The 144179-nt window shown below is 46.6% G+C and overlaps 2 protein-coding genes, 2 long non-coding RNA genes and 1 pseudogene across 4 annotated transcripts; 3 read left to right on the plus strand and 2 right to left on the minus strand.

The window, feature by feature from the left end:
• Positions 1 to 26104: 26104 nt before the first annotated feature.
• Positions 26105 to 31074, plus strand: LOC139835466 (uncharacterized). Its single transcript, XM_071825322.1, has 4 exons — positions 26105 to 26229; positions 26515 to 27919; positions 28867 to 29711; positions 29847 to 31074. The coding sequence occupies exons 1-4, from the start codon at positions 26105 to 26107 to the stop codon at positions 31072 to 31074; spliced, it is 3603 nt and encodes a 1200-aa protein (XP_071681423.1).
• Positions 31075 to 32987: 1913 nt separating this feature from the next.
• On the minus strand, positions 32988 to 34558 carry LOC127329905 (uncharacterized). Its single transcript, XR_007869047.2, has 3 exons — positions 34434 to 34558; positions 34283 to 34352; positions 32988 to 33134 (listed from the first exon to the last, which is right to left on the minus strand). It is a non-coding gene; the product is annotated as an uncharacterized lncRNA (long non-coding RNA).
• A 19304-nt stretch (positions 34559 to 53862) lies between these two features.
• Positions 53863 to 89068, plus strand: LOC139835467 (uncharacterized; annotated as a pseudogene).
• Positions 89069 to 112295: 23227 nt separating this feature from the next.
• On the plus strand, positions 112296 to 113851 carry LOC127329906 (acyl transferase 15-like). The gene has a single exon (XM_051356313.2). It carries the CDS (start codon positions 112334 to 112336, stop codon positions 113591 to 113593), a length of 1260 nt encoding a protein of 419 aa, XP_051212273.1. The 5' UTR covers positions 112296 to 112333; the 3' UTR covers positions 113594 to 113851.
• A 2430-nt stretch (positions 113852 to 116281) lies between these two features.
• On the minus strand, positions 116282 to 119748 carry LOC127331981 (uncharacterized). Its single transcript, XR_007870137.2, has 3 exons — positions 119439 to 119748; positions 119197 to 119361; positions 116282 to 117349 (listed from the first exon to the last, which is right to left on the minus strand). It is a non-coding gene; the product is annotated as an uncharacterized lncRNA (long non-coding RNA).
• Between the last annotated feature and the right edge of the window lie 24431 nt (positions 119749 to 144179).

A 144179-nucleotide genomic window follows, 5' to 3' on the forward strand; every position in this document is an offset into this window, starting at 1 on the left:
CATGTATATCTCATGGATATTGTCAACATAGAGTAATACAACAAGTGCAATATGCAAATATGTAGGAATCAATGCACAGTTCACACAAGTGTTTGCTTCTTGAGGTGGAGAGAAATAGGTGAACTGACTCAACAATAAAAGTAAAAGAATGGTCCTTCAAAGAGGAAAAGCATCGATTGCTATATTTGTGCTAGAGCTTTGATTTTGAAAACATAAAGAGAGCATAAAAATAAAGTTTTGAGAGGTGTATGTTGTTGTCAACGAATGGTAGTGGGCACTCTAACCCCCTTGCCAGACAAACCTTCAAAGAGCGGCTCCCATTTTATTTTATTTTGTGTGGCACTCCTTCCAACCTTTCTTTCACAAACCATGGCTAACCGAATCCTTCGGGTGCCTGCCAACAATCTCATACCATGAAGGAGTGCCTTTTTATTTTAGTTTTATTATGATGACACTCCTCCCCACCTTTGCTTTCTCAAGCCATGGCTAACCGAATCCTTCGGGTGCCGTCCAACAATCACATACCATGGAGGAGTGTCTATTTTTATTAATTAATTTGGGACTGGGAATCCCATTGCCAGCTCTTTTTGCAAAATTATTGGATAAGCGGATGAAGCCACTAGTCCATTGGTGAAAGTTGCCCTACAAGATTGAAAGATAAACACCACATACTTCCTCATGAGCTATAAAACATTGACACAAATCAGAGGTAATAAATTTTGAATTGTTTAAAGGTAGCACTCAAGCAATTTACTTTGGAATGGCGGAGAAATACCATGTAGTAGGTAGGTATGGTGGACACAAATGGCATAGTGATTGGCTCAAGTATTTGGATGCATGAGAAGTATTCCCTCTCGATACAAGGTTTAGGCTAGCAAGGCTATTTGAAACAAACACAAGGATGAACCGGTGCAGCAAAACTCACATAAAAGACATATTGAAAACATTATAAGACTCTACACCGTCTTCCTTGTTGTTCAAACTCAATACTAGAAATTATCTAGACCTCAGAGAGACCAAATATGCAAACCAAATTTTAGCATGCTCTATGTATTTCATTAATGGGTGCAAAGTATATGATGCAAGAGCTTAAACATGAGAACAACAATTGCCAAGTATCACATTATCCAAGACATCATAGCAAATTACTACATGTATCATTTTCCAATTCCAACCATATAACAATTTAACGAAGAAGAAACTTCGCCATGAATATTATGAGTAAAGCCTAAGGACATACTTGTCCATATGCTACAGCGTAGCGTGTCTCTCTCCCACACAATGAATGCTAGGATCCATTTTATTCAAACAAAACAAAAACAAAAACAAACCGACGCTCCAAGAAAAGCACATAAGATGTGATGGAATAAACATATAGTTTCAGGGGAGGAACCTGATAATATTGTCGATGAAGAAGGGGATGCCTTGGGCATCCCCAAGCTTAGACGCTTGAGTCTTCTTGATATATGCAGGGGTGAACCACTGGGGCATCCCCAAGCTTAGAGCTTTCACTCTCCTTGATCATGTTGTATCATCTCCCTCTCTTGATCCTTGAAAACTTCCTCCACACCAAACTTAGAACAACTCATTAGAGGGTTAGTGCACAATCAAAATATACATGTTCAGAGGTGACATAATCATTCTTAACACTTCTGGACATTGCACAAAGCTACTGAAAGTCAATGGAATCGAAATATCCATCGAACATAACAAAACAAGCAATGCGAAATAAAAGGCAGAATCTGTCAAAACAGAACAGTTCGTATTGACGAATTTTATCGAGGCATCAGACTTGCTCAAATGAAAATTCTCAAATTGAATGAAAGTTGCGTACATATCTGAGGATCACTCACGTAAATTGGCATAATTTTCTGAGTTACCTACAGAGAAAACAGCCCAGATTCGTGACAGCAAAGAAATCTGTTTCTGCGCAGTAATCCAAATCTAGTATGAACTTTACTATCAACGACTTTACTTGGCACAACAAAACACTAAACTAAGATAAGGAGAGGTTGCTACAGTAGTAAACAACTTCCAAGACACAAAATAAAAACCAAGTACTGTAGTAAAAAACGTGGGTTGTCTCCCATAAGCGCTTTTCTTTAACGCCTTTCAGCTAGGCGCAGAAAGTGTGTATCAAGTATTATCAAGAGACGAAGTGTCAACATCATAATTTGTTCTAATAATAGAATAAAAAGGTAACTTCATTCTCTTTCTAGGGAAGTGTTCCATACCTTTCTTGAGAGGAAATTGATACTTAATATTACCTTCCTTCATATCAATGATAGCACCAACAGTTCGAAGAAAAGGTCTTCCCAGTATAATGGGACAAGATGCATTGCAACAAAATCAACGGGGATAAGGTTATTATTAACGTAATGCGAACATTATCAACTTTCCCCAAAGGTTTCTTTGTAGAATGATCAGCAAGATTAACATCCAAATAACAATTTTTCAGCGGTGGTAAGTCAAACATATTATAGATTTTCTTAGGCATAACAGAAATACTTGCACCAAGATCACATAAAGCATTACAATCAAAATCTTTAACCTTCATCTTAATGATGGACTCCCAACCATCCTCTAGCTTTCTAGGAATAGAGGCTTCGCGCTCTAGTTTCTCTTCTCTAGCTTTTATGAGAGCATTTGTAATATGTTGCGTGAAATCCAAATTTATAGCACTAGCATTAGGACTCTTAGCAAGTTTTTGCAAGAACTTTATAACTTCAGAGATGTGGCAATCATCAAAATTCAAACCATTATAATCTAAAGCAATGGGATCATCATCCCCAATGTTGGAAAAAATTTCAGCAGTTTTATCACAGGCAGTTTCAGCAGTTTCAGGCAGTTTCTCGCGCTTTGCATTAGAAGTGGAAACATTGCTAACACCAATTCTTTTATTAGTAATAGTAGGAGGTGCAGCAACATGTGTAGCATTAGCATTACTAGTGGTGGTAATAGTCCAAACTTTAGCTATATTATCTTCTTTTTCATTTTCTTCTCTTTCCCACCTAGCACGCAATTCGGCCATCAATCTTATATTCTCATTAATTCTAACTTGGATGGCATTTGCTGTAGTAGTAATTTTATTATTAAGATTCTCATGAGACATAACTTTCGATTTCAAGAGATCAACATCAGCAGCAAGACTATCGACTTTAGAAGCAAGTATATCAATTTTCCCAAACTTTTCTTCAACAGATTTGTTAAAAGCAGTTTGTGTACTAATAAATTCTTTAAGCATGGCTTCAAGTCCTGGGGGTGAATTCTTAATATTGTTGTAAGGATTCCTATAAGAATTACCATAGCCGTTGCCACTATTATAAGGATATGGCCTATAGTTGTTACTAGAATTGTTCCGGTAAGCATTGTTGTTGAAATTATTATTTTTAATGAAGTTTACATCAACATGTTCTTCTTGAGCTACCAATGAAGCTAACGGAACATTATTAGGATCAACATTAGTCCTATCATTCACAAGCATAGACATAATAGCATCAATCTTATCACTCAAGGAAGAGGTTTCTTCGACAGAATTTACCTTCTTACCTTGTGGAGCTCTTTCCGTGTGCCATTCAGAGTAATTGACCATCATATTATCAAGAAGCTTTGTTGCTTCACCAAGAGTGATGGACATAAAGGTACCTCCAGCAGCTGAATCCAATAGGTTCCGCGAAGAAAAATTCAGTCCTGCATAAAAGGTTTGGATGATCATCCAAGTAGTCAGTCCATGGGTTGGGCAATTTTTAACCAGAGATTTCATTCTTTCCCATGCTTGTGCAACATGTTCAGTATCTAATTGTTTAAAATTCATTATGCTACTCCTCAAAGATATAATTTTAGCAGGGGGATAATATCTACCAATAAAAGCATCCTTGCATTTAGTCCATGAATCAATACTATTCTTAGGCAGAGATAGCAACCAATCTTTAGCTCTTCCTCTTAATGAGAAAGGGAACAATTTTAATTTTATAATGTCACCATCTACATCTTTATATTTTTGCATTTCACATAGTTCAACAAAATTATTAAGATGGGCAGCAGCATCATCAGAACTAACACCAGAAAATTGCTCTCGCATAACAAGATTTAGTAAAGCAGGTTTAATTTCAAAGAATTCTGCTGTAGTAGCAGGTGGAGCAATAGGTGTGCATAAGAAATCATTATTATTTGTGGTTGTGAAGTCACACAACTTAGTATTTTCAGGAGTACCCATTTTAGCAACAGTAAATAAAGCAAACTAGATAAAGTAAATGCAAGTAACTATTTTTTGTGTGTTTTTGATATAGCAAACAAGATAGCAAATAAAGTAAAACTAGCAACTAATTTTTTTGTATTTTGATTTAGTGCAGCAAACAAAGTAGTAAATAAAACTAAGCAAGACAAAAACAATGTAAAGAGATTGGGATGTGGAGACTCCCCTTCCAGCGTGTCTTGATCTCCCCGGCAACGGCGCCAAAAATTTAGCTTGACACGCGTACATCACGCGACCGTTGGGAACCCCAAGTGGAAGGTGTGATGCGTACAGCAGTAAGTTTCCCTCAGTTAGAAACCAAGGTTTATCGAACCAGTAGGAGTCAAGAAGCACGTTGAAGGTTGATGGCGGCGAGATGTAGTGCGGCACAACACCAGGGATTCCGGCGCCAACGTGGAACCTGCACAACACAAACCAAGTACTTTGCCCCAACGAAACAGCGAGGTTGTCAATCTCACCGGCTTGCTGTAACAAAGGATTAGATGTATAGTGTGGATGATGATTGTTTGCAGAAAACAGTAGAACAGTATTGCAGTAGATTGTATTTCAGTATAGAGAATTGGACCGGGGTCCACAGTTCACTAGAGGTGTCTCTCCCATAAGATAAACATCATGTTGGGTGAACAAATTACAGTTGGGCAATTGACAAATAAAGAGGGCATGACCATACACATACATATTATGATGAGTATAGTGAGATTTAATTGGGCATTACGACAAAGTACATAGACCGCTATCCAGCATGCATCTATGCCTAAAAAGTCCACCTTCAGGTTATCATCCGAACCCCCTCCAGTATTAAGTTGCTAACAATAGACAATTGCATTAAGTATTGCGCGTAATGTAATCAGTAACTACATCCTCGAACATAGCACCAATGTTTTATCCCTAGTGGCAACAGCACATCCATAATCTTAGAGATTTCTGTCACTTCCCCAGATTCACGGAGACATGAACCCACTATCGAGCATAAATACTCCCTCTTGGAGTTACAAGCATCTACTTGGCCAGAACATCTACTAGTAACGGAGAGCATGCAAGATCATAAACAACACATAGACATAAATTGATAATCAACATAACAAGTATTCTCTATTCATTGGATCCCAACAAACGCAACATATAGAATTACAGATAGATGATCTTGATCATGTTCGGCAGCTCACAAGACCCGACAATTAAGCACAATGGGGAGAAGACAACCATCTAGCTACTGCTATGGACCCATAGTCCAGGGGTAGACTACTCACACATCACTCCGGAGGCGACCATGGCGGCGTAGAGTCCTCCGGGCGCGGATTCCCCTCTCCGGCCGGGTGCCGGAGGCGAACTCCAGACTCCCCGAGATGGGATTGGCGGTGGCGGCGTCTCTGGAAGGTTTTCCGTATCGTGGCTCTCGGTACTGGGGGTTTCGCGACGAAGGCTATTTGTAGGCGGAAGGGCAGGTCAGGGGGCCACACGAGGGCCCCACACTATAGGTCGGCGCGGCCAGGGCTTGGGCCGCGCCGCCCTAGGGTGTGGCCACCTCGTGGCCCCACTTCGTCTCCTCTTCGGTCTTCTGGAAGCTTCGTGGCAAAATAGGACCCTGGGCGTTGATTTCGTCCAATTCCGAGAATATTTCCTTACTAGGATTTCTGAAACCAAAAACAGCAGAAAACAGCAACTGGCACTTCGGCATCTTGTTAATAGGTTAGTTCCAGAAAATGCACGAATATGACATAAAGTGTGCATAAAACATGTAGATATCATCAATAATGTGGCATGGAACATAAGAAATTATCGATACGTCGGAGACGTATCACTTCCTCGGCGAAGAAGGAATCCAACACCAATACTCCACGCCATATACTCCCCAACAAAATGGGGTCGCCGAAAGGAAGAATCGAACCTTGATCGAAGCCGCTAGAACCATGATGATGGAATATAAGTCCAACTACAATTTTTGGGCAGAAGCTATCTCTACCGCATGCCATGCTACTAATCGCCTCTACTTTCGCAAAGGTCTTGAGAAGACACCATATGAGATCCTCACCGGCAACAAGCCTAATGTGTCATACTTCAAGGTCTTCGGATGCAAATGCTACATACTTGTCAAGGACACGCGCCTATCCAAGTTTGATTCAAGAGCTCAAGAAGGATTTTTCGTTGGCTATGCTACGGATTCTCACGCCTACAGAGTCTTCAACAAGTCAAGTGGACGTGTTGTGGAGTCTTGTGATGTGACGTTCGATGAAGATGATAGATCTTTGGAGGAGCGAAGTGCTTCTTGTGAGAAAGGAGATGCAATTCCCCGGATACCATAGGAAGGATGGGTGTTGGCATTCGCCTACCTCAAGAGCTACCTTCTATGAGTACCGGGGAAGGACCAAGTTCCACCCAAGTGGAGCTATCTACACCACAAGGCCAAGCTTCTTCCGTTGATCTAACAAATGCAAGTCAACCTCTACAACAACCTCAAGTTCAACCTCAAACTCAAGATCAACCTCGACATCTACAACAACAATCAAGTCCAAGTTCACCTCAACAAGCTCAAGAACAACATACACCACAAGCTCGTCTACCTCAACATCCAACATCAAGTGACCAAGGTCAAGCTTCAAGTTCTTCTCCGAGTGGTTCGGGGATAGTCCTCATGGACAATAATACTCCCTATACCCCCGAGCCGTCCGGATCTCATGACAATGTTGCCTCTTTCAACGACAGTGGAGGTCAAGGCGAGGACCTAAACCGTGATGAAGGCCAAGAGGACTCACAAGAACCATCTCCTCAAGCCGACACTCGCCGTGAAGATCCTACTACAAGACACTTGCGTCTCAAGTCTCATTCCTTGCATAACATCATTGGTGATCTAAAGAGAAATGTTACCACTCGGAGGCAACTTGCAAACTTTTGTGCGCACCACGCCTTTGTCTCTAAAGTGGAACCACTCAAAGTTGATGATGCTCTCAAAGATCCCGATTGGTTGAATGCAATGCAAGAAGAACTCAACAACTTCAAGAGGAATGATGTATGGACTCTCATGAAGCGACCCGATCATTGCCGCAATGTTATCGGCACCAAGTGGATCTTCAAGAACAAACAAGATGAAAGTGGCACGGTCATCCGCAACAAAGCAAGATTGGTGGCACAAGGCTATTCTCAAGTCGAAGGCGTGGACTTTGGTGAAACCTTTGCACCCGTTGCAAGGCTTGAGTCCATCCGTATCCTTTTGGCCTTTGCCTCACATCATGGCTTTAAGTTGCAACAAATGGATGTTAAGAGTGCTTTTCTTAATGGTCCTCTACATGAGGAAGTATATGTGAAGCAACCCCCGGGGTTCGAAGACCCCCATTTCCCGGACCATGTCTTCAAGCTCAAAAAGGCCCTATATGGTCTCAAACAAGCTCCTAGAGCTTGGTATGAGCATCTCAAGGAGTTGCTTGAAGACCGTGGTTTCGAAGTGGGGAAAATCGATCCCACTCTTTTTACTAAGAAGGTCAATGGGGAGCTTTTCGTATGCCAACTCTATGTAGATGACATCATATTTGGCTCTACTAATACAAAATTCAATGATGAGTTTACTATGTTGATGACAAATAGGTTTGAGATGTCAATGATGGGTGAACTCAAGTACTTTCTTGGGTTCGAGATCAAGCAAATGCAACACGGCACCTTCATCAATCAAGCAAAGTACCTCCAAGACATGCTCAAGCGCTTTGATATGAAGGGTGCCAAGGGGATTGGAACTCCAATGCAACTCAAGTGTCAACTCACTCTTGACGAGGCCGGCAAGGCGGTGGATACCAAGCTCTACCGTTCGATGATAGGTTCGCTTCTCTACCTTTGTGCCTCTCGCCTGGATATAATGTTAAGCGTTGGTATGTATGCACGGTTTCAAGCAAGTCCGAAGGAAAGCCACCTTGTGGCGGTCAAGAGGATCTTTCGATATTTAGTTGATACCCCACACTTCGGACTATGGTACCCAAGGGACACGGACTTTGCTTTGGTTGGTTTCACCGACTCCGATTGGGCGGGCGACAAGATTGATAGGAATTCTACCTCCGGAGCATGTCACTTTCTTGGGAGATCTTTGGTGTGTTGGTCCTCGAAGAAGCAAAATTGTGTCTCCGTCTCCACCGCGGAAGCCGAATATATTGCCGCGGCAAGTAGTTGTGCTCAAATCTTATGGATGAGGCAAACCTTGCGAGATTATGGACTCGAGTATAGCAAGGTGCCTCTTTTGTGTGACAATGAGAGCGCAATCAAGATCGCCTACAATCCGGTTCTTCATGGCAAGACGAAGCACATTGAGATACAAAACCACTTCATCCGGGACCATATTGCTCGCGGAGATATTGTACTATCCTATATTGGCACTAAGGAGCAATTGGCGGACATCTTCACGAAGCCCTTGGATGAGAAACGCTTTATTGAGTTGAGGCATGAGCTAAATATCATTGATCCATCGAACTTTGCTTGACCGTCATGCGCACATACCACTCCTACCGTTATATCTCGATGAAAGGCACACATGGACATAGGGGGAGTGCGGTTTAAATCCATTGAGCTATCACTCCCCCCATAATGCATAAAGAAATCCAAAACATTTGCTGTTTGTCAAATAAGTGACTTATGAGCTTCATGTTGAGTTGTAGTCCGTGAGTCCTAGATACATCTACGCGACCTCACAACTACTATACTCTTACACGGTGGCTTCGGCCACCAACACCCCCTCTTTGAGGGTTTTTTGGTTCTTCGTGACCTTGTTTTGTCTTTCTTCTTTGCTTTCTTCTTCTTCTTTTGAGAACCTCCATCAAGCTTGTTCTCTCGTGATTTTTGCAAGCTTGGTCGTATGTTCTTTTTCTCCATCCCTCTAGTTTCGTTACCGTCCTTTTTGGTGTTCCGATGCCAAAGGGGGAGAAGTTCCTAGGTAGATGGGGACCTTTTGTTGCTTGTAGCCGTTTGGTTCTAGTTGCTTATCTTGTCTTATGGCTACATCAACAACCCCAATGGAGGCATCCTATTGTAAGTTTGGGTATTCTCAAGGCGATGGTATGATAACTTCACCCAAATCTCCGTGCATGATCTTATGTTGCCTCCATATTGTGCATATGCTACTTGAACATGTCATTTGTCTATGTTGCATATGTGCTTGGTTTGTAAAAACTAGGGGGAGTGATGTCTCTATAACATGTGTATTTGTATTCAAATACATACTCATGGTATGCACATGTGTAGGGGGAGCTCCGTCGAGTTTTTGCAAATCTATTGATCTCATCGTAATATCATATGTTATTGTCAACTCTTGTGTTGTCATCAAACACCAAAAAGGGGGAGATTGTAAGAGCAAAATTCATACCCCAAGTTTTGTGTGTTTGATGACAACACTTGAGTAATCTCACCGTGTGCCTTGGGTATCATTGTTAGATTTGCAAGAGCACGGTGACCTCGCCGGACGCGTCAAGATCGGAAGACTGAAACGTAGTTGATAGGTTTTTTGGTTTTGTGTGTGTTTAGCGAGGTAACAAGGTTGGAGAGAAAACGGGAAGAAAACCAGATTTAGCCAGGCCGGTACTACCGGTACCTGTAGCGGTAGTACCGCTACCCCTATAGGTACCGCCGTCGGTGCCGCTCTGAGTCTGCGCTGATTCGTCCTCCAAAAACACGCTGCGGTACCCCTGCAGTACCTGGGGCGGTAGTACCGCTCACAAGCGGTAGTACCGCTCAAGGTACCACTTAGGTACCGTAACCGAGTTACGGTCATACCGCCCTGGTACCGCTTCGAGTCCAGTAAGGTTTGGACCCTGTTGCGGTACCTCGAGCGGTACCTCGTGCGGTAGTACCGCTCTGCGTCCTTTGACCAGATCTGGAAGGAATTCGAACTCAGAGCGGTAGTACCGCTTACCCAAAGTGGTAGTACCGCTTAGGCCAAATCTGGACATAACGGTTGGATTTGGAGGAGCCTATTTAAGGGCCCCTTCTTCCCCAACACGATTTTATCTCTTCCCCCTCTCTCTCCTCCATTGTTGCTGAGCTTAATCCTTGAGGATCTCCTTCCCCATCCAACCAATCTTGCCCAAACTTTGAGGATAGGTGGAGGAGACCCCGATCTATAGTTCTACCAAGAGAGATTTCACCAATACTAGCTATTCCTTAGTGGATCTTGGTGGTAGGGTTCCTTTAGTGGATCTTGGAGAAGAGTTCCTTTGGTGGAGCATTGGAGAGTTCCTTTGGTCGAGCATTGGAAGAGTTCCTATGGTGGAGCATTGGTGATGGGTTCCTATGGTGGAGCATTGGAGATGTGCAGCTATGGAGTCTAGCTTGGTGATGTACTAGATCCATAGGGTGTTGGGAGCATCCTTGTGTGTGGAGCTCGCCCCAACCTTGTGAAGGAATCACCGCCTCGACCGGTGCCTTAGTGGAAGAGGGAGAGCACCTCCGTGGAGCTCTCTCGAGGAAGAGGGTGAGGCCTTCCTTCGTGGTGTGGCCGCCTAGTCTCTTGTGTGAGACTAGCACCTCCTCAACGCAGACGTACTTCCTTTAGTGGAAGGAACTGCGGGAAACAAACCTCGACTCGCCTCGCGCCCCCCGGTTGTCTCGCTCCTTACTCTTGTTATCTTGTTGATTCCTTTACTTGTTGCACTCGTTCGATATTCATTGTAGGATCACCCCTATTGCTAAAAGTTCACACCTTTACCTTCCGTTGCATAAAAATTGAAAAAGACTAAAACTTGCCGTAGCGCCATTCACCCCCCTCTTGTTCGCTACGATCCATTCAGCTAGTTAGTGAAAGATTCCTAGCGAGCATTGAGCTCTAGCCTACTTTGATGAGTCAAATCAAGGAATCTCAGAAGGGAAATGCAGCATTGATGGAATCAAGAGTCAAATAGCTGCAGGAAAGGCACCGGGATTCACCGAAGATGAAGAAGGAGTTCTGTGGTACAACGGACGCCTATATGTGCCGTCAGATTCAAAGTTGAAGCAAGTCATTCTGAAGGAAGCCCATGATACCCTGTATTCCATTCACCCCGGAGGAACCAAGATGTACCAAGACTTGAAGGAGCAATTTTGGTGGCATGAAATGAAGCGAGAAATTGGAAGCTACATAGCTAAGTGTGATATCTGTTAGCGAGTCAAAGCAGAACATCAGCGACCCGCATGACTATTGCAGCCGTTATAGATTCCTGAATAGAAGTGGGATTCTGTAGGAATGGACTTTATCACTGGTTTGCCCAAATCAAGTAGAGGAAATGATTCCATCTGGGTAGTGGTCGATAGATTGACCAAGGTAGCACATTTCATCCCCGTCAAGACCACATACCAAGGCCCGAAGCTAGCTGAGTTATACATCTCCAGAATAGTCAGCCTGCACAGAACCCCGAAGTCAATTGTGTCAGATAGAGGATCTTAATTCACCTCAAGATTCTGGCAGAAACTGCATGAAGGACTAGGAACCCGGCTAAATTTCAGCACCGCTTATCACCCGTAGACTGACGGACAGACCGAAAGAGTCAACCAGATACTGGAAGATATGTTGAGAGCCTGTGTGCTAGAGTATGGATCTAAGTGGGAAGACTGCCTGCCTTACGCAGAATTCTCGTACAACAATAGTTATCAAGCCAGCTTACAAATGGCCCCCTTTGAAGCTCTGTACGACAGGAAGTGCCGTACCCCTCTGAACTGGTTAGAAGTCGGAGATAGTCAAGTCTTCGTCCCTGATATTCTCCGCGAAGCCGAAGAGAAGGTTCACAAGATCCGTGAATACCTCAAGACCGCCCAGTCAAGACAGAAGAGCTACGCCGACAAGAGACGCCGAGAGATGACCTTCGATATCGGAGACTTCGTATATCTCAAGGTGTCACCCCTGAAAGGAATGCAGAGATTCCAACTCAAAGGAAAGCTTGCCCCCAGATATGTCGGACCCTTCAAAGTTCTGAGTCGCCGAGGAGATGTGTCATATCAGCTTGAACTACTGGAATAAATGTCCGCTGTGCACAATGTGTTCCACATATCACTACTTCGGAAGTGCTTAGAAGTGCCGGAGAAGACGGAAGTGTTCAAGAACATCGATCACAGATCAGTGGATATCAACAAGGACTTAACTTATCGCGAAATGCCTATTCGCATCCTGGAAGAAGCTTTCAGAACCACCCGCACCAGAAGTATCAAGTTCCTGAAGATTCAATGGAGCAATCATACCGAAGAAGAAGCCACTTGGGAGCGAGAAGAAGATATGAAGAAGGAATTCCCCGATCTCTTTAGTACCTAGTTTTCTTTAAGATCTCGGGACGAGATCTTTTGTAAGAGGGAAGGGTTTGTAACATCCCAAATTTCAATCAATGAGAATGGAGATTCCCAAATTTCAAAATTTGCAACAAACAAAAACTTTTATTGTTGCATATAGTGCTATGCATAGTATTGATGCATTTGTGTGAAATTTCCATGATGAGTGTTTGCAACTCTTACCTTTGAACTAAAACCCTACCCTTGATCCTTTGTGATCACAAGGAAAATCAAAACTAAAAGAAAGGAATAAAAGTTAGAAAATCACAAAACCCTCACATATGGTTTAGGCCATTTTTGCAAATCTTGAACCTAGACCATTTTGGCTTGCACCATTGGTTGGAGATGGTTACTAAACACTTATAAACACTTTTGAAATCAAAGAAACTCAAATCAAATCAAATTTGAATTCAAAATGAGCTCACATGCACTAATGGTCATTTCTGCCATTTTTAGCATGATGCCCACTTTGAGCCTATGTAGTTAGAGATTCTTAAACCAAACATTTCCAACTCTTTGCACCTCATCCAAGACCTCATCAAGGAGAACAACTTTTCTCAAGAACACCCCTGCAAACTCCCTATGGATTCAAAGATATGATCAAGCAAAGTGGAGACTTTGAAGCAGATTCAAGATCATATGCATTTTGGATTTTTGCAAATCAGCTCAAACTTGACCACCACCACCATCACTCTACTCCAAATCTTATTCAATTCAAACCCACCAAAATTCAATAAAAATTTCCAAAATTTGGTTCATGCGGCCATTGTGTCGAACAGGTTGTGTGCATCAATCTGCCAACTTCGCGCATTGCAAAAACCAGTGGATCTTTGCCTTCACCATCAACCCTAGGTCAGCACCTGTACTCCTATGACCTCTCTACCCCCTGCCAAGCACCGGAGACAAGCTGTGGTACACCAGATCGTCACCAATTTGACCAGACCATGCCATGTCGTGGCATGACATGGCCTCACCATGCCATCTCTCTCTGGACCATTCCAACATGTCCAACGTTGTCACATAGCCTCCTCGCACCCTCCTGGATCTGCTAGACACGCTCCTCGACGCTTTGGTGCACCACACACGCCAGAACACACACGACCAGCAACGCCTAGGACGTGCCAGTACGCGCATGGGCACGCGCCGGAGCGCGCCAGGCGCTGACATCGCCCCGCTGACCACGGCCACCACTCCCTCTCTCCGCTCGCCAGCAGCTGCGCCACACCACCAGGAGACGCCAGAACATGCCCACTTGGCCGCGGGAACGCTGTAAACGACGACCACATCACCGACGTCCGCCGCGGTACTGCCCGCCTTCGTCAACCACCTGCACCCGTCCTCGCCTCGTTTTCACCACAATCACTCCCTGCGTCATCGCCAGGACCTCGCCCACTCACCTGCGTCATCGCCATCCACTCCGCACACCTGTAGCGACGTCGCCATGGATGACCTCACCGCCGCTCCTCAGACCTCCCTCGCCGCTATAAAAGGGGCCCCTCCCGCTCCAATTCAAGCACACCATCGTCTTCCCCTCTCATCTCTGACCCTCCTCGCCACCTCTCCGCTCAACATTGCCCAGTAGCGCCGCCCAATTTCACCCTCACTGCCCGTGCTCCGCCGCAGAAGCTCGCCGGAGCTAGGAGCCATCCCCGAAGACGCCACTGCTTCCAGGAGGTCCGCCGTCATCGACAATGTCGCCGCCGCCCATCCCCGACGATCGCCACGCCGCCGATGAGCCGTTGACCCCCTCCCTGCACCGCCAGTGAGCATCCCCCTCGCCGTCGACGACGACGATCGTGATCCGTCGGATCACGTTCTAATCGTGCGGTCCAAAAAGAAACTTACCAGTTCGCGTTTGATAAGTGACTGACAGGTGGCAACCACCCTATCAGGCAGCCCACGCGTGCTGGACACGTGGTGGGCTGGCCTTTGCGATTTTAAACCGATTGGGCCCAGTAGCGTTTCCCGCCAGCCCATGAAATTCAAACTCGATTTTCTGTTTTAGTTTAAATTCAATACTGGTTCCATTTTCAAAATTGAGTAGATTCAAATCCACTGGGCCAAATTTGATGAATTTGGTATTGTTGGAAAGCTTATGAAAAGCTCTATCCAACCCCACTGGTCTCACCCTTAGTTTCTTTGTAGAATTAATGTGACAAAAATAACAAGGCAGGGACTTTTGTAGCTTCAAACAATTAATAAAAATCAACCCTAAGTGATTTTGAGTTGATTCCAACTCTCGTAAATCATATTTCACATAATCTACATGTTTATGTAAAAACATCACATAGTTGTTTGTATGATCATGGACTAGGGCAAAATAATGGCTATGTGGCTATTTCTAGTCCATTTAAATTGATCCAAAACTATTTCCTAATTAGTATGAGAGGTTCTCTCTCATTTAAATCATGGTCCTAAGCAATTCAAAGTGATGTGTTGACTTGGTCCATATCATCTCTTAATGGATTACTTAGAGACATTAAATTGTTGTAAGTATAAGAATTAAATTGTACTCCCTCTGTTCCATTCTATAGTGCCTATTGTTTTTTGGCACAGAAATTAGCGCAAGAGTATTTTTTACACAAGACCCCTAACTGAACTATTTGAGATCAACGTAAAATTTGGGAAATCCATATCTTCCTCACTTACCATAACAATTTTGGGAGCTGAACGATTTGGGAGCTGAACGGGGAGGGGGTAATTGATAAAAAGCTATGCTACAACCTTATATTCTGAAACAAATGCCAAAAATCTATAGGCACTATAGAAAGGAACGGAGGGAGTATGAGGTTAGTACCTCATTTAAATCATTTTCCACAAATGATAGATATGAAGTGTTGATCTTGGTCAACATGAATTCATACCCTATTATTATTTGAGGAAATTAAATTGTAAGAATATTCAATGAGAGGAAATTATTTCTCTCTTACAAGTTTTCTTAGCACACAAGCCAAACCCCTTTGTGATTAGTGTTGTGATGATACAATAGCTTGTGTTACTCATGTGTGTGCTTAGTATAATCTTAAGACTTGTTTGGTGATTGTATACTTCGTATTCGATTTTAGACGCTAGTACCGAGGAGTACCAGGAGGAGGAGGTCTACCTACAGGAAGAAGAAGACCACTTTGATCAGTACACCAACCAAGGCAAGCTAATATTATTGCAAGCTACCTTAGTGCAAAACTCTCCTTGAGCAAGGCACTATTACCCTATTACTTTGTGTTTCACTTTACAATCCCAGTTTTTATCTCTCAAAGCTTGACCTTGATTTACAAGTTACTTTTATAGTTAACTTGAGTCTAGATAAGGAGTAGTGCAAGAACATCAAAGTTAGCCTAGAAAGCTACAAACTAGTTAGCAACCCTCATGCTTAGTTGCTAGTGCTAAATTAAAAGTGACTACTCTAGCTGGGAACTTGTAACACTGTTGACTTTGAAAACCTTGGAATGATGATTCTTTCTATTGAAAATTTGAAGGTGAAAGTGACTTGAATGAAATGGTGTTTTGATGAAAACTGATGATTGGGTTCGGATGCGATACCCTTCCAATTCTTGAGTACCCCCACAATACCTGATTATGGGTAAGGCTTCAGCTGGAAATTTATGTGTCTTAGTATGAGTTCCCTCTGAACAAGCGTCATAGAGGTTATGCCGAGGCTGCCTCCATTGAAAGTGAAATGACGTGAAATGAGGTGAATGTACGACCCAAGCCCTGTGCAGTTCCCGGGATAACAATTGGCTATCACCGGGAGGCCAAGCTCATGGGGAGAGGTGCCTATACTAGGTTATGTAAGTGAAAGGTTAATGGTTGATGATCCGCATACTGAGTTATGAATATTCAGGGTTATCCCTGACGGATGTGATGAAATGTTGTGGCACAAGTGTGCAACCTCTGCAGAGTGTAAACCTATTCGAATAGCCGCGTCCGCGGTCATGGACAGTTGGAAAGGCCATACTGTTCCGTCATCAGAACTTTTCCCCAAATGTGACTTGTGAATTGAATTTGAAAGGTGACTTTGTTTTTGAATCACAATGGAGTTGTGGGAATGACACTAATGTTACCACTTGAGTTGGTTAGCATATGAGGAGTCTTTTACTAAAGTGTTTATGAACTAAAACTGGCTTTATGCAAATAACCCTAGAGCTTAGAATACTCACACTAAAACTGTTAGTGCTTACACTAGTATTAGTTTGCGAGTACTTGAAAGTACTCACGGTTGTGTCCCTGGCTATTCAAATGGCCAGACTATGAAGCTGAGCAGCAGTATGAAGATGACGGCCAACAGGACGTCTACGACAACTAGGAGCTTCTCCTGACGTCAAGCGTTGCCTGTGGAATAGATAGTCCACTATTACTTCGCTTCCGCTACGTATTATGTAATGATCATTAGATCAAGTTTTGTAATGAGACTGGATCCTGTGATCCTTTTTATGTAATGACTATTATGGTATTGTAATGAATGATGACTCTATGATATTCAACTATTATGTCTCGCAAAAACAATCTTCCCGGGATTGCGATGTATGGCATAATAGGCATCTGGACTTAAAAATCCGGGTGTTGACAGTCGCCGCCAGGGGGAAGGGTGGCGCACCGGCGGCCACCGCGTCCCAAACCCTGGAATCGGGTTTCCTCCTTTTTTTAGTTTATAGCCCATATAGGGCTTTCTTTTGTGTAAAAATTGCCCAAAATAGGGCTAAGTTTAAATGAACTCTAGTTTAAATTTAATTTGTTTTTGTTTTTGTTTTTTTGTTATATTTGACTTCTGGGGTGCGTCCGCGCTGACGAGGGAACACCTCGGCAATGCCTACGTATTGTAGACTAGGGTTTCGGGAGAGCGACGATGGAGATTCCGGGAGCGAGATTAGGCACACGACGTACCCAGCTTCGGGTCCCCTCGGTGGAGGATCCCTACGTGCTGCTAGCAATCCAGTATATGATCATAGATGTGTTTACAGGGTGCCGCCATAGGCGGAGCTATCTTGTCTATATTCTGTCTATCTCTCCCTCCCTCTTTCGGGTGCCCTGGCTAGCTTTATATATGCAACCAGCCTAGGGTTTTACAAGAGTCCTAGTCGACTACTTCTTCGGGTTGCCTTGTTGGGCCTTCTCCATATTTGGTCTTCTCCATATTGGGCCGAGCCGGGTATACTAATAATGGGTATCCGAAGGATATGCCCATGTCAGTAGCCCCCGAGTTTATAGGGAAGTCGAAGACTTGCGTAGAAACTCCAAGCATAACCATCTCCGGAGTCGAAGAAAATACAAGGCGAGGTCCATGTCGTTGATCATGTGTAGCGTAGATGATGTCGATGATTCTTGAAATTATCGGGTGCGCGGCAGCGCTCCCGATGGGAGTAGCCCCCGAGTCTATGGGCAAGTGTTTGCACTTGGGCATAGACTCAAGTTGTACTACTCGATGAAGAACTTAACTATATTTCCAGAGAACTTGATGAAATCCATGTGCTCCCGATGGGAGTAGGCTCCACTCGAGTCGTAGAATCGAGTTGAGTCTACAAACCTTGATTGCCATAGATGCTGTCGAAGTTAATTTTCTATCGGGTGCGCGACCAGCGCTCCCGATGGGAGTAGCCCCCGAGGCTACATCCAAGTGTTTGCACTTGGGTGTAGGCTCAACTTGCTTGTAATTGACTCCATAATTTTTCCTCTTTCTTATCGGGAGGGTGAACAATACTCTCGATAAGAGTAGCCCCCGAGCCTATGAGCAGGTGCTTGCACCTAGGCATAGGCTCAAGTTGTACTACTCGATAAACAACTTGGCGCAGCCCCTCTTTTTATCGACTCCAGGCCGTTGCGATTTTTATTTGACATTGATATCTATATTGTACAGGGATAATGGTAGTTGGGGCTAGTTCATCTGACGGATCAGGTACTAGTTAACTGCTCTAGTGGCAATCCGCAAAAACCTACTTCAAGATCACGTCCCTGGACATGATCTCGGGATACTGGTGTAAACTTCGACAGGTGCCGCTTAAGGTCTTACCATTCTGTCGAGTCCCAGTCATATTTATCGGGTACCTAACGCGTCCGTTAGGATTTTCCTTCGTATCTGTTGATACGGATAAAAGTAGCAGAGCGCAGTCTTTGGCGATGCCACGCCACACAGAACGGATCTGGGGTCTTACCTTCGCAGAGTTTTGCGGCATTCAGAGATTGTTCGCGACTTTGGCGCTCTGAGAATATTTTGTCAAGTGCCTTGTTCGGCTGATGCAATGACCCATTTTGTGGGCTCTTCTATTTTTCTCTCGGGCTTGATGAGACAGCCGAATATATTGGTTCTTCTATATTGTCGGGTACATCACCGATGCTCTTGCTCGGAACAAATGACGAGTCAATGGACCCGAAGATTTGTCCACCCTTTTTTTTTTTTTTTTTGGGTTCCTCCTTGATGAAAATTTCGTCGAGTTCCTTCTTCAGGAAAATTTCTTCGGGTCCTCTTTGAGGACAATTCTTCGGGTCCTCTTTGAAGATAATTCTTCGGGTCCTCCCTGAGGACAGTTCTTCGGGTCCTCTTTGAAGATAATTCTTCGGGACCTCCTTGAGGATAATTTTTTGGGACCTCCTTGAACATAATTCTTCGGGTTCTCCTTGAATAAAATTTCGTCGGGTTCTCTCAAGATTTCGTCGGGTTCATCCTTGAAGAAGATTTCGTCGGGTACTCTTTTGAATTCGTCGGGCCCTGTCCTTTCTTGAAGACAATTTCGTCGAGTTCTCCCTGTAGACAATTTCGTCGAGTTCTCTCTTATATACTTTGAATTTTGCTTTCTCCTGCACAAATAAACAAACTTTTTCTATCTTTTCCTTGACTCTCTTTTTCGCATGCGGTGTCAGATGCTCAGATTCAATGATATGTAAAGTGAATATATGCCGCGCAGCCCCCGAGCGTCGGGTGCGGCGAAAGTAAATGATAATTAAATTTATGTGAAATAAAGGAACACTTAGCTTATTGGGCACAACGGAGTTGATGCGCGATGGGGTCCTCGAGTGCAGCGAAAAAGTCGAGCCGAAATAGAAATCACCGAATTAGCGAAAGTAGATATCACCAAATTGTTGATGGAGAGATAGCCGAGCCCCCGAGTACTGCCGGGGTGATGTCATGATTGTTGCTTAGACGTCGTGCCATAGTTGTGACTTGGGGCGAAGTCGTTGTCGAGCCCCCGAGTATTATCCGTGTCGCCGAAATAAGGCCATGAAATACTGAAGATGAATCCGAGATGAAGTACTTGAGATGAATCCAAATTAAAGATTACACCATCACATATGAATCATATATTGAAAATGAGTCCGCCGATATCATAGAGGATGAATCCATTGACCCGAAAAATCCAGTAATAACCAGAGAAGATGAATCCGTTGATATTATAGAGGATGAATCCATTGACCCGAAGAAAATAGTTCCAGTAATAACCATAGAAGATGAATCCGTTGATATTATAGAGGATGAATCCATTGACCCGAAGAAAATAGTTCCAGTAATAACCATAGAAGATGAATCCGTTGATATTATAGAGGATGAATCCATTGACCCGAAGAAAATAGTTCCAGTAATAACCATAGAAAATGAATCCATTGATCCAGAAATGCATTGGGTAATATTGTATAAGTGAACCAATTATTAACCAAAGAAAACCAATCCAGTAATCCGAAGAAATTAACCCACTGAGCCGAAGAAGATAAAACTACTAAGTCAAAGAAAATAATTCCACTGTGCCGAAGGAAATAATTTCACTGAGCCAGAGAAGATATATACAGAGCCGAAGAAAAGTAATTCACCAAGTAACCGAGTATACTTGTGATAATGAAGTAATAGCGCAGCCCCCAGTGCTGGGTGAATTTGCTCTAATGATGTAATGGTGCAGCCCCCGAGTATTCGGGTGTAACATAAGTAAATAATAATTGAATCTTGAAAGAGGGACACTTAGCTTTTTTATCGGCTGCGGTGGAGCCGACGTGAAAGCAAGTCATGTGGCGGACATAGTTGATGTAGTCGCGCGGCGCCTGGCCAGAAGTAGTCGATGAAGAGGACATAGTCAATGTGGAGGATCCACGATAGATGAACCCCAAGTGCGGCGAGTGCGCGGCGGCGAATGGGTTCGACACAGCAAAGTTGTCGAAGTTTATTCTTCTGCAGTTATATTATGGCGCAAAAATTCTGCGAGCAAGTAATAACACGAGCCGAAAAAATATTTGGCCAAATAAATTTTGCAAGTAGTAATTAATTGGAAATATAGCACCTGATATTTTTGTATCGGCTGATGAACTCGATGGCTTGATCCATGTAGGGAAGTAGTAGTCGATGAGGTGGATGTATTTGATATGGCGAGGTCGCGCGGCATTTAGCCGGAAGTGACCAACGCAGCGGACGTAGTCGAAAAGTGACACAATCGATGAAGAAGACACTGTCGATGTATCGGAACCTCGACAGGCGAATTTGGTGACTATAGGCGGTGAATATGATCCGCGACAGCAAAATATGCAATGGCGACTGCCCGCTATCGAGCAAGAAGTAGTTTGATTCTTTGCATGTCCTGTGTAGCTTCATAGTACCAACGCGAGATGGAGACGTGAATAGCACATACAAATTCATGTGAGAATATTACTGGCTTTTATAGCATGAGAGGTAGTAGGTACTTAGCTTTGCTTAGTAGTTTGATCAAATCTTTAGATCCACTTGCTCATACGATCTGGCTCAGTCCGAATAAAAGAAAAATTCTCTTTTCCTTGGAACCTGACTCAAACGATTTCTTCCTAGCTTTTCAGCTTTCAGCTTCCGTTCCTTGTATCCTAGGACAAGATCATGCGGGTGCAGCCTTGATTTGACCAAACAATCTCTTTTTTCCGGGACGTCGCGAGTAGTTTGGCAGCGACCAGAACACAAACGAATTGGTGGCTATTTTTTTACGAGGAAACCATCCATGAAGAAGCATATAGAACACAGACGATCTTTTTGGAGCTTGATCCACTGCTATCACTCTTTTTTTTTTTTCATGACGAGTTGCCTTTTTCCAAGACGCTTTGTACACAATACATCCTATTCTGAATGCTTTTTGTTCTGTCCTGCTGCTGTAGCTTTGTTCTCTTCTTTTTCTACTATTTTGATTTGACTCAAGCACGCAATGTTTTTATCCTTTCCACTGCTAGACTGCAGCGGCCGCCGCTGTCCGACTTGCACCCGACAAAAACAGGTACATGCATACAGAGTAGTAGATTGCTCTCGACACGTCGGGATTTGATCCTCCAAACTGTTGTTTCCTGTACTCCAATCCTCGGTTTGTCTCCATAGTAGCAGGGATTGATGGCGACTTGTGGATCCGTGATTTCGGCTAATACGGCATCATTGAGTCCTGTAGATTTCTGACCCGAACTTGTCCGTGATCGATCCAGCTAGCTCTGCTTTTATGATTTCGACGACTCGGAGAATTATCGCCATGATTGTGCTTTGGCGACCTATGACTCCAGCCGATCGATCTCCTCTTGCCATAATTTTTTTTTTTGGCGCACAAGACGTAGACCACGGCAGCGACGGAATCGCCCGCAGTCGACCGCAACGGCGATAAATCGCTGACGATGAAGCTGGACGTTGTAGATCCATAGCCCGATGTAGACGAATGATCCCGCCCGGATAACGAAATCCAGTCGCCGAAATTCCCACAGACGGCGCCAATTGACGAGGGATCACCTCGGCAATGCCTACGTATTGTAGACTAGGGTTTCGGGAGAGCGACGATGGAGATTCCGGGAGCGAGATTAGGCACACGACGTACCCAGCTTCGGGTCCCCTCGGTGGAGGATCCCTACGTGCTGCTAGCAATCCAGTATATGATCATAGATGTGTTTACAGGGTGCCGCCATAGGCGGAGCTATCTTGTCTATATTCTGTCTATCTCTCCCTCCCTCTTTCGGGTGCCCTGGCTAGCTTTATATATGCAACCAGCCTAGGGTTTTACAAGAGTCCTAGTCGACTACTTCTTCGGGTTGCCTTGTTGGGCCTTCTCCATATTTGGTCTTCTCCATATTGGGCCGAGCCGGGTATACTAATAATGGGTATCCGAAGGATATGCCCATGTCACGCGCGTTGTGAGGAGTGCGTGACCCAAACAGACCGACGGCTAGGTCCGTCTGTCCGCGTGTCCGCGCGGCCACCCAAACAGCCCCATCCGAACTGGCCAACACGCCCGATTTGGGTCGCCGCGTTGGAGATGCCCTTACTCCTTGCGCGCTACTGCTGCTTTCCTGATCCGCTTGTTTCTATCCATTTCTTGTTCCGCCTCAGGCATCTCCAACGGGGCGGCGCATTTCGGACACATAAATTGTCCACGCGCGTCCGTTTGAGTTGCTTGGCAGACGCGAAAATGGCTGTTTTTCTCTGCGCGTCTATTTGCTCCTGCGCATTTGCGTATCGGCATGAATTGGATGTTTTAAAACAACAAAATAAACAGTTCCAACGAAGTCATAGTTATTACATCCAAATTTTAAAAAGTCTACATGAAAATAAGATGTTATTCCTCTAAGCATTGTCTTCATGGCCAGCTAATGCCCACTGATGCTCAGTCAAATCCGTCTGTAGGCGTCTACACATTACCTTGTTAGTGACTTCTACATTCATATGTAGATAGTCCTCCCAAGATAATGCCCCAGTGATTGGCGTAACCAGCTCACCTTGAAAATCCCACTGGTGCTCATTGCGGCCATCAGGACGCTGATTCTCAATGATCATGTCGTGCATGATCACGTAGCATGTCATCACCTCAGGCATGATCTTCAACGACCATGTTCTTGCCGGGTGAAGGACAATTACCCACCGAGCTTGGAGCACACCAAATCCTCGCTCCACATCTTTCCTGCAAGCCTCTTGTATCTGGGAAAACCTCCTTATCTTCTCCGAGTTTGGATTACGGACAGTCTTCACCAGTGTGGCCCATTCAGAGTAGATGCCATGAGCAAGATAATATGGCTTCTCATGGGGAGCTTTGCCTTGCATAAGCCTATTGAAAACAGGTGATCGGTGCAATAAATTGATGTCATTATTGGAACCGGCCATGCCAACGAATGAATGCCAAATCCATAAATCTTGAGATATGACTGCTTCAAGAATGACAATCCGTCCCTCCACATGCCCGCTGTACTGACCCTGCCATCCAAATGGACAATTCTTCCACTCCTAATGCATGCAATCTATGCTGTCAATCATTCATGGGAACCCTCTAAACTCGACGATAGACAACAACCGCCTTGTATCCTCAACTGTTGGCTCCCTACAGTAATGCTGTCCGAACACGGCAATCACGGCTCGGCAAAACCGATACATAGACTCAAGGCAGGTGCTCTCACCATTCGAAGATACTCATCGAATATATCAGCAACGATTCCATATGATAACATGCAAATAGCCGCGGAGCATTTTTGGTAGGAGGTGAAGCCTAGCGCACCTGTTGCATCGGGCCTGCATTGGAAGTAGGGGTAGTAGTCTCTTACGCCCCGTAGAATGACCATGAACATGTCCCTTGACATCCTGTACCGCCGCTGGAACAATTTTTCCTTGAACACCGGATCAGTGCAGTGGAAGTAGTCCTTTGTGGAGCCGCAGATGCCTTCCACTCTGTTGCGAGACATGTTTTTTGAGTGGCCCTTCACAGAGCCCGGTGCACCGGCGTCTGGCTGGCATTGTACTCATGGAGGATGGAGGCCACAACAGTAGTACGTCGACTCATCGGACTACTCATCGGAAGAGGAGTCAACGACCTCCGCGTAGAACTTGTCCAACATCTGCCACATGTCCATCTGTGTGGGTACGAACTGCGGATCAATGGCACCGCACAATAGCGCCAAAAATACGAGTAAGAAACCTACCGACGCAATTGACCGAACAGGTCATGGGCGGCGAGGCCGGGCGGCGCAACCGGCAAAGTTTGGCCCCCAAACAGGCGGAGGTGTGCGCCAGAGCCTACCTCAACTGATATCCTGTTGTCCGGCGCGGCGATCTGAGCCGACGGCGTGTACTGCAGCGGTGCGGCATGGCGGCGGTGGATGGGGTTGGGGTGGTGACGTCGCACTAGGACAACAAAGAAGGGGAAACAAAGCAAATCGAAGCGGCCGATTTCGCTGTCCCTGACGTGCGGGATCGGGTAAGAAAAGGAGGACGCTCGGCGCGACCGCGCACCAACCACGGAGACGCAAACATGGAGTATATTTGGGACAGGTTTGCGTCGCCGCGGACAGCTCGGTCACTTTGCGTCGCCCCGCTAAAGCAAAACTCAGACGCATTTTCAGTCTCCGCGGACGCAAACGGTCGCTCTGTTGAAGATGACCTCACGTTGACCGAACACCCAGAAACCTAGAGCATACACCAGCGCTTAGACCTGTGAACCCACACCGGCCGATGTGCATCATCGTCCTCGCGGCTACTCAGCTCCTCTAGATCAAATCTGCGAACTTCTCAAAACCTGCTCTCATACCACTTGTGCATAATAGATTCATGCAAGCACAAGCAATCACGGTTCTACTGCAACGCGTAACCTTTCTCATAACTACAACACATATTCGACGTATATATCCACAATTAGAAAAAGTGGGGGCTAGATGGACCCAATACGGTGGAGCCAAAAGTTTTGTTAGGGATAGTTGACGGTGGCGTGGTGTCGCGGACACTCAATGGACTCCGTCTCCGAGTCGGAGTCGAAGAGGGGGAGGATAGAGATCCATACTCAAAATCTGAATTGGAGACTGGGACGATGGAGTTGGCGACGGAGGCTGGCGTGATTGACCCAACGACTAACCCTACAGCCGCCGAGTCGGCGTCATCGAGCAAAGCAGCGTCGTCGGCGAGGATGGCTCCCGATATCAGGAGGGTGGCGTTGTAAAGTTGAACCGGCGCGTGGAAGTCGGGCGGCGGGTTGAGGCGGACGGTGGACTCACCCGCTGATTCGATCGGGTCGACGACGCCAGTGAAGCAGACAAATAGATTGATCGTGCCGATCTACACCATCTCGGTGTGGGTGATGGATGCCGACGCCGGGCAATAAGTGCTCGGCTGGACGTGGAGGAATCCGCTGGTGGCGATTGTCCAACGGATTGGCGTGTGAGGTCTCATCGCAGATCTGAGGCCAGTCGTCCCACGGCCCTACGATGGGCGCCACTGTCTTTGTTTTAACCACGTTAGATGCTACAGGGTGTGGCACTTCGTTGGTGCGAGGCAAGGAGGGCAAAACCATATGTGGGACGAGATTGCACAAAGACGCAGATTTACCCAGATTTAATACCTTCGAAAAATAAAAGGCCTATTTCCTGCTAGTTTTTATTGATCGACGTGATTACAATGGGGCTGCTCATCGAGTCGGTTTTGGCGACTGCGAGCTAGGGTGTGGAATTACAACGAGATTGGATCCCTTCTACGGTTTTGCCCGAGGGATTATATGAGCACCCCGGCAATTATCATCGGGATTGACACAAGCTAAAAGCCGGATTGGCCCTAATCTATTCCCCAAGGCAAAGTCTTGGACTTCAGACACTATGGATCGTGGGCCACTCAGCGCCAAGTGAACCGTTCCCCGGTGACTGAGCTTGGTGATGGACCCCAAGGGTATATCCCCACCAGTTACCACTATGGTTATCATTGATATCACTACGGGAGAAAAAGCCTTTGCCGTGCAACTGCACGACAAAGGGCCTATATTCACGGCAAAGGTCGCACGGTAATGCTATTGACGGCAAAGACTTCTTTGTCGTGCGCCTCGCCAATGTTGCACAACAAAGGCTTTTCTTTGCCGTGTGTCAAACATGTTTTATCTAAAAAAGACCCCAAACTGGTCGGTTTTGTTAGAGATAGTTTTGGCGGTATGTGTAGTCGTATACGACGTGTACTCTGTTCTCTCCCCCTCACGATGTACTCCTCCTTCCATCTATATAAACAGAATAGAATCAATCTCGGGATTTATCCGAGTAGCTATTAACTACCTGATCGTTTTATATGGTATCAGAGCCGGCCTCTTCGCCGACAAAACTGATCGCATCGAGTTCATCCTCGCCGCCGCCATCTACTTCGTCGACGCCATGGCTTCGTCGTCGGCTCAGATCATCAACCTGGGCTCCCCGCCGTCTGACAAGCTGACGCGGGCGAACTACTCTGGATGGCGTGCTCAAGTTCTTCCTCCGATCCGTGGCGCTCGTCTCTTCGGCCTCCTCGACGGCAGCGATGCCGCACCTCCCAAAACCCTGGAGGTTTCACCGGCCGACAAAACAGTCGACGATCAAACGCCCAAGACGGTAAACAACCCTGCCTACGATTCCTGGATCTCCCGTGACCAGATCGTGTTAGGCTACCTCCTTCAGTCGATCGGACCTGAGGTTCTACCTCACGTTCAACGAATCGAGACTGCCGCCGGTGTCTGGCAGGCAGTTGAGGAGATGTTTGCAACCGCATGCCAGACCAAGGTCACGAACCTTCGCATTGCACTGGCAAATACCAAGAAACTACAGCTGAGTACCGACGCCTTCCTCACCAAGATCCAGACCATCGTCGACGAGCTTGCAGCCGCCGGCGAGTCCATCCGTACCTCTGAACAAATCTCGTTCATCCTTGCGGGTCTTGGGGGACAGTACAACTCTCTCGTCGCTGCTCTGGGCGCGGTTCCCACGCCCTTGACATTGCCGTCTCTTTATGCCCAACTCCGGGCGTATGACGAGCGTCAGGCCATGCTCAGCGGCCCATCTGAAGCTGACTTCGAGACGTCCGTGAACGCTGCCCAGCGCCAAGGCCGTGGTCGCTTCACCAACCGCTCCCGCGGTGACTACGGTGACCGCGGTGACCGCGGCAACTATGATCGGCGTGATCAGCGCCGCGACGACAGGCGTGATGGTCCCCGCGATGATCGCCAGCCTCGCCAGGGACGTGGGCGCGCACCATCTGGAGGGGGCCGCGGTCGTGGTCGCGGTCGACGCCGCACCTCGCCATGGGTAGACGTGACCTGTCAGATATGCGGCAAAGAAGGTCATGCTGCCAAAGATTGCTGGTGGCGTTTCCAGGAGGACGATGATGATTCTGATGATAAGGAGGCCCATGTTGCCTCATACGGAGTCGATACAAACTGGTACCAGGACACTGGTGCTACCCACCATATCACCGGGGAACTCAACAACATGACGGTCCGTGACAAGTATCGCGGCAATGACAGGGTCAACACTGCAGGTGGTCAGGGTATGTCTATATCCCATGTTGGTAAATCAATTGTTCGTACCCCTGCACAAAATTTCCGTCTTAACAATGTGCTCCATGTTCCACATGCTTCTAAGAATCTGCTTTCTGTTCACCAATTCACCTATGACAACCGTGTGTTTATGATCAAGGACCAGGCCACGCGGAAAATCATTCATAGAGGACGCTGTGTGGGTGGGCTTTACCCACTCATATCATCACTGGTGTCATCCCAATACTCCAAGCATGCATGTGTCGCCGCCAAGCCCTCACAAGCAAGGTGGCATAGTCGTCTAGGTCATCCTTCTTCAGCCATTGTTAGACAGATTGTTAGCAAAAATAAACTTCGTTTCGTTAAGGATTCTAGTTTTGAGTTAGTGTGTGATTCCTGTCAACAAGCCAAAAGTCATCAGCTTCCCTACCCCATCTCCACGAGTGTATCTACTGCCCCTCTTCAGTTAATCTTCTCTGATGTTTGGGGTCCTGCACCTACCTCTGTGGGTCGCCATGATTACTATGTAAGCTTTATTGATGATTATAGCAAGTTTACATGGATATATTTGCTTAAAAAGAAGTCTGATGCTTATGCTGCCTTTGTCAATTTTCAAAAACTTGTTGAACGCAAACTTAATACCAAAATTCTCACTGTTCAGTCAGATTGGGGAGGAGAGTATGAAAAGTTAAACCCTTTATTTCAATCTCAAGGAATTTCCCATCATGTGTCTTGTCCCATGCTCACCAACAAAATGGCTCTGCTGAACGAAAGCATCGTCACATTGTGGAAGTTGGTCTAGCCCTCCTTGCTCATGCACATATGCCTCTAAAATTCTGGGATGAAGCTTTCCTTACCGCCACATATCTCATCAACATGCTTCCCAGCAAAGTCATAAACAATGATACACCTGTTCATCGTCTCCTAGGAACACGACCTGATTATAATTCTCTTAGAGTTTTTGGTTGTGCCTGTTGGCCCAATTTGCGTCCATACAACAAACACAAACTTGCCTTCCGATCCAAACAATGTGTCTTTCTTGGCTATAGTCCTCGTCACAAAGGGGTCAAATGTCTTGAAGTTGCCACGGGTCGTGTGTATATCTCTAGAGATGTTGTCTTTAATGAAACAGTGTTTCCCTTTCAGCACCTTCATCCAAATGCTGGTGCTCTTCTTCGCAAGGAACTCTTGTTACTTGATCCTTCTCTACACAATTTTGAGCATGGGAACGAACACTTTGATGATCCACATGATGATAATATACATGCTACTAATCCTACCTCAAGTGTCCCTCTTATTGTTTCCCAGGATGCTTCAGGTCGAGCTCGAGGTGCACCAGAAAATTTGGGGTCAAATGGTGCTCAAAACTCTCAGAACAGCTCACATGAAATAACAGAAGAAGAAGACAACGGCGCTGGACACGAGGTGGATTCTGGCAGTCAATCCACCCCGGGATCGCCGTCCTCGGATCGCGTGTCCCCCCGGTCCACTGCCAGCACTGCCGCGCCGCACGCGCGCGCATCTACCGCGTCAGACCCGCCCGGATCTTCTGCGGCGTCTCAGCGGTCGCCTACCTCGTCGTCCAATCCACGCACGCCCACATGGCCCCCGGGATCTCCTGCGGCCTCTGACGGGACCACTGCTGCTCAGCCCTCAGATTCTGCAGCTGCTGGTCTGCCTGGATCCTCTATGCCGGGTCACTCTGTAGCTCCTGCTGCTGCTGATCTTCCTCGCCGTGTTACACGTGCATCGCAGGGGATTCGTCGACCGAAGCAGTATTCCGATGGCACCGTACGCTGGCTTCTGTCTACCACTAAGACTGAGCCGCCAGATGTGCAAGCTGCATTGGCTGATCCAAGATGGAAGCAAGCTATGGATGAAGAGTTTCAAGCATTGCAAACAAATCAAACATGGCGTCTTGTACCTCCCAAGCGTGGTGCCAATGTTATTGACTGTAGATGGATCTACAAGGTTAAACATAAAGCTGATGGGTCTGTTGATCGTTACAAGGCTCGTTTGGTTGCTAAAGGCTTCAAACAACGCTATGGCATTGACTATGAAGACACTTTCAGTCCAGTTGTCAAGATTGCTACAGTTTGACTTGTTCTTGCTATTTCTGTTTCTAGAGGATGGAGCTTGCGACAGTTGGATGTCAAGAATGCGTTTCTTCATGGTGTTCTCGAAGAGGAAGTGTATATGCACCAGCCTCCTGGTTATGAAGACAGGGGGAAGATGAATTATGTGTGCAAATTGGACAAGGCCTTGTATGGACTGAAACAAGCGCCAAGAGCGTGGTACTCTCGTCTTAGTTCTCAACTCATTCAATATGGGTTTGTTGCCTCTAAGTCTGATACGTCTCTATTCATATATCATCAGTCCAATGTCACCATATACATGTTGATCTATGTTGATGACATCATAGTTGCCAGTTCTTCTTCTGCTGCCACAGATGCTCTACTCAAGATCCTAAGTGCTGAGTTTGCTCTGAAGGATCTAGGTGATCTTCATTATTTCTTGGGCATTGAAGTTCACAAAGTTGATGATGGTATAATACTTAATCAGACAAAGTATGCTCAGGATGTACTTGCTAGAGTGGGTATGACACATTGTTCAGGCTCTCCTACACCATTGTCTTCTTCAGAAAAGATAACAGCAAGGGAGGGTGACTTATTGGGTCCCGAAGATAGCACCAATTATCGAAGTATGGTAGGTGCACTTCAGTATTTGACCCTTACACGTCCTGATATTTCATATGCTGTTAACAAGGTGTGTCAGTATCTGCATGCTCCCACTACTGTACATTGGACTGCTGCAAAGCGTATATTGAGATATGTGAAGCATACGCTTAGCATGGGACTTACCTTTATGCGGTCCAACTCCACATTGGTCAGTGCTTTCTCAGATGCTGACTGGGCAGGTTGTCCAGATGATCGCAGGTCCACTGGAGGTTTTGCTGTGTTCTTTGGACCAAATTTGATCTCCTGGAGTGCTAAGAAGCAGGACACTGTTTCCAGGTCTAGTACAGAGGCAGAGTATAAATCAGTGGCAAATGCAACGGCCGAAATAATATGGGTACAGTCTCTTCTTAAAGAACTTGGAGTTAAGTTAAGGCAACCACCATGTTTATGGTGTGATAATCTAGGAGCTACATACTTGTCAGCAAATCCTGTGTTCCATGCAAGAGCTAAACACATTGAGATAGATTTTCATTTTGTCAGAGAAAGAGTGTTCAGGAGACAGCTTGAGATACGGTTCATTCCATCCAAAGATCAAGTGGCAGATGGATTCACCAAACCGCTTCCTGTGAAAAGTTTTGAGGAGTTTAGGTTTAATCTCAACTTAAGAAAGTTGTGATTAAGGGAGGGTGTTAGAGATAGTTTTGGAGTCGGTATGTGTAGTCGTATACGACGTGTACTCTGTTCTCTCCCCCTCACGATGTACTCCTCCTTCCATCTATATAAACAGAATAGAATCAATCTCGGGATTTATCCGAGTAGCTATTAACTACCTGATCGTTTTATAGGTTTGGGATTTGAACCAAGGACGCAGAGTAGGGAAAGCGTGCAACCTTGCCACTGGGTTAAGTGTTCGTTTGTTGATAACTATACTACGCTACGCCTTTCAGTTGAGAAGAAATCGAGTTTTTACATCTTTGCCTAGTGTGCTTACACTAGGCAAAGGTTTGCTTTACCGTGCGTTTGTTAAAAACACTAGGCAAAGCCTGTTTTGCCGTGCAACACAGATGCGCGCATGGCAAAGGGTGAGGCACGGCAATGCCCAACGCCTTTGCCGTGCGGTGTGTTGGATCATGCCCGTGCACCTTTCTTTGCCGTGCGGTCTCTTCCATCGTTTCCGTGAATCCTATCTTTGTCGTGCGCTTGTATCTGTCTTTATCGTGGCCAAGATCTTTGCCGTACGTTTTCTCCACGGGCCGTGCGGGGACACATGGCAAAGATAGGCTGCACGACAAAGGCAGTTTTTCCCGTAGTGTATGGTAATATATGAATTCATCTGGTTATATATCTGCTACTATAATGTCCATACGGAATTTGAACTGCAGAGATTAATCGAAAACACACAAAAAATAGGCACATTTATTGTGTATATATGTGAAATGCCGAGCTCAGGGACGAAAACACACGACAAATTATCACTGCCCAGGGCATCTCTGTTGTGATTGTGTTTTCATGTGTAAACACATGGCAAAGGGTTTGTTGTGTTCCGGGGCCCTTTGCCATGTCTTTTATATACACTAGATGACCCGGTGCGCCCCGGCGCAAAGGCAAATGCGAGGGAGCACTCTATCCATTAGTTGGAGCACTCTATCCATTAGTTTTAGCCTGACGATGCCTCTTTAGCTGCGAAAATATACAGTAGATCTTTGATAGTACATATGAAGCAATGTTATTCTTTTCACTAAATATACTATGTTCATTGCGAAGAAGCAAAGAACAACCGCGACGGATAAGTAATTGAGGGTTCCAATCCAATGGAAAATTGAGGACAACGATTCAGAAAAATACAATAACGGTGACAGTGGCATACCTCGCTTGGAAATTTAGCCAATGTTCAATGACAGCACGGTCCGGCGCAGAGGTAAAACCGAGGCAATATTGTAACCATAAGTTTTAATCGTCTTTTAGAGCTCTTAAGCTTACCTATTTTTTTGTTGGATGCCATGCCTTCAGCTGTAAGTGGTATTATTTCTCATAAAAACATGTCAGTATCATTATTAAGAAGTAAAGAACAGATGTGAACCAATATGCGGCTTTATCTTATGGTGTCCAAATTCCATGTCTGATCTTTCTCAGATGGTCGATATATTAAGTCAAAAGACCTGCTTGTTTATGTTTTCGACCTAAAGTGTTTTTCTTTTGCTCTAATTCTTTCAAGCTTTTTTTTGTCTGTGAAAGAATGGTTTCGTTGTAATGAAGTTTCTTGTTGGGCCTGTCTCGTCCTGGACGGCGTACTGGATAAATTATCACACTACATAAGATCAAATTTAGCTATTTGTTCTACCTCTGCCACCCAACGTATGTAACTACTTTTATAAGTAGAATGAAAAAGAATCACAGGCGCCATGAACCGGTCATAATATTAATTCATTGCATACAGTGATAAAAGGCAAGGCTTTAGGCGCCTATTTATTTTGCAATTATTTAACTAAATACAACCAACACAAGGATAATGAGGGATCTGGGAACCAACAGAACTATTTATTTTGCAATTATTTAACTAAATACAACCAACACAAATATTAACTACTCTTTATATCTTCTTTGCATCTTGATGTTGTCCGTCTCGATAATCACCTTGTGTGCTCTATCCCGGCTCTTTGTTCAGTTACATACCATGATTGCTCTATCCCGGCAAGCAAAAGCTCTCAGCAGTGAGGACATCTGGAATACTACCATCTACAAATCAAAACAAAGTTAGTGATGCCACTTTGTCCATTTTGTCAGCAGATCACATTACAGTCATTTGAACATTATCCAAAGACGATACACGCTCATGTGATTTACATGAAAAATGGTTTATGAAAGTATATTTAAAGACAAGCGAACATTTGGTGGCCACCTAATTTGCATACATACAGTCATTCATACGGTTCAGTTTCCATGACATTAAAGAAAACACAAGTCCTAATTCTAAAGGAGACACTGAAGTGTAAGCTAAAGAAGACTTAAAAAAAAAGTAAACTGAAAACAATTTTCACTGAAGATTGTGAGGGCATTAGCTTCATTGTAATCTACGACAAAAGCATGTACATTTTTCAAAAAAACTGTTGTCTTCTGGCAAGATTCAGTAATCCAAGATATGTGGTGAAGATTGAACCTAGTAAAACATTACTCAGAACAACGTTCTGAATGCAATATATCTATCCGTAGCTATATAACTTTCCTATATTTACTCAGAACATGTTCTCGAAAAAAGGAATTAAGACAACAAATTAGAAGCAACTATGGAGTATAAAAAATAGGGAGCATTGTACAATGATGAAGTTTCTGCTCTTAGGATGTTTGAACAAAATACAATTAGAGCTGCAACAGTTATAGCAAGGAATTTAGAACATTTGCTCTGGCAGTAAAGATGTAGCGCTGTAGCAGTGACGGAGTTCTCTAACAGGATTCTGCACAGACCTTTTGATTAGGATATCTAAGTTGCAATGTAACGAGGACTGACGTAACAAGATTCCTGCAAGGAACACATATCATCATTACCAAGGCCTCAAACATCACCAGCCACAATTGTGCAAGAAAGAACTAAACATTAACATAGTCTTATCTGAAGATGATCATTTCCAAGAGCAGGCAAAATCCAGCTGTAGATAAGTACAAAGCCATCCTTTTTGATAGGTGAGCAATCAATGATAGGATCCAATCTGCATACGTGTTAAGCAGGTCCAACTATTTGTCCGTTAAGATGTTAATATTCATTAAGGAACCAATCGAATCATACTGTCCAACTTTAACAGATGAATGTTGACAGCCAAGCATATGGTTTTATGCAGGAAACGTAGATATGAAATGGCAAAAATGATGGGAAGTGAAGTAGGATATACCTATGCTTATTTTGCGAAGTCGCAGTTTAGTTGTAGCACATATCTGGTTTTTTTCTTCCTCCCACTCAGCCTAACAAGCAGTACATAAGGTGTAAGGGTTGATACTTTAAATATTCTTTCTACGGTGGATTAGTGTAACATAACCAATTACCTATCTATGTCAAACTTGGAGAGATGTGGCTTCATCGAGTTCCCCAACCCCACAGCTCCTCATGCATCCACAAGCCATTTCTCCCTTTCTTCTGCAGTCATGTTCTTGTTCCAACTCCAAATTTCTCCATGCAGTCTGGCAAGTAGTAGAAACATTGCAAAGGCCTCATACTTTGATATCTGTAGAGGAAAGATTAACGTAATAGAATCAATTACCTTCTTACACTCAATCATGAAAAGATAGGGTTCCATCCTCCCCACGCATCCAGAAGCTCCTTATCCCTTGTTCGTCAGCACTTTTTAGCATGGAAACCCGTAGTCAGTGATGGCACCTCATCTTAGCAAGAAGGATTCACATCCTGGTATAATCAAAGAGGAGGAAAAAACACAAATTAACATGTCAAATCGAGAAAATCCATCTAAAATTCTAGAAGTAAAGATAGGAGAAAGGGAGTTGTTGATTGCTTGCGTGCAGCCAGCATGCAGTTTCAAGTAGCTGCCCCTGTTAGGTTGATCTCCCACGTATCGACCCAACGGTCGATCACGACCTTGTCTCGCGCTGGCGACGGGGGCCCACCAACCATACGGGTTGGGCGCCCCCGATCAGGGCGCGAGACAAGGTCGTGATCGACCGTTGGGTCGATACGTGGGAGATCAACCTAACATTCTCCCCCTTGATCTCATCTTGCGCCGCCGGGAGCTCCCTGTTAGAGTAATATGCTTGTTGTATTATCAGGGGGCCAAAGGCCACAATATATAGTACATGTACATGTGCACATATGCAGAAAGCCCCCTAACATATGGGGAAACTACAATAGACAGATATATATACATCTAACACCCCCCCTCAAACTCATGGTGGATCGACAACACTGAGTTTGGAGAGTAAGAAATCATGCTGCGCTCGAGTTTGTGCCTTCGTAAAGAAATCCGCCAACTGCAAATCTGAAGGCACATAATGAACCGCAACAACATCATCCTGTACCTGTGCACGTGTGTAAAAAGCATCAACACCGATATGCTTGGTCAGCTCATGCTTGACCGGATCACGTGCAATACTGATAGCACCTGTACTGTCAGACAAAAGTGGAGTGGGTGTCGTAACAGAGACCCCAAAATCTGCAAGCAACCACCGTAACCAAGTCACCTCAGCAATCAACAAAGCCATAGCCCGCAACTCAGCCTCAACACTCGAACGGGAAACTGCGACCTGTTTCTTCGTCTTCTAAGCAACGAGCGAACCACCAAGAAACACACAGTAAGCAGAAAGCGAACGACGATCTGTAGGATCACTCGCCCATGTAGCATCCGAATAGCACTGGAGCTGGAGAGAGCTGGAACGGGGAAAGAAAAGGCGACGAGTGATCGTGCCACGAAGATAACGAAGAACACGGAGGAGATGACTATAGTGAACAGTGGTAGGAGCTGAGACAAACTGACTCAGAATATGAACAGGATAAGAAATATCAGGACGAGTGACAGCAAGATAAACAAGACTCCCAACAAGATGGCGATAACGGGTGGGATCAGGAAGAGGATCACCATCAGTAGGACGAAGCTTAACATTAAGCTCCATAGGAGTATCGACTGTGCGCTCATCCCCAAGAGCAGCACGAGCAAGAAGATCCTGAATGTACTTTTCCTGAGAGATAGAAAAGCCATCAGAAGTGGAGGAAACCTCAATGCCAAGAAAATAGCGAAGAGGACCAAGATCAGTCATAAGAAACTGATCACGAAGACGAGCCTTGACGAAGGCAATATACTCAGGATCATCACCAGTAATGATCATATCATCAACATAGAGAAGAAGAAGAGTACGTCCACGAGGAGAAGTGTGAACGAAAAGTGCTGGATCATGAAGACTAGGAGAGAAACCAGCAGCAGTCACGACAGAGGCGAAGCGCTCAAACCAGGCACGAGGGGCCTGTTTGAGACCATAGAGAGAACGTCGAAGACGACAAACCATCCCATCGGGAACAGAATACCCAGGAGGAGGCTGCATGTAAACCTCCTCACTCAACTCACCATTAAGAAAAGCATTCTGAACATCAAGCTGGGAGACAGACCAGCGGCGAACAGAAGCAACAGCAAGAAGGGTACGCACAGTAGTCATATGAGCCACAGGGGCAAAAGTCTCATCATAGTCACGGCCGTGCTCCTGCTGAAAACCACGAGCCACAAGACGCGCTTTATAGCGCTCAAGAGATCCATCAGAGCGAGTCTTGATTTTATAGACCCACTTACACGTGATGGGACGAACACCAGAAGGGGGAGAAACAAGATCCCAAGTGCCAGTGCGCTCAAGCGCAGCGATCTCCTCAGCCATGGCAAGCTTCCATTCAGGATGACGCTCGGCATCCCGATAAGAAGTCGGCTCGGAAACAACAGAGAGACCATACTGACTAGGAGAGTAACGAACTGGAGCACGACGCTGACGAACAGGCCGGGAAGGGGGAAGCTCATCTGCAGAAGACAAGTCATCAGAAGAAGAGGAAGAAGGGACAACATCGAAAGGAGCCGAAGCCGGAGAACGGGGAGTACTAGGTGGACTAGACGAACGAGAGGATGGCGCCGAAGGGGGCGCATCAGAAGTAGGAGGGAGGGGAGGAGGGACAGCAGGGGGTGCATCCGGAAAAAGAAGAAAAGAGATATCATCCACCGGGTAAGTACCCGAGGTGGGGCGAGGATAGAAAGGACGCGTCTCATCAAATGTGACGTCACGAGAGATGCGCATCCGATGACCAACGGGATCCCAACAGCGATAGCCCTTATGCTCATCACTGTATCCGAGAAAAAACACACTCAACAGACTGAGCGGTCAATTTGGTGCGTTCGCGAGGAGGCAGAAGGACATAGTAGACGCAACCAAATGAACGGAGAGTCGAGTAGTCTGGAGAAACACCAGAGAGACGCTCGAGAGGAATGCCACCCTGTAGAGCAGCGGAAGGCTGAATGTTAATGAGGTGGGCCGACGTAGCGACAGCCTCAGCCCAGAAATGTGGCGGAAGAGAAGAGGCAATCATCATAGCACGGGTGGTCTCAAGAAGATGACGATGCTTACGCTCGGCGACGCCATTTTGAGCATGCGCGCCGGGACAAGAAAACTGAGCGAGGGTGCCCTCCTCAGCAAGGACACCACGAAGGTGCTGAGAGATATACTCACCAGCAGAATCAGCACGGAACACGCGAATGGGTGAGGAATACTGAGTGCGGACCATGGCCGCAAAACGCTGATAAATAGAGAGCACCTCACTGCGAGAGTGCATGAAAAACACCCAGGTGTACCGTGAAAAATCATCAATGAATAAGATATAGTATCGATGGCCCCCTTTCGAAGCGAAGGGAGCCGGACCCCAAACATCTGAATGGACTAAATCGAACGGTCGCTGAGAGACAGACACACTAGTAGGATAGGGAAGCTGAATCTGTTTGCCTAACCTAAAACCCTGACAGTGTAACGACCCATCTCCAGAGACAGACCCCAGAAGGCCACGATGAACCAAAGACGACAGGCGAGAGTCACAAAGGTGACCAAGACGATGATGCCACTGCTGAAAAGAGCCGGTGACAGAGGCAACAACCGGAGGAGAACTGGCAGATGAAGTGGCAGCGGAAGGAACACGAAGCCAGTCTAACTCCCAAAGCCCCGGAGACTGACGGCTACGAGGGCCAGCTCCAACCAGGGCCTGTGTGCGACGATCCTGAACCGCACAAGACTCAGCGTCAAGAATGACGCGACAACCAGAATCGGTGAGCTGGCTAGCAGAGAAAAGGTTCATCTGAAGGCGAGGAACATGAGAAACATCAAGGACAGAGAAAGAGGGAGTAGAAAGGGTGCCTGTACTAGAAACAGTAATAGAGGTACCATCAGCCGTGACAACACGAACAGGAGAAATAAGAGACCGAAGAGCAGACAGAATAGAAGACTCAGAGGTCATATGAAAGGAAGCTCCAGAATCCAGATACCACGGGGACGTACCTGACTGTGTAGAAAGTGGTGGTCGCGCAGTGCCAGAAGAGCCAGTCACAGAACCAGCAGCGCCCGGCGAGGAAGAGTCTGTAGTAGCGAGCAGACCACGAAGACCCCTGAGAATGTCCTGATCAGAGAGTGCAACTGCAGAAGATCCTGAAGAGCCAGCCTGCTGACGATCCTGGAACTGCTGACGTAAACTGGGATCCCGCGTCCAGCAGGTGGAGGAAGTGTGGCCAACCTTGCCACATTAGGTGCAATGAGGACGAGGGCGGAGACTCGAACCGCGAGGCTGCTGACGTAAACTGGAAACCCAAGAATCAAGCACGCGGTGAAGCTGCGCTATCTCATGCGCAGAGAGGGGCGCGACAGGAGAGGTCGACGTACAATCAGGTGCCGACGAGGAGCTATCACCCACACGCACAGAGGCCACCAAAGGGGGCGACGGAGAGCAACACGCCGATGAAGAAAGAGTCGGCAAAGCGCGGTCATAACCACGTGAAGGGGCCACGAAAGTCGATGAAGAGCGGCAGGCCGACATAGACGAAGTCAGCGAAGCGCGGGCAGAGCCGCGTGAAGAGGCCGCGAAAGTCGATGTAGAGCGGCAGGCCGACATAGACGAAGTCGGCGAAGCGCGGGCAGAGTCGCGTGAAGAGGCCGCAAAAGTCGATGTAGAGCGGCAGGCCGACATAGACGAAGTCGGCGAAGCGCGGGCAGAGCCGCGTGAAGAGGCCGCAAAAGTCGATGTAGAGCGGCAGGCCGAGGGAGACAAAGTCGGCGAAGCACGGCTAGAGCCGCGGGAAGAGGCCGCGAACGGCGACGAAGAATGGCTAGCCGTCATACACGGAGACGGCGGACAAATACCAAGTACCGAAGGAGCTGGGCGAGGACGAGGACGATCAGCGGAAGAAGACATCGGGTAACAACAGCTTTTTTTTCATTTTTTTTTGATTTTTTTTTTGAACAGATCAAAATCAACTTGCAGAGTGGACCGGGCCTGGAGGAGCTCGGAGCAGGGAGGCGGGATCGGCCGAGCGGGGCGGACGGGCAGACGACCACGCGAGGCGTCGGTGCGTCCACGCGGGGAGCAGAGCTGCAGACGGTCGATCGGGAGCCACGCGCGACGCGCGGGATCCAGGCAGATCGATCGGGGCGGGCGGGCGGATCCAGCGAGGCGCCACGCGCGGGAGAAGATCGGAATTCGATCGGGGCAGGCGGGCGGATCAGGCGAGGCGCCACGCGCGGGAGAAGATCAATCGCGGATCCAGGCGAGATGGAAGGAGAATCAGCCGGCGCGCCACACGCGGGAAGGGCGGGGCGAGCGGCGATCGACTGGAGAACGAACGGAGACGGGCGACGGAACAAGTAACGTCGGCCGGATTAGAGGATCAATTTTGCTCTGATACCATGTTAGAGTAATATGCTTGTTGTATTATCAGGGGGCCAAAGGCCACAATATATAGTACATGTACAGGTGCACATATGCAGAAAGCCCCCTAACATATGGGGAAACTACAATAGACAGATATATACATCTAACACTCCCCACGGGCCAAAGGGAGAGGAAGGGAGGCCGGGGCCGGTTGCTGGGCTCAGCCCATCTAGCGACGCGGGTCCAAGTCGGCCTCTCTGCTGTTTTTTCTTTAACAGAGTAATAAGAAAGAGGCCCATCTGGGCTGTTTGGTCAGTTTTTTTTTCTTTCCAGTAATTTTTTCTGTTTTAATTTTCTGGAAATAGTTTAGTAATAAGAATAAATGTGAGATATGAATTTTTTCCTGTGGGTTAAAGTTCGAAAATTATGTTAAGTTTCCGCTGTGTTAGTTAAGTTGAAGTCATATTTTATTATTTCCTAATTTAATTGGAACCAACGGGAAAATTGAATTAGGAAATGAGAGTTAATTTTGAGTATGATGATTTTATTTAATGACCAACGTTGTTAATAAAATTGTATTCTGCAAGATTCAGAATTATCATTTGTCGTGGTATCGTCACGGCATATGCCATAGGGTGGCTAACGAAGGTGGTTCCTAGGAGATCTCACGGCGGTATCCGGATGCGGGTATGGGGACGAGCGACACGGCGACGTACCCAGGTTCGAGGCCCTCCAATGGAGGTAACACCTCTACTCCTGCTAGAGTGTATATGATGATCACACAATACAAGGTTGCTCCTTGAGCTGTGTCCGGCTGCTCCTGGGAGGCTAAGGAAGACTAGAATCTCTCTCACAGGGCAGCGCTAGGGGTGGAAGTGAGGTGAGAATGATCGATCCCCTGCACGAGAGGGGGTAGTGCGGCTTATATAGGCACCGGCACTTTACATATAAGACCCTATAGTCTACTGGTCGGCTTGGCCGGCTCCGTCTTCTGCTCCTTCCCGAGGTAATGACGTCAGGAGCCGTTGAGGCCTCATGGCCTGTCCCATCCGGCTGCCAAGGTCAGCGGTATGGAGAGGAGGTGTCCATGTCGCCATCAGCCACTGTAGCCAGTACGGATCGACGTAGACCATGATGGCCTGTCCGGCGCGTGGCACTATTGCTCCACAGTGCCCCGCGCTTTACGGAGGGTGAAGTCAGCGTGGAATTTGGGAACCCGGATCACCAACCCGGTTCCTTCTAGTGCAAGACTCACCAGCCTCGAGTCGGTCTGAGGTACAAACCCCCAGTCGGATATGGCTTGTAGAAGCCGGCCCAGCTACAGCATTGGCGGCCGAAGCCAGGCCGACAAGGACCTAGAGCCAGCCGGCTTCCGGACCAGCCGGCCACGGCGCTAGCCGGCTGCTCCTCAGCCGGCCTTTGCCGCGAGCCGGCCAGTGGCCAGCCGGCTGCTCCGCGTCCATTGCCCTACCCGGGGTCTTCCCCCCGACATTAGCCCCCGAAGCTGGCAAGGTCCTGCGTTTAGAAGGACCTAGGCAGGTTTTCCTAGCTTCTTGAATATACTTGACGGCACTTGGAGGGGCCGACTGAGAATTTCCATTCAGCCGGCTGCGCCCTCATCCGGCTCGTTCCGGCCGGCTGCTTCTAGTCGGCCACTATTTACACTTAGGCAGCTTTTGCTTTCTCGCAAGTTTTGGTGATGTCTCCGCCTTGCTGGATGAATTTTGGGCCGAGGTGAACTTAATGTCCGGCTCCGGCTTGCGGCGCGCCGGAGTCTCCGCCGCCTCGGGTCCTGCATCCGACTTGACCGGTCTGGCGTCTGGGCTCTGCCGCCGGTTCGTCTGGTCACATCAATGTCTCCTCCGGATCCAGTGCGGTCGTGGGCGACGTGGTGTGGCAGTTTCCGGTAACTGCAGCGATCGTGGGGGGAGTTAATGCGCAGAAGATCCGGGCGACGTGGCCACGTACGCCACTTGGAGCCCAACCGCCCGCCCCGGGCGGCTATAAATGCCGCGCGGGGGTAATCGAGGCGGCACTTCCACGCACACGCGCTCCTTCTTCTTCCTCGCGCCCGCTGCTTCGCTGCGCTCGAGCTCTTCGTTGTTTTCTTCGCGCCCTCGCTCCTTGCGGTTCCGGCGAAGGTTCTCACTGGCGAGCTCCGGCGAACGCGTCTCCGTCAAGCCGCCGCCGCCACTCCGTCGAGCCGGTGCCACGGGGCCCCGAGTTTCAACCGTGCGTCCTCCGCCACCGCCGTCGCCGCCGCCGTCGCGAGGTTCCTCCTCTCTGTTCCGTCTCTCGTGGTCCTCTTCTTCTTCTTCTTCGTCGATGGCCTACGCCAGCGGATCTTGGAGGGGGTCGTACATGAGGGATGACGACATCGAGCGGCTGGTGCGCCTTCGCCGGATCCCGTCGACGGTGGTCGCGAGGACGCCCGGCGCGGAGACGGAGCCCGAGTCGAGGCCCGGCGAGCGCGTCGTCTTCGGCGCGCACCTCGATCGCGGGTTGGGCCTGCCGGCGTCCAACTTCTTCCGCCAATTCCTCGACAACTTCGGCTTGCAGCCGCACCACCTGCCGGCCAACGTCTGTGTCCTCCTTAGCTGCTACGTGGCCTTCATGGAGGCTTACGCCAGCTTGTGGCCAGACATAGATTTCTGGAGCCGGCTCTTCTACCTCAAGGCGCAGACCACTGACGGCCGCCTGCGGGCCTGCGGCGCCGTCTCGATCTACACTCGGCCGGGGACGCCCTTCCCCAAGATTCCAACCGTCGACTCGGTGAAGAATTGGCAGATGTCATTCTTCTACGTGCGCAACGAGGGCCAGCTCGTCGACCGGATCAACCTGCCGGAGTTCAACCCGGCTCCTCCAGTCGGCCGGATCAACTGGAGCTACAACGCCCGCACGACGGACCCGGACGCTCAGGTGAATCAGCTCTGGGACTTCCTGGGGGCGGCCGTCGGGAACGGGCTGACCGCCGAGGACCTCCTCTGCACCATCGCCGAGCACCGGGTGCTGCCGCTCCAAATACGCACCCACAAGATCGGGCACATGTCCGGCCGGTTTGACCCGAACCGGACGTCCAAGGCACTGCTCTCCAAGGCCCAGGTGGCCCACTGGGTGAACAACATCACCAAGGCGAACATGCCGGATGAGTGGAACTACGGGCTGGCGCCCCACGACAGGGACCACCAACCCGAGCTGGTAAGCTTTATGTTCTGGCCGACTTCCGGCTTGCGGCTGCGAGGCCGACTTCCCTTTCTTTCTGCTGACTTCCGGCTTGCTGTTTGCTCATGTCCTCTATTTTTCTAGCTCTTCGACCGCCAGAACGTCGAGGACGGCGACCTGGCGACAAGGAGGTGGATGCCGGATCACGCCGATCCGGCTGACCAAGCCGGCGACCAGGCCGGCGACGACGACCTGCTGCAGGCGCCTGACCTAGGCGGCCAGGGGGAGCACAATCCGCCCCCTTCACCGGAGCAGCAGGAGGACGAGGAGCTGGCGACGTCCGCCACGGGGCCAATCCCCGCCGTGCCCCTGCGCGCGAGGCCGCCAAGCACCACGGCGACTTCGGCGCCCAAGGGGAAGAAACGGGTCGGCGACCCCCGCTCCACCGCCGCCTTGGAGGCGAAGGCGAAGTAGCTCCGCCGGCAGCAGCCGAAGAAGGTTCCGGAGCAGGCCGGGTGAGTTCTCTTTCTCTCTTGTTTGATTCCTTTTCTTTCCTTACTCTTTATGCTTATCTTTTCCTTATTTGTCCGGCTAGGGCCCCTATCAAGTTTGCTCAGGGCGGCGGCTCCCGGCAAACCCCGCGTGTCGTGTTGCCGCTTCCGCGACAAAGGAGGGAGTCGACGCCACAACCTCCATCGCGCGCGCCTACGCTGCCGCCGCCTGCGGGTACTCCGCCTCCCGCAAGGGCGTCTTCCTTCGCCGTGCCACTGGCCTCAGCGCCTGGCCGCGGCACGCGGGCCGAGCCGACGCGCCAGCCGACGCTGGACGACATGTTCCCGCGCCGTGCTCGTCTTCTTGACCCAGCCGCTGGGGCCGGCCGGGGCATGCCGCCTTCGACCGGAGCCGGAGCCAGCAGGGCTGCGCCACCTGCGACCGGAGCCGGAGCCGGGCCAAGCGTGGTGGTGTTGGTGGAGAGCCCGGTGGGGGCACCTCAGGCGCCGGAGGTGGCTGCGCCGACTGGGCCAGTTGCTTCGCCCGGAGCGCCGCCACCGTCGGAGCTGACAAGGGAGGAGCCGGCCAGGCGGGAGCCGGCAGGGGATGAGCCGGCGCGCATGGAGGACGCCGACTCGCGCGCGCTGGTGAGGACGGAAGCCCCGTCGGCGCCGCAACAGGGCCTGCACGTGGCCAAGGGCGCTCGGCTTCTGCATGTACCGTCCGCCTCCGACTCCAGCCTTGGCTCAGCTGGCACTATGGAGCAGGCGTGGCTCCACGCCGACTCCTACGAGGTGACCAGCCGGGAGGGGAATCCAGGCCAAGCGTCGGTGGAGATGTTCTTCTCCGGCTTGCAGGCCAACCTCAAGGCCAGGGCTGCTGAGACCGCGGCCAATGTCGCCAAGGTGGAGGAGGCCAGCAAGGTAAGCGCTTCATCTGTTTTTCAATTTGGTTATCATCCTGGTAGCCCTCCGAGGCATGGGCCGGCTGCTCGGAGCCGGTCCGGGTTTCGTCTAGTTGACTGATTTTCTTTCCCCTTAGGCTGTGGCGGATCGGCGCACCAACTTGTACAACCGCGCCGTGACCCACTACCACAAGGCCAAGCTGGACCGGGCCGACTTGGCTCGCGAGCTGGAGGCCGTCAAGGGTAAGATCTTTTTCTTTCCGACACGATGTCTTCTTTCTTTTTAGTCTTGGTTGGCTGACGCTTCTTTCCGGCTGCCTTGCAGCTGAAGCCGCCAAGGTCCCGCGGCTGGAGGCGGATCTTCGGGCTGCTCGCGCTCAGTGCGCCGAGAGCGAGGAGGTGGGCCGATCTGCAGCCGCCAAGCTCAAGGTGGCTGAGCTGGAGCTAACGCAGCTGCGCCGGCTTGAGGAGAACCACCTCAAGGAGCTTGCCCTCCTCAGGACGGCTGAGAAGGAGAAGGTGGAGGATCTGAGCCGGCGGCTGACCGAGGTGGAGAAGCAGCGGCTTGCGCTTCAGGAGGAGGTCACCACCAAGACCACGGAGCTGTCGGCCACTGCCAAGCGCTGGGTGGACGAGATTGGCGCGCTTGACCGCGGCTTGTCGGGTGAATGCATTTCTTTGTTCCTTTCCCTTTGCCGGCTTTCGGCTGTCGGCTGCCGGCTTTCGTTGGCGGCCGGCGGCCGAAACTCTGATTTTTCGCCATCTCCATCTTCGGGCTGGGGGCAGTCGGTTGTTGCCGGCTGCCGCCAGGCTTTTCCTTTCTTCGGAAGTTTGCATTTTTCAGCTTATTTCGGCTTTGACGATTTCTGACGTGCTTCTTCTTGCAGCGGCCTTCCCGGAAACGCAGGATGCGGCATTAGCAGCCGTTGGCGTTGCGCGCGAGACTAGGAGGCGGGCGACTGGCGAGGGCAGCTCGGAGTACTTCACCATGGAGGATTATATGGCATCCATGGCTGCCCGCGTCGAGCCCATCACCAAGCTTGGCTGGGAGCTCCGGAAGGCGGCTGAGGAGCTGGTCCCGATGCTGTGGCCCGCGGAGGCGGTGCCGCAAGATATCTCCAACCTCATCTCCTTGATGGAGCGGGCGCCGGATCGCTTCCTCGACTGGAAGGAGTCTGCCACGCGCGCTGGAGCCGACATGGCGCTGTCCTTTGTCCTCTCTTGGTACAACGAGGTGGACCTGGGGCAGCTCGAGTACCGGCGAGCCGGCGTGGAGGACAAGCTCCCGGCCGAACACAAGACTGCCCGGCTTGCCCGAGCCAGCGCCATCGCCGACTTCATCGACAAGGGCCTCTTCATCGCGGACCCGAACCCTCAGTCTGAGGATGAATACGAGATGGAAGATGAGGAGGCGGGAGACGCGCCTGAAGACGACCCGGCAGCCGGCTCCGCTGACGCTCCTCCGGCTGGTCCTTCTCCAGCCGCTGCTTAGTTTACCTGTCTTTGTTGTTGCTTTTGCCAAGACAATTTGTTAAATCCCCGGGATGCCGGGTGCATATGTATGAATATTATCGTCCTTTCATTATGTCACACTTTAATGTGTTTGTTAATTATTTGTGTCCCGACTTGCTTTCTTTCGACTTGTTCGCTTTTTCCCATCCGCCCCACTCTTTGGCTTTGCTCTTGTCGGTCGTACGTCTGACTTGCGATCCGTCGCCGGATCAAGAGCGGGCCGCTGGGTGAGGCCGACAGTATTTCAGTCGAACGAGCCGAATTCGGCAATCCGGCACTTTTATGAAAAGTTGCAAATCAACTCGCTTTTACTCTTTCCCTTAGCCGTCTTTCGCGTGCTGGCTTCCTAGGCCTTACTCCCGCCAGCCGGACAGCCGGGTTGCGGTCTGTAGCTGGATCGGAAGCCGGCTATCGGAAACCGGATCACGTTACTGAGCCGGCCGCGTGAGAGGGTTCAAGCCAATTGGCGAAACAAAGTAGAGTACGCGAAAAACTTGTCGGAAACGGCGCTCTTGGCGCACGCTTTTTCATAGCTTACAAAAGGGATACAAGGGATACATACATTCCTGATCTCAGGTGTAAAATGGGCGGAGCAAGTTGACATTCCAGGGACGTTTAGTCTCCTCGTCAGCCTTGTCCGGCTTGTTTTCTCTAGCCTCTTGGGCATCTATGAGATAGTAGGAATCATTGCCTACTGCCTTGCTCACGATGAAGGGACCCTCCCATGGGGATGACAGTTTATGCTGTCCGGCTGTCCGCTGGATCAGCCGGAGCACTAGGTCTGCTTCTCGGAATGCTAAGGGCTGGACCTTCCGGCTGTGATAGCGTCGGAGGCTCTGCTGGTAGATAGTAGATCTGGACGCGGGCAGCAGCCGGGCTTCTTCGACCAAGTCGACTCTATCTTCGTGAGCTTCTTTGGCTTCGGCTTCTGTGTACAGCTTGATCCTTGGCACGTCGTGCTCGATATCGGTCGGCAGGACGGCTTCGGCCCCGTATACGAGGAAGAATGGTGTGAAGCCGACTGAGCGGTTTGTCGTTGTGCGCAGGCTCCACAGCACGTTGGGCAGCTCTTCAATCCAGCAGCCGGCTGCTCGCTCGAGCGGCTCCACCAGCCGGGGCCGGATGCCGGCTAGGACCAAGCCGTTAGCCTTCACCACTTGTCCGTTGGACTCTGGGTGCGCCACAGAGGCTAGGGCCATCCGGATCCCCATTTCCCCGCAATAGCGAGAGAAGATGCCTTGGGAGAAGTTGCTGCCGTTGTCGGTGATGATGCTGTGGGGGTAGCCGAACCTCACGATGATTTCCTTGAGGAATGTGACGGCTGTGGAGCCGTCCAGCTTCTTGATTGGCTTGGCTTCGATTCACTTAGTGAATTTGTCAATCATCACCAAGAGATGTGTCATGCCGCCTCGCGCTGTTCTGAACGGACCCACCATATCCAAGCCCCATATGGCAAATGGCCATGTGATGGGGATGGTTTTCAAGGCGGAAGCCGGCTGGTGTCTCTTCTTCGCGAAGCGCTGACAGCCGTTGCACTTCTTCACCAACTCTTCTGCGTCTCTGAGCGCAGTCGGCCAGTAAAAACCGTGCCGGAAAGCTTTGGCCACTATGGCTCTGGATGAGGCGTGATGTCCGCACTCTCCTTGATGGATTTCCCGTAGGAGTTCAATCCCTTCAGCCGGCTCGACGCACCGCTGGAACACCCCACTTACGCTGCGTTTGTATAGCTGGTGGTTGATGATTGTATAGGCCTTGGCCCTTCTCTCAATCTGCCTGGCCTGGACTCTATCATCAGCAAAGACACCATCGGTGAGGTAGGAGAGGAATTCTTGTGCCCATGAAGGTACGCATCTTATCTCGAATACGCTGACCAACAGGGCCTCCTGCGTGGGAGCTTCCGGATTCGACTGCATGGTCGCCGGGTTCGGCTTGCTAGCCGGTGGGTTCGGCTTGCTAGCCCCCGAGTTTGGCGATGAAGCCCCCGGGTTGGACTGAGAAGTCCCCGGGTTCGGCATGGTAGCCGGCAGGTTTGGCTTTGCAGCCCCCGACTTGGGCGATGAAGCCCCCGGGTTCGGCTGAGCAGCCCCCGGGTCAGCCGGCACGAATATTGAATCCGAGTCCGGTGACGGTATGATGGACGGCTTCTTGAGAACCGCCAAGGCGATGCCCGGCGGAATGGCTTGCCGGGTTGAGCCAATCTTGGACAAGGCGTCAGCCGCCTCGTTGTTTGCTCGTGGCACATGGTGAAATTCGCAGCCGTCGAAGAAGCCGGATAGCTGCTGGACATGGAAGAGGTATGAGGCCATGTTGGCGTCCTTCGCGTCCCAGTCGCCAGATGCTTGTTGTATGACCAAGTCGGAGTCGCCGAAGCAGAGTATGCGACGCACGCCAATCTCCTTGGCCAGCTTCAGCCCATGAATGAGCGCTTCATACTCCGCCACATTATTTGATGCGGCGAAGTGGATCTGCAGGACGTAGTCCAGCCGGTCTCCCTTGGGAGAGGTGATGACGATGCCGGCTCCCAAGCCGTTGCGCATCTTCGAGCCGTCAAAGTGCATCTTCCAATGTGTGGAATCCGGCACAGGCGGCAGGTACTGCATCTCAGCCCAGTCGACGAAGAAGTCCGTGAGGATCTGCGACTTGATGGCTGTGCGTGGCTCGTAGAGGATGGTGTGGGCGGCTAGCTCCAGAGCCCACTTGGCAACCCGGCCGTTGGCGTCTTTGCTGCCAATGATTTCCGCCAAGGGTGTTGTGGCAACCACCTTGATGGGGTTCTCTTGGAAGTAGTGCTTGAGCTTCTTGGCCGCCATGTAGACGCCGTAGGTGACCTTCTGGTAGTGGGGGTAGTTTTGCTTCGACTGGGAGAGCACTTCGCTGAGGTAGTAGACTGGGCGCTGAACCAGCTGCTCCCTGCCGGCTTCTTTGCGCTCCACCACCAGGACAATGCTAACCACTCGGTTGGTGGCTGCGATGTACAACAGCATCGGCTCCATTGAAGCCGGCGTTGCAAGGATTGGCGCGGTTGAGAGCACGCGCTTCAAGTCACGGAATGCTTCATCCGCCTGCGGTGACCAGACGAACTTGTCCGCTTTCTTCATCAATTGGTACAGGGGCAGTGCCTTCTCCCCCAACCGGCTGACGAAGCGGCTCAAGGAGGCCAGGCAGCCAGCAAACTTCTGGACATCCTTGAGGCACTGCGGCAGTTCCATCTTCTCCAGGGCACTGATCTTCTCCGGGTTGGCTTCGATCCCTCGCTGAGAGACGAGGTAGCCGAGGAGCTGGCCAGACGGCACGCCGAATGTGCACTTGGCCGGGTTGAGCTTCATCCGGAATCTTCGCAGATTGGTGAAGGTTTCTCTCAGGTCGTCAAGGAGGGTAGTCGTCTCCTTGGTCTTTACAACGACATCATCCACATACGCGTGAACGTTTCTGCCGATTTGATCCTGCAGGCATTTTTGCATGCACCTTTGGTAGGTGGCGCCTGCATTTTTCAAGCCGAATGGCATAGTCGTGTAGCAATAAGCCCCGTACGGGGTAATGAACGAAGTCTTTATTTGATCATCCGGATTCAAAGGAATCTGGTGTAGCCTGAATAGGCATCTAGAAAAGACAACAGTTCACAGCCGGCAGTCGAGTCTATGACTTGATCTATGCGCGGCAGGGGGAAGGGATCCTTCGGGCACGCCTTATTCAGGCTGGTGTAGTCGATACACATGCGCCAGGAGCCGTTCTTCTTCAAAACCACGACCGGGTTTGCCAACCAGTCCGGGTGCAGCACTTCCATGATGAAGCCGGCTGCCAGTAGCCGGGCGATTTCTTCACCGATGGCCTTCCTTCTTTCTTCGGCGAAGCGCCTGAGAGGCTGCTTCACCGGCTTGGCTTCAGGCCGGACGTGGAGGTGGTGCTCAGCCAACTCCCTCGGCACACCCGGCATGTCTCTTGGAGTCCATGCGAAGATGTCCCGATTCTCACGGAGGAAGCTGGTGAGCTCGCTTTCCTATTTCCTGCTCAAGCCGGCACCGATGGTGACGTACTTGTCCGGCTGCGCCGGGTCCAGCAGGATCTTCTTGGTGTTGTCGGTCGGCTGGAAGTGAGTCGTCCCAGCCGGGTTGCCTGCAGCCGGCATGTCTGTCTGCGCGGCCTTGGCGAGGGCGACGGCGTCGTGGATGAGCTGCTTCTCGGTGGCGATGACCAGCGTCTGGGCCATCTTGGAGCTCTGCGTGGCGCAGTCCATGGAGCGACGATAGTCGCTGGCTATGGTGATGACCCCCTTGGGGCCAGGCAGCTTCATCTTCAGGTACCCATAGTGGGGCACCGCCATGAACTTGGTCAGGGCCGGCCTGCCTAGGAGCGCGTGGTAGGGACTCACGAGGTCCACCACCTCGAACTCGATCTTCTCGGTGCGGAAGTGATCCGGCTTCCCGAACATCACCTCCAGCGTGATCCGGCCAATCGGCTGGCAGCAGTGGCCCGGCACGATGCCATGGAAGACGGTGGGGGTGGGGCGCAGCTCGGCTTCCTGGATGCCTAGCTTGCGGGCGGTGTCGCGGTAGAGGATGTTGATGCTGCTGCCGCCGTCAATGAGGACGCGCGAAAAACGCACGCTGCGCCGAGTCGTGCCAATGGTGGGGTCGAGGACCATGGCGTAGCTGCCCGGCTTCGGCAGGACAGCCGGTGTGTCGCGGCGATCAAAGGTGATGGCCTGCTCTGACCAGTTTAGGTACTGGGGGACCGGCGGTATGACCGCATTGACCTCGAGGGAACGGCTCTGCTGGCTCGTCTTGTCCTCGGGCTCGGAGGTGAAGATGATGTAGGTAGCATCTTCGGCCAGATATCGGCCATGGTGTACTTGGTTAGCCTCGTGGTGCTCGAGGTTGGCGTTCTCCGCGCCGGCTGCGCCACCCGGCCCGCCGGCTGGAGGTGGCGGGGGTGGAGGCGGGAGAGGTTCACCGCTTGTCAGCCGCTTCATGAAGTGGCAGTCGCGGGTGGTGTGGTTGGAGGGGTTCTTGCCGCTGTGGAACTTGCACGGCGAGTCGAGCATCTGCTCGAAGGTGTACTTCGGCTTCCATTGCCGGTCTTGCTTCTGGCGGCGGCTGCCGCCTGCCGCGTTGTCTGCCACGGTGGCTACGTGGGCGGAGCCGTACCGGCGGTCCGGCTGGTCGCTGTGATGCTTGCCGCGGTAGTTGTCCCACCGGCTGCCATGAGAGGCGCCGTCTGCCGGCTTGTGCTCAGCCGACTTGTGGTGGTACCGCCTGGAGGGAGCCGGCGCTGGGCCAGCCGTCGCCTTGCCGGCTTCTTCGGCCAGCGCGTACTTGTCGGCAATGGCCATGAGGGCGGCCATGGACTTGGGCTCGCTGCGGCGCAGCTTGTGCCACAGCATGGTGTTGGGCCGGCAGCCTCCCATGAAGAAGCTGATGGCCTGGATCTCGTGCACACCCTCGCAGGAGTTGCGCATCTCGCACCAGCGCGTCAGGTACGCGCGATCCGTCTCGTCCGGGCCCTGCTTGCACATCTCGAGCTGTTGGGGGCGACCCGGCCGGCGATAGGTGCCGGTGAAGTTGCTGATGAAGGCCTCCTCGAAATCAAGCCAGCCGTTGATGCTGCTGGCTGGCAAGTTGTTGAGCCAGGTGCGGGCGGAGCCGACCAGCATCAGGGGGGAGTAGCGCACCGCCCAGCGCTTGTTGCCTCTGGAGATGCCGACTGCGGTGGAGTAGTCCTGCAGCCAGTCCTCCGGCTTGGCGGTGCCGTCGTACTTGGGCGTGTCGCGGGGGAGCTGGAAGCCGTCGAGCATGGGCTCATTGGCGATGCGGGGCCCGAAGCACTTGGGGCAAGCCGGCGCCTCCTCTTCCGCGATGCGGGATTCGACCAGCCGGTCGAGGCGGTCTCTGGCGTCGACGGGCTCGATGCGGGGGCCCAGCCGAGAACGTGCCGGCTGCCGGGTGCCGGTACGCTCTGGAGCCGGCCTGTGTTGGCGCCTTGGCGCCGCCAGCTCGGAGTCATGCTCCTCGTTCCGGTTTGGTGGCGGGCGGCTGCGGCCGCTGTGGCCGCCGTCCAGCCGGCTTGTCCGGCTTGAACCTGCGCGGGTGTCGCGGGAGTCTCTGTGCCGGCTTGGTGCGGGCAAGGCGGACTCGGCCGTGTCTCTGTGGGGGTCCTTGCTGGTGCCTGCAGCAGCGCGGACTGGAGGAGCTTTCGAAGCACCATACCTGGGGTCCTTGGTCTGCTCAGCTGCAGCCCGGCATAGGTCAGCTACGCGCTGCGTTTGGCGGCGCAGCTCTTCTCCTTCGAGGAGGGCTAGCTCCTTCGAAGCCGCTTCGGCTGCGAGGATGTTCTTGTCGGGGGTGTTGTAGACGGGCAGCTCCGCGGACGGAGCCGGCGATTCCGCGCCGTCGCGGTCGATCTCAGCGCCTAAGGCGCCCCCGCGCTTGCGGATCATGCCGGCTCGGCTGGGGTTGTTGCCGCCCGGCGTGAAGCCGTGGGCGTGCTCGAATTCACGCTGGGTGATGGCCAGCTGGCACTTGGCTGCAGCCAGCTCTTCGGCCTGCTGGAGGAGAAGCTGGCGGTGTGCTTCCAGGTCCGCCTCGACGGTGGCGGCGTCGCCGCCTGCGGTGAGCGGGGAGCTCAACTTCGTCCGGACTTCGTCCAGCCGGGATGGAGGTGGAGGCGCCTTTGGGCCCAAGCCGGAGGCGTTGGGGTCGACGTTGCGCTCCAGGTTGGGGCCGCGGGTGCGCGGGTTCTTGGTGGGGAGCTCCTCGCCAGCCATCATGACTTGCACGACGGCGGGGCTGGCGGGAGCGCTGCTGCCGGCTCGCGGAGGAGGGCTTGCGCAGCGCAGCACCTGCCGCGGGTAGCGCGGCGGTGCGACGGTGGCAACATAGACGTCGTGGCCGCCGAAGGAGATGACGCTGCCGCCGGCTGGGAAGGGCCGGTCGGCGAAGCAGCCAGCATTGTCGCTGACGCAGTCGAGGGAGCCGAATCTCCAGATCAAGCCTGAAGCGACTCGCTCGCCGGTGGTGGTGGTGAGGCCCGTCCGGATGAAGACACCGGCCGAGGATGCTGAAGGCCCCACGGTGGGCGCCAAATGTCGTGGTATCGTCACGGCATATGCCATAGGGTGGCTAACGAAGGTGGTTCCTAGGAGATCTCACGGCGGTATCCGGATGCGGGTATGGGGACGAGCGACACGGCTACGTACCCAGGTTCGAGGCCCTCCAATGGAGGTAACACCTCTACTCCTGCTAGAGTGTATATGATGATCACACAATACAAGGTTGCTCCTTGAGCTGTGTCCGGCTGCTCCTGGGAGGCTAAGGAAGACTAGAATCTCTCTCACAGGGCAGCGCTAGGGGTGGAAGTGAGGTGAGAATGATCGATCCCCTGCACGAGAGGGGGTAGTGCGGCTTATATAGGCACCAGCACTTTACATATAAGACCCTATAGTCTACTGGCCGGCTTGGCCGGCTCCGTCTTTCGCTCCTTCCCGAGGTAATGACGTCAGGAGCCGTTGAGGCCTCATGGCCTGTCCCATCCGGCTGCCAAGGTCAGCGGTATGGAGAGGAGGTGTCCCTGTCGCCATCAGCCACTGTAGCCAGTACGGATCGACGTAGACCATGATGGCCTGTCCGGCGCGTGGCACTATTGCTCCACAGTGCCCCGCGCTTTACGGAGGGTGAAGTCAGCGTGGACTTTGGGAACCCAGATCACCAACCCGATTCCTTCTAGTGCAAGACTCGCCAGCCTCGAGTCGGTCTGAGGTACAAACCCCCAGTCGGATATGGCTTGTAGAAGCCGGCCCAGCTACAGCATTGGCGGCCGAAGCCAGGCCGACTAGGACCTAGAGCCAGCCGGCTTCCGGACCAGCCGGCCACGGCGCCAGCCGGCTGCTCCTCAGCCGGCCTTTGCCGCGAGCCGGCCAGTGGCCAGCCGGCTGCTCCGCGTCCATTGCCCTACCCGGGGTCTTCCCCCCGACATCATTATTGGTTCTATTTCTGCCCAACGGTGATGTAGAATTAATATTGAGAAGTGCCATGTTTTAATTTGACCAACGTTGAATTAACTCATTTTGATGGAAATTTTGTTTCAGGAAATCCTATGAGTTTTATCTCGGCTATTGAGCCCCTCAATGGAGGGAACTATGGCTCGTGGCGAGAGAAGGTTGAGATGGGGCTTGCTTTGCTTAACCTCGACTTGGCACTGATAGAGGCTTGTCCCATAGAACCTAAGGACCCCGTAAGGGGCGACAAAGAAAGTGAAGATGACTTCAACAAAAGGGTTCTTGACCATGGACCAAAAAGAATGAAGTATGATCTTGATCGTGCTAAGTGGGACTCGTCCAACAGAAAGTGCTTGATGGTGATCAAGAGCTCCATTTTGGAGGCTATAAGGGGAGCAATCCAACAGTGCGACACCTCTAGTGAGTACCTGAAAAAGGTAGAGAGTCAGTTTACTGGGTCTTCCAAGGCCTATGCTAGCACTCTCATAAGAAAGCTTGTCACTACAAAGTACACTGGTGGTGGAGTAAGGGATCACATATTGAGGATGAGCCATAAGTCTTCCAAGCTCAAGTCTATGGAGATGGAGCTTCCAGAATAGTTCATCATCCATCTGATCTTTGCCTCACTCCCAAAAGAATTTGAGACCTTTGCTGTGAACTACAATGCACAGCCAGAAAAGTGGGCCATTGAGAAGATGATTTCCATGTGTGTGCAAGAAGAAGAGAGGATCAAGGGGCAATCTGGTGATTCTATCAATTACCTAAGCCCAACCAAGAAGAGGAACTTTCAGAGTTCCAAGCCACAAGGGAAACCTCAGTGGAATCCTCCTCCTGCTAAGCCGCATGGAAAAGCTCAAGATCATCAGCCGCATGAAGAGGTGGCCAAGGACACTTGCAAGTCGTGCAAGGAAAAGGGCCACTACCAGAAAGACTGTGTGGCATTCGTGAAACATCTGTGCAAGAAAGGTGAGGATTTAATTACATTTGTAGATGAATCCTTATTTTTAAGTTATGCAAAATCTACTTGGTGGATTGACTCAGGTGCAACTGTTCATGTTGCAAATTCATTACAGGGATTCCGTATGAGACAGACCCTGCAAAGAGGAGAAAGATGCATTAAAGTAGCAAACGGCGTCCAAGCTGAAGTCGTAGCCATTGGAGATCTCCCATTAGTATTAGCTAATGGCTTTGTACTTCTATTAGTAGATGTGCTTTATGTACCCTCTTTGCATCGAAACTTAATAAGTGTATCGCGCTTAGATGATGATGGTTTTGCTTGCCATTTTGGTGATGTTCAATGTAAGATCAATGAGATTGTTGGTCTTGCCTTCAAACAAGACAAGCTTTATTTATTGTCACTTTGTGATGAGAATGTGAATGTTTTAAGCGCTGATAATGAGAATGTCTCCACATCCCTGAATGAAAATAATAAGCGGAAGAGAATTGATGAAGTCTCTTCGAAATTATGGCACTGTCGTTTAGGCCATATTTCGAGGGGGAGAATAGAACGCTTAGTAAAAGAATCAATCCTTCCGCCTATGGAATTTTCGAATTTAGAACAATGCATCGATTGCATTAAAGGAAAGTATGTAAAGAACATAAAGAAGGGCGCCAAAAGAAGCACAGGAGTTTTAGAAATAATTCATACGGATATATGCGGTCCGTTTCCTGTGAAATCTGTGGATGGCTATGATTCCTTCATAACATTCACGGATGATTATTCGCGTTATGGTTATATTTATCCAATTAAAGAGCGTTCAGAAGCATTGGATAAATTCAAGATATTTAAGGCTGAAGTAGAAAATCAGCATAGCATAAAGATTAAAATAGTAAGGTCTGACCATGGTGGGGAGTACTACGGTCGGCACACCCCATATGGCCAAGTTCCTGGACCTTTTGCAAGGTTCCTACAAGAACATGGCATAGTTGCCCATTATTCTACACCGGGCGAGCCTCAGCAGAATGGAGTAGCTGAAAGACGAAACCGTACCCTAATGGATATGGTGAGAAGCATGTTAAGTTACTCCACTTTACCGGTTAGTTTGTGGATGGAGGCGTTAAAAACCGCTATTCACATACTTAATCGAGTTCCTAGTAAGTCGGTGTCTCAAACACCATATGAATTGTGGACTAGTCGAGAACCTTCACTCAATTATTTGCGAGTGTGGGGCTGTCTAGCTGAGGCTAAACTCTTTAACCCGAACATTGGGAAATTAGATCCTAAGACAGTAAGTTGCCATTTCATTGGCTATCCAGACAAGTCGAAAGGTTATCGTTTCTATTGTCCAGACAGACTCACTAAGTTTGTAGAAACGAGACACGCTGTGTTTCTGGAGGATGAGATGATCAGGGGGAGCACGGTATCCCGAGAAATCAACCTTGAGGAGAAGCGGGTGTATGCACCCACTCCGATGATCCAGGAACCATTTTTCTCGATACCTGCTGCTGACCGACACAGGACGATGTCATTGCGACACCTGTTGTTAGTTCTCCTGTGGCAACAATGAATGAAAATAGAGAGAATGTTACCACACATGAGGAAGAGCTGCAACAGCTCCACATAGAAAGTGCGCCAGAGATTGAGAACCTTAGAAGGTCTCAAAGAGCAAGAAAGCCAGCTATTCCTGACGATTTTGAGATCTATGTCAGTGAAGAAGTTCAAATGGAGGGTGATCCCACCACATTTGAAGAAGCCTCAAGAAGTGCTCATTCATCGAAGTGGATTGAGGCCATGGTTGATGAAATGAGAACAATGAGTAGCAACAAAGTCTGGTATTTAGAAGAAATTCCTAAAGGAGCCAAAATAGTAGGCTGTAAATGGGTCTACAAAACAAAGTGTGACTCTAGAGGGAATGTTGAAAGATATAAAGCACGACTTGTTGCGAAGGGTTTCACTCAAAGAGAAGGAATAGACTATAATGAGACCTTTTCCCCGGTATTATGTAAGGATTCTTTTAGAATTATAATGGCTTTAGTGGCACACTATGATTTAGAGTTGCATCAAATGGATGTAAAGACGGCCTTCTTAAATGGAGACTTGGAGGAAAATGTTTACATGGCACAACCCAAGGGTTTTGTCGTGGAAGGAAAAGAACATATGGGATGCCGTCTGAAGAAATCCATTTATGGATTAAAACAAGCTTCCAGGCAATGGTACTTGAAGTTCCATGAGACAATTAAAAGTTTTGGATTTAATGAGAATAGAGAGGACAATTGCGTATATGCAAAGTTTAAGAAAGGGAAATTCATTTTCCTTATCCTATATGTGGATGACATTCTGCTTGCTAGTAGTGATGTTAGTCTACTATTGGAGACGAAGAAGTTCTTGTCCTCGAACTTCGATATGAAAGATCTTGGTGAAGCTTCATTTGTTCTAGGAATTGAAATTCACCAAGATAGACAAAGAGGGGTTTTAGGATTATCGCAAAAGGCATACTTAGAGAAAGTTCTAAAGAAGTATGGTATGCATGCGAGTAATGCCACGCCTGCTCCTATAGTCAAGGGCGATAGATTTGGGGATTTTCAATGTCCCAGGAACCAATATGAGATCGATCAAATGAAAGCGGTTCCATATGCTTCAGCTGTCGGAAGCCTAATGTATGCTCAAGTATGTACGCGCCCAGACTTAGTTTTTGTTACCGGGGTACTTGGAAGATTCCAAAGTAATCCAGGAATAGATCACTGGAAAATGGTGAAGAAGGCATTGCGTTATGCGCAAGGCACGAAAGGCCTCATGCTGACATATAGAAGAATTGATTCCCTTGAGATAGAAGGGTATTCAGATGCAGACTTTGCGGGAGATGTAGATGACAGAAAATCCACATCAGGTTATGTATTCACTCTCGCAGGTGGAGCTTTATCGTGGAAAAGCTTCAAGCAATCTATCACGGCACCGTCCACGATGGTTGCTGAGTATGTAGCATGTTATGAGGCATCGGGGCAGGCAAACTGGTTAAAGAAATTTATACCCGGGTTGAGAGTGGTAGACAGCATTCAAAGACCACTTAGAATGTACTGCGATAATGAGCCAGCAATATTTTATGCTCACAACAATAAGTTAAGTGATGCTGGCAAGCATATTGACATCAAGTATTATGTTGTGAAAGATAGAATCTAGGATCATACCATAAGTTTAGAGCATATAAGCACAAAGAGAATGCTCGCGGATCCGCTTACGAAAGGCTTACCACCCAGTGTGTTCAGTGAACACGTAGCCGGCATGGGTTTACGGAAAATCCTATGATACCTGGATATTAAGGGCCTAGAGGAAGAATCTATTTTAAAATGGAAAGGTGTGTAGTAGCTGTTGAATCTGATGGTGCGTAACTGGCTATCATGACGAGACATGCTCTATATACTAATCTGTGATAAAATGGGTACCAAGAAAAGTTTAAGTCTAAGATTAAGATTAAAGTAAGATGAGATCAAGGGGGAGAATGTAAGGTTGATCTCCCACGTATCGACCCAACGGTCGATCACGACCTTGTCTCGCGCCCTGATCGGGGGCGCCCAACCCGTATGGTTGGTGGGCCCCCGTCGCCATCACCATATAAAAGAGGTGGGGGCCGGGGCACGGACGCCAAGGTCATCCGCTGCCGTTCTCCCCACCGACACACCAAACCCTAGACCATCCGATCTGGTGAGGCGCTGTAGCGGCGGGAAGCACCACCGACATCGCCGCCACTCCTCCGTCGCCACCATGGCGAGCTCCTCGTCGACGAAGACCGACGGTATGCGACCCGACTGTCTCTCATCTAGTACTAGTCCCGGTTAGATGCAATTACTCTCTAGATGCAACAACTAGAGGTCCAGTAGATCTAACAGCCCCTGGCATGAGTCACCAGAAGGAACTCAACCGAAAAGTGAAGACGAACATGCCGGCGGGCTGATGCCTGTGCGAGTGCCGGGTGAGACGGACTAACCGGTGGGCTGGTGCCTGTGCGAACGCCGGTTGCCATGTACCCGCAAATCCGTCATTGCATCACCGGCGGCGGAAAACTGCGGTGGAGGTCGCCCTCCAGGGCGCTAGTGACGGGGACCGAACTTTGAGGACATGTCCTCCATGGCGCTGGCTGGGGCGCTGTAGCGGCGCTGGTGGGCGAGTTGTAGAGGTGCTGGCGGCGGCGGGGAGAGGAGAGAACGAGATCCATTGGCCTCGCAGATATTTTTTGATCCAGGGTTTTCACCCGGTGGCTATTTACCACAGACATGCTGCCCTCATCGGCGATGAGCGGCGCTGCCCTGCTCGCCGATGCCCCGTTATATGCCGACCGCCGCCACCGTCGGAGCTCAGGAGGTGGCTGATTGGGGAGGAGGGACAGTGGATCGGGGGATTTTCACCGCCGCCCCACCCGCGGAGAAGGAAAGTAACGGGGATGAGTGCCTATGGCTGCCTCTGACCGATGGCCCCAGCACGTATCCAGTCCCACATGTCATTGGCTTGCTGGTAAGCTGAACGAGTGAAAAAAGTAAATCACCACATCGGACGGCTGAACGAGTGAAAAAAGTCGCATCGGACGGCTGTAGGCAAAAGCGGGATGGGAAAAAGCACTGTCGCTGGTAAACTGACGTCCACCATCATTCCCCCCATCGAAGCCCCTGGGAGGACGAGTAGCCCAGGGCACTTTCTAGGAGTAATGACAAAGCCATGTTTTCCTGTAGTGAAGCTAAGAAGCGAATTGAAAATAAAGCACACAAGTATTACAAAATTGGACAAGTCCACGAAAACAAATATGTTAGGGATTTCTATTTTCGTGCCCTCGGTTGCTTAGTTGTGCTCAGTTTTCCCCAGCTCCTTAGTTTTTCCTCAGTTTTCCCCAAGTCCTTGTTTGAAACCCGCAGAAGCAGCTCCGACGGCAGGAATCCGTTAAGTTGACCGTTCCGTGCTGACGAGTGGGGTCGTGTTGTTTGTGGGGTCGCGTCGTGTGGGGCTAGTAGGAAGGAACCGCGTGGGATAGGACGAGACCATGTTTGTGTGGCCGTAGCGTGTGGGGCCGTAGCGTGTGGAGCCGTGTGGGTCTGGGACGTGGGCACGAGTGGTTTCTGTCTCTTTCGCCCAGATTAGCAGTTTTCAATGTACCTTTTTCCTCTCTCTCGCTCGATCTCATTCCTATTTGATAGCCCAAATTGGTAGCAAATCTAGAGCAGCTTCTCCTTCTGTTTTTTAACGCCATTCATTTCTTTATGCCTTCGTTTTTACCCAATCAGGTAGGAAATCTAGGGCACAAATCCAGAGAAAATATAGGATAAGCTTGCATAGAGCAGCCAACATAGCATAGATATATTCACGACAGATCCAACAGTAGTACCGATAGAACCCTACAACATAAGCTACATTTTACATGAATTTAAGCTGCTCTACAGATAGAGCAGTCACATACAGAGAGTGCAGTAGGCATGTTCAACGCCTCCAGGTTGCGCCTGTGACTCACCTGGAGGTTGCGCAGGTGAATCCCAAGTGCTTTGTGTTTGGCCATGAACGCATGCACGTTCACCGTCATTCCAACTCTAGCGCCGCATCTGCCAATGGATTCAGCATGGTTCACCAGGCAGTTGAAGTCGGTGGCGCGGAGCTTCTTGTTGCAGAAGGGGCACTTGTAAATGCCTCGAGCAAAGGTGCCATCGTAATGGCCGGACTGCAGCCTCCTGAGGACGTGACGAGTCTTGGTGTGGAAGGACTCGTCGTCGCTGTCGACGTCGCTGCTCTGCACCTGTCACGTAGCACCAAAGATCGTGCAAAAAACATGGAGTCAGTTGCAACGATGATGGAACAGAGAGTGAACAAAGATCATGCATGATAATATGGGCTCGAAAAAAAGAGGTAGCCTCAGTTACGTTGGACACACTTATATCCAGGATTTGAGTCAGTAAACCAAAGATCATGCACAACAAATTTGAACACACCAATTGTTTACTAACCAAACCCTGAATCAATTTGTGCCCAAATATTCATCATCATCGGCACAAATCTTAAACAAAAGCAAATCACAAGCACTAATAACACAAGATCTAACACAAAAGGATTGAACTAGGAACAGACGCACCATAATAACGCTAGATCTAACACAAATGGATTGAACTAGGAACAGACGAACCCTAATAACGCTAGATCTAACACAAAAGGATTGAAATGGGATAAGAACAAGGGAGCAAAGGGTTACCTCCGGCTCGTCATCGACGATGCTGGTGTCATAGGGGTTCTCAGGCGCGACGTACGGCACTGGTTCGTACGGGTCCCAAGCGATGGGGGCCTAGACGGGGGCCTGGACGGTGGCGGCGGCCGATGCGCCGGCGGCTGATGCACCGACTGCTACGTTGGAAGCAGCGACAGGGGCCTGGACGGGGGCAGCGGCCGATGCGCCGGCGGCTGATGCGCCGACAATGGGCATCTCATTCTTCTCCATCGCCGGCGGTTTTCTTCGGGGTTTTTTCTTCGGTTGTGGAGAAGATGATGGGACAAGAGAGGCGGTTGTAGTGAGAACGTGCGTCGAGGGAGAGGAAAAGGGCTCTATAAAGACGAAGGTGGCGTGTACCGCAACACGCGTCCGCTATGCACGGCTGCAGCGTACACCGCGACACGAGTCTAACCCTGGGACGTTTGGTGTACTCCGTTATAACCTCGGGCCTTATACAGAAATTTTATCTGTACTCAGTTTTCCCCTCGAGTACTTAGACTGGCAAATGCAATATAATCAGTTTTACCCTCAAGTAGCTAGTCAACAGAGAGTCAACAAATGAGATTAACATATCTAACTGAGGCATTTCATGCGCAAAAAAATTCAAAAGAATAAAAACATAGTGGCACCTACTCATGGAGTCTTCCTACGCAACCTGCCACCAAGAAAACCTTAACAAACATATATAAATCAAGTTTTACCACAAATTGCCACTTCTCAGAATCACTAGTGTAGCTATGAAGATGCATGGTTTTCCACTCAAACCCCTTTGCAAAACATCTTCCCCAAAAACATAGTATATTTGATGCCATAATTGTCACACTCATGTATATTTGAATTGCAAATAATTTGATGTAGCCCAATATGAATTATATTGTACAAAACATGCATTTTTCATTTTGTAATTCTTTTTGTTTGAATCCCTTAGTCTATTTACTATTTATGTGCCCTTGGATTGTTAGTACTACTCAGTTTTTGAAAGGACACGGATGTCGCCTAGAGGGGGGGGGGGGTGAATAGGCGATTTAAAACTTTTACGAGATGGGCTTAACAAATGCGGAATAAAACTAGTGTTTACTTTGTCAAGCCCAAAGCCTATATACTATTGTTCACCTATGTGCACCAACAACTTATTCTAAGCAATGCAAGCAAGTATGTGATAGCAAGATATATATAACTTCAAGCACGATGGCTATCACAAGGTAAAGTGCATAAGTAAAGAGCTCGGGTATAGAGATAACCGAGGCACGCGGGAGACGATGATTTATCCCGGAGTTCACACTCTTGCGAGTGCTAATCTCCGGTGGAGAGGTGCGGTTGCTTAGTGCTCCCGAACGCCACAAGAGGCTCACCTTGAGGTGTGGTTGCTCGATGCACACCAACGCCACAAAGGCCTCACCCCAAGATGCGGTACTCACACCACACACCGAACGCCACGAAGGCGCCTCACCTAAATCTCCGGTGACCCTCACCACAAAGGCCTAGGTCACGGTTCCACTAAGGGATTTCCTTCGAGGCGGAAACCGGGCCTTACACAAAGGTTGGGGCACACATCCACAACTTAATTGGAGGCTCCCAACAAATCACCACAAAGGTCTAGAATCCGTCTAGGGTTCCAAGAACCCAAGAGTAACAACTTTCTTGCTTTCAACTCCACGAATCACCGTGGAGAACTCAAACCGATGCACCAAATGCAATGGCAAGAACACCACAAAGATGCTCAAGTCCTTCTCTCTCAAATTCCAACAAAGCTACAAAAGCTATTGGGGGAATAAGAGAGGAAGAACAAAGGAATTCACAAAGAACACCAAGATCAAGATCTAGAGAGTTCCACTCACAAAGAGATGGATTTGATTGGTAGAAATGTAGATCTAGATCTCCTCTTCCTTTTCCCTCAAATGGATTCAAGAATCATTGGAGGAGTAGAGGGATGTGGGAAGCTCTCAAGGTCAACAATGGTGGAGAGCAAAAGGAGGAAGAAGAAGTGGGGAGAAAGAGGAGGAAGAAGGGCTTAAATAGGGGTCTCAGATTTCTGCCCGTTGGGGCCAAAATCGCGACAGGCCGGCAGTGCCGGTCTTGAGCCACCGGCAGTGCCGGGGTGGCCGGCAGTGCCGGCCTTGTTCCACCGGCAGTGCAGGGGTGGCCGGCAGTGCCAGCCTTGGCCACCGGCAGTGCCGGGGTGCTCCCGGCGGCAGTGTCGGGGTGTTCCCGGCGGCAGTTCCGGCCCCCCAGTTTTTGCCCAAACACCCGATACGAAAACCTTAATAACTTTTGCATCCGGACTCCGATTTCGATGATCTTGGGCTCGTTGAAATCACAACAACGAGCTCTACAACAATATGCATAGAAACATCATAGTCCATGTAACACCCCAAATTTCAATGAAAAAGAAAGTTAGAGATTTCCAGAAATACAAAATTTCAAACCAACAAAAACTTTTCTTTTGCATATAGTACCATGCATAGGACTTGTGCATTTGAGTGATGTGCCATGATGATTGTTATTACTTGTTTTGGTTATGCTCTAAAACCCTAGAGTGATCATGTGAAGATCACCAACCAAATAAATCGAAGTGGAAGAAATTCCCATAATTGAAAAACCCTAAAAACCCTCACATATGCCCTATGGCATTTTTATAAATTTTGACCCTAGACCTATTTTGTCTTCACCATTAGTGGAATAATGTTACTAAACAATTATCCCAACTTTTGGAAGCAAGGGTTCACAATTCAATTGATTTTCCAACACTTTTCCCACTCACATGTGATGATGACCAAATCTGCCAATTATAGTCTGGTCACCACTTTGAGCCCCTGCAATTCAATTTTTCCAAACCAATCTTTGCTAACTCTTTGCACCATTTCAAAGTCAACATCAAGGTGAACAACTTTGATGAAGACCACCCTGCCAAATTCATCTTTGATCACTAGCTATGCTCATCCAAAGTTGCAACTTTTTAATAAGTTCAACAATCTCCCCTTAGCCATTTTGGCCAAATTTTGAAATCTAATTTCTCCACCACCACCTCAATTCATCTCTGGTCAATTACAACTTATCTCAACCTTCACATATCACAAACTTTCACCTTTTGAACTTTTTCCAATTTGGATAATTTTGCAATTTCCAAAATTGGGCACTATTTGCAACTATTGCAAATAGTGATCTACCTCATCCAAATTTGACCAAAGCTATCCTACAATGCTCCCTGGTTCCCTCTCTCACTAACCCTAGCATAGAAACCCTAGGGAGGGAGAGAGAACAAGCAAGACATGGCCATGCCGGCCCATGCCGGCCATGTTCTTCTCCCCCTCTCATCCTTGCTCGCCACCCCTGGCCCTGGCGCCCACACTCTCCACCGCACCCTCCTACACCACCTAGCACCGGCCATCGTCGAGGTAGACGCCGTAGCTCGCCGGGGATCGCGCGCCCAAATTCGCCCGGCATGCCGCTCGCGTCGCGACCATGCGCGCATGGACGCGTGCGGCCACGTGCCGCGCCACCACCTCGAGCACGCCCTGGACCCTCCCTCGACACGTTGAGCACCGCAGTGACACCACGACACCGCCAGACACGGCCACGACAAGACCCTGGACCGCCGCCGCCGTAGACGGGGAAGAAGATCCCGCCACCGCCGCGGCCGTCGTGGAAACAACGCGACCCAACCAAGCCTCCCCCGACCAAGCTGTCGCTGCCGTTAGACTCGCCAGGAACCGCAGAACAGCACCACGCCCTCGCCTAGCTCACTAGCTCGCCGGAGACGCCGCGCCCATGTCGCCCGCATCACTGCCCCGCCACCCTCTCTCGATCCTATAAATAGAGCGTTCCCTGGACAGAACTGAGCACACCACCTCGCTCCCCACCTCTCACAGCTTCTCCACCACCTCTCCACTCACTCGATCGTTGCCGGAGCTGCTCCAATTTGAAGATCGACGCCGCCAGTACCGGAGGTCGCCGCCGTCGATTGGAGCTGTTCCAGGAGGAGCCGCCGGTACCAGGAGCTTCGCCGTCGTCGACAACTTCCCCAAGCACACTGCCCACCCTAGCTGGAGCCACGGTTAGCCCTCCGACCCCCTAGGTCCGCCGCCAGCACGTCGGGTTCTCGTCGGAGAAGACGATGAACCTCGACCGTCCGATTTGCTTCTAATCCAACGCCCCACTTTAAAACGTACCGGTTCGGGTTGTAACAGCCACTGACGCGTGGACCCCACGCTGTCAGCACGCCGCGCGTCTGTGGACCGTGGTGGGCTGGAGTGGGCCGTTTTAATTCAAATCGGCCCAGCTTCGTTTTCCCGCCGGCCCTTTTATTCAAATTTCGTTTAAATCTTTTCCATCCAAATTCAATACTGCCCAAACTTTGAAATTCAACCATTTCAAATTGGCTAAACCAAATTTAGTGAATTTGACATTGTTGGAAAGCCACTGAAATTCTCTATCCAATGCCACTGGCCTCTTGGTCAATTTCTTTGTAGAATTAATGTGACAAAAATAACAAGCCAGGGACTTTTCCCTATTCAAATAATTCTTAAAAATCAACCAAAATAGATATTAAGTTAATTCCAACTCTAATAGCTCACATTTGACTTACACTAATTGTTTATGCAATAAAATGGTGTGGTCACTTTGCATGATCATGCCATGGTTTTGTGAATGGATATTTTGACTAGTTTAACTAGTTGATATTGTCCACAACTATTAAAGTTAAATTGTGTGAAGTATTACACTTCATTTAAACTTGTCTCACATGAATTCATGGGATGTTTGGACCCCTGGTTCCAAACTCTCTTATATGAATTACTTGAGATTTAAATCAAATGTAGTGTTATTTAAATGGCATGAGGTGTTCCACCTCATTTAAATCATTCTCCCAAATGATGATGATGATGAACATTTGATCAAGGTCAAGATGAGTTCATCCATGATTGTTGGAGAAATTAAATCTTAAGAAGATTTCAATGAGAGGAAATTATTTCTCAAGAACCCTATGGAAACTATCATTTACATTTAGAATACAAATCCTATTTTAATCCCACAACCCATGCACCCTAGTTTATTTATGTGTGTGCATAGAGTAGTTTGTGTGTTTATTTGTGATGTGTGGAATAGCCCTGGAATTAGTGAGTAATTATACTCGTATTCAAATTTAGACGGTAGCACCGGAGAGTACGCCGAAGAAGAAGGTTGCTACCAGGAGGAGGAAGAGGAACAGTTTGAGAACTACCAAGGCAAGCTAAATTACTATGCAAGCTTTTATTCTTGCCAAGTGCAAAGCCCCTTGGGGCAAGGCACCATGTCTTACCTTTTCTTATGAGAACCCATCCCAAGTTTTACTTGTTTTCCAAATGATTTTTCCTTTATAGTTAACTTTGGTCAAAATACAAGTGGTTGTTAGAGTAGTGAGTTAGCCTTTCCAAGCAAAGCAAGGTAGCACCCCTCATGACTTAGAGCTAGTGCTAATCAACTAAACTTGACTACTCTAGATGGGAACTTTGTGATTTTTGAAAGGAATTTGAAACCTTGGAATGAAGATGCATTCCATTGAATGATTTTTGAAGGTGAATATGACCAAGAGAAGATGGTGATTTTTGATAAAACATGATGTTGGTTTGAATGCGATACCTTTCCAATTCTCAAGTACCCCCACAATACCTGATTATGGGTAGGGCTTAACTGGAAGTTTATGCGTCTTAGTATGGGTTCCCTCTAAACAAGCGTCATCGGGGTTATGCCGAAAGCTGCCTCTACCACAAAAGAAACGATACGATATGATGCGAAATGAGGTGAATGTCCGGCCCAAGCCCTGTGCAGTTCCCAGGTTGACAGTTGGTCTTCACTGGGAGGCCAAGCTCATGGGGAGAGGTGCTCATACTAGGATTCGTAAGTGAAAGGTTATGGTTGATGATCCGCGCACTGTGTTACGATTATTCGGGAAATCCCGACGGATGAAATCAAATGTTGTGGCACAAGTGTGCAACCTCTGCAGAGTGTAAACCTATTCGAATAGCCGCGTCCACGGTTACGGACGGTTGGAAAGGCCATACAGTTTCCGATGTCATATCTTTGAAAATGATGTTGAAAGGTGATGGTGAATTGTCTTGTGGTGAATTGAATTGAAATCACCACTTGAATGGTGGGAATGACACTAATGTTCCCCCTTGGGTTAGTTAGCACTTGAATAAGTTTTTCTCAAAACTTTGTGAACCAAAACTAGCTTTATGCAAATAAACTAGAGCTTAGCAAACCCTACTAGAATGTCTAGCACTTTTTCTTGAATTAGTTTGCGAGTACTCAACGTACTCACGGCTTTGTCCCTGGCTATTCAAATGGCCAGAGTATGAAGATGAACAAGGAGATGACCAGCAGGATGCCTACGACAACTAAGCGCCTTCCGACGTCAAGCGTTGGCCTGTGGACTAGAGAGTCCTTGTATCTTACGCTTCCGCTATGTTGAACTATGAACTTGTGTTTGTTCGTTGATCAATAGATCAACTATTCGTGTAATATGGATCATGTGATTCCAATTTGTAAGACTTATGGGTTGTAATGAATGATGACTGTGATACTTAACTATTATGCCTCGCAACAACAATATTCCTGGGATTGCGATGTATGACATAATAGGCATTCGGACTTAAAAATCCGGGTGTTGACAAGTTGGTATCAGAGCCATTGTTTGACCTTAGAAGACCTTAGTTAGAATGGGCGTTCTGAAAAATTTAACTTTGAAATCAAATGAAAGGACTTATTTGTGAAAATTTACTACACTCTTGTCTTTGAGACTTTGCCAAAATTTGATCATGTTCCATCTTATTTAAATCAACTTAAAACCTTGCCACACTTTGCACTCTCTAACTTACTCATCCAATTCTCTTTCAGATGGAGCCGAATGAACCCCTCAACACCAAGTTTTATCAGCTTGGAAACGGAGGAAGCTTGATCTTCGAGCATGACCTCGACTCCCTGTCGGATCACCTTGGCCGCCCACACCCCGAGTTTCACGGGATTCAGGTGGACGACCAGCCGGAGGGGAACTGCAGTGGATTATCACTGCCGACTTGAGGGGCAAGCTGGAGCCTCCCACCTCGGAGAGGATCCTTTTCTCTTTCGGGGAAAGCAACCGGCTCGACGGGCTTGCACGTGCTCTTCAGAAGCACTTGCTCGTACGTGCGGACAGAATACCGAAGCCCTTCGTGAGGAACGCTTTGCGCATCTCGCACGGCGTAACTCGACGGAAGACCCATGGATGTGCCACTCCACCCCCAGTTGAGGCACCATGTGGATCACTTGGACTTCATGCTCTACCAGACTCAGAGGGACCTCGACGCCTCTCGCGCTTACGCGAACCAGACCCATGCTCACATCATCGAGCAGGGTGAGGCGATCAAGCTACTCAACAACGACCGCAGGAACCTTCGCCAGCAGCGTGCCAAGAAGGACGCTACGATTCGCCGCCTTCGCGACCGGATCGCGTCACTTGAGGCCACTGTCACGGCCCAGGAGGATCAGATTCGTCACATGGAGGAGGACGATGAAGGCATCGATATTCAGGGAGGAGACGCCTTTCTGAGCGATGACGATGACTTTGAGGAGGACGAGAACACCGAGGAGGAGGACTACGAGTTCCTGGAGGCCGGACAGGATGACTACGTCCCGATTGATATCGACGATGAGGAGTAGTTGCACTAGTTTCACTTATAGTAGGTGTGAGTTGTATCCCGTCCTTTGTATCGTAGCATGAGAATGGTTCTCAAAACCATTGGAGTATGTGTGTAGTTTGTACTATGTGTTGCATGAATGAATGAATGTTATGTTTGTCATGAAAAGATTACAAGTTTTCAAATGTTTTTCAAACTTAAATGAACCATAGAATGTTCCCTCTTATCTCATGATCTTCTATACCTTCAGATGGCCCCTCCGAATCGCACCAACGACGCGATGATGCAGCTTCGCAAACCCCGCTGCAGACCGGGAAACCGAGAGAGCCGAGCGCCAAGCCAACATCATCGCCTTGCAGAACATCGCCCAAGGCCATGGAAATCATGACCACCCCGGATCCAAGCTCAAGAACTTCCAGAACACCAACCCTCCGGTGTTTAGCAAGACCGAGGAGCCCCTCGACGCCGACGATTGGCTCCAGACTATGGAGAACAATCTGGAAGTAGCTGGAGTGGAAGCCAACGAGAAGGTGTTGTTCGCCACTCACTACCTCGCTGGACCAGCTCGCGCTTGGTGGACAAGTACCCGTGCCATGAACGGAGGTCAATTCATGACTTGGGAGGATTTCAAACTCAAGTTCAGCAAGTACCATGTACCCCGGGTCTTATCAAGAAGATGAGGGATGAGTTCCGTGAACTGAAACAAGGTCGCATGACGGTGGTTGAGTACCGCGACAAGTTTCTCACCGTGTCCAGGTCTGCCCCGGATGAGACGGACACCGTTGAAAAGAGGAAGGAGAGATTCCTGAACGGGCTGCATGATGAGATGCAGACTGTCCTCGTCAACATCCCCTTCGCCGACCTCGAAGCCCTTGTTGACTCCGCCATCCAGATGGAGGGCAAGTTGAACCAAGCCAATGAGAACCGCAAGCGCCGCATGGCAAATCAGAGTGGATCAAGCCACCCCCAAAAGTTTCGCCCTAGCTCAAGCGGAGGTTTCAATCCGAGACATAACAAACCCCGATACAGAACTCTCGCAACGGTTATCAGAACCGAAGTGGAGGAAACTCCAAGCCAGGAGGCTACAACCCCAACTACAACAACAACAACTACAACCGCGCTCCACCTCGAGCCCCGAACACCAACAACACCAACACCAACACCAACCCCAGAACCGGGAGCAATGCCATTCCCGTTGCGAACAAGCAGGACAAGAGCACTATCACTTGTTATGAGTGTGGTGTAGTGGGGCACTACTCCAACGAGTGTCCCAAGCGTCTTGCCAAGCTCGCCGGCAACACCGCTGCTCTGCTCAGCAGCAACAACGCCGTGTCTCCACCGGCAAGAAGTTCGCCCCAACAACCCCAACAACCGCAACGGCCGCCTCTACCACATGAACGCTGAAGAAGCCCAAGAAGCCCCGGATGTGGTACTGGGTATGTTTTCTCACAACCACCCCTGCTAGAGTGTTGTTTGATTCCGGAGCATCGCATTCCTTTGTCACCGAAGATTTTGCATCAACAAGTAAAATTCAACCTCTCAGTTTGAAGCATGTTATGATAGTTCAAATCCCCGGATCAACCACCAAAGCCAGAAAATTTTGTAAAAATGTGCCAATCAAAATCCATGATGTTGATTTCTTTGCAAATCTCATCATACTTGGAACCAAAGGTTTGGAAGTTGTCCTAGGAATGGACTGGATGTCCAAGCACAATGGATTGATAGACTGCGCCAAGAAAGCCATAACCATGACTAGCAGCACCGGTATCGTAGTTGAGCACGTCTCTGAAAAACTACCCAGAAAATTTACCTGCAACCAAAGTGTATCCAAGCCTACTCTGGATCAAATCAGGGTCGTTTGTCGCTACCCTGATGTGTTTCCGGATGATCTACCCGGTATGCCCCCGGACCGGGATATCGAGTTCATCATCGAGTTAATCCCCGAGGCTGGACCCATCGCCCAGAGAGCCTACAGCATGAACGCAGCCGAGCTTGTGGAGCTGAAAAAGCAAATAGATGACATGTTAGCCAAAGGTTTGATCAGACCAAGTGCATCCCCCTGGAGATCCCCCGTCTTGTTTGTCGACAAGAAGGATGGTGCAAATCGTTTATGCACCGACTATCGTAAGCTTAACGATGTCACCATCAAAAACAAATACCCCTTACCCAAGATCGAAGACTTGTTCGACCAACTCACCGGATCCCGAGTTTTCTCGAAAATTGATCTTAGAACTGGATACCACCAACTGAAAATCCGAGCCACCGATATTCCAAAAACTGCCTTTACCACCAGATATGGGTTGTATGAGTACAACGTCATGTCATTTGGACTGACCAATGCTCCCGCTTATTTCATGAATCTCATGAATAAGATCTTCATGAACTTCTTGGACAAGTTTGTCGTTGTTTTCATCGACGACATTTTGGTCTACTCCAAGTCCGAAGAAGAACATGAACAGCATCTGGAGATTGTTCTAGAAACCCTGAGACAGCACCAGTTGTACGCCAAGTTTAGCAAGTGTGAGTTTTGGCTGGAAGAAGTTGGATTCCTCGGACACATCTTGTCTGCAGGAGGAATTGCCGTAGATCCCGCCAAGATCAAAACTGTTATGGAATGGAAAGCTCCGACCACACAAACTGAGGTCCGTGCTTTTCTTGGATTAGCCGGATATTACCGCAGATTTGTAGAAGGTTTTTCGAGCATCGCTCGACCAATGACCCAACTGCTGAAAAAGGACAGAAAGTTTGAGTGGACCGACAAGTGTGAAGAGAGCTTTCAACAGCTCAAGAGTAGACTGACAACAGCCCCAATCCTGATCATGCCAGATATCGCAAAGCCCTTTGACGTATATTGCGACGCCTCCAAGACTGGACTTGGATGCGTGCTTATGCAAGAAGGAAAGGTTGTATCCTACCTTTCTAGACAACTCAAGCAACATGAGCAGAACTACCCAACCCACGACCTCGAGCTTGCAGCCGTGGTCTTAGCCTTGAAAGTTTGGCGTCATTACCTCATGGGTAATCGATGCGAGATTTATTCCGACCACAAAAGCCTCAAATACATTTTCACCCAGAAGGAGTTAAACATGAGACAACGCCGATGGATCGAATTGATCAAGGATTACGACATGGAGATTCACTACCACCCCGGCAAGGCCAATGTGGTAGCGGATGCTTTGAGTCGACTGCCGTGCCAGTTGAACTCCATGCTCGCAACCGAACAGCCTAGTTTGCACCAAGAGTTTGAACAGTTCAGACTTGAACTTGTAAGTGAAGGATTCCTAGCCAGCATCGAACTGCAACCTACCTTGATTGGTCAGATCAAGGAAGCCCAGAAGGACAACGCTAGCATTGATGGAATCAAGAAACAGATAGCCGCAGGAAAAGCCCCCGGATTCACCATTGACGACGCCGGAGTGCTTTGGTACAAAGAACGCCTCTGCGTACCATCGGACTACGACCAAAACAAGTCATCCTGCAAGAAGCCCATGACACCCTTTACTCAATCCACCGGAGGTACCAAGATGTACCAGGACCTGAAAGAACAATTTTGGTGGCACGGAATGAAGAGAGAGATCGGTAGCTATATCGCTAAGTGTGACATCTGCCAGCGAGTTAAGGCAGAACACCAGAGACCCGCCGGACTGTTGCAACCCCTTCAGATTCCAGAATGGAAATGGGACTCCGTAGGAATGGACTTTATCACCGGACTGCCCAAATCCAGCAAAGGCAATGATTCCATATGGGTAGTGGTCGATAGATTGACCAAAGTCGCCCATTTCATCGCCGTCAAAACCACCTATCAAGGCCCCAAGTTAGCTGAACTCTACATCTCCAGAATAGTCGCTTTGCATGGAACCCCCAAATCGATAGTGTCAGATAGAGGATCACAGTTCACCTCAAGGTTCTGGCAGAAGGTGCATGAAGGACTAGGCACTCGCCTAAATTTCAGCACCGCCTATCACCCTCAGACCGACGGACAGACTGAGAGAGTAAACCAGACATCGGAAGACATGCTTAGAGCATGCGTCTTGGAATACGGATCCAAGTGGGAAGACTGCCTACCTTACGCAGAATTCTCATACAAAAATAGTTATCAAGCCAGCCTACAGATGGCCCCCTTTGAAGCCTTGTACGGAAGGAAGTGCCGTACCCCCCTGAACTGGTCAGAAGTCGGAGAGAGTCAAGTTTTCGGCCCAGACGTTCTTCGTGAAGCCGAAGAGAAGGTTCACAAGATCCGTGAGTACCTCAAGACTGCGCAATCCAGCATGTAAGAGCTACGCCGACAAGAGACGTCGGGAGATGACCTTTGAGATCGGAGATTTTGTCTATCTCAAAGTATCCCCCTTAAAAGGGATGCAAAGGTTTCAGCTGAAAGGAAAGCTTGCACCTCGCTACGTGGGACCTTTCCAAGTCCTCAGCCGCCGAGGTGAAGTATCTTATCAACTGGAGTTGCCTGAAGAAATGTCGGCTGTGCACGACGTTTTTCACATCTCACTTCTCCGGAAATGTCTTGAAGTCCCTGAGAAGACCGAAGTGTTCAAGAACATCGATCACCGATCGGTGGATATCAACAAGGATCTGACTTACCGCGAAGTGCCGATTCGCATCCTAGAAGAAGCTTACAGAACCACCCGCACCCGAAGCATCAAGTTTCTAAAGATCCAATGGAGCAATCATACCGAGGATGAAGCCACCTGGGAACGCGAAGACTTCATGAAGAAGGAGTACCCAGATCTCTTTAGTACCTAACTTTCTTTTTGATCTCGGGACGAGATCTTTTGTAAGGGGGAAGGGTTTGTAACACCCCAAATTTCAATGAAAAAGAAAGTTAGAGATTTCCAGAAATACAAAATTTCAAACCAACAAAAACTTTTCTTTTGCATATAGTACCATGCATAGGACTTGTGCATTTGAGTGATGTGCCATGATGATTGTTATTACTTGTTTTGGTTATGCTCTAAAACCCTAGAGTGATCATGTGAAGATCACCAACCAAATAAATCGAAGTGGAAGAAATTCCCATAATTGAAAAACCCTAAAAACCCTCACATATGCCCTATGGCATTTTTATAAATTTTGACCCTAGACCTATTTTGTCTTCACCATTAGTGGAATAATGTTACTAAACAATTATCCCAACTTTTGGAAGCAAGGGTTCACAATTCAATTGATTTTCCAACACTTTTCCCACTCACATGTGATGATGACCAAATCTGCCAATTATAGTCTGGTCACCACTTTGAGCCCCTGCAATTCAATTTTTCCAAACCAATCTTTGCTAACTCTTTGCACCATTTCAAAGTCAACATCAAGGTGAACAACTTTGATGAAGACCACCCTGCCAAATTCATCTTTGATCACTAGCTATGCTCATCCAAAGTTGCAACTTTTTAATAAGTTCAACAATCTCCCCTTAGCCATTTTGGCCAAATTTTGAAATCTAATTTCTCCACCACCACCTCAATTCATCTCTGGTCAATTACAACTTATCTCAACCTTCACATATCACAAACTTTCACCTTTTGAACTTTTTCCAATTTGGATAATTTTGCAATTTCCAAAATTGGGCACTATTTGCAACTATTGCAAATAGTGATCTACCTCATCCAAATTTGACCAAAGCTATCCTACAATGCTCCCTGGTTCCCTCTCTCACTAACCCTAGCATAGAAACCCTAGGGAGGGAGAGAGAACAAGCAAGACATGGCCATGCCGGCCCATGCCGGCCATGTTCTTCTCCCCCTCTCATCCTTGCTCGCCACCCCTGGCCCTGGCGCCCACACTCTCCACCGCACCCTCCTACACCACCTAGCACCGGCCATCGTCGAGGTAGACGCCGTAGCTCGCCGGGGATCGCGCGCCCAAATTCGCCCGGCATGCCGCTCGCGTCGCGACCATGCGCGCATGGACGCGTACTGGCCACGTGCCGCGCCACCACCTCGAGCACGCCCTGGACCCTCCCTCGACACGTTGAGCACCGCAGTGACACCACGACACCGCCAGACACGGCCACGACAAGACCCTGGACCGCCGCCGCCGTAGACGGGGAAGAAGATCCCGCCACCGCCGCGGCCGTCGTGGAAACAACGCGACCCAACCAAGCCTCCCCCGACCAAGCTGTCGCTGCCGTTAGACTCGCCAGGAACCGCAGAACAGCACCACGCCCTCGCCTAGCTCACTAGCTCGCCGGAGACGCCGCGCCCATGTCGCCCGCATCACTGCCCCGCCACCCTCTCTCGATCCTATAAATAGAGCGTTCCCTGGACAGAACTGAGCACACCACCTCGCTCCCCACCTCTCACAGCTTCTCCACCACCTCTCCACTCACTCGATCGTTGCCGGAGCTGCTCCAATTTGAAGATCGACGCCGCCGCACCGGAGGTCGCCGCCGTCGATTGGAGCTGTTCCAGGAGGAGCCGCCGGTACCAGGAGCTTCGCCGTCGTCGACAACTTCCCCAAGCACACTGCCCACCCTAGCTGGAGCCACGGTTAGCCCTCCGACCCCCTAGGTCCGCCGCCGCACGTCGGGTTCTCGTCGGAGAAGACGATGAACCTCGACCGTCCGATTTGCTTCTAATCCAACGCCCCACTTTAAAACGTACCGGTTCGGGTTGTAACAGCCACTGACGCGTGGACCCCACGCTGTCAGCACGCCGCGCGTCTGTGGACCGTGGTGGGCTGGAGTGGGCCGTTTAATTCAAATCGGCCCAGCTTCGTTTTCCCGCCGGCCCTTTTATTCAAATTTCGTTTAAATCTTTTCCATCCAAATTCAATACTGCCCAAACTTTGAAATTCAACCATTTCAAATTGGCTAAACCAAATTTAGTGAATTTGACATTGTTGGAAAGCCACTGAAATTCTCTATCCAATGCCACTGGCCTCTTGGTCAATTTCTTTGTAGAATTAATGTGACAAAAATAACAAGCCAGGGACTTTTCCCTATTCAAATAATTCTTAAAAATCAACCAAAATAGATATTAAGTTAATTCCAACTCTAATAGCTCACATTTGACTTACACTAATTGTTTATGCAATAAAATGGTGTGGTCACTTTGCATGATCATGCCATGGTTTTGTGAATGGATATTTTGACTAGTTTAACTAGTTGATATTGTCCACAACTATTAAAGTTAAATTGTGTGAAGTATTACACTTCATTTAAACTTGTCTCACATGAATTCATGGGATGTTTGGACCCCTGGTTCCAAACTCTCTTATATGAATTACTTGAGATTTAAATCAAATGTAGTGTTATTTAAATGGCATGAGGTGTTCCACCTCATTTAAATCATTCTCCCAAATGATGATGATGATGAACATTTGATCAAGGTCAAGATGAGTTCATCCATGATTGTTGGAGAAATTAAATCTTAAGAAGATTTCAATGAGAGGAAATTATTTCTCAAGAACCCTATGGAAACTATCATTTACATTTAGAATACAAATCCTATTTTAATCCCACAACCCATGCACCCTAGTTTATTTATGTGTGTGCATAGAGTAGTTTGTGTGTTTATTTGTGATGTGTGGAATAGCCCTGGAATTAGTGAGTAATTATACTCGTATTCAAATTTAGACGGTAGCACCGGAGAGTACGCCGAAGAAGAAGGTTGCTACCAGGAGGAGGAAGAGGAACAGTTTGAGAACTACCAAGGCAAGCTAAATTACTATGCAAGCTTTTATTCTTGCCAAGTGCAAAGCCCCTTGGGGCAAGGCACCATGTCTTACCTTTTCTTATGAGAACCCATCCCAAGTTTTACTTGTTTTCCAAATGATTTTTCCTTTATAGTTAACTTTGGTCAAAATACAAGTGGTTGTTAGAGTAGTGAGTTAGCCTTTCCAAGCAAAGCAAGGTAGCACCCCTCATGACTTAGAGCTAGTGCTAATCAACTAAACTTGACTACTCTAGATGGGAACTTTGTGATTTTTGAAAGGAATTTGAAACCTTGGAATGAAGATGCATTCCATTGAATGATTTTTGAAGGTGAATATGACCAAGAGAAGATGGTGATTTTTGATAAAACATGATGTTGGTTTGAATGCGATACCTTTCCAATTCTCAAGTACCCCCACAATACCTGATTATGGGTAGGGCTTAACTGGAAGTTTATGCGTCTTAGTATGGGTTCCCTCTAAACAAGCGTCATCGGGGTTATGCCGAAAGCTGCCTCTACCACAAAAGAAACGATACGATATGATGCGAAATGAGGTGAATGTCCGGCCCAAGCCCTGTGCAGTTCCCAGGTTGACAGTTGGTCTTCACTGGGAGGCCAAGCTCATGGGGAGAGGTGCTCATACTAGGATTCGTAAGTGAAAGGTTATGGTTGATGATCCGCGTACTGTGTTACGATTATTCGGGGAAATCCCGACGGATGAAATCAAATGTTGTGGCACAAGTGTGCAACCTCTGCAGAGTGTAAACCTATTCGAATAGCCGCGTCCACGGTTACGGACGGTTGGAAAGGCCATACAGTTTCCGATGTCATATCTTTGAAAATGATGTTGAAAGGTGATGGTGAATTGTCTTGTGGTGAATTGAATTGAAATCACCACTTGAATGGTGGGAATGACACTAATGTTCCCCCTTGGGTTAGTTAGCACTTGAATAAGTTTTTCTCAAAACTTTGTGAACCAAAACTAGCTTTATGCAAATAAACTAGAGCTTAGCAAACCCTACTAGAATGTCTAGCACTTTTTCTTGAATTAGTTTGCGAGTACTCAACGTACTCACGGCTTTGTCCCTGGCTATTCAAATGGCCAGAGTATGAAGATGAACAAGGAGATGACCAGCAGGATGCCTACGACAACTAAGCGCCTTCCGACGTCAAGCGTTGGCCTGTGGACTAGAGAGTCCTTGTATCTTACGCTTCCGCTATGTTGAACTATGAACTTGTGTTTGTTCGTTGATCAATAGATCAACTATTCGTGTAATATGGATCATGTGATTCCAATTTGTAAGACTTATGGGTTGTAATGAATGATGACTGTGATACTTAACTATTATGCCTCGCAACAACAATATTCCTGGGATTGCGATGTATGACATAATAGGCATTCGGACTTAAAAATCCGGGTGTTGACAGTCCAGCAAAGTAGGATAGAAGCAAATGGATAAAGGTTTTACCTATCTATAAACAGCAAACCGGTAAAACCTCCAATATGGAAAATGCAACAACTTGAGTTAGGAAACTCGGATTTAGGTGAAACCAATTTTGTTGTAAAGAAGATGACAAGAGCTACCCCACAAAGAGTGAAAAGCTTAAGAACAGGTGGGGTGGGTTTTTCTATGTATTCTAGAGTGAAACCTCTCAATACGAGAAACCGAGAAAAACTCCAATATCGAAAACGCAACAAGTGATCCATGCGGAATCCGTTTTCGATGAACTAGAGCTTGTCATGAGAATAAACACAATCTCTAAAACATCATATGGATAAGATCCAAATAACAACCAAGAAAGATGATGCAAGGATGCAAAGGTTTGAGCTCTCTCCGGACGATACGATCGAGTTACTCACTCGAGAGCCCTCTTGATAGTACGGCAACTAAACTATAAACCGGTCTCCAACTACACTATGAGACCGGTGAGAAAGAAACCCTATCAAGAGCAAACCTTATACTTGCGCATTCCACTTGAGCTCGATGATGATGATCTTGACCGCAACAAGATGGAACGCCTTTCTTGATTGTGCTTGCTTGACGAAGTCTTGTGGATTGCTCCCCCATAATCCATCATGGGAGAGCTTCTTCTTCGGCGCATCTTCACATATCCATGAACACTATATGGAGAGCATGCTTCAAGCATATGATCTCTTCGAGTTGGCTCATCTTAAACTTGCACTTCATTTCTTCATGGCAAGCTTCAAGCATATGATCTCTTCGAGTTGGCTCATCTTGAACTTGCACTTCATTTCTTCATGTTGATGTCTTGAAGTAACTTGAGGGCTCACTTCCTCTTCATCTTCAAGACATACTTGACACTTGATATCCTTCATCAATTTCTTCTTATTGCAACCTTGAAGCCAACATATGGTTCAAGCATTGCCTATGGACAACACCTACAAATATAACTCAATGCAAACATTAGTCCATAGGGATTGTCATTAATTACCAAAACCACACATGGGGGCTCCATGCACTTTCAATCTCCCCCATTTTGGTAATTGATGACAATCTCTTTGAGAGGGTTTATATAAGGAATTTAAGAAACAACAAGTTGAATACATAGAGCAAACTCCCCCATAATATATGCATGTGTGAATGAACTTGACTTTTATTGCATACATTGGCATTCAAAGCCTAGTGGAGTTTCCTCTAAATATTCAATTATGCAAAGCACCAAGATGCAAAGCAATAAAGGCACATGCTTAAGCACAAAGCAAAGACATAACCAAATTCCCTTAAACCCTCCAAACTTCTCCCCCATTGGCACCAATTGCCGAAATGGGTGAAAAATTTAGAAGGCCAATATAGTGAGAGTTCCTCCATAGCGTGTGCATTTCTCATAATTTGAGTGGAATCAAATGCACGTATCCAATGATGAATATTTGGAAGGAATCACACTATAGATAGGATCAAAGATTGCAAAAAGATAACAAAGTCAAGAAGCTTCAACAAATGAAGCAAGCAACCAAATGAACCACAAAGAAGATACCAAAAGAAAGATAGATATTATGATAAGATCAAGAAGATTGCTCTAAATAATATTAGGAAGCTCCCCAAGGTTTGTGCACAAAACTAGACAATTTTCATTGGAGTATGAAGTGCACAAACATGGAATCATCACTCCCATAATATCATTCAAAACAAAAAATACCAAGTGAATCAAACTCTAATGATCACCACAAAATAGTGCCTTAAATAAATGAGGAAGCTCCCCAAGGTACATGTATAAATTAAAACGTTGCATTTGAATACAATATGCATAACATGGAATCCTCACTCCCTCATTACTATTTAAAACACAAACATTTGAAAATAGATCATAGATAGAAAATTAAGCTTAACACTTGCAACAAACAAATGGTTGAGCAACAGGTAAGAGGCACCATAATAAAAATCTCAACCAAGAGGATATGTGAAAGGCATGATAAAGCATATTATAAGACTATTACAAGGATGAGCAAAAAGCATCATCATAGTCTTCAATGAATTATATTGCTTAGCATGATCAATCAACATGCAACAAATAAATAAGATATCAAATGGAGATGTATCATCTCTTATGTGTATAAGTTTCTCTAAGTGAGCAATATCACAAAGATATTTATCCACAAAGAAACATGCACACACAAAATAGATACTCAAGAAATATAGTATGATATCCCAAAATGAAGTCATGCAATATACCAATAAGAATTTTTGCTTAATAGCATGGCCAAAGGCTCAATTTTATCTTATTGTACATTCATGAAATTCAACCACAACCATGTAAAATACATCACAAATATCAACAAGGGATAGAAGATAGTTGGGATGCATTGAGATAGGCAACAAGTATCACAAACGAGGATACCAAAACAAATAACTAAATTTGCACTTTCATCTATATTACACACGTGAGAGCCTTGAGGAATTGATATGCAATAAAATTGCTAGATGGGCATAGATGGGATGGGTGAATCATGAGCATGATTTTATATACTTCCCAACATATGTACTCATCTCAAATTACTCACATTCGCAATAAAGAGGTTTCGTTAAGACTTTAGCAAGAAGCACAATATTTGCAAATCAAGAGATTCATGCCAAGATGCAACCACATGGTTGGATGCTAGAAAAATATGCATGAGAAGATACTTGTTACCGAGATAGCATTGGTGTGGATGTAGTAGATATGTGTTCGTTGACCATCCTAGCTTGCCTCAAGTTACCATTGAGTCACCACTTCTTTCCAAGAGTGAGACAAGCATCCAATGCATATCCATTGTACCTAACACAAAGGTAAGTACAAAATGGTCCCCAAACTAATTGGGTCCGAAGTAGTTAGACACACTACAACATATAGGACAAACTCCACAATTCTATGTGCATATAGATATGAAATTGAATTTCATGCACATCTTAGCCAAATTAGGATTTGATGGAGTTTACCCTATATATTGGATCAAAGAAAGTGATACATGCCATAAGATATACATATATTAAATATGCATGCACAATACTTTCAAGAACCAAAGGAAGATACAATTTGGACAAAACACCAAATAAATCAAGAGACAATGATTGCCCAAACTATATCAAAGAATCAAATCAACACAAGATTGACTCCAAAGAATTATCTCATTATAAGAAGCTAATTAAACCTAAACACAAAGGAATGAGATAACCAACTCCCAAAAGAGCAAGGTTCCAACAAATAAACCAAACCCTCGAAACTTTTTATGATGGCACAAAGTACCAAAAAGAAAATTTATGTCTCCCAAAACCAAATTTTTGATAATGATCAAGAGAAGTTTAAGCATTATAACAAATATAGGAGAGCTCCCCCAAGATTAGTGCATAATCTAGGATTTAGAATATGGATACAAAATGCACAAGACTAGGATCATCACGCTACCTATATCTACTAAAAATGCTAAGAAAGTTTGAATATACAAATTAGATCCATAAGATGCAAGGAAGACACATGGGAGTCAAAGCACAACAAATTCTTGGTAATAAATAAGGCAATTTAAACACAAGAGCCAATGTAGATATGATCAATAAATATCTACCTCATAATTGATTGCCACTTGTCCTAGGACAAGAGATATTAGGAAAAATTTCCCGGTGGTAGTTTGTAAGTATACATAAGATCATATTTACAACGAATAAAGCATATGGTAAAAGATAAGAGTTAACCATCATGCAAAGATAGTTTCTTGATAGCTTCATTTAGTCATACCAACATGCAAAGCAATTAATAGTATTCATACCAATATGCAAAGCAATTAATAGTATTCATACCAACATGCAAAGCAATTAATAGTATGACTTGAAGCACATGGTTTTCCAAAAATGTATTGAGGGACACGTTGTGAAAAACCATGCCAAGAAAAACTTTCACAAATAAGATCCACAAAGATATTAGCAATGAAGCCATTTAATCAAATTGGAGCTTGTTTGAGCCAACAAGCCACATAGGAGAGATATAATTTACGGTCTCAATTCTATGTGACACAACCTCAAATGTTCACATTTTCTAGGCTTGTAATATGCACAAAGCTTATTACTCCCCCATAATGTGATAAGGAATTTATTTTCACAAGAGGCAAATAAGATCTAACTAGAGATATTAATGGACTTTAGAATTTGAATTTCTCATGAAGATGACATACCACATAGCGACTAGATAATTTCGCAATATCAATTCTAAGTGATATTCCTCATGTACACACATTGTTTAGGATCATGAAATTCCCAAAGGAATATCACTCCCCCAAAATGGGATAGTCCATTAATCGCTCATAAGAGCCATATAAGATACAACAACATGCAAAGAGGCTCCAACACAAACACAAATATATGGTATGCAACCCAACATACATAGACTTGATTTCTCAAGATAATCAAGTAGGAAGCACACCATATACAAACACATGCTAGGAACAAAACTAACACATGCAAAGGGGCGAGTAACTTTCAATATAAATGAGTTGAGAACATGTTACCTCAAGGAGGAACATTGGATATATGATAGTAGCAAGATATTCAAAAGACTTGGCTTGATATAATATAAATGATGAAGATCCCTTAATTCTTCATGATGTAGCCAAGTCTCCAATGCCGTCCAACAAGCACCTATTGATCAAGTTTTGGATTGTTGGTCCCCAACTAAGTTGGGTCCTAAGAGGTTAGTCACAATAGGCTTGGCAACCCAAATGGTTCTTTTCTTGACACCACTTTGAGCACCAACAAATTTCGCAAACACATTGCCACCCTCATCCTTACGAAGAGAATAAACATCATCAATGGTGATAGAGTTGGATGAGGTACCAATAGTGCAAAAGGAGGAGATGTGGCCCTTCTCACGGCATATGTAGCAAGTTCTTTTCTTCTCCTTCTTCTCACTAGGTTTCTCCACAATGGGAGCATTGGCTTGTTTCTTCTTGGGAAGTGGCATTTCTTCAACTTGAGGTTGAATATGAGTTTGAGCTTGAGGCCGCTTCCCTTTTTGCTTCTTCTTCAAAGGGCAAGATCTAACATGGTGCCCTTCAATATTGCACGTGAAGCAAACAATCTTGGCCGGGTCTTTGACTCTTACTTGGCCCTTCTTCTTGTTGTTGTTATTGGACTTGTTCTTGTTGTTGGATTTGAATCCAAGTCCACTCTTGTCATTGGAGGATTGTTGCATACTCAACATCGTGTCAAGTTTGCATTTCCCTTCATGACCCTTTACCAAGTCATTCTTCAAAGAAGTGACTTGGGCCTTGAGCTCTTTGATTTCCTCTACATGGTTAGTAACAACACAAGTACTAGAGGAAGTAGAATCTTCATTGTTAGAGCAACAAGGCAAGGAAGATAATTCATCACAAGATTTAGCAATATTATGAGTGGATGAATTACAAGGACTAGCACATGGCAATATAGCATTTTGAGTAGAAGTGCTAGTATCCACATGAGGCTCACAAGGTGTTGCCTTAGATATGATAGCCTCATGAGCTAACTTTAGCCTATCATGAGAGGCTAGAAGATCCTCATGGGAGCGAGAAAGCTTTCCATGATTTTCTTCCAATTTCCCATAATTGCAAGTTAGCAATTCAAGTTGAGCCCTTAGCTCAACATTCTCCTTCAAGATAGATGCTTCACAAGAAGTAGAGTTAGTAGCACAAGCATCATCACAAGACATATTAAGAAGAGTGGGTAACATAGCATGCTCTTTTAAATAAGAAGCTTGGAGTTGCTCATGTAACTTGGTGAGGATAGAGTGTTCGCTCTCCAAGGCCTTGTGGGCCTTGTCTAGATCATCTAGATCCTTAACAAGTTTATCATGACCAACGCCAACTTTGGAATTTTCCTTTTTAAGCATTTTTACTTGAGCTTTAGCATGGTCTCTTTCCTTAGTGAGTTTAGAAACTATTTCATTTTGAGACACTTCAAGGGTTTCAAGTTGCTCTTCAAGAGAGGCTACGGTCTCTTGTTCTTCTTCAAGATCATTCTTTAGGGATGCTACATCATTGGCATACTCTCGTTCAAGAGCACCCTTTTTATCAATGGTGTTCTCATGCATCCAAATAAGTTTTTGGCTCTCAATAGCGGTAGTCAAGATTTCAAAGAAGTGAGAGCAAGCAATTTTATCTTTGCAAAGAACCTTGAAAACACTCTCACCCTTATTGCGTAGAGAGACAACCCAATCCTCTTCTTCATACTTATCCTCATCCTTATCACCACGAGGAATATTAGTTTCCACGGTAGGAGATACCGTGGAACTCTTGGCCATAAGGCATATATGAGAACCGTGAGATAAAGATGAGGAGTTACTTGAGGCTCCTTTCAAGATCTTGTCTTGACCAATAGAATCTTTGGTTTCCTCTACATTGTTAGTCACACAACAACTAGAGGAAATAGAAGTATTTTTTATCATGGCCACAAGACAAAGCAAGCATATCATCATTAGATTTATTTAAGCAACTTACACATGATATGCATGGACTATCAATACAAGCATGTAAATCATTTCTAGTGCTAGATGTGTTAAAGTCCAAAGATGAACCATTGCAATGAGATATAGATGAAGAATCATCAATAGAAAGCTCAATATCAACATTGCAATTTCCATCACCACTCACCATATCATTACCTTGTGTATTCCCACACATTGGTGAAGTGGATGAAGATGAAAACTCATCACGGCCGGAAGTGGAAGCAATACAATCATCCTCAATAATATTGGACACATCATATTTATCTTGAAGCTTTGTCCATAATTCATGAGCGCTCCCAAAAGGCATGATTGATGAAGTAACTACATTGCTCACAACAATGGAAAACACATGAGAAGAAAGAGCATCGAGACAAGAGTTTTTCTTCTCCTCATAAGATAAAATTTGGGGATCCTTAGGAGAAGAAAAACCCATGTCAAGAAATCGCTCCATGTTCGGGGAAATACCCCTCAAAATATTAAGCACATAAATTTTCCAAAGATCATAATTTGTGCCATCAAATATAAACAAGTTATTGTGATCTAATCCCCTAACCGACATCTTTACTCTCAAGGCGGTGAAGCCTAAGAATGAGAGACCTTGCTCTGATACCAATTGAAAGGACACGGATGTCGCCTAGAGGGGGGGGGTGAATAGGCGATTTAAAACTTTTACGAGATGGGCTTAACAAATGCGGAATAAAACTAGCATTTACTTTGTCAAGCCCAAAGCCTATATACTATTGTTCACCTATGTGCACACCAACAACTTATTCTAAGCAATGCAAGCAAGTATGTGATAGCAAGATATATATAACTTCAAGCACGATGGCTATCACAAGGTAAAGTGCATAAGTAAAGAGCTCGGGTATAGAGATAACCGAGGCACGCGGGAGACGATGATTTATCCCGGAGTTCACACTCTTGCGAGTGCTAATCTCCGGTGGAGAGGTGCGGTTGCTTAGTGCTCCCGAACGCCACAAGAGGCTCACCTTGAGGTGTGGTTGCTCGATGCACACCAACGCCACAAAGGCCTCACCCCAAGATGCGGTACTCACACCACACACCGAACGCCACGAAGGCGCCTCACCTAAATCTCCGGTGACCCTCGCCACAAAGGCCTAGATCACGGTTCCACTAAGGGATTTCCTTCGAGGCGGAAACCGGGCCTTACACAAAGGTTGGGGCACACATCCACAACTTAATTGGAGGCTCCCAACAAATCACCACAAAGGTCTAGAATCCGTCTAGGGTTCCAAGAACCCAAGAGTAACAACTTTCTTGCTTTCAACTCCACGAATCACCGTGGAGAACTCAAACCGATGCACCAAATGCAATGGCAAGAACACCACAAAGATGCTCAAGTCCTTCTCTCTCAAATTCCAACAAAGCTACAAAAGCTATTGGGGGAATAAGAGAGGAAGAACAAAGGAATTCACAAAGAACACCAAGATCAAGATCTAGAGAGTTCCACTCACAAAGAGATGGATTTGATTGGTAGAAATATAGATCTAGATCTCCTCTTCCTTTTCCCTCAAATGGATTCAAGAATCATTGGAGGAGTAGAGGGATGTGGGAAGCTCTCAAGGTCAACAATGGTGGAGAGCAAAAGGAGGAAGAATAAGTGGGGAGAAAGAGGAGGAAGAAGGGCTTAAATAGGGGTCTCAGATTTCTGCCCGTTGGGGCCAAAATCGCGACAGGCCGGCAGTGCCGGCCTTGAGCCACCGGCAGTGCCGGGGTGGCCGGCAGTGCCGGCCTTGTTCCACCGGCAGTGCAGGGGTGGCCGTCAGTGCCGGCCTTGGCCACCGGCAGTGCCGGGGTGCTCCCGGCGGCAGTGCCGGGGTGTTCCCGGCGGCAGTTCCGGCCCCCCAGTTTTTGCCCAAACACCCGATACGAAAACCTTAATAACTTTTGCATCCGGACTCCGATTTCGATGATCTTGGGCTCGTTGAAATCACAACAACGAGCTCTACAACAATATGCATAGAAACATCATAGTCCAGCAAAGTAGGATAGAAGCAAATGGATAAATGTTTTACCTATCTATAAACAGCAAACCGGTAAAACCTCCAATATGGAAAATGCAACAACTTGAGTTAGAAAACTCGGATTTAGGTGAAACCAATTTTGTTGTAAAGAAGATGACAAGAGCTACCCCACAAAGAGTGAAAAGCTTAAGAAAAGGTGGGGTGGGTTTTTCTATGTATTCTAGAGTGAAACCTCTCAATACGAGAAACCGACAAAAACTCCAATATCGAAAACGCAACAAGTGATCCATGCGGAATCCGTTTTCGATGAACTAGAGCTTGTTATGAGAATAAGCACAATCTCTAAAACACCATATTGATAAGATCCAAATAACAACCAAGAAAGATGATGCAAGGATGCAAAGGTTTGAGCTCTCTCCGGACTATACGATCAAGTTACTCACTCGAGAGCCCTCTTGATAGTACGGCAACTAAACTATAAACCGGTCTCCAACTACACTATGAGACCGGTGAGAAAGAAACCCTATCAAGAGCAAACCTTATACTTGCGCATTCCACTTGAGCTCGATGATGACGATCTTGACCGCAACAAGATGGAACGCCTTTCTTGATTGTGCTTGCTTGATGAAGTCTTGTGGATTGCTCCCCCATAATCCATCATGGGAGAGCTTCTTCTTCGGCGCATCTTCACATATCCATGAACACTATATGGAGAGCATGCTTCAAGCATATGATCTCTTCGAGTTGGCTCATCTTAAACTTGCACTTCATTTCTTCATGGCAAGCTTCAAGCATATGATCTCTTCGAGTTGGCTCATCTTGAACTTGCACTTCATTTCTTCATGTTGATGTCTTGAAGTAACTTGAGGGCTCACTTCCTCTTCATCTTCAAGACATACTTGACACTTGATATCCTTCATCAATTTCTTCTTATTGCAACCTTGAAGCCAACATATGGTTCAAGCATTGCCTGTGGACAACACCTACAAATATAACTCAATGCAAACATTAGTCCATAGGGATTGTCAATAATTACCAAAACCACACATGGGGGCTCCATGCACTTTCAGTTTTGCCCTCAAGTTCTGTCACAAATGCTCTCAGAAGCCCAAACTTATCCTGATTGGTTGAGCCGTTGTCACACGGATCGACTCCACGAACCGTTGATCAATTGATCTAACGGGCAGTATACCCCTCCCCGTCTCTTCATGGCCACCTCTCTCTCTCTCTCTCTCTTCGTGGCCACCCCTCTCTCTCTCTGTCGGTGGATATAGTTTTGGCTTTCGCTTTCCTTTTTCTTTTAGGGGATATAGTTTTGGCATATAGTTTTAGTAATTTGAAACGGCCCAAGTGGTATAATTTTGGTATAAACATGAGGCATACATATTTGCGGATTTCGGTGAATGCATTATTGTCACCCCCTAACAATTATCAACTATCTTTCGCTTTCCTTTTTCTTTTAGGGGATATAGTTTTGGCATATAGTTTCGGTAATTTGAAACGGCCCAAAAGTGGTATAATTTCGGTATAAACATGAGGCATACATATTTGCGGATTTCGGCGAATGCATTACTTTCACCCCTCTAACAATTATCAACTATCTTTCGCTTTCCTTTTTCTTTTAGGGGATATAGTTTTGGCATATAGTTTCGGTAATTTGAAACGGCCCAAAAGTGGTATAATTTCGGTATAAACATGAGGCATACATATTTGCGGATTTCGGTGAATGCATTATTGTCACCCCTCTAACAATTATCAACTATCTTTCGCTTTCCTTTTTCTTTTAGGGGATATAGTTTTGGCATATAGTTTCGGTAATTTGAAACGGCACACACTAATATAGTTCGGTGAGCAATGATAAGAATCCCTTGTATAAACATGAGGCATACATAAAGCATTCCAATATAGTTGGTAATTTCGGTGAATGCACACACTAACCATGAAAACAACTACAAGTAGATGTAACTGAATAATGAATTTGTAACAAGGTATCCCTTGTAACAACTTCTAGCGCCTGGTGAGCAATGATAAGAATCCAATCGCAATTATACAACAGAAAAAACAACCAGCTATCAGATTAGCTTGCTTCTTCAACTCGATCAGCTGCCTTAACTGCTTGTTCATTTTCTTCAGTTCTCCCTTCACTTCCACCAGTCCTACATTGGAGGATCGGATGAAGCCTGGTGACCGGGTGTATACGTGAGCACGCGGTGAGAGACTGACACGTGTCCGACGGTGTTAGTTCTGCCGTGAGATGATAACTAAGCCTTCATCCGCAGAGTGGATTTGGTCGCGCCCTCCTCGTCAGTCGTCACACACATGTTGTCTCTTCACCAGCTGACAGACTTGTCTCTCCTCTCAATCACTCTCTGTGCTCTCTCTTATCATTGAATCACAGGAACTTCGAACACTAGATTTAGCTACAAATATCAGAACCTTCTACAAAATGCATGCGCGTGGGCCATTAAATGAAGAGAGAATTTAAAAAAATCCTGAGTAGCAAGTTATACTGGTACATTCACCAGGACCGGATCGATCCAGAAAGCAGAATTAATTAGCTTCGTCTTCTCTTGCCGGCTCAGCCATGGACGCAGCAATTCCATGGACGCAGTCCTCCCCAAACTAGACCGCCGCACCTCTGGCCGGCCAAGCCCGTGCACGTCGCGGCCCCTGCGGCACGCGCTCCCGCGAGCCCCGACCCGGCGCCGCGTCCAGCCTCACAACTTCCTCATGGCTCCGCCGCCCGGCCAGCGGCAGACGCAGGAGGCGTCCGCAACCGCGCGGGGCGCCCAGTAGGGTTGCAACCCTCGCTTCCTTGCAGTACGCCGGCGCGTGGGGCGTCATGGCGTGGCGTTGCTCCCCGTGGAGCCTCCATGGGGTGACGACGGCCTCTGCCTCCACATCCTCGCGCGGTGCAGATCGCCACAAAGGCCCCAACTGAGACGGCCGTCATAGCCTCGAAGGGAACAAAAACTGCCGGTCGAGCCCCGCATCGCCTCGCCTCACTCCGCCCCCTCTTTCCTGATATCTCTCGCTCACTTGATTTCTGGTCAAAGATCTGGGGCGGCGAGAAAAGGAATCCAAGGTGAGCAGAGGAGATAAGGTGGTAGAGTGGAGGCACCTGGATGGTTCGTAGCGAATCGAATGGACATACACGCCGCCGCAGGGAGACACGCGCTCGTTACAACCTGGATTCACACCTACAAGTCAACGACGGGTGCGGCGGCTTGCAGGCCGGCGGGTGCGGCGGCGTCTCGCGGGGCATGGCGACGGTGGAATTAGGAAGGGCAGCGGCGGAAATCAAGGGCGCTCATCTACCTCCGCCGCCTCGGCATCACCGTGCGCTAGCTGGTCGTGGATGGAATCGAAGGACGAGGCGTTGGCCATGGCGCTCCCGTGTCTGGCGATGTTCATGTTTTTTTAGGGAGCTAGCACTGGTCATGTTGGTGTGGGCTGTGGAGGAGGACCTGACAACAGCACAAACGGACGTTTAGCAGATGTTAGTTGATCCAACGGTGCTGATATGCATCCAACGGTAACGAGCGCGTGCTCACGTATACACCTGGTCACAGAATCCACTCTCAGCATCGGATGAAGCCTGGTTGCCGTTCCCCCTCTCTATATGGCAAGCTCTCGCATGCAAGGAACTCACGTCCACGGTTGCCGTTCTCGTCCGTCTTACAGATCGACCGCTTCAGAGGCTCCTGGCGTGGGCAGTCAGGGCATCTTGTCAAAGGCACGGGTCCATACTGCGGCCATGAAGAACGGGAGGTCGAAGAGAAACTAGACATCACCCGCCTGCCGGAGAAGGGCTACCGCTGGCGGAGAAGAAGAACAATGGGGCGCGGGGAAAGAAAGGGGAAGCAATGGCACGGGCACGGGCGCAGGGCTGGCTCGGGCTCCCATTTTGCAACGGTCACCTGGGTAAGCTGTGGGTCCGGCGCACTTAACGTGGACAAGTTGTGGGTCCCACGATGATCTGGATAAGTGAAGACGTGTCCACTGCGGGGCACCAACAGCGGCCCCACTGGCCAGCACCAACCAACGTCAACTAACGGGATTCCTTCCGTCCGAGCTCCTTCTGCGGGTTTCAGACAAGGTTTTGGGGAAAACTGAGGAAAAACTAAGGGGCTGGGGAAAACTGAGCACAACTAAGGAGCCAGGGGCACGAAAATAGAAATCCCAATATGTTATATTTGTACGGAAATTCGTAAATTACTCCATCACATGAAGAACTTATGAACAGTAGCTACTGACACATCATTTATTTAATCCTGAAATATTCGGATCCATGTTAACATGTGGCATTGTGATTCGTTCGAGAATCATGCTACACATGCATGATTCCTATAGGTATTGCAATGTCAACGGGAAAGTGAGTATAGGTATGGTTTGATCTAACTACTGCAAAGTTTCCCTTCAATATGTTATGTAATATTTATTTTGCATTTTAGAGAAAATTGGTTGCATAAATTAGATTTTAGCTACGTATCATGCCTCCGCATTTGCATAATGTCATGATACAGTATATAGTATGTGACTTATTCTTAGTTGAATAAGAATTAGCTTAGTTTTCAATTAAATGATGTCATTGGATCAGTTATATTATAACTCACAATTAGCACGAATGACAAAGCCAGTAAATTTAACGGCCAATGACATTCTTATTGTTGCAACTGAGTGATGCAAACCATAAGCACATGAACCGTGATGAAAATCCGATGATATACAACTCGATTGAGAGCTAAGTCAATTTTCAGGTAGCAAAAGAATTAGGAAAACCGAAGTACACATGATAATTATTTTGTTACTAGCTTCATATTACATATTGGCTGAAGCAATTTAAACAAGCCACAATGGAAGTATAATTAGTGGTATCATGGATGCTATACTGGCGAATTTTTAATGTGGCACATCAATTAATAAGATGAAAGTGCTATCATGATATGATACCGTATCATAGCAGGTAAAACTAAAAAATTAATAGCAAATATATCATGTACAAAAATTTACATTGAGATTCTACAAACATTAAATATGATGAAACTATGATACTATATTTTATGATACTATGCATTGTGAGTGTGGTCTCATAAACCGAAGAATGATACTTCCCACTCTGACTAGTTTTAGACTAGCTACAATAAAAGTACCTAAATTCTTCCGGGGGGGCGCATGCCAGATGTACCTCTCGAGCACACACACTAAAGGACAACCGACGCCCCACGCACTCGTCCCCAGTTCCGCCCCAAATCGTGCCTCTAGTGCGCCGCCACACCTCTCTCCGCCCCGCACTTACTTGAGGCCATGCGCCCATGCCAGCTGCAGCGCCTCTGCTCCTCCCGCACCGACCGGAGGCTGCGCGCCGCCCCTAATCCTCTCCCGCCGGAGCAAGTCCACCACTGCCCCTGCTTCTCCCCCGCCAGATCGAGGCTACCACCGCTCCAACTCCTTCCCAACCGACGGGAGACCGTCGCCGCCCTACCTCTGCGGCATCGCCACGGAGGGCCCCGAGGCGCGTTGCTCCCTTCCCTACTGTTGACCTCCTCCGCGGCGGCGCGGAGGCCACCACCCGCCTCAACCACATGCGGTTCCCCTCTCGGAGTCCCGTCGCCATAGTCAACGACATTGACCATCACCGTCAATGTCGTAACTTTAGTGCCCATAAGAGGGAGCAACTTCGAGGGCCGGACGGAGCAATTTTGGTACTGTGCAGAGGAACTTTCGTGTGCCCGTAAGAGCAAATTAGTTGCGTAACAGTGTAATTTTGGTATCCAACAGAGCAACTTTGGTGCCTTGCGGAGCAATTTTGGTACTCGACGGAGCAATTTTGGTACCCTATAGAGCAACTTTGGTCCCGGAGCCGTAACTTTGGTGTCCGCTAGAGAAAATTTGGTGCCTAATGGTGCAATTTCGGTATCCAACAAAACAACATTGGTGCCTGCTGCCCAGGAAATCTCTGTGTGTAGCTTTTCGTTTCCCGACAACGGCGCCAGAAAATAGCTTGATGTCTACTCACGCTTCTTTTCCTGTAGACAGTGTTGGGCCTCCAAGAGCAGAGGTTTGTAGAACAGCAGCAAGTTTTCCCTTAAGTGGATCACCCAAGGTTTATCGAACTCAGGGAGGAAGAGGTCAAAGTTATTCCTCTCAAGCAACCCTGCGATCACAATGCAAGAAGACTCTTGTGTCCCCAACACACCTAATACACTTGTCAGATGTATAGGTGCACTAGTTCGGCGAAGAGATAGTGAAATACAGGTGGTATGAATGAATATGAGCAGTAGTAACGGCGTCAGAAAATAGATGATGTCTACAACTGGCGTGCAGTCAATGGTGGTAATATTGCATGAAGTACAAATGCAGTAGAACAGTAAACAAGCGATGATTGCGGTATTTGGAAACAAGGCATAGGGATCATACTTTCACTAGTGGACACTCTCAACATTGATCACATAATAAAACCACTCTACACTCTATTATTGGATGATGAACACCACTAATTGTGTAGGGCTACAAGAGCACCTCAATGCCGGAGTTAACAAGATCCACAACATTCGATATTCATATTTAATTAACCTTAGAGTGCATGATAGATCAACACAATTATACCAAGTACTAACATAGCATGCACACTGTCACCATCACACTATGAAAGGAGGAATAGATCACTTCAATACCATCATAGTAATAGTTAACTTCATAATCTACAAGAGATCACAATCATAAACTACGCCAAGTACTACATGATGCACACACTGTCACCATTACATCATGGAGGAGGAATAGAGTACTTTAATAACATCACTAGAGTAGCACATAGATGAATAGTGATACAAAACTCATATGAATCTCAATCATGTAAGGCAGCTCATGAGATCATTGTATTGAAGTACATAGGAGAGAGATTAACCACATAGCTACCGGTACAGCCCTTAGCCTCGAGGGAGAACTACTCCCTCCTCATCATGGGAGACATCGATGGCGATGAAGATGGCGGTGGAGTCGATGGAGATGGCTCCGGGGGCAATTCCCCGTCCCGGCGGCGTGCCGGAACAGAGACTCCTGTCCCCCAGATCTTGGCTTCGCGATGGCGGCGGTTCTGGAAGGTTTCTCGCACCGTGGCTTATTCCTCTCGAAGATTTAGGTCAGGGGGCTTCTTATAGGCGAAGAATCGGAGTCGGAAGGCTGACGGGGCCACCACACAGTAGGGCGGCGCGCCTGGCTCCTTGGCCGCGCCGCCCACACGTGTGGGCCCCCTGTGGCCCTCCTCTGGTCCCTCTCGGGTGTTCTGGAAGCTTCATGGAATTATAAGATGCTGGGCGTTGATTTCGTCCAATTCCGAGAATATTTCCTTACTAGGATTTCTGAAACCAAAAACAACAGAAAACAGGAACTGGCACTTCGGCATCTCGTCAATAGGTTAGTTCCGGAAAACGCATAAAATCATCATAAAGTTTGAACAAAACATGTAGGTATTGTCATAAAACAAGCATGGAACATAAGAAATTATCAATACGTTGGAGACGTATCAGCATCCCCAAGCTTAGTTCCTACTCGTCCTCGAGTAGGTAAACGATAACAAAGATAATTTCTGAAGTGACATGCTACCAACATAATCTTGATCATACTATTGTAAAGCATATGAGATGAATGAAGTGATTCAAAGCAATGATAAAGACAATGATTAAACAACTGAATCATATAACAAAGACTTTTCATGAATAGTACTTTCAAGACAAGCATCAATAAGTCTTGCATAAGAGTTAACTCATAAAGCAATAAATTCAAAGTAAAGGCGTTGGAGCAACACAAAGGAAGATTAAGTTTCAGCGGTTGCTTTCAACTTGTAACATGTATATCTCATGGATATTGTCAACATAAAGTAAAACAATAAGTGCAATATGCAAGTATGTAGGAATCAATGCACAGTTAACACAAGTGTTTGCTTCTAAGATAGAAGGAAATGGGTAAACTGACTCAACATAAAAGTAGAAGAATGGCCCTTCGAAGAGGGAAGCATGGATTGCTATGTTTGTGCTAGAGCTTTTATTTTGAAAACATAAAGAGAGCATAAAAGTAAAATTTTGAGAGGTGTTTGTTGTTGTCAACGAATGGTAATGGGCACTCTAACCCCCTTGCCAGACAAACCTTCAAAGAGCGGCTCCCATGAAACATTTTTATTTTTGGGTGGCACTCCTTCCAACCTTTACTTTCACAAACCATGGCTAACCGAATCCTCGGGTGCCTGCCAACAATCTCATACCATGAAGGAGTGCCTTTTATTTTAGTTTTATTTAGATGACACTACTCCCCACCTTTGCTTTCTCAAGCCATGGCTAACCGAATCCTCGGGTGCCGTCCAACAATCACATACCATGGAGGAGTGTCTATTTTTTTGTAAAATCATGAAAGTTAATTAATTGGGGCTGGGAACCCCATTGCCAGCTTGATACGTCTCCGACGTATCGATAATTTCTTATGTTCCATGCCACATTATTGATGATATCTACATGTTTTATGCACACTTTATGTCATATTCGTGCATTTTCTGGAACTAACCTATTAACAAGATGCCGAAGTGCCAGTTACTATTTTCTGCTGTTTTTGGTTTCAGAAATCCTAGTAAGGAAATATTCTCGGAATTGGACGAAATCAACGCCCAGGGTCCTATTTTGCCACGAAGCTTCCAGAAGACCGAAGAGGAGACGAAGTGGGGCCACGAGGTGGCCAAACCACAGGGCGGCGCGGCCCAAGCCCTGGCCGCGCCGACCTATAGTGTGGGCCCCTCGTGACGCCCCTTGACCTGCCCTTCCGCCTACAAATAGCCTTCGTCGCGAAACCCCCAGCACCGAGAGCCACGATACGGAAAACCTTCCAGAGACGCCGCCGCCGCCAATCCCATCTCGGGGGATTCAGGAGATCGCCTCCGGCACCCTGCCGGAGAGGGGAATCATCTCCCGGAGGACTCCACGCCGCCATGGTCGCCTCCGGAGTGATGTGTGAGTAGTCTACCCCTGGACTATGGGTCCATAGCAGTAGCTAGATGGTTGTCTTCTCCTCATTGTGCTTAATTGTCGGGTCTTGTGAGCTGCCGAACATGATCAAGATCATCTATCTGTAATTCTATATGTTGTGTTTGTTGGGATCCGATGAATAGAGAATACTTGTTATGTTGATTATCAATTTATGTCTATGTGTTGTTTATGATCTTGCATGCTCTCCGTTACTAGTAGATGCTCTGGCCAAGTAGATGCTTGTAACTCCAAGAGGGAGTATTTATGCTCGATAGTGGGTTCATGTCTCCGTGAATCTGGGGGAGTGATAGATACCTCTAAGATTATGGATGTGTTGTTGTCACTAGGGATAAAACATTGGTGCTATGTTCGAGGATGTAGTTACTGATTACATTACGCGCAATACTTAATGCAATTGTCTGTTTTTAGCAACTTAATACTGGAGGGGGTTCGGATGATAACCTGAAGGTGGACTTTTTAGGCATAGATGCATGCTGGATAGCGGTCTATGTAATTTGTCGTAATGCCCAATTAAATTTCACAATACTCATCATAATATGTATGTGCATGGTCATGCCCTCTTTATTTGTCAATTGCCCAACTGTAATTTGTTCACCCAACATGCTGTTTATCTTATGGGAGAGACACCTCTAGTGAACTGTGGACCCCGGTCCAATTCTCTTTACTGAAATACAATCTACTGCAATACTGTTCTACTGTTTTCTGCAAACAATCATCATCCACACTATACATCTAATCCTTTGTTACAGCAAGCCGGTGAGATTGACAACCTCGCTGTTTCGTTGGGGCAAAGTACTTGGTTTGTGTTGTGCAGGTTCCACGTTGGCGCCGGAATCCCTGGTGTTGCGCCGCACTACATCTCGCCGCCATCAACCTTCAACGTGCTTCTTGACTCCTACTGGTTCGATAAACCTTGGTTTCTAACTGAGGGAAACTTACTGCTGTACGCATCACACCTTCCACTTGGGGTTCCCAACGGTCGCGTGCTGTACGCGTGTCAAGCTAAATTTCTGGCGCCGTTGCCGGGGAGATCAAGACACGCTGCAAGGGGAGTCTCCACATCCCAATCTCTTTACTTTGTTTTTGTCTTGCTTAGTTTTATTTACTACTTTGTTTGCTGCACTAAATCAAAATAGAAAAAAAAATAGTTGCTAGTTTTACTTTATTTGTTATCTTGTTTGCTATATCAAAAACACAAAAAAATTAGTTACTTGCATTTACTTTATCTAGTTTGCTTTATTTACTATTGCTAAAATGGGTACTCCTGAAAATACTAAGTTGTGTGACTTCACAACCACAAATAATAATGATTTCTTATGCACACCTATTGCTCCACCTGCTACTACAGCAGAATTCTTCGAAATTAAACCTGCTTTACTAAATCTTGTTATGCGAGAGCAATTTTCTGGTGTTAGTTCTGATGATGCTGCTGCCCATCTCAATAATTTTGTTGAACTATGTGAAATGCAAAAATATAAAGATGTAGATGGTGACATTATAAAATTAAAATTGTTCCCTTTCTCATTAAGAGGAAGAGCTAAAGATTGGTTGCTATCTCTGCCTAAGAATAGTATTGATTCATGGACTAAATGCAAGGATGCTTTTATTGGTAGATATTATCCCCCTCCTAAAATTATATCTTTGAGGAGTAGCATAATGAATTTTAAACAATTAGATACTGAACATGTTGCACAAGCATGGGAAAGAATGAAATCTCTGGTTAAAAATTGCCCAACCCATGGACTGACTACTTGGATGATCATCCAAACCTTTTATGCAGGACTGAATTTTTCTTCGCGGAACCTATTGGATTCAGCTGCTGGAGGTACCTTTATGTCCATCACTCTTGGTGAAGCAACAAAGCTTCTCGATAATATGATGATAAATTACTCTGAATGGCACACGGAAAGAGCTCCACAAGGTAAGAAGGTAAATTCTGTCGAAGAAACCTCTTCCTTGAGTGATAAGATTGATGCTATTATGTCTATGCTTGTGAATGGTAGGCCTAATGTTAATTCTAATAATGTTCCTTTAGCGTCATTGGTTATTCAAAAAGAATATGTTGATGTGAATTTCATTAAAAATAACAATTACAATGATCCTAGGCCATATCCTGCTAATGGTAACTCTTATGGTAGATATGTTTCACCTGATGAAGAAAAGATGCTAGAAATTGAAGGATCCACCAAGAGCTTTATGCAATCACAATATGAGCAAAATAAATTGTTTACTAAAACTATGAATGAGCAATCTACCTTGTTGAAGAATATAGGGAATCAACTTGAAAATCTGAATAGGGAGATCTCGGGGTTGCAAACTAAACTTGCTAATGCTGAAAATCGAATCTCATACATGTCAGCATCACAATCTTCTTTAATTAATAAAATGGCTGCTAAACCCGAGGATTTAGATAACAAAATTACTACTACAGCAAATGCCATCCAAGTTAGAATTAATGAGAATATAAGATTGATGGCCGAATTGCGTGCTAGGTGGGAAAGAGAAGAAAATGAAAAAGAAGATAATATAGCTAAAGTTTGGACTATTACCACCACTAGTAATGCTAATGCTACACAAGTTGCTGCACCTCCTACTATTACTAATAAAAGAATTGGTGTTAGCAATGTTTCCACTTCTAATGCAAAGCGCGAAAAAGCGCTCAAAACTGCTAAAGCTGAAACCGCTCGTGATAAAACTGCTGAAATTTTTTCCAACATTGGGGATGATGATCCCATTGCTTTAGATTATAATGGTTTGAATTTTGATGATTGCCACATCTCTGAAGTTATAAAGTTCTTACAAAAACTTGCTAAAAGTCCTAATTCTAGTGCTATAAATTTGGCTTTCACGCAACATATTACAAATGCTCTCATAAAAGCTAGAGAAGAGAAATTAGAGCGCGAAGCTTCTATTCCTAGAAAGCTAGAGGATGGTTGGGATCCCATCATTAAGATGAAGGTTAAAGATTTTGATTGTAATGCTTTATGTGATCTTGGTGCAAGTATTTCCGTTATGCCTAAGAAAATTTATAATATGCTTGACTTGCCACCGCTGAAAAATTGTTATTTGGATGTTAATCTTGCTGATCATTCTACAAAGAAACCTTTGGGGAAAGTTGATAATGTTCGCATTACCGTTAACAATAACCTTGTCCCCGTTGATTTTGTTGTCTTGGATATTGAATGCAATGCATCTTGTCCCATTATATTGGAAAGACTTTTTCTTCGAACCGTTGGTGCTATCATTGATATGAAGGAAGGTAATATAAAATATCAATTTCCTCTCAAGAAAGGTATGGAACACTTTCCTAGAAAGAGAATGAAGTTACCTTTTGATTCTATTATTAGAACAAATTATGATGTTGACACTTCGTCTCTTGATAATACTTGATACACACTTTCTGCGCCTAGCTGAAAGGCGTTAAAGAAAAGCGCTTATGAGAGATAACCCATGTTTTTACTACAGTACTTTGTTTTTATTTTGTGTCTTGGAAGTTGTTTACTACTGTAGCAACCTCTCCTTATCTTAGTTTAGTGTTTTGTTGTGCCAAGTAAAGTCGTTGATAGTAAAGTTCATACTAGATTTGGATTACTGCGCAGAAACAGATTTCTTTGCTGTCACGAATCTGGGCTGTTTTCTCTGTAGGTAACTCAGAAAATTATGCCAATTTACGTGAGTGATCCTCAGATATGTACGCAACTTTCATTCAATTTGAGCATTTTCATTTGAGCAAGTCTGGTGCCTCAATAAAATTCGTCAATACGAACTGTTCTGTTTTTGACAGATTCTGCCTTTTATTTCGCATTGCCTGTTTTGTTATGTTTGATGGATATTTCGATTCCATTGACTTTCAGTAGCTTTGTGCAATGTCCAGAAGTGTTAATAATGATTATGTCACCTCTGAACATGTATATTTTGATTGTGCACTAACCCTCTAATGAGTTGTTCTAAGTTTGGTGTGGAGGAAGTTTTCAAGGATCAAGAGAGGGAGATGATACAACATGATCAAGGAGAGTGAAAGCTCTAAGCTTGGGGATGCCCCGGTGGTTCACCCCTGCATATATCAAGAAGACTCAAGCGTCTAAGCTTGGGGATGCCCAAGGCATCCCCTTCTTCATCGACAACATTATCAGGTTCCTCCCCTGAAACTATATTTTTATTCCATCACAGCTTATGTGCTTTGCTTGGAGCGTCGGTTTGTTTTTGTTTTTGTTTTGTTTGAATAAAATGGATCCTAGCATTCTTTGTGTGGGAGAGAGACATGCTCCGCTGTAGCATATGGACAAATATGTCCTTAGGCTTTACTCATAATATTCATGGCGAAGTTTCTTCTTCGTTAAATTGTTATATGGTTGGAATTGGAAAATGATACATGTAGTAATTGCTAAAATGTCTTGGATAATGTGATACTTGGCAATTGTTGTGCTCATGTTTAAGCTCTTGCATCATATACTTTGCACCCATTAATGAAGAAATACATAGAGCATGCTAAAATTTGGTTTGCATAATTGGTCTCTCTAAGGTCTAGATAATTTCTAGTATTGAGTTTGAACAACAAGGAAGACGGTGTAGAGTCTTATAATGTTTTCAATATGTCTTTTATGTGAGTTTTGCTGCACCGCTTCATCCTTGTGTTTGTTTCAAATAGCCTTGCTAGCCTAAACCTTGTATCGAGAAGGAATACTTCTCATGCATCCAAAATACTTGAGCCAACCACTATGCCATTTGCGTCCACCATACCTACCTACTACATGGTATTTCTCCGCCATTCCAAAGTAAATTGCTTGAGTGCTACCTTTAAATTTCCATTCTTCACCTTTACAATATATAGCTCATGGGACAAATAGCTTAAAAACTATTGTGGTATTGAATATGTACTTATGCACTTTATCTCTTATTAAGTTGCTCGTTGTGCGATAACCATGTTCACTGGGGACGCCATCAACTACTCTTTGTTGAATTTCATGTGAGTTGCTATGCATGTTCGTCTTGTCTGAAGTAAGGGCGATCTACCACCTTATGGTTAGAGCATGCATATTTTGTTAGAGAAGAACATTGGGCCGCTAACTAAAGCCATGATCCATGGTGGAAGTTTCAGTTTTGGACAATATCCTCAATCTCATATGAGAAAATTAATTGTTGTTACATGCTTATGCATAAAAGAGGAGTCCATTATCTGTTGTCTATGTTGTCCCGGTATGGATGTCTAAGTTGAGAATAATCAATAGCGAGAAATCCGATGCGAGCTTTCTCCTTAGACCTTTGTACAGGCGGCATAGAGGTACCCCTTTGTGACACTTGGTTAAAACATGTGCATTGCGATGATCCCGGTAGTCCAAGCTAATTAGGACAAGGTGCGGGCACTATTAGTATACTATGCATGAGGCTTGCAACTTGTAAGATATAATTTACATGATACATATGCTTTATTACTACCGTTGACAAAATTGTTTCTTGTTTTCAAAATCAAAGCTCTAGCACAAATATAGCAATCGATGCTTTCCTCTTTGAAGGACCATTCTTTTACTTTTATTGTTGAGTCAGTTCACCTATTTCTCTCTACCTCAAGAAGCAAACACTTGTGTGAACTGTGCATTGATTCCTACATACTTGCATATTGCACTTATTATATTACTCTATGTTGACAATATCCATGAGATATACGTGTTATAAGTTGAAAGCAACCGCTGAAACTTAATCTTCCTTTGTGTTGCTTCAATGCTTCTACTATGAATTATTGCTTTATGAGTTAACTCTTATGCAAGACTTATTGATGCTTGTCTTGAAGTACTATTCATGAAAAGTCTTTGCTATATGATTCACTAGTTTACTCATGTCATATATATTGTTTTGATCGCTGCATTCACTACATATGCTTTACAAATAGTATGATCAAGGTTATGATGGCATGTCACTCCAGAAATTATCTTTGTTTATCGTTTACCTGCTCGGGACGAGCAGGAACTAAGCTTGGGAATGCTGATACGTCTCCGACGTATCGATAATTTCTTATGTTCCATGCCACATTATTGATGATATCTACATGTTTTATGCACACTTTATGTCATATTCGTGCATTTTCTGGAACTAACCTATTAACAAGATGCCGAAGTGCCGATTCTTGTTTTTCTGCTGTTTTTGGTTTCAGAAATCCTAGTAAGGAAATATTCTCGGAATTGGACGAAATCAACGCCCAGGGTCCTATTTTGCCACGAAGCTTCCAGAAGACCGAAGAGGAGACGAAGTGGGGCCACGAGGTGGCCAAACCACAGGGCGGTGCGGCCCAAGCCCTGGCCGCGCAAACCTATAGTGTGGGCCCTCGTGACGCCCCTTGACCTGCCCTTCCGCCTACAAATAGTCTTCGTCGCGAAACCCCCAGTACCGAGAGCCACGATACGGAAAACCTTCCAGAGACGCCGCCGCCGCCAATCCCATCTCGGGGGATTCAGGAGATCGCCTCCGGCACCCTGCCGGAGAGGGGAATCATCTCCCGGAGGACTCCACGCCGCCATGGTCGCCTCCGGAGTGATGTGTGAGTAGTCTACCCCTGGACTATGGGTCCATAGCAGTAGCTAGATGGTTGTCTTCTCCTCATTGTGCTTAATTGTCGGGTCTTGTGAGCTGCCGAACATGATCAAGATCATCTATCTGTAATTCTATATGTTGTGTTTGTTGGGATCCGATGAATAGAGAATACTTGTTATGTTGATTATCAATTTATATCTATGTGTTGTATATGATCTTGCATGCTCTCCGTTACTAGTAGATGCTCTGGCCAAGTAGATGCTTGTAACTCCAAGAGGGAGTATTTATGCTCGATAGTGGGTTCATGTCTCCGTGAATTTGGGGGAGTGACAGAAACCTCTAAGATTATGGATGTGCTGTTGCCACTAGGGATAAAACATTGGTGCTATGTTCGAGGATGTAGTTACTGATTACATTACGCGCAATACTTAATGCAATTGTCTGTTGTTAGCAACTTAAGACGGAGGGGTTCGGATGATAACTTTGAAGGTGGACTTTTTAGGCATAGATGCATGCTGGATAGCGGTCTATGTACTTTGTCGTAATGCCCAATTAAATCTCACAATACTCATCATAATATGTATGTGCATGGTCATGCCCTCTTTATTTGTCAATTGCCCAACTGTAATTTGTTCACCCAACATGCTGTTTATCTTATGGGAGAGACACCTCTAGTGAACTGTGGACCCCGGTCCAATTCTCTTTACTGAAATACAATCTACTAAAATACTGTTCTACTGTTTTCTGCAAACAATCATCATCCACACTATACATCTAATCCTTTGTTACAGCAAGCCGGTGAGATTGACAACCTCGCTGTTTCGTTGGGGCAAAGTACTTGGTTTGTGTTGTGCAGGTTCCACGTTGGCGCCGGAATCCCTGGTGTTGCGCCGCACTACATCTCGCCGCCATCAACCTTCAACGTGCTTCTTGACTCCTACTGGTTCGATAAACCTTGGTTTCTAACTGAGGGAATCTTACTGCTGTACGCATCACACCTTCCACTTGGGGTTCCCAACGGTCGCGTGCTGTACGCGTGTCACAGCTCTTTTTGCAAAATTATTGGATAAGCGGATGAAGCCACTAGTCCAGTGGTGAAACTTGCCCAACAAGATTGAAAGATAAACACCACATACTTCCTCATGAGCTATAAAACATTGACACAAATAAGAGGTAATAACTTTTGAATTGTTTAAAGATAGCACTCAAGCAATTTACTTTGGAATGGCAGAGAAATACCATGTAGTAGGTAGGTATGGTGGACACAAATGGCATAGTTATTTGCTCAAGGATTTTGGATGCACGAGAAGTAATCCCTCTCAATACAAGGCTTAGGCTAGCAAGGTTGTTTGAAGCAAACACAAGTATGAACCGGTACAGCAAAACTTACATAAGAACATATTGCAAGCATTATAAGACTCTACACCGTCTTCCTTGTTGTTCAAACACCTTTACCAGAAAATATCTAGACCTTAGAGAGACCAATCATGCAAACCAAATTTTAACCAGCTCTATGTAGTTCTTCATTAATAGGTGCAAGGTATATGATGCAAGAGCTTAAACATAATCTATATGAGCACAACAATTGCCAAGTATCAAGTTATTCAAGACATCATACCAATTACTACATGTAGCATTTTCTGTTTCCAACCATATAACAATTAACGAAGCAGTTTCAACCTTCGCCATGAACATTAGAAGCTAAGAACACATGTGTTCCTATGAACCAGCGGAGCGTGTCTCTCTCCCACACAAGCATTTATTCAGAGAATGAAAATAACAAAACAAAAATAAAACACACAGACGCTCCAAGTAAAGTACATAAGATGTGACGGAATAAAAATATAGTTTCACTAGAGGTGACCTGATAATGTTGTCGATGAAGAAGGGGATGCCTTGGGCATCCCCAAGCTTAGATGCTTGAGTCTTCTTGAAATATGCAGGGATGAACCACGGGGGCATCCCCAAGCTTAGACTTTTCACCAAAGTTTAAAATAGCTGGCTATAGCCCGGCTATAGCTGGCCGGAGGTACCTGCCGCTACAACTATGCCCTTCAAACGCTAAGACGGGATAATCCGCTATTAGCCTCAAAAACCCGCTATTAGCCCCAAAAACAGGTAAAAAAAAGCCGCTAAGGCTATAATGCTGTAAATATAGTGGGAAAGAAAAGGAAAAAAGGAAAACTGGAAATTGTTGCTAAATATAATGTTGTATGTGGACCGAACTGTGTCTTATTCATAGCTTTTTATGTAACCGTGTTAATATGTTATGCCTAATGCCAATAAATTATCAAATTTGTGAATTGTTGATAGAGATATATATGAATTTTGATTTTTTCTCCATGAATTAGAAAAACCGCTAAATGGATGATTTAGCCGCTATAGCTCAGCTATAGCCTTTCATAGCTGCCAAAAATGTTGCCGCTATTTCCAATAGCCGGGTATTTTAAACTATATTTTTTCACTCTTCTTGATCATATTGTATCATCCTCCTCTCTTGACCCTCGAAAACTTCCTCCACACCAAACTCAAAACAAACTCATTAGAGGGTTAGTGCATAATCAAAAATTCACATGTTCAGAGGTGACACAATCATTCTTAACACTTCTGGACATTGCCCAAAGCTACTGGAAGTCAATGGAACAAAGAAATCCATCCAACATAGCAAAACAGGCAATGCGAAATAAAATGCAGAATCTGTCAAAACAGAACAGTCCGTAAAGACGAATTTTTTAGAGGCACCAAACTTGCTCAGATGAAAATGCTCAAATTTAATGAAAGTTGCGTACATATCTGAGGATCACTCACGTAAATTGGTAGATTTTTCTGAATTACCTACAGAGAACACTGCCCAAATTCGTGACAGACAGAAATCTGTTTCTGCGCAGTAATCCAAATCTAGTATCAACCTTTCTATCAAAGACTTTAGTTGGCACAACAATGCAATAAAGTAAGATAAGGAGAGGTTGCTACAGTAGTAACAACTTCCAAGACTCAAATATAAAAAAAAGTACTGTAGTAAAACAAAAACATGGGTTATCTCCCAAGAAGTGCTTTCTTTATAGCCATTAAGATGGGCTCAGTAATTTTAATGATGCACTCCCAAGAAATAAGAGTTGAAGCAAAAGAGAGCATCAAGAAGCAAATTAAAAACACATTTAAGTTTAACCCACTTCCTATGCAAAGGAATCTTGTGCACAAATGAATTCATGAAGAACAAAGTGACAAGCATAGGAAGATAAAACACGAGTAACTTCAAGATTCTCAACATAAAGAGGGGAAAATTAATATTATTAAGATGCATATAACCATGTTTCCCTCTCTCATAATAACTTTCAGTAGCATCATTGATGAAATCCACAATATACGCATCACTTAAAACATTCTTATCATGGTTCATATGCATAGAAGTATCATTAATTTTGGCATAAGAAGAGTTCTTCTCATTAATAGTGATTGGAGCAAGATTATTATCAAGAATTTGAACATGGTAAACAAGTTGCATATTAAGGGAATTGTTTTTGGCAATCCAATCATAACTATGACAAGTTTCATAAGGATAGTTATAACCTATATCATAACATTCTTTATAATAATCATCAAAGATTGGAGGCATAGTGTCATCATAAGAAATAGAATAGTTATGTTTCACAGTTTGTTCATCTGTGACCATACCATCATTATTACTAGAAGGAGATGTATCAAACATATAATGATCAGTAGCAAAAGGATTCTCAAACACCTCATCCCCAAGCTTAGAGCTTTCTATATCATTATGGGATGAAGCATGGATAGGACTGATACTATGGCAATTATTAACATCATCATTTTCAGAATTATTTTCCCAGAGATTTGCAATATCAAAAGTAGTGTGCTCTTTCAAATCATGATCACTAATGTATGTAAAGGGCATAGGAAGATCATTGTATTCAGATTCATTATCATAATAATCATTAGGAGCAACATACTTACGGTTACCTATCGTTATCTCTTTCTCTTTATTCCCCTTCTTCTTCTTCTTCTTCTTCTTCTTCTTCGTTCCCTTCTTCTTCTTCTTCTCTTGTTTCTCCTCGTTCCCTTCTTTAGGAGGAAGATGCTTAAAGGGAGGCTTCTCCACATAACCTGATTTATTTCCAGAAACAATAGAAGAAACTTGGGAGGATTCCTCCTTTTCATTAATAAGTTCAAAACACACAGCGGTCCTATCATATTTTGGCAAAGTGTCATCTTCTAAAATATTTTGTATGTAAGTATTTGTATGGTAATTATCAATGCAATAAGAAAAACACCCACGCAGGACATCATCAATATCAAGATCGTTAATATCTAACAAAGAAATTTTCCTTGATAACTCTTCACACCATAAAAATAAAGTAAGTTCATCATGCTGATTAGGAGTAATTTCATCATCACAATACAAATTTGCAGCACTCATGGGGTTCAAATTATCATTGGAGGAGCATTGGAAATTAAAATGACCCACTCTTTGGCAAAGTTCACAAATAAAAGGATAGAGGGCACAAACTTTTTTACCAAGATCATCTAGAGCCCTATACCACATTCTAGTTTTTTGATTAATATGATGGATACAATATTCATCTTTGATTTGATTAATTCCACAAGGTCTATGCATTCCACAAAAATTAACATGCTTATAGGAAATAGCATTGTTAGGAGTTTGAGCATGTTTATTGCAATCATTAACAACAATTTCATCCTTCATGCAAGCCTCTTTAAAAGGTTCATGATACTTATCAAAATTCTTCCTAGGCAATTCAAAATGAGAGGCAAAAGCTTTATAAAGATTTGCAGCAACTTGAGAGTCAAGACCATAGGTAGCACTCATATTTCAAAATTTACCAGTATCCATAAAAGTTTCAATGCATTCATAATCATAATTTATACCTGACTCTTTACCTTTGTCGTTCTCCCAATCTTCAGCATTCTCCTCAATCCGGTCAAGAAGATCCCACCTAGCTTCAACCTCCTTGCTTGTGAAAGATCCCTCCGAACAGGCATCTAGATAGTCGTTGTGATGTCCTGAAAGCTTCGCATAAAAATTATTAATAATAACATTACGGGGGAGCTCATGAATGGGACATTTGAGCATTAGTGACTTCAATCTCCCCCATGCTTGAGAAATACTCTCTCCATCACGAGGATAAAAGTTATAAATGTAATTCCTATCAATATGCACTTCATGAGGAGGATAAAATTTAGAATAAAAGAGAGATACAATTTCCTCCCAACCAAGAGAATGACTATTCTTCAGCAATTTATACCAATGCGCCGCTTTGCCAGACAGCGAAATAGAGAATAGTTTCTTCCTCACTTCATCCATAGAGATACCCGCACACTTGAATAACCCGCATAATTCATGCAAAAACAGTAAATGATCTCCAGGATGGACAGTTCCATCCCCTTCATAGCGGTTATCCATAACACGTTCAATAATTTTCATGGGTATCTCGAAAGCAGTACTTGCAGTAGGTGGATTTAAAATATCACAAGCATCATTAGAGTTATCACATATGGGAGATAAAGCATTATCAGAGCAAATTTTCTCCCCTAAAGATGGGAAGCTAAAAAGATCATAAAAACTAGCTTCCCCAAGCTTAGACTTCTCCATAGCATTATTAGTGATTGTGTTCATAATAATAACATTGCTACTAGCATGCAAATAAGGTTCCATAGGTTTTTTAATTTTCGCATCACACAATTCATGTCTTAACTTAGGAAATAAATTAAAAAGCTCACAGTTGTTTTCCATTATGCCTTACTAGTGTAAAACAAGAAACAAAAAGATGCAATTGCAGGATCTAAAGGAAATAGCTTCGAGCACTTACAACGGCACCAGAAAATAACTTAGTTACCTGGGACCAGAGTGTGAGTGCCTTTTACCTTTCCTCCCTGGCAACGGCGCCAGAAAATAGCTTGCTGCCCAGGACTGGCGCGTGGTTGACGAGGGAGGAAATCTCTGTGTGTAGCTTTTCGTTCCCCGGCAACGGCGCCATAAAATAGCTTGATGTCTACTCACGCTTCTTTTCCTGTAGACAGTGTTGGGCCTCCAAGAGCAGAGGTTTGTAGAAACGCAGCAAGTTTTCCCTTAAGTGGATCACCCAAGGTTTATCGAACTCCGGGAGGAAGAGGTCAAAGTTATCCATCTCAAGCAACCCTGCGATCACAATGCAAGAAGTCTCTTGTGTCCCCAACACACCTAATGCACTTGTCAGATGTATAGGTGCACTAGTTCGGCGAAGAGATAGTGAAATACAGGTGGTATGAATGAATATGAGCAGTAGTAACGGCGACAGAAAATAGTTGATGTCTACAACTGGCGTGCAGTCAATGGTGGTAATATTGCAGGAAGTACAAATGCAGTAGAACAGTAAACAAGCGATGATTGCGGCATTTGGAAACAAGGCCTAGGGATCATACTTTCACTAGTGGACACTCTCAACATTGATCACATAATAAAACCACTCTACACTCTATTGTTGGATGATGAACACCACTAATTGTGTAGGGCTACAAGAGCACCTCAATGCCGGAGTTAACAAGCTCCACAACATTCGATATTCATATTTAATTAACCTTAGAGTGCATGATAGATCAACACAATTATACCAAGTACTAACATAGCATGCACACTGTCACCATCACACTATGAAAGGAGGAATAGATCACATCAATACCATCATAGTAATAGTTAACTTCATAATCTACAAGAGATCACAATCATAAACTACGCCAAGTACTACATGATGCACACACTGTCACCATTACATCATGGAGGAGGAATAGAGTACTTTAATAACATCACTAGAGTAGCACATAGATGAATAGTGATACAAAACTTATATGAATCTCAATCATGTAAGGCAACTCATGAGATCATTGTATTGAAGTACATAGGAGAGAGATTAACCACATAGCTACCGGTACAGCCCTTAGCCTCGAGGGAGAACTACTCCCTCCTCATCATGGGAGACAGCGATGGCGATGAAGATGGCGGTGGAGTCGATGGAGATGGCTCCGGGGGCAATTCCCCGTCTCGACGGCGTGCCGGAACAGAGACTCCTGTCCCCCAGATCTTGGCTTCGCGATGGCGGCGGCTTTGGAAGGTTTCTCGTACCGTGGCTTATTCCTCTCGAAGATTTAGGTCAGGGGGCTTCTTATAGGCGAAGAATCGAAGTCGGAAGGCTGACGGGGCCACCACACAGTAGGGCGGCGCGCCTGGCTCCTTGGCCGCGCCGCCCACACGTGTGGGCCCCTGTGGCCCTCCTCTGGTCCCTCTCGGGTGTTCTGGAAACTTCGTGGAATTATAAGATGCTGGGCGTTGATTTCGTCCAATTCCGAGAATATTTCCTTACTAGGATTTCTGAAACCAAAAACAGCAGAAAACATGAACTGGCACTTTGGCATCTCGTCAATAGGTTAGTTCCGGAAAACGCATAAAATCATCATAAAGTGTGAATAAAACATGTAGGTATTGTCATAAAACAAGCATGGAACATAAGAAATTATCGATACGTTGGAGACGTATCAGTTCCTATCGGCATAACTTTGGTGCCCGATAGAGCAAATTTTCTGTCCAACGGGAAAATTTAGGTGACAACCACGTCGACATCCGGGAATTGCTTCATGTTGTTGTGAAGTTGCCTACCGTTGCAGTGAAGTTGTATTTTGTTGTTGCATAGTTATCTACAACCGCATTAAAGTTGCTTCGTACTGTTTTGAAGTTTCGTACCGTTGGTGTGAAGTTGCCTAACCTACCAGTGCACCAAAGTTGCCTACTGCTGCAAAAGTTGACTAGTGTTGTGTCTTTTGCCGATGTTGCTTTTTTCATGTACTTTGGTGCCCGACAACACAACTTTGGTGCCCGAAGGCATAACTTTCGGTGCCCGACGGAGAAAATTTGGTCCCGACAAACCAACTTGGGTGCCCGGCGGCAAAATATTGGTGCCTGATAGAGCAATATTGGTGCCCGACAAAGCAAATTTGATGCCCCACAAAACAACTTTAGTTTGTGACTAAGCAATTTTGATGCTCCACTGAGAAACTTTGGTCCATGGGAGAGCAACTTTGGAGCCCGACGTTGCCATTCTGGTGCACAACTTTGTATCCAACTACCCAACAACTATAGACAACTTCGCTTCATCAGTAGGCAAATTTCGGCTCAATGGTAGAAAACTTCGCAACAATAGTAGGTCATGATGCTCTAGACATGTGTCTCGTTGGTGACGGAGAAATTGGTTGCCATGCTCAGTAACGCCATTGCTGCATCCGGTCAAGACTAAGTTGATTTTTAGTTGCTATGAACTTCCTATTGCCCTTGCGAAGTTGCCCAATATCGATGTTAATCTACCTTTTTCGTGGTGCACCAAAGTTGCTTTGTTGCGAACGAAAGTTGCTCTATCACATATTAAAGTTGCTTCTTAACAAATTTCATCAGAACATATGGAAATGAGAACTAGTTTCGAAGATCTCATCGCTAGGATTCCGAAAGTGAAAGCGGATCATAATTTTGAGATTCGATGCAAAAGTTATAGCTTTTTTAAATTTATTTTGGAAAGTAATCATTAGACATACATGCATCCATCCATCCATGTGAGACCATGTGGGCATGGAGGTGCTCATGAGCTGTGGACACTCAGGTTCGGCCAGACTGTTTTCTTCTTTGCGTTACTATGACCACGTGCCTGCTTTTGGAGTTTTCTGTTTTGACTTTTGTGGAACTTAATGATACAAAATATTACTTCCTCCGTCTCGGTTTAATTTGCACGCACGCAGTTTAAGATAAACTTTGACCATTGATTTAGTTAATAAAATATAAATTTTATGTCTACAAAATCTATATCATTAGATTCGTATAAAAAAAAGCTTTCCAATGATATAATATTTGTGACATATATTTCATATTTTATTAACTAAAATAATGATCAAAGCAATTTCTTAAACTACGTGCGCACCTGTTAAACTGAGAGGGAGGGAGTGCCATAAATAGAGGCATGCTAGATTCTACCAACGGGCATGTGTGTGTGCTCCCTAGATGCATCCATAGAAGTATATGATACTAGTATCGTAAGAGCAAGTACAATAATGTACAGTTAGCTGGCTATAAGAGATAAAATATTATATTTTGCTTAGTTGGAGGAAATTGATTAAGAGAGAGAAAGAAAGTAGACTCTTATTAAAGAGTCAGCTCTAGCACATGATATTAGACACTTTGTGAGAGTAAAAGGTGGACCATGTATTACTAAAGTAGTACATCTTTCTACCTAGCTATTGTACATGTTGGCTGTAAGGTTGGCTATAGATGATGTGGCAATGTTTTATAGCCGACTCTTGGTTTGAAACGGACTTGTGGCTCTCGGGTGCAACGCACACCCATAGACCAAAAAAATTATAGTAATTTGAAAAATTCTACTTTTTTGAATCTTCCTGAAAACCAAAGATGATAAAGTTTGTACTCGTAAAAAAATGTTGTGACACGAAATGGTTCCCATGTACTCCAGGGCAAAAAGACAAAATTATGATGAATATAAAGTAAATAGTAACTGGTCACGGGACATTTCAAGTTTCTTTTTTTACCCAGGATACAATAAAAGTAATTTCCTAGATAAATATTTTATTTCAAGTACAATACCTGATTATCTTTGTTTCCCAAGAAAGTTTATTTTTTTAAAACTATTTTTAATATTTTTTTATTTTTCCAAGTATAGGGGTGTGTGGCATCCGAGAGCTCCTTTGTATTTTCCACTGTTGGCTATACTATTAAACATGCTCTAAGTTAGCATCATATATATATTACTTTTTTTAATATTTATTTTTATTTTTCCAAGTATATGGGTGTGTGGCACCCGAGAGCTCCTTTATATTGCCCACTATTAAACATGCTCTAAGTTAGCATCATATATACATTAAATGTAGTACTATGCATATATACATTAAATGTAGTACTATGCATATAGGGTGGTATCGTAAACTAGTTATCATATATACTACGTACATGATAATATTGTACGGTAGTATTTCACCGTCCAATACTGCAACTAGGAGAGTTGCGATGGGCGTGATGATGTGTCTAGACTCTGTTGGTTCCGGTTGAGAAACTAGTTAGAGCAAGTACAATAAGGCTGACTCAGCATGCTATAAGAATTAAAATAGTGTTGTTTTGCTTAGGTGGATGAGAGAGAAGTGGAGAGAGAAGAGAGATGAGCTCTCATGCAAGAGCTAGCTCTTGCACGTGCTCCTAGGCACTTTGTGAGTATGTGTGATGGGCCTTTTACACATAAAATTATCAATTCTTAAAGCCAACTATTGTACAAGTTAGCTATAAGCTGACTGTAGTTGGCCTTATAGCCAGCACCCGGCTGCACTATTGGAATTGCTCTTACAGCGCATATGGAGTATAAAAGTACCCAATAGCGCGCTAGCCCTGGAACAGAAACCAACCAAGTTTGCTTACAGTAGTAGTAGTAGTATAGTACAGAAAAGAATGAGCGGTGTGGTCACCAAGTCGTCGCCCGTGGTGGTCGCCCCGTCGGCGCCGGGGATGCCGACCGGCGACGTTCAGCTCTCGAGGTTCGACAAGGTTGCTGGGTGCGCGCCAGTCTCGTCGATCCTGGTGTTCGACAAGCCAATCGACGATCCTGCTGACACCATCATGAGAGCGCTCTCCCGAGCACTAGTCCACTACCCTCCCATCTCTGGTCGCCTCGCCGCTGGAGCTGAGGGCGGCGAGGTCATCGCATGCACCGGAGAGGGCCAGGGCGTGCTGTTCGTGAGTGCGTCGGCAAGCTGCGCCGTTGACGGCGTGCTGCCCCCGGCGCTACTGAAGGACCTCTTCGTTCAATACCCCCAGGAGTTCTTCTGCCGCCACGCCGACCCGTTGCTGCTGATGCAGGTGACGGAGTTCTCGTGCGGCGGGTTCGCCGTCGGCGTTTCATGGAACCACGCCTTGGCCGACGGGGCGGGGATGGGGCAGTTCCTGCAGGCCGTCGCAGAGCTCGCCTGTGGCATGTCAGCGCCGTCCGTTGCTCCAGTCAGGTCGGATGGCTTAGTCCTGGCAGCCCACCCTCGAGGAATGGCTGCCGCGGACTTCGCCTCGGCGGAACTGACAAGGGACCTGGCCTACCTAGACTTAACTATCCCCGAAAGCTTCATCAGTCGCGTCAAGGCGGAGGTGAGCGCCGGCCTCGGCGAGCCATGCACGGTGTTCGAGGCCGTCGTCGCTGTACTTTGGCGGTGCCGCGCCCGGGCGGTTATCTCCGACGTCGACCCTGAGCGCCCCGCGTCGCTCGTTTTCGGATGCAACGTGCGCGGCCCCGTTGGCGCTCCCGGGGGCTACTACGGGAACTGCCTCGTCGCGGAGTCAGTCGTAGCGGCGGTGGCGAACGGCGACATCAAGGACATCGTGAAGCTCATCAAGATCGCCAAGCAGAAGATACATGACAATATCAGGAGCGGCGACGTGGTCGACCCAGTAGTGCGGCAGCCGCTTGGATACAGCACGCTCCTCGTGTCAAGCTGGCGGAACCTTGGGCTCGAAGCGCCAGATTTTGGCGGTGGAACGCCTGCCCGGGTAGTTTGGTATGTGCCGCAGGTGTTCATGCCTGTCTTGATCATCTGCCCGCCGTGCAAAGGGCACAACGGGGTCAACGTTTCGGGATACATTGTGAAGAAGGGGCATGTCGATGCTTTCCTGCACGAGTTGGCGACCACGTCACTGAATCCTGGTTGTGGACATGGCCAGTAAATCTCCAATAATCCTACACCTACGGGATTTTTGTTACGGGGCAGTTTTACGGGATGCGGTGGATGAACGTGGGTGGTGCAAATCTTTCTCTTCCCATGATTTGAGGAACCGTAATCTCTCCATGATTCTCCACGTCAGTCCGTAAGTTAGATTTTGTAGAACCGAGCCCGTAGATGTAGCATTGCTCGTAAATCTCGTCGCAGTGCACGGGCCTATGACGAAGCTCTTGCGTGTATCTTTTTTTTTTATTTTTATAAAGGGTGCTTCATTACTTAAAACGTTTTTGCGTGTATCTTTTACATTTTTGAAAAAGAGGTCGAGACCCATGCGCCCCTATATCGAAAAGGTGCATACTATTGCCTCTAAATTTTATTTAACTAAAGATTTGCAAGAAGATACATCAAGCCACCATGTAGCACCTACAAACTTGATAGTTGAAACATGCCATTGAAATCTATATAAGAACACAAGAAAGGCTCCACCAGCTAGGCACCGGAGCATCACCGAGACTCCCTATGACGAACCAAGAGCAGAAATTTGATCCACCAGAACCTCTTGCACACTCTCTAGAACCCGTCACCGCCCCAAACCGTCAAGCTATCTTTAGAGTAATCACCGCGCGGGAATTAAAATGCAAACTTCCCGATCTCAAACAAGTCGATGATCAGCGCATACAAGACGAGCGAGCTTGGCGATCGCAACTTGTTCGATGATAACCGCCGGCCAAACAAAATTGGACATGAGCTTGGCGACCCCAGTTCATTTTGAGAGTCACCGCAGGGCTTCCAAGGGCCACGATAAAATTATAAAGGACAACCACATTAGAGGCTAGGGTTTCAAAAATCACCACTTTACGTTAGGGTTTTAAAAAACCACCACTCTAGCGCTAACACGTAACAAAAAACATTGACTCATATTTGACGCTCGTTTAATCACGAAACTGAAGAGTAGATCCCATTATCAGGATAAAGTGGCATGTACATTTTGCAAAAAGCGCCTTTCGTACACTAGTATTTATAATTGTGTTGCCCACCCTTTTTCTTATTCTTTTCCTAATTTTTATCCCCTTCATTTTCTTTCCTTTTTTTTCAGCCAGGGCCTCCCTTATCCGGTCGAACTGGATCTCATACATGGGTCCCAGGCCAAGAATACAGCAGCGGCTGCCGGCCACACTGGCATGTGCTCGCTACATGTTGTCTCCTCCACCAATGCGTTGAGCCTATCATCGCCGCCGTTTCCTTCTACTGCTACCAAGGGAATCGAGCCGAGGTGGTATGCGCCATCGTCCCCAACCCCATCTTTCTCCGCTCCGGCCGAGCTCCGCCGAGTAGAGATTTGACCCCTCCACCGCGTCCTAGATGGTCCCTAGAGTCTGCCTAGTCCTGTCGGAGCCCTTCGGTGGAGCGGCGCATCCCGATCTCATTCCCAATGAGAACCCCTTCTGGTCGCCATCATCGTTGACTGTGTCGACGATCCCCTCCACCCTTCAGTAAGCATGCATGTGTAAACCTGACGGGCCTCCGATTTTCCCTCACATCTCCTTGCTCTTCCTTCTACTCCGTGTAAAACCCGCACCTTGTGTTGTCGGTGCCGCCATGAAACATCGCCGCTCCCGAGGAAGAAGGGTGGCGCTCGTGTACTTCTTAGGAGCAGGGCACGTTTGTCGGGGAGGAGCAGGGTGTGCTGGATCCGATGAGCGTGCGTGGTCAGGCGGCGTAGAAGGGGGTCAGTTGGCCCGGTAGGGAGCTCCGAAAGAGATAACTGATTATGAAAAGTGCCCCCCTCCAAATTAACCAAAAAAACCAGAATTGGAACCAGTCTATCATGTATCTCCCTTGACCATTTTCGTTGTGCCACATCATCCTAACAACTGAATCCACGTGTCAGCTTCGTGATTAAACTAGCGTCAGATATGAATCCTCGTGCGCAATGATGGGGCTGGAAGTGCCCCGAGTCACGTAGAAATGGTTCCTGCTTGCACGATCACCTTCGCGGGTGTCCGGTGATTTGAGTACTCGGGGCAATTTCCTCCCCACTTCCTCATCGGCTATCCTTTTGCATGTCTCCTTGCCAACGTGGTGATGTCTTGGAATGCATTTACCAGAAGACCTATTATTAGGCTAGAGGGTCTTACCTCCAACGTCAAGGCAACACGACTAGAAAAAAAGGCTAAGAGTGGTGCACCTAATTTGGTTTGCAGTGGATCGCCATGGTACCCCACTACTACATGTCACTGATAAGTATTAGTAGTGGCGAACCAAATGGTGTGCCACTACGAACTGCTTGTTGCGCCACTGGTATTTCTCTGAGGTGCGCCAGTGGTAAAAATCTAGGTGCACCACTGCTAATTTTGTTTGACGTGCCACTAGTAGTGAATTTATTGTGCCACTAGTAATTATGTGAGGTGCGGCACCGGTACAAACCTAGGTGCGTCATTAGTATTTTTGGTTGGTGCACCACTATTAGTGAACTAGAAGATACCCCGCGTGTTGCGGCGGGACCCTCTAAAACTTAATAGCAACTCCATGTTTGAAAAGGAGAGAAGTGCAACATGGAATGCATTTTTTCTACTTATTTTGGTAGAAGAAAATCACTGGGATATCAAATAGAAGTAGAGTTCACATAGATATTGGATATCTTACTAATGAGGTGCACATAGAAAATCACTGGGACGTCTATTTATTTACATCGTTTAAAAATCACTTGGATAAAGAAGGGTTGATAAAATACCTCGTAAACATTACATCATAGGGAAGAGTTTATGGATGTTTGCAATCAAAATTCAAGAGAGATGATACATACAAAGGAAGATAGTGGTAGGCTAAAATCCACATGATCGACTGGGTAAGAAACCCAACATTGGACTTTTTCTTTCTAAATCATTCTATCCTGTTTTAAAAAAATGAACTACAATGAAAATCTTCTACCTCCCTCCCTTGTCGAGTAGTTGTTTCCTGTTTTATGGAGCCATGGGGGAACCTGCATCTGCGTGGGACAATGCAAACCAACTATAACTGGGATCGGACAAACAACCACTTTTTTTGCATCTAACAAAAAGCCACCGGAAGTTCCAGTAAATCCATTACAGAAAATCTTTCAATAACTCTAGTTACCCATATGGCCAGGAAAAGATTGCAACTGAAGAAACGGTTTTTGAAAGTTAATTTCTTCAGTTCCATCCAAATCGCAACGCATTATCATTCAAACAAAGAACAGAGATAAAGAAACATATCCATAGATAATCGGCACTTTTGAAGATAATATCCGGTGTACAGTTCCAAACGGCAAATTTCTTTACATATTTAGTCTCATCCTGGCAGAAAGATGTGATCATTAGAAGAAGAAAATGCAAAAAACGGTAATCTAAAAATTGGTGCAAGAGAAACTCGTGGCATGGAAGAGGTTGTTGCTGCATGCCAGTCAAAGATCCGCAGCAATAGGTCAGTACCGTAAAAATTTGGCCAATACTATGTGGAGCAAACCTGAGCACATAATCCAAATCCAGTACACTGGCTTTAGAAGAGGCAATACAATCCGTTGGTACAAACAAAAGATTGGTATTTTGGAGTGAGAGAGGAGGAAGTAAGAACACCTGAAGAATGAAGAGGTTGACATGTATGGTGTTGCCGATGTTTTCGGCGCAGAGGCTACCTTGCGTGGAGGACATGAACGTGTCCCCTCACGGGTGAACATGGTCGATGCCGCTGCTCCTCTCACAGCCTCCGGAGCATACACTTTACCGTAGGTAGGGATTCCCTGATGGCGTAGACACAAAATTAAAAACAGCAAATGCAAGCATTGGCATTTGGTAACCTGCAGCTGACAGTGGAAAGGGAAGGCCAGCGGACAAAATAATTGCACGATGGCTGGCAGAATTTTTAGAACCTCCAAATTCATCCATCTTTGCAGAGGGAATAGCACTTCACACCACTTGTTGGGGCTAAAGTTGCATAAAACCACAACTTTAGTTTATTATTGCACAAAACACCATTTTTTATGCAATTATTCACAGAGAACACAGTAGTACTAATTAGAAAACATAATAGGCCATTAAAAAGTTGGGGCTCAACTCATGCTCAACCTCCACTCAATGCGACCGACCGGGCTGTGCTTTCACCCGTTCCGCTCGATAGCAAACCCTCGATAGGGGCGGCCATCCATAGCTCCGGTGACCTGGCGAGCAGCTCCGGTGGCCGGGATGGGGGAGCCGGAGGAATACCCCCGACCACGAAGAATTTAGAGTCACAGAACCAAATATTGTCTGGTTTGGAACTTGAACCAGCCTCCAATCGAGCCAGCGATAGGGGTGTGGGCGCCGGCAGTTGACTCTGTCAACACCATCTCTGTTGGTTAATCTAGTTGTTTAGTTGTTCAGTTTCGTTAGTTTCGTGAGATGGCACTGTTGGCTGTTTGACAGTTTTAGGTTTAGTTAAAGTTCAACTATTTCCTTGGAGCTGATAGACTAGGAATCGGTCTTGTGTTTGACCCGATCTCCTCGTTGCCTGGGCGTGGGATGGCACGTTCGTTGTGGGCATCGTGGAGGTTATGCACGTTCCCTTTTACTGAATAAAAGGAGAGAAAACCGAAAAGCTGCAACAGTTGCACGTATGTTAGTTAATCTAGTGTGTTAGTAATAAGTGTCAATTTCAGTTTTCGTCAGTTAGTTTAGTTTGGTCAGGTAGCTAAGTTAGTTTTTCCGTCAGCTATTTGCTAGGAACAGATAGGTTAGGATTTGCTCTTTGTTTCTGATCCGATCCTTGCGTTGTGAGCACGTGTGCTCGGTCGTGGGATGGCACGATCAATGTGGGCAACGTGTGAGCATGCATGATCGTTGCTTTTCTGAATAAAAGGAAGAGAGCAATAGAAAAGCTGTAGGCATTACACAGCAACAAATCTCTGTCATTGTCTCCTCTATGTTCGTGCACTAGTTCGTGAGTGTGATCGAGAGAGAAGAAAGGCTACAACGTATAGCTCGTCTATGCCGACGGTTATATTCTACTGATGGTTCTTCCATTGTGCCGTCGACACGCTTTGCGGTGGATGGTGGGCCGATGATGACCTTCAGCATAGGGCTATGCCACCGGTTTTGTGCGCTATGGCGACGGCAAGTACCATCGGCGTAGAAGCGTTTTCTCCAGATTTGTACAGATTGTTGTGCGAAACATGTGTGCTTAACTCGTTGATAAATTTCAGCAGACAAGTTTGGTCACATTTAGCTTGTCTTGGGCTCCTGAAGGTGCGCCCAATTTGTTAATGACCTATTAGGCTTCTTAATTAGTACTATTGTGTTTTCTGCAAAGAACTGCATGAAAAAAATGGTGTTTTGTGCAACAATAAATTGAAGTTGTGGTTTTGTGCAATTTTAGCCTCAACAAGTGGTGTGAAGTGCTATTCCCTCATCTTTGCAAGCGCACAAGGGCGAACTGAAACAAAGAGGTACTGTTGTAGACAATATATGTCTGAAGACATGGACGATGAAAGATTGCAGCAGAGCAAACTACAATGTAACTAAATAATTAATTCAGGGGAGGTAACAAATAAAAGGTGCTTATGCTCAGCCAATGTAAATTCAAAATTAAGAGCAGGATATTAGAATTGCGTACCAATGAAAGTAGGCGTGATCCGTAGTGAAGTCCTGACCGAGCAGATCGGAAAGGGCCAAAATCGAAAGAAATCCGGTGAAGATGAGGTAGCAGTAGTTAGAATCGATCCAAGAAAGCGGGCTACAGGAGGAAAACGTGGAGCAGATTTGCCAGCCGTAGCTCAACCTGTCAGATTGGGAATACACAGTGAGGGATTGGATAAAATAGAGAATAAATTAGAATCTGGAGCGGGCAGTACGAACGTGGAGGCCGATGGCGTTGATGGCGGGGCGACCAGGGTGTCGTGATTGAACCGTATGGCACCATCGGGATCCTTTTAAGTTGGGGCTAGTGGCGACGGATGAGTTGGATGCAGCAGTTTGTATTGGCGATTTATGAGCCGTATTTATCAGCATTTGTGAAGAGGAGGCTAGAGGTCGAGGACGGAACAATTGCGGCTAGAAAATTAATGGGGGAGGATGGAAGGTCTAGCGCCTGTTGGGCGATGAGGAAGACGAACATCGGCTGTGCTGTACTTTTTTTTCGAGGAAAGCCAAACATCTGTTCAGTCGGTACTCGTTAGCTAGGTAGACTACCAGCCCATGTTGGCCCACCCACGTAGCAAGAATCAATCGACGAAGAGAAGTGAAGGGAGACCAGAGGCGGGACCGAGAAAAGTGGTGACGTGGCTTGTTGTCAGACCAGCAAAATGGGGCCATCTATTAAGAAAGAGAAGATTAGTTGATCACTGGTAAAATTTTGAAAATTTAATTTTTATGCAATGTCCTCGTATTTATATAGGTATACAGTTTGAATATAGAAAAATACAAATACACAAAGTTGAGCACATTGGTACCAAAACAATGATAAAACGAACACAACCATAGTTCATCAGATTAATTACAATCCGAAATAGCGGCTGTGTCAAAATATTAGACAACTGTCAAACAAATAGAGCAAGATTACAAAAGGAAAAAAAAAAAGAGTTCCTAAACTAATCATGATCTTCCCAATATTCTTTTCATGCAAAGAAATAACAAAGACAAAAATGAAATGTTTTGGTTATGTTAAAATATTTCTCTCCACATTTTGGGAGACATTCTTACTGTTGGAAACTAGCTATATGCATCTAAGAATCAATGACTTGCAAGAAAACTTTCAGCATTAGTTCTTCACTAGTTTTACCTCTCTACCTGACATTGGAAAAAACAATGTAAATGAACAAGAATCTACTTCAGTCGAGAGAAACATTTAAGCATTTAACTGAGTTTTTCCAAAATATAAGTGAGAACACATCAAGTTATCTACTTAACAGGGTGAATCAGCTATGAAATCTGATAGGTCCTTTATCAAAAAAAATGAAATCTGATAGACACGGGATATCATTCCATCAAAACGCAATTTTAAGGAAAAAAGAACTTAAAACTGAATTCTAATGATAAACCAGGACTAGTGAAAGTTAGAATCTTTAAGATAGCAGATATAGTATTAGTTATGGAGCAATAGAACAGAGATATACTACAATTTCTCGATCCAGCAGTTCCTCTCTGCAGTCAATCCATATTTAATTTATTATGTCTTGGTTATTACCAATATCGAAGACAAATGAACAGGCTGTCAATTTTTTTTAAGACTTAATACATCCATATGAACCTCCTAATGCTTGGTCAACTCAAATTATGTGGTACAGGAGCACCAAAATAAATTAAGGTATATGGCTAACTCAGACAATAGCCCAAATTCGTTGAGCAACAGATTATCCACACCACCAAATTAATCACAAGCACAAGATATTAACGTGTGTGGCCATAGATAGAGGGAGATAGGAAAAGCTCACAGTGGGTGTCTCAACGAGAGCACCGGAGCCGAAGGCGTGAGAGACGTCGTAGCCATCACAGCCGAGCCACAGCAGCACCCGCAACACATCACCAACACCAGCACGCCACTCCTGTTCACATTCATGGTGTGCCTATTCCTCTCCCTCTCGACAAACCATCCCTTGCTATTGATGGTTGTCTCCCTCTCACTCTCTTTACTCTTTGAAATCTGCAGCTTAAAATGTGCTGTACTCTGTTTCTCTCTACAATCCGCCGACTAATGACTTCTTGTGCTCTACCCCTTCCATCCTACGCCGGAAAAATTGAGACAAATCTGTACAACTGTTGATCTAGTCACTAGTGGCAGCTCAAACAAACTACGTGATTTAAAATAAAAACGAACACGGTGTCCATTTTGCTTGTTGGTAGCAATATTTTTGTCAGTACTTTACTGCTAGAAAATAAACATCATTATGAGTCTGGTAGACACTATGGCACAGGAGCAGGGTGACAGGAACCAAAGAAAAACAAAGATCAGAAAAAGAAGTCGTAAAGTCTTAGAGTGTTTGCGAGTATTAGTGGAGATAATACTTTAAATATTGGGTAAATTTCTATTATTATCTAATTCCTATAAAACCTCAGCCTCAATCCATTAGGTTAGGATAGAGTATTGGTGATTGAAAAATAAAACTTAGAGAAAAGTGGGATAAATAGGGATAAACCCATTCAATACTCTAGCACCAAACATGCATTTAGAATAAGTGAAGATTTATAGTTTGATACGGATTATCCCCGCTAGCCCACTAAATTTTTGAACCAAACAAGGCCTGATGGAGAAGGTGTCATAGCCTAGCTAGCGCAAACAAGTCGCAGAGCTGCAATGGGGGTGACGAAGAGGGAGGATACCCGCCGGACACCACGACGCGCTGACGATCCTGGGTAGGTCCAGCCGCCTGGCGATGCAGCTGGCATGGGCGCATCGCGCTGTAGCTGCGGCCGAAAGGCTACCTCTTGCCGGGTCTGGAGAACCTTCTGCCTGGGCTCCGCACGTTGTGTCTCTCGGTGAGGGCGAAACAAAGTCGCCACACGGGCGCGTTCAACCCCTGGAGATGTGGCCGTCTTCACCGCATCTAAATCTGATGCACATGGGCGGGCAAGTGCACTCAGGCGCCGTGTGGTGCGGGCTTGTGTAGTTATAGCAGAGGCCATGGCGCTCGCAGGTTGGCACCACCGACAGCATCACCGGTGGATACTAAGGGTATCTCCAACCGGGCGACCCATCCCGCGCCCGCGCGTCCGGATGGGTCGAAACGGACAAAAACCCGGTCCAACGCGGGGACGCACCGCAAAAGCGGACGGCCGCGGCGTCCGGAACGACGCAAACCCGGCCCAAATCTGGGCCGGGTTTGCGTGGGTCAGCGATGGCACGCGGCGTCCTCGCGTGTCCGCTCTGTCCGCTGGCCGCCCACTGTCGGTGCCCTGGCCCTATTAAATGTGGATCGGGAAGGGACTGTCCCTATCCAGCCCCACTTTCCACTCCGGCCGCACGCGCGAGCTCGAAGCTTCCGCGCCGCCATGGCCCCGGCGCGAGTTCGAGCCGTCCGCCAACGACCACGAGGCCGGCAGCAGCCGGCAAGTCGCGCCGCCGGCGTTCGCAATGGGGCCGCCGGCGCCTCCCGTGACGCGACCGGATCTACGTCACCGTAGCGGTGGCGCAGATGTTCCGGGGACGCCGGCGTCCCAATGCCGTGGGGGACGTGCACCTCCCCCCACGGCCGGCACCCGAGCCCGCATCGGGTTCCGGTGCCGCCCATCCCGGCGACCGGCCGCGCCCGCTACGCCGAGATCCGGAGGCGCCGCGCTCGCCGGCGCACCTCCGGCAGGACCCCGCGTACGGCGACGCAAGTCCCAACCGGGACTTGTGGTTCGAGGTGGAGCACGATGCGCGCCGGCGCACATGCTTCACATCCGCGACGGCGCGGCCTCGCGCGCACCCGCCACACCTGCAGGCGGGCTGGCCGCGCCCCGGCGGCCTCTACATCAACGAGCCCGCGCCCAGCCCTAGCCGCAGCCCCAGGAGGAGGAGACCGACCGGAGGCTGCAGCGGCGCTCGCGGCGTCCCGCGAGCAGCAGGGACCTCGACGAGCTGGCCAAATGGCCGCACCTCGCCGAGGCGCCGCGCACCTCCGCTGGAGGAGGCGGCCGGGAAGGCCCAGGGAGGACGCCTGTGCGGAGGCGTGGGCCTTCCCGGAGCCGGCGCGCGCCGTCAGAGGAGGCTACGCGTCGGGGCGGCGCTCCGGGAGGAGGAGCGCCGGCCGCGCGCTGGCGGAGGAGGAGCGCCCGGCGGAGGAGGAGCTCCGGCAGCAGTCCGCGCGCAGGGCACGGCCGCGCAGCCGGCGAGCCCGCAGTCCGCCTGGGAAAGGGCGCAGTGGGACCCCTAGCCGGAGTCCCCGGTGCCCTCCGGCGTGTCGAGCCGGAACAGCGCGTCGCCGCCGGGGGGCGTCGTCGTCATCGACGCCGACAATGACGAGTACTACGGGGGGTAGTACTGCCGGCGGCCACCGCGTGCTCGCAAACCCCGGCTAGGGTTTGCTTTTTAGTTTAAAGCCATATATGGCTTTCTTTTGTGTAAAATTTGCCCAAAATAGGGCTAAGTTTAATGACCAACTAGTTTAAATTTATGTTTTGTTCTTTTCCTTTTTTATTTTCATTTTTGTTTTATTTTATTACCAATGCGCTGCGTCCGCGCGTTGGGCGCAGCGTGCGACCCAAACGGACACGCGGACGCGGGGCGCTGTCCGGGTGTCCGTTCGGCCACGCAAACGGCCCAAAACGGACGGCCCAGCGCGTCCGTTTGGGTCGCCCGGTTGGAGATGCCCTAAGGGCATCGCAGAGACCCAAACGGATAGTGTTTTTCATCCGTTTGGGTCGTTCGGCGGACACGCGGATATCGCGCGGACGCCCACACACGTCCTCCTCTATTTTTATTTCCCAACGCCAAACACGACCCAAACCGAAGCCCCTCACTGTAGTGCTTTTTTTAGTGTCGTCGACGAGGAACTCCTCCTAGGCTGGGGCTGGAGGCGCTGCGCAGCTGCGTGGCGGGCGAGGCCGGCGACGGCGCGGGCGTGGTGAGGCCAGCGACGGCGCAGCCGTGGCGGGTGAGCCCGGCGCGAGCCCCCGCGATCCCCATGCGCGGCACGACCACGACCGTGTGGCGGGCGAGGGCAGGGCGGGCGTGGCGAGGGCGCTCGAGCCCCCGCTCCGCGAGCGAGTGCAGCTGCGCGGCCATGGCACGGCGCGCGAGCCTGCGTGGCGAGGCCGGCGAGGGCAGGGCGTCCGTGGCAAGGCCTGCGACGGCGCGGCCATGGCGAGGCACGCGAGCCCCCGCGCGGCCGCAGAGGCGCGGCCGTGGCGAGGCGAGTCCCCGCGCGGAAGGGACCTCCGCCATCTGCTCCTCCTCGTCGCGGGCGCTGCCCCGTTCCTCGCCGTCGACCTCCTGTCACGGCCGCTCACACGGCCTCCGCCCGTGGCCGTGCTCCGCGACGCGCCCGGCGTGCAGGTACTTGCGCGGCCATGGCGAGGCGCGGCGCGCGCCCTGCGAGGCCAGGTGACATAGGCATCCCCAATGGGTCTGCCGAAGATGGTACCTGGGGTTTACTAAAGGTCCATGACCCAAAGTTTATGAAGACCGGAAGCCCAATTAAGAGATAGTTTGGAAAGATAGAGTTGTATTAGGAATACTTGACTTGTAACTATTACGGGGCGAACTCAAAGAGTCTCCCGAGTTTTGTAACTTGTACATCACGAAACCCTCGGCTCCACCTCCTATATAAAGGGGAGTCGAGGGAGAAAGAGAGGATCAATCTTATTGTCAACACAACCCTAGTTTTCTAGCAGTCGAGTACTTTTCCGGCTGAACCCTCGAGATCTACTTGCCCTCTACTTTCTACGAAAAACCTAGTCTTCAATCTGTAGGCATTGACAAGTCGATACCTTGTCAATTGGCGTCGTCTGTGGGGACTAGAGGCGACAAGGAGCTGATCTCGATGGCACGCTCAACATCGTCGACGTTTTCGGTGGCAAGCAACGCGTTGGACAGAGGTAAACAGATCGAAACTGGTCTAGTCGATTTTGTTCCTCACCCGCCCTCCCGTTTGGATGCATATGCATATCTGGAGGAGCCTATGGAGATGACGTTCAGAAGGTTCAAAAGAGGGATCACATCGTCTCGAGGTTCCGGTTTTGTCGGGATCGTCGGCGGTCGGTTCCGAACTTTCGGAATCATCGTCATCGTTCGAGATGGGCGACGAGGAGATTTCGCCGCCATGCTTCGTCAAGACTGCGACAAGCAAAAAACTCGCCAAGATCTTCGGCAGCATGTCCTTCGAGTCGTCTGCGGACTCCAATATAAGCAGCGACTCAGACAACGTCGACAGCTTCAGCTTCATCGACAAATCCACTTCTGTTAGGGAGGTCTTCGCCGATCTATACGATTGTGTCACCAATCCCGACAAAGATCAAACTTCAAAATATCATCAAATCTATGCAATTGGAGAAGCAAGTCGCCCACAGGAGGAGACATCAGAGGCTTTCGATGATGCGGGAAATCCGTACATCGATCCCGCTGATCTTACGCGAGGTTTGGGAACCAAATATGTTGGACCTGCAACACGACAGATGGTACAACTTCCGCAAGCAGTTTGGGACAGAGTTGCAAAAGCTATCGACGGCATGGAGCCGATCACTACGGCCGCCACAGCTGAAAGTTACAAGCATACCAATATAGACTCGCCCGTGCTGGACGAGAACTCGAAAAACAAAGAGCTGAGTTGGATAGGAGGAAAGCCGCGGCTTCCGAGTCAAGCAGGCGAAGAGCTGAGTTGAGTCGACAATCAGGTACTTCGGGAGGAGATAGTCACAGAGCAGCTCGAAATAGGGCAAGGTCTCAGTTGCAGCATATACCTGAGGCCGAGAGGGAAAACTTAGTCCAAAACCTCGACATGTCTTTTATGTCGATAGATACAAGGGGGAATATTATTCCAAAGACACAAGAAGCTGGATATATGGCGACACAGGCTTTCATCCTAGCGTCCAGGCTACCTCCCGGAGATACAAGAGAAGCATTGTATAACATGGCCATGGCAGGATGTGGAGCCATGGGAACAGTGTTCGCAGGCACAAGCACGCCTCCCGAAGGCTCTGCAAGGCAAAATAGTCCACGACCTACAACAGTAGTGCAGGACCCTCCGAGAACGAGTGGGGCAAGAGATACAGCGACACAGGCAAGGGTCGACAGAGCGCGACAAGAAAGAAGAGAACGTCGGCACTCACCAGAGGTTGACGAGAAGGATATGTGTGGGCTCCCGTGCTTCACGCGGTGAGTTCGTAAAACTCGGGTTACATCCGGGTTTAAGCTACCCAACAATTACAAAAAGTTCGACGGCCTGCAAGATCCTGAGGATTGGTTAATCGACTACCTGGAGACGGTGAAACTGATGGGCGGAACCAGAGCAACGGCCATGCTAAGCATCCAGGTGCACTTGAGTGGAGCGGCACGGTCATGGATAAAAAAGCTGCCTCCTGGTTCCATCGACAGCTGTGAAAATTTCGAGGACATATTTGTGAAGAATTTCTTGTCCACGTGCAAGAAACCCGCGTAGCTGGAGCAGCTAAGGGGCTGCAGACAAAAGTATGATGAACCAATGAGGATGTATATCCAAAGGTGGAACATCATCAAAAACTCGGCAGAAAACATATCTGACGAGAGAGCAATAGACGAGTTTGTTGCTGGAATCCGAAGGACGGACTTTGTCGAAGATTTGGGAAGAACCAACCCGAAAACAATAGCATCACTCATGGAAATAGCGAATCGCTGGGCAGATGGAGAAGATGTTGTTCATAATAAACAACACAGGTCGCCTGAGGATGAGCGCAACCAAAACTTTCAAAATAGGCGACGATTCTCTCGACAGTTCTCAGATTATGATGCTCCCGGCCAAATATCGGCTGGTTTCCGAGGAAACAGCGGAGGAAATAATTGGGATGATTACCAAAAGAGTGGTGAGCAGCGTAATGATTACAAGGACGGCTCCCGTCCCAACAGGCAAAATAATGGACCAAGGTTTCCGAGGCCGTATGTATCACCCAAGGATCTCTTAAACGGACCATGCCAAATGCACTTTTTCCTTGACAATAATGGAAAGAGGCAGTCAGGACATCTGCAGAAGGACTGCCGAACTTTTCTAGCACTACATCGATATGCAGGGCATACCAGCACGCATGCAGTAAATAGAAACCCCTAGGGCCAAGGAGTGAGATTCACCTTCCACCTCCACCCGCAATCACGGACGAAAATCGGCACTAGTTGAGATTGGCGGCAGCTCCACAACCAGGTCCTTATATCGACACCAATGGCACGGTCTCGATGATTCAGAAGGGCAGGCCCTCCAACAGAACTCAGAAAGTAATCTCGCGACAAGTTTTTATGGCGGAGAAGATGCCTCCACCAACAATCGAGTACCTGAACTGGTCAGGGCAAGACATCGGCTTCACCATAGCTGATCACCTGCAGCAAGTTCCACGACCAGGACAGTCTGCTTTGATCCTACCAGCGGTGATCGCAGGATTCGATGTTTCACGAGTATTCATAGATGGAGGGAGCAGCTTAAACCTCATGTATGCAGATACATTGAGGAAGATGAACATATCCCTGGCAAACCTGTTACCAACTGATACGCGTTTCCACGACATCACACTGGAGAAGCCGAGTTACCCATTGGGAAAGATCAATCTCGACGTTCAGTTTGGAACCCGAGAAAACTACAGAAGAGAGAGGTTGGAGTTTGAAGTCGTGGATTTCTCGTCGCAGTATCATGCTTTGTTGGGGCAGCCCGCCTATGCTAGGTTTATGGCAGTGCCACATTATACATATCTGTTGTGGAGACTCCCTGGACCCAAAGGCCCAATCAGAGTGAAAGGCAGCTTTGCATTAGCTGATAAGTGCGACAAGGATTTTCATCGGTTGTCAGAAACTTTCGGGATGCAAGCAGAGTATATGGCGTCAGGGCTAACAACTGATTACGACGTGTTGCCAGGCGGAGGGAGGCCGCTCAAGGAGCCAACCTTTGACACAACTAAAAACTCAAAGGAAGTGCAGATTCACCCGACAGATCCCAAGAAAACGACAGCTGTTGCAACAATCATGGACCTCGCATAGGAAAGCGCGCTCGTCGAGTTCCTTCGTGAGCGCTAAGAAATTTTCGCATCGTGTCCAGCTGACATGCCAGGAGTACCCAGGGAACTTGCCGAGCACCCCCTAAACTTGGATCCAATGGCTTGACCAATCAAACAACCTTTGCGGCGTTTTTTGGAACCCAACCGCAAAGCTATGCTGTCAGAAATTAATCGGCTCAGAGAGGCAGGATTTATCAAAGAGTTACACACAGAGGCCACATGGGTAGCAAACCCAGTGCTGGTCCCAAAAAAAACACGGAGGTCCTTCGCATGTGCGTCGACTTCACGTGTCTCAATAAACATTGTCCAAAGGATCACTTCCCCCTCCCGAGGATCGATCAAATCATCGACTCCACGGCAGGCTGTGAACGTCTTTCCTTCCTGGACGCATACTCTTGTTACAACCAGATCAGACTGAAAGAAGAAGATGAAGTCAAAATAGCTTTCATAACACCGTATGGTGTGTTTTGTTACAGAACAATGCCTTTTGGGCTTAAAAATGCGGGAGCAACATATCAGCGGATGATGCAGAAGTGTCTTGCCACACAGATCAGCAAGAACGTCCAACTGTATATCGATGATGTCGTCATAACAACAAAGCAGGGTTCAACCTTGATCGAGGATCTGATGGAAACTTTCGATAACCTCGATAAGTTCTTCCTCAAGCTGAACCCGACGAAGTGCTCCTTTGGTGTTCCTGCATGAGAACTTCTCGGGTTTCTGGTCTCAGCAAAAGGAATCGAGGCTAATCCATAGAAAATCCAAGCCATAGTAACAATGCGGAAGCCAACAAAGTTAAAGGAAATACAACGGCTCACTGGGCGAGTCGCAGCTTTAAGCAGATTCATCGCTAGGCTGGGAGAAAAGGCGTTGCCGTTCTACACCTTGATCAAACAGGGAGAAAAGTTCGAGTGGAACGAAGAAGCAGACAGAGCTTTTGAGGAACTCAAGCGCACAATCTCGACAACACCAATATTGGTGGCACCCAAGGAAAAGGAACCTCTCCTGTTATATATCGCAGCCACGCCTCAAGTGGTTAGCACAGTAATTCTGGTCGAAAGAGAAGAAGAAGGAAAACTCCATGGAGTCCAGCGGCCGGTATACTTCATCAGTGAAGTTTTATCGCCTTCAAAACAACGGTACCCACAGTACCATAAGTTAGCATATGGAGTGTTCACAACCGCAAGAAAATTGCGACACTATTTTTTGGCGCATCCGATAATAGTGGTCAATGAGGCGCCTTTATCCAATATATTAAACAACCCAGAGGCTACGGGTCGCATCTCCCTTTGGGGAATAGAGCTTTCCCCTTGGGACATCACATATGAGAAAAGAAAAGCAATAAAGTCGCAGATCTTACCAGACTTCTTCGCAGAGTGGATGGAGCTGCAAAACACGGGACCCCCAGATTTGTCGAGAACCTGGACCATGAACTTCGACGGGTCCAAGAGGCTAGAAGGAGCTGGACCAGGCGTGACACTAGTGTCACCTCAAGGCGACAAGCTGAAATACGTGCTACGGTTGAAGTTTCCAAACGCATCCAATAATGGGTGATACGTCTCAAACGTATCTATAATTTCTTATGTTCCATGCTAGTTTTATGACAATACTCACATGTTTTATATACACTTTATATCATTTATACGCATTTTCTGGCACTAACCTATTAACAAGATGCCGAAGCGCCAGTTCCTGTTTTCTGCTGTTTTTGGTTTCAGAAATTCTACACAGGAAATATTCTCGGAATTGGGCGAAACAAAAGCCCAGGGTCTTATTTTTCCACGGAGCTTCCAGAAGACCGAAGGAGATACGAAGTGGGGCCACGAGGCGCCCACACCATAGGGCAGCGTGGCCAAGGAGGGGCCCGCGCCGACCTATGGGGTGGGGCCCTCGTGCCTCCCCCGACTCTGCCCTTCCGCCTACTTATACTCTCCGTCATGAAAACCTTATTACCGAGAGCCACGATACGAGAAAAGTTCCAGAGACGCCGCCGCCGCCAATCCCATCTCGGGGGATTCAGGAGATCGCCTCCGGCACCCTGCCGGAGAGGGGAATCATCACCTGGAGGACTCTACATCACCATGATCGCCTCCGGACTGATGTGTGAGTAGTTCATGCTTGGACTATGGGTCCATAGCAGTAGCTAGATGGTTGTCTTCTCCTCATGTGCTATCATGTTTAGATCTTGTGAGCTGCCTATCATGATCAAGATCATCTATTTGTAATGCTACATGTTGTGTTTGTTGGGATCCGATGAATATGGAATACTATGTCAAGTTGATTATCAATCTATCATATATGTGTTGTTTATGATCTTGCATGCTCTCCGTTGCTAGTAGAGGCTCTGGCCAAGTTGATACTTGTAACTCCAAGAGGGAGTATTTATGCTCGATAGTGGGTTCATGCCTCCATTGAATCTGGGACAAAGGATGTAAAGTTCTAAGGTTGTGGATGTGCTGTTGCCACTAGGGATAAAACATCAATGCTTTGTCTAAGGATATTTGTGTTGATTACATTACACACCATACTTAATGCAATTGTCTGTTGTTTGCAACTTAATACTGGAAGGGGTGCGGATGCTAACCCGAAGGTGGACTTTTTAGGCATAGATGTATGCTGGATGGTGGTCTATGTAATTTGTCGTAATGCCCTAAGTAAATCTCATATTAGTCATCATGATATGTATGTGCATTGTTATGCCCTCTCTATTTGTCAATTGCCCAACTGTAATTTGTTCACCCAACATGCTTTATCTTATTGGAGAGACACCACTAGTGAACTGTGGACCCTGGTCCATTCTTTTACATCTGAATACAATCTACTGCAATCATTGTTCTCTGCTGCTCTTTGCAAACAAACATCATTCTCCACACCATACGTTTAATCCTTTGTTTACAGCAAGCCGGTGAGATTGACAACCTCACTGTTAAGTTGGGGCAAAGTATTTTGATTGTGTTGTGAAGGTTCCACGTTGGCGCCGGAATCCCTGGTGTTGCGCCGCACTACACTCCTCCACCAACAACCTTCACGTGGCCTTCATCTCCTACTGGTTCGATAACCTTGGTTTCTTACTGAGGGAAAACTTGCTGCTGTACGCATCACACCTTCCTCTTGGTGTTCCCAACGGACGTATGCTTCACGCGTTATCAATGGGGCGGAGTACGAAGCACTCATACATGGGATGAAAGCTGGCGAAAGCCTACGGAGCAACCCGATTAAAAATCTTCGGTGATTCACAGCTGGTGGCTCAATAGGTGATGAATCAGTGTGACGCAGTCAATGACAGTATGATAGCATACAAGGAAGTATACAATGAACTCGAGAAACTTTTTGACGGGTGCGAAGTAAAGCACATTAGCAGACTCAGCAATGATGAAGCCGATGTTCTGGAAAACATCGGGTCACAATGTTTAGGAATACCTCCCGGTGTATTTTGGGAAGAGATAACTGAAAGATCAACCAAGGCGAAGAAACAGCAGAAGAAGAAGGAGAAGGTTGAGAAAGCCTCGGGAGCTCCAGTAACATCAGATGCAAACACATCGGGAGATGAGTAGGAATCAGATGAGATAATGATGGTACAGGTTCCTTGGATGCAGGCTTATGTAGCATATATCCTAAGGAAAGAACTAGCCGAAGATCCAGTAGAAGCAAGGTGAGTTATCAGATGATCCAAAGCTTTTACTGTGATCAAAGGAGAGCTCTACAAGCGAAGTATTTCGGGAGTACTACAGAGATGTGTTACACCCGAAGAGGGAAGACTTATTCTGAAGGATGTACACGAGGGAGTGTGCGGACATCATGCAAGCAGTCGAGCAAATAGCAGCCAAGGTTTTCAGGGTAGGATTCTACTGGTTAACAGCAATAGAAGATGCAAAGGACGTAGTACGCACTTGCGACGCGTGCCAAAGATTTGCGGCAAAACATCATTCTCCGGCAGCAGAGCTGATGCCAATACCCTTGTCATGGCCTTTCGCTCAATGGGGCCTTGATATGGTGGGAAAAATACATAAAGCGTGGCCAGGAGGTTACGAGTATATGCTGGTGGCTGTCGACAAGTTTACCAAGTGGATTTAAGCAAAACCAATAAATTCGCCAGATGCAGCATCGGTGGTTAGCTTCATCAAAGGTATCGTCTTTCGGTTCGGTGTTCCCCATAGTATTTTCACGGACAACGGCAACAATTTCACCTCCAAGGAGTTCAAAGCATACTGCACAGAGGTAGGCATCAAACTACACTTTGCATCAGTAGCACATCTGCAAACCAATGGTCAAGTGGAGAAAGCAAACGGTATCATCTGCAATGGTATCAAGAAACGATTGATAACACCCCTGGAGAAAGCTCGACACACCTGGCCAGAAGAATTTCCAAGCGTCTTATGGAGCATACGAACAACACCCAGCAACACATGAAACCCCGTTCTTCCTGGTCCATGGAGCCGAGGCAGTGCTCCCGATAGAAATAGAACACAATTCTCCGAGAGTGGCGGAATACGATGAAGAAACCTCGAGAAAGACACACTAGAAGACGATGTCGATGCACTTGATGAAGCTAGAGATGAGGTGTTGTCAAGGGTTACTAAGTACCAGCAAGACTTGAAAAACTACCATAGTCGACGTCTGCGTCCAAGGTCTTTTCAAGTGGGCGATTTAGTTCTTCGGCTTACCAAAGACAGCCATGAAAAGTTCGAGTCACCATTGGCCAGACCCTACATCGTCACAGAAGTGATCTCGGGAGGAGCCTACAGGAAAAAGGACAAGAAGACAGGAGTCCCAGAAAAAAATCCGTGGAACGTGGCGCAGCTTCGGCGCTTCTACGGGTAGAAGTCAACATAGAAACATACATGTAAACATACATTGTACTGAAAAGCTCGCGAGTTTTCAGACGCACTCTTTTCCTTTCAGGGCACCGAGTGGGAGTGAAAGGTTTTTAATGGGGCGGGCTCGCGATGCTACAATATAGTAAAGATATTGGTGATATACATCTTTTTTTCTTCGACAAGTTTAAAGGTCTATATTTCGCAAAACATACAACATAAATTTGATCTGGACAATATATTAAACACCAATTACTTGCCTTGGTTACAATACCTCGCGAGTAATAAGTGTACATAAAGCCTATCCAAACACTCGGTGGCTAGAGAAGGACGAAAAAACAAATACATACAATTCTCGCAATATACATACAGTTCTAGCAATATACATACTTCTCGCAATATATAAGATATGCTGTGTTATAGGAAAAATCGGCATACGATGTTCACCTCATATAAAATCATCTATTCGCACCCTTTCATCTCCCGCAGGAACTTCCATGGAATCAGCGTAATGGCCTCTAACATCCCAAAAATTCCAAATCAATAAAGAGACAATTTCCATTATTCAAAATTTGGAACCAACAAAAAACTTGAATTAAGTTATAGGGTGTGAATACTGAATAGTGCTCATGCATAAATGTTGTAATCTTGCTATGATGTTTGTTTGAAGTGGTTTAACATTGTTCTAAACCCTAAACCATGCCAAATTAAATCAAAGAGGGACAAAGAAAAAGAAAATAAAATCAAAAGAACATCACATATGAGCCTATGGCCATTTTTTGCAAAACCTTAACCTAGGCCATTCTATTTTGTTAAAATGGTTTGGAAACATTACTAAACTCATAATAATCACTTTTGAATCAAAGAAATACAAAACAAATCAAAAGAAAAATCAAAACCCACTCACATATGATAATGGTCACTTTGACACTTTATATCGGGGTACCTACTTTGAGCACCTGTATTAAGAAATTTCTAAACCAAACTTTCTCAACTCTTTGCACCTCATCCAAGAACTCATCAAGGTGATCACAATGGTGAAGACCAACCTTCCAAACTCCTTTTCAAATTCTTAATATAAGCATGCAAAGTAGAAACTATGAAACAGAAACAAGATCACCTCAAATGTGATTCTCACCAAATCAGCTCCATTTTGCACACCAACACCACCAACAGAAGCCAAATATTATTTGAATCACATCCATGAAAAAGTTTTGCAAAATTCAAAAATAAACTTCATGCGGCCATTGCGTCGAGCACCTTGTGTGCACCAATCTGCCAACTCCACACACACCTCAATATCCAGCAGGTTTTAGACTAAAGAATCCATGCCTAGGTCATCCTCAGCCTCCTCTTACACCCCTTAAACAATGACAAGCACCAGAGACAATGATTATGGATGAAATCATCAAGTACTAAGCCATGTCGTGGCACTCATGCCACCCCCATGTCAGCCCTTCTCTCCACTCACTTCCAGCCTACCTCATCATGTCCTTGAGCCCTCTCTCTCTCTGCTGAACACGATGGACACCACCGTTGGCCAAGGAGAAGCATGCAACGCCCTTGCCAGTACACGCCCACGACGTCCAGTGATGCTAGAGCGTGCACGGACAAGCCTCGGAGCGCGCCAGAGAGTCGCCTCGTCCCATCGCTACTGACCACCTCTCGCTCTCTCCTCTCGCACATGCACGCGCCAGTACACCAGCAACCTCCCAGACACGACCGTTCAAGCCAGAGAGCATTGTCGCTGTAGCTATCGTCGACGTCCTCCGCCACGGTACTGCAAGCTCCAGTCATGCTCCTGCTCGCGTCAGCCCTCCGTTTTCTGTGAAATCAAGCACACCGTGCTCGCCATGACGTAGAGACCACCGCTGCATCATCACCCAAGCCTCTCCGCCCCTGTAGCGTCGTCGCCATGGAGGACCTGCCCGTGCCGAGCCGCCCCCTCTCGCTCGCTATAAAAGGAGCGCTCCCCCGTGCTCAATCGCCACACCAATCGCCTCCTCTCCTCTCATAACCCCTCCTCGAGCATCGCCCCTCCTCAATTTATCCTGTAGACCACCAATTTCTTGCCGGAGTACCGCGGCACCATCGCAGAAGCTCGCCGTCGATTGGAGCCATCCCAGGAGCAGCCGCCGGTACCAGGAGCACCGCCGTTGTTGACAACCTCGCCCTGCATCAACGCAGATCATCGCCGGACCTCCGGTGAGTCCCCTACTGCTCGCCGCCAGTAGCTCCCGGGCACGCCGTCGATGACGACGATCGTCGACGGTTCGATCTGGATCTAATCCAATGTCCCCCTTTTTGCGTACCGATTCGGTGTTTAAGACTCACTGACGAGTGGAGCCCACTGTCAGGCGACCCGTGCGTGCGAGACGCGTAGCTGGGCCGGCCCTTTTCCTATTTTTCTCCCTGGCCCGTTAGCAGTTCCCGCCAAGCCCACGATTTTGAATTTGATTTAATTCATTTAGCCTAAATTCAATAATGATGCCATGTTCAAAATTAAATAGAAACATATCTACTGAGCCAAAATTTGTGAAATTAATATTTCTAGAAATCTTATGAAATTTTCTATCCAACCTCACTGGTCTCAACCCTAGGTTTATTATAGAAGAATTGCAATGAAAAAAATAAGGCAGTGCCTTTTCAAACTTCAAGCATTTATTAAAAATCAACCATAATTCATTTTGAGTTGATTCCAACTCTCATAATTCACATTTCAAAGGCTCTACATGAATATGTAAAAATATAGCAGTAGTGTTTACCATGATCATGGGCTAGAGCAAAATAATGGCTATGTGGCCATTTCTAGTACATTTAAATTAACCCAATGTTAATATCAAATGTTATGAGAGGTATCCTCTCATTTAAATCAATGTCCCAAGTAGTTCAATATGAGGTAATGACCTTAGTCTATATAACCTCATATTTGATTACTTAGTGATATTAAATTGTTTCTATAGTAGTGTTTAAATTGCATGAGATGTAGAATCTCATTTAAATCATTTTTCAAATGAATAAATATGAAGTGTTGACCTTGGTCAACATGATCTCATACTTCATTATTCGAGGACATTAAATCTTAGTAAGGTTCAATAAGAGGAAATTATTCTTCAAAGGAACAAAATAAAAACCCTAGTAAATATTTCAATGAGAGGAATTTTTTTTTCTTAAAAGAATATAAATCCAACCACAAGGTTAACAATGTTGTGATGCTAGATTATCTTGTGTGATTCCCTTGAGTATTAAGTCTAGTACTTAAGTATTTTTTGGTGATTGTATACCTCGTATCCGTTTATAGATGCTAGTACCGAAGGCTACGAGGAGGAGGAGGTCTTCTACGAAGAAGAAGAAAACTTTGATCACTGTACCACTCAAGGCAAGCTATACTCTTGCAAGCTACCCTAATGCAAGCTCTCCTAGAGCAAGGCACCATTGAAATGTTATTTTGAGCTTAAGGATTCCAATCCCAAGTTTTATCTTGCAAGCTTTTATTATTGTTTATCAAAGTTTATTTTGCTCATAGTTCACTTTGGTCTAGATATGGAGTATTACAAGAGCATCAAAGTTAGCCTAGAAAGCTACAAGTTAGTTAGCACCCCTCATGACTAGTTGCTAATGCTAATACTAAAATTTACTACTCTAGATGGGAACATGTGAATCAAATGACTTTGAAAACCTTGGAATGATGAATCATTCTATTGAAATATTTTGAAGGTGAATGTGACTTGAATGACATGTGGAATTTGATAAAAACTGATGATTGGGTTCGGATGCGATACCATTCCAATTTTTGAGTACCCCCACAATACCTGATTATGGGTAGGGCTTAACTGGAAATTTATGCACTTTAGTATGGGTTCCCTCTAAACAAGCGTCATAGGGGTTATGCCGAGGCTGCCTCCGTGAAAGGTGAAATGACGTGAAAATGAGGTGAATGTCTTACCCAAGCCCTGTGCAGTTCCTAGGATGGCAGATTGCCATCACTGGGAGGCCAAGCTCATGGGGGAGGTGCCTATACTAGGGTATGTAAGTGAAAGGTTAATGGTTGATGATCCGCATACTGAGTATGATTATTCAGGGCTATCCCTGACGGATGTAATCAAAAGTTGTGGCACAGGTGTACAACCTCTGCAGAGTGTTAAACCTATTCGAATAGCCATGTCCGCGGTTATGGACGATTGGATGGCCATACTGTTCCGATGTCAGATGTTTTCTAAAAATGAATGGTGAATTGAAAGGTGAATTTGACTTGATCACAACAGAGTTGTGGGAATGACACTAATGTTCCCACTTGAGTTAAGTTAGGCAAATGAAGAGTCTTTTATTACTAAATGCTTATGAAATAAAACTGGCTTTGCGCAAATACACCTAGATCTTAGAATCCACTTAGAGTTAATAGTATTGCTATTATTATAGTTTGCGAGTACTTTAAAGTACTCATGGCTTTGTCCCTGGCTATTCAAATGGCCAGACTATGAAGAGGAGAACCAGTACCCGGAAGGTGGACAGCAGGATGTCTACGATAACTAGGACTACCTCCTGACATCAAGCGTTGCCTGTGGAACAGATGGACCGCTACTACGTTTCTTCCGCTGTGTGTTTTGTAATTGGTCCTTAGATCAACTGCTGTTGTAAAACTTGGATCATGAGATCCTTTGTTGTAAGACTATTATGGTTTGTAATGAATGACGTTCTGTGATATCAATCTATTATGTCTCGCAAAAACAATATTCCTGGGATTGCGATGTATGACATAATAGGCATCTGGAATTAAAAATCCGGGTGTTGACAAGTTGGTATCAGAGCCATTGTTTGACCATAGGAGGCCCTAGTTAGAATGGACGTCTGAAAAACTTAGTTTCAAAACAAGGGAAGTGAATATTTATGAAAACTTATTCTCACTCTTATCCTTGAGATCTTTTCAAAATAAGAAATCCATGCTCTACTTTTCTTGGTAATTCTACATAAAATTTTGCACACTTGATCACTTCCTTAACTTACTCATCCTAATTGCTCACAGATGGAGTACCACTATGAGTCCTATCAGCTTGGCCACGGAGGAGACCTAATCTTTGAGAAGGATTTGGAGAAGCTAGTTGAATATTTAGGATGTCCGTATCCCGAGTTCTTTGGAGTGCCACTCAATAATCAGTCAGGAAGACAACCTCAGTGGGAAGTTACTGCAGATCTGAGAGGAAAGCTGGGAGCCCCGATTTGGGAAACCATATGGTTTTCTGTAAGGGGAAACACTTGGAAGGATGGAATAGCCAAAGCTATGCAAGAAGCAATTGCCCGTCTGTGTGGACAGAATGTGAACAAGATCAAGAACACCCGCTTCATTTACTACCCAAGACATGACCCCATGGGAAGGCCAATAACCATGCCACCGCACCCGGAGATGAACCACTATGTTGCATACCTGGACTTCATGTTGTAAAAGACCCGCAAGGAATTGGACAACGCCCGCGCCTTTCGCCAAGCACATTACCCATGAAGACGAAGAACCCACTAGTCCGGATGAAGAGTAGTATCACTAGAGCACTTACGTAGGTGTGAGTTTGTATCTGTCCCACTTGTATCGTAGAACGAGGAAATGGTTCTTAAAACCATTGGTGTGTTAGTTTGTAATGCGTGTTGTTTGGAATGAATGAAAAAGTGTTGTTGGTTTTTACCACCTCAGCACTACTCAAGTTTTGAAACTTTTTAAACTTTAAACCAAACAAACCATAGAAAATTCCCTCTTATCTTATGATCTACCTCAATGTTCAGATGGCCCCTCCAACCCGCAGCACCAACCAAGATGCAATGCTGAAGATGCTACAAATGATGATGGCGGATACAGAAGTTGAAAGAGCTGAGCGACAAGCCAACCTTGCTGCACTGCAGCAGATAGCCCAGAACAACCAAGGACATGGACATCAGGATCATCCTGGATCTAAGTTGAAGAATTTCTAGAATACTAATCCCCCAATGTTTAGCAAGACGGAGGAGCCCTTAGATGCAGATGACTGGCTCCAATCAATGGAGAACAACCTGGAAGTTGCAGGAGTTGAAGCTGCGAAGAAGGTGCTGTTTGCCACCCACTACCTGTCAGGACCTGCCAGAGCCTGGTGGAACAGTACTCGTGCAATGAATGCTGGACAAATGATGACCTGGGAAGACTTCAAGCTCAAGTTCAGCAGATACCATGTGCCACCGGGTCTGATCAAGAAGATGAGGGATGAGTTCAGGGAACTCAAGCAAGGAAGGATGTCCGTGGTGGAATACCGTGACAGGTTCCTTACTCTGTCTAGGTACGCCCCGGACGAGACCAACACAAATGAAAAGAAGAAGGAAAGATTTCTGAATGGACTGCATGATGAGATGCAGACAGTGTTAGTGAACATTCTGTTTGCTAACCTGGAAGCACTCGTTGATTCTGCCATCCAGATAGAAGGAAAGCTCCACCAAGCCAATGAGAACCGCAAGCGCCGTATGATGCACCAGAATGGATCCAACAATGCACATAAGTACTGCACTAATTCACCTGGAGGATTTTCCTCAAGACACAACAAGCCACCTGCTCCGACGTTCCGTCCAAACTACACCAACAACAATGGAGGACACCCGAAGCCCGGAGGCAACAACAACAACCACCAGAATGGTAACAACAACAACCACAACACTGCCCCAAGGACTGGAAGTAATGTTGTACCCATTGTCCCAAAGGACAAGTCAGCGGTGGCCTGCTATGAATGTGGAGTTACTGGTCATTACTCCAATGAGTGCCCCAAGAAGCTAGCAAATACTGCCCCCAATACTGATGCACCTGCCCAGCAACGGCGCCGTGTCTCAACTGGAAGGAACCCGAACAACCGCAACGGCCGTTTCTACCGCATGAGTGCAATAGAAGCCCGGGAAGCACCCATTGACATGTAGAGTATGTTTTCCTGCTAACCCAATTTCCCAATCTCTTTTAGGTTCCTAACTTTTCTTAAATCTCGGGACAAGATTTTGTTTAAGGGGGGAAGGTTTGTAACATCCCAAAAATTCCAAATCAATAAACAGACAATTTCCATTATTCAAAATTTGGAACCAACAAAAAACTTGAATTAAGTTATAGGGTGTGCATAGTGCTCATGCATAAATGTTGTGATATTTCTATGATGTTTGTTTTAAGTGGTTTAACATAGTTCTAAACCCTAAACCATGCCAAATTAATCAAAGAGGGACAAAGAAAAAGAAAAGAAAATCAAAAGAACATCACATATGAGCCTATGGCCATTTTTTTTGCAAAACCTTAACCTAGGCCATTCTATTTTGTTTAAATGGTTTGGAAACATTACTAAACTCATAATAATCACTTTTGAATCAAAGAAATACAAAAAAAAATAAAAAGAAAAATCAAAACGCACTCACGTATGATAATGGTCACTTTGACACTTTATATCAGGGTACGTACTTTGAGCCCCTGTATTAAGAAATTTCTAAACCAAACTTTCTCAACTCTTTGCACCTCATCCAAGAACTCATCAAGGTGATTACAATGGTGAAGACCAACCTTCCAAACTCCTTTTCAAATTCTTAATATAAGCATGCAAAGTCGAAACTATGAAACATAAACAAGATCACCTCAAATGTGATTCTCACCAAATCAGCTCCATTTTGCACACCAACACCACCAACATAAGCCAAAAATTATTTGAATCACATTCATGAGAAAGTTTGGCAAAATTCAAAAATAAACTTCATGCGGCCATTGTGTCGAGCACCTTGTGTGCACCAATCTGCCAACTCCACACACCTCAATATCCAGCAGGTTTTAGACTAAACCATCCATGCCTAGGTCATCCTCAGCCTCCTCTTACACCCCTTAAAAATGCCAAGCACCAGAGACAATGATTATGGATGAAATCATCAAGTACCAAGCCATGCCGTGGCACTCATGCCACCCCCATGTCAACCCTTCTCTCCACTCACTTCCAGCCTACATCAGCATGTCCTTGAGCCCTCTCTCTCTGCTGAACACGATGGACACCACCGTTGGCCAAGGAGAAGCGTGCAACGCCCTGGCCAGTACACGCCCACGACGTCCAGTGACGCCAGAGCGTGCACGGACAAGCCCCGGAGCGCGCCAGAGCGTCGCCTCGTCCCATCGCTGCTGACCACCTCTCGCTCTCTCCTCTCGCAAATGCACGCGCCAGTACACCAGCAACCTCCCAGACACGACCGTTCAAGCCGGAAAGCGTTGTCGCCATCGCCATCGTCGACGTCCTCCGCCACGGTGCTGCAAGCTCCAGTCACGCTCCTGCTGGTGTCAGCCCTCCGTTTTCTGTGAAATCAAGCCCGTCGTGCCCGCCATGATGTAGAGAACACCGCTGCGTCATCACCCAAATCTCTCTGCCCCTGTAGCATCGTCGCCATGGAGGACATGCCCGTGCCGAGCCGCCCCCTCTCGCTCGCTATAAAAGGAGCGCTCCCCTGTGCTCAATCGCCACACCAATCGCCTCCTCTCCTCTCACAACCCCTCCTCGAGCATCGCCCCGCCTAAATTTAGCCCGTAGACCACCAATTGCTTGCCGGAGTACCGCGACGCCATCGCAGAAGCTCGCCGTCGATTAGAGTCGTCCAAGGAGTAGTCGCCGGTACCAGGAGCACCGCCATCGTCGACAACCTCACCCTGCATCAACGCCGATCATCGCCGGACCTCCGGTGAGTTGCCGACCCCCTAGTGCTTGCCGCCAGTAGCGCCCGTGCTCGCCGTCAACGACAACGATCATCGACCATTCGATCTGGATCTAATCCAACGTCCCCCTTTTCGCGTACCGATTCGGTCTTTAAGACTCACTGACGAGTGGAGCCCACTGTCAGAGGGCCCGTGCGTGCGAGACGCGTATCTGGGCCGGCCCTTTTCCTATTTTTCTCCCTAGCCCGTTAGCAGTTCCCGCCAAGCCCACGATTTTGAATCTGATTTAATTCATTTAGCCTAAATTCAATACTGATGCCATGTTCAAAATTAAATAGAAACATATCTACTGAGCCAAAATGTGTGAAATTAATATTTCTAGAAAGCTTATGAAATTGTCTATCCAACCTCACTGGTCTCAACCCTAGATTTATTATAGAACAATTGCAATGAAAATAATAAGGCAGTGCCTTTTCAAACTTCAAGCATTTATTAAAAATCAACCATAATTCATTTGAGTTGATTACAACTCTCATAATTCACATTTAAAATGCTCTACAAGAATATGTAAAAATATAGCAGTAGTGTTTACCATGATCATGGGCTAGAGCAAAATAATGGCTATGTGGCCATTTCTAGTCCATTTAAATTAACCCAATTTTATTAATCAAATGTTATGAGAGGTATCCTCTCATTTAAATCAATGTCCCAAGTAGTTCAATATGAGTTAATGACCTTAGTCTATAGAACCTCATATTTGATTACTTAGTGATATTAAATTGTTTCTATAGTAGTGTTTAAATTGCATGAGATGTAGAATCTCATTTAAATCATTTTCTCAAATGAATAAATATGAAGTGTTGACCTTGGTCAACATGATCTCATACTTCATTATTTGAGGACATTAAATCTTAGTAAGGTTCAATAAGAGTAAATTATTCTTCAAAGGAACTAAATAAAAACCCTAGTGAATATTTCAATGAGAGGAAATTATTTTTCTTAAAATAAAATAAATCCAACCACAAGGTTAACAATGTTGTGATGCTAGATTATCTTGTGTGATTCCCTTGAGTGTTAAGTCTAGTACTTAAGTATTGTTTGGTGATTGTATACCTCGTATCCGTTTATAGACGCTAGTACCGAAGGCTACGAGGAGGAGGAGGTCTTCTACGAGGAAGAAGAAAACTTTGTTCACTGTACCACTCAAGGCAAGCTATACTCTTGCAAGCTACCCTAATGCAAGATCTCCTAGAGCAAGGCACCATTGAAATGTTATTTTGATCTTAAGGATTCCAATCCCAAGTTTTTATATTGCAAGCTTTTATTATTGGTTATCAAAGTTTATTTTGCTCATAGTTTACTTTTGTCTAGATATGGAGTATTGCAAGAGCATCAAAGTTAGCCTAGAAAGCTACAAGTTAGTTAGCACCCCTCATGACTAGTTGCTAGTGCTAAAACTAAAATTGACTACTCTAGATGGGAACATGTGAATCAAATGACTTTGAAAACCTTGGAATGATGAATCATTCTGTTGAAAGATTTTGAAGGTGAATGTGACTTGAATGACATGGTGAATTTGATAAAAACTGATGATTGGGTTCGGATGCGATACCATTCCAATTTTTGAGTACCCCCACAATACCTGATTATGGGTAGGGCTTAACTGGAAATTTATGCACTTTAGTATGGGTTCCCTCTAAACAAGCGTCATAGGGGTTATGCCGAGGCTGCCTCCGTGAAAGGTGAAATGACGTGAAAATGAGGTGAATGTCTTACCCAAGCCCTGTGCAGTTCCTAGGATGGCAGATTGCCATCACTGGGAGGCCAAGCTCATGGGGGAGGTGCCTATACTAGGGTATGTAAGTGAAAGGTTAATGGTTGATGATCCGCATACTGAGTATGATTATTCAGGGCTATCCCTGACGGATGTAATCAAAAGTTGTGGCACAGGTGTACAACCTCTGCAGAGTGTTAAACCTATTCGAATAGCCATGTCCGCGGTTATGGACGATTGGATGGCCATACTGTTCCGATGTCAGATGTTTTCTAAAAATGAATGGTGAATTGAAAGGTGAATTTGACTTGATCACAACAGAGTTGTTGGAATGACACTAATGTTCCCACTTGAGTTAAGTTAGGAAAATGAAGAGTCTTTTATTACTAAATTCTTATGAAATAAAACTGGCTTTGTGCAAATAAACCTAGAGCTTAGAACCCACTTAGAGTTAATAGTATTGCTATTAGTATAGTTTGCGAGTACTTTAAAGTACTCATGGCTTTGTCCCTGGCTATTCAAATGGCCAGACTATGAAGAGGAGAACCAGTACCCGGAAGGTGGATAGCAGGATGTCTACGATAACTAGGACTACCTCCTGGCGTCAAGCGTTGCCTGTGGAACAGATGGAATGCTACTACGTTTCTTCCGCTGTGTGTTTTGTAATCGATCCTTAGATCAACTGTTGTTTTTAA

Source organism: Lolium perenne, chromosome 2 (genome assembly GCF_019359855.2).
Source record: "Lolium perenne isolate Kyuss_39 chromosome 2, Kyuss_2.0, whole genome shotgun sequence".
NCBI lineage: Eukaryota > Viridiplantae > Streptophyta > Magnoliopsida > Poales > Poaceae > Lolium > Lolium perenne.

Coding starts and splice junctions, on each gene's coding strand:
- LOC139835466 (XM_071825322.1), top strand. CDS start 26,105: ATGGACCCCAAGGGTATATCCCCACCAGTTACCACTATGGTTATCATT. Junction 27,920..28,866: donor TCATTCATAGAGGACGCTGT/GTGGGTGGGCTT, acceptor TTTCCCTTTCAG/CACCTTCATCCAAATGCTGG. Junction 29,712..29,846: donor GTTAAACATAAAGCTGATGG/GTCTGTTGATCG, acceptor TTCTGTTTCTAG/AGGATGGAGCTTGCGACAGT.
- LOC127329906 (XM_051356313.2), top strand. CDS start 112,334: ATGAGCGGTGTGGTCACCAAGTCGTCGCCCGTGGTGGTCGCCCCGTCG.